At 36.9% G+C, this 144179-nt stretch overlaps 1 protein-coding gene across 12 annotated transcripts; it reads left to right on the top strand.

Moving 5' to 3' along the window:
- Positions 1–29703: 29703 nt before the first annotated feature.
- On the top strand, positions 29704–135947 carry NRIP1 (nuclear receptor interacting protein 1). 12 transcript variants are annotated; one of them, XM_063720858.1, is made up of 7 exons: positions 30619–30893; positions 52181–52260; positions 82238–82360; positions 100763–100875; positions 102048–102106; positions 103199–103296; positions 128646–135947. In XM_063720858.1, the coding sequence occupies exon 7, from the start codon at positions 128980–128982 to the stop codon at positions 132454–132456; it is 3477 nt and encodes a 1158-aa protein (XP_063576928.1). In that variant the 5' UTR covers positions 30619–30893; positions 52181–52260; positions 82238–82360; positions 100763–100875; positions 102048–102106; positions 103199–103296; positions 128646–128979; the 3' UTR covers positions 132457–135947. The 12 variants fall into 12 exon arrangements, with proteins under 12 accessions (XP_054398814.1, XP_063576928.1, XP_063576926.1 ...); XM_063720856.1 differs by lacking the exon at positions 102048–102106; XM_063720857.1 differs by lacking the exons at positions 100763–100875; positions 102048–102106.
- Positions 135948–144179: the final 8232 nt, after the last annotated feature.

The following is a 144179-nucleotide window of genomic DNA, read 5'->3' as shown; positions in this document are numbered from 1 at the left end:
TTCCCTTGAAGGGATCTTTTAATTACCATCTTCTGGACTAACCAACCAAGCTGCAAAACCCTTAAAGCAGCTGAGAGAGTCCTCCTTCCACAATTGTCCTGCAGCCTCAGCAGGTTTCTCTGCCTATGGAAGCAATTTCTTTCAGCTACTTCCTGCCAAGGCACCGAACTGAATGGAGTATGTTGTTTCAGATGCCACTTCATTATTATCCATAAGAACAGAAAACTTTAAAGGGAACATTTTCAGAATCTGAAAATTGATGTAAGACTTTTATTTAACACAAAACAGAAGATACCACAGGCCCTTTTGGGTTAATGATATCCTTTTCTTCTGAGAGAAAACCTTTTTTCTTCTCTAGCGTGGTGTGATGTTACTATAAGAAAAGCCATAATGTTATTTGTTACGCACAAGCAACCATGAGTTTCCTGTGTTCTATCCACACTCTTGCTGTGTGCCCCTCCTAAGTAAAGGCATAGTACAATCGTAAATGGCCAAAAATAAAGTACCAATGCCCAATATTAAACTTCAGTTCATGAGCACCTTACTCTGACCTTCCGAGAAACAACCATGTTGCTAAGTATAGATAAACAAATAAAAAATTTGTAAATAAATGTGGATTGTGTTTTTTCATGGTTTCGTCAGTATAAACTGTTAATACAAAGCTGTATTGTCTCCCAATGAGATGTAGTCAGCTGAGTCCAAGTCTCATTTCCATTTAAAAAGTTGCACCAATCACTTGGAGGTTTAAGCTTGGTGAAAGGTGGTGATTACAGTTTCTAATGAGTCACTGCACCAAACTTAGTCATGAAGTAGTAGAGCTAGAAGAGGCTTGTAGACGAGATCCAACTTTTCTGTCTCCACGTTAAGTGAATGAAACCATCTAAGGCTACATTTTCCAAAGTATATTTTATGAAACACAAGCCAAATGAGATACTCTGCCAAAAAGAAGAAAGATTCTGGAAAACATGGAGCTTCACTATAAATATTATAATACTAAAAGTTTTATTATGACCTTTAGTATAGAAAATGATTTAACTTGGTCTAACCTAGTGTTTCACAAAAGGATTTGACCACAGAACCCTATTTTTCGTGTGATCCCTGTTACCATTCCATGGAACCACTTTGAACAATGTTGGTCCAATGATTGTAATTGCCAGAACTCTCCGCAGGAAATTTTAAATTGTCCTTCAGAGAGCTATGTCATTCTCTCTGAAACATTCAGCATTATTTTTGTTTTCAAGAGAGATCTTCCTTTTGGAAAACTGGTTTACGACTGAGAAAATGGAGATCCCCTGGGCCCTGTTGTTTTGGAGGGAGGGTGATGCTTGTTACACAGCTCCCTGTTATTTCTATAGAGAGCAAAACAGCTGAGCTCCTCTGCTGTGGAAGAAGCTCACTTCTTATCTCTTTCTGTCTTTGTTACTACTTTTCTTATTGTTAAGACTGGGACAAAATCACTTGGTTCTCTCTATTCCTTGAACCACATGTGAAGCAGAATACGAGCATGCACGGGCCAGTGGGTGAGCATCTCACCTGCTATACCCAGCTCTCTCCTTGATTGGGTCCTGTATTAAGATTTGTGGAGTTGAGTAGCAGAAGCAGAGCTGTGAGTGGAGAAAAGGAAATAAGCAAAGTAGCAGGAAACCTTACTTGGATCTCAGGCCCAAGTTGCACCCTCTGACATAGAAACCATGACTCTTTGGGGGAGGAAAGTTGATTATATCCTTGACTTCTCACCTGGTTGCTTTGACCCGTTTTGAATTTGGTTCTAGAAATTTGGAAACCAGAAGTCAGGAGAGAAATAATGAATTGGCTCCCTCAAACCCCAGCACCTATTATCCTTATGATACCCTTTTATCCATTGAAAGTGATTATGAGGTCACCCTGCAGCAATTTCTTCTTCAGCTCAAATAATTCCAAGTTCTTTTCCCTTTTGTTCTCCATAGGTCCATTTGCCAACACTAATTATTTTTGTTGCTCTTCCCTGGTTCATTTCCAACTTTCCAAATCACTTAAAAAATATAGAGCCCCAAAGGGGACAAAGCCTTCTGTGGACCTGGCTTAGTTTTAGCTTCTAGATGGTTGGCTGGCCACTGCAGGATGTTATGCTTAGTAGTATATCCCCATGTTATATTAGCTTTCATAACAGTAGACTGGCACCAATGACCCTATTCTGTGGCTTCCTATAATCTGCACTCCTGTACTGTGAGGATGCTTAACAACCATGATATCGTGATGGTGACACCAGCTAAGCCTTTCTCACTAAGTAGTATTGATATTGCTCATCTCTATTGAAATGCTTCATATTATATGCTATTCATATTGGATCCTAGTGGGTTTCTTTTTAACCATATCTCAAAAATATTGTTTTTTTGACTTTTCCTTGTAGTGCAGCCTAGGAAAATTTCTTGTTCATCTTAACACCTCCAGAAGATTTAGTCAAATTTACAAATTTACAAATGCTCATTATACTCTTGAGTTTGTTACGCAATTCCTACATATTGCATTGCATTGCTAATACATGCTTAATGTTGAGATCTTTGCACATATGAAATAAGGAATGCTTACTTTACGGCACTTTGCAGTTTGCAAATTGCTTTTACAATACATATTCTCTTTTACTTATGCACTCAGCAAATATTTACTGATGATGTGTCAGGAATTGTGCTAGGCACTAATGGGATAAGGGAGAATAAAACATAAACAACCTCAAGAGTTCACAGTCTAGTGGATGTAATGGGAAAAACATATTGCAATATCAGAGGCAAGTGCTGTGAAAGAGGAGACTGTGCTTTTTACATAATTGGAAGAGGGTTGCAGGAAAAGGAATAGGTGAATGAAGTTCATGGAAAAGGCAGCCCAGTGGGCTGCAGTGGAGGGATTTGAAGGAAAGCAAGCCTAAAACAAGAAATAAGCCCAGATTTCAAAGGCCTTCATATGCTGATTGCTAATCCGGCATATTAACTCACTAGGTAGGGTATGGATTATGGCTCAGTTTTACAGATGACAAGTTTTGGGACCAGAGAGACATACAAAGCAAACGCTACAAGAAAGAAAAGATCTCGTATTTGGACTCCCAGACCAATTCTCTTTCTACATAAAATGTCTGTTATAAAAGTGAATGGAGGACTACAAAATGTTTATTATTTTAGTGTCCAATTGTCTTCTAAATTTTTTTATTAAAACCATGTTTATTATAGGACACATGCAAAATATAAATAAATGAAGAATAAATAAAAATCATAAGGTAATACCTTTTTGAAATATTTCCTCTGTCATTTGTGCATATAAATATGCATATATATTTTGTCAAATTTTCATTGTTATGTATATTCCATTTTGTATTGTGATTTTTTTCTTGAACAAAATATATTGTGAATATTTTCCTCATGTAAATAAATATGTTTCAATACTATGCCTTCTAGTTTTTTTAAGAGACAAGTTTTCACTCCATCACCCAGGCTAAAGTGCAATGGTGCTATCACAGCTCACTGCAACCTCAAAGTCCTGGGCTCAAGCCATCCTCCTGCCTCAGCCTCCTGAGTAGCTGGCACTACAGGTACATGCCATCACACCTAGCTATTTGTTAACATTTTCTTGTGAGGATGATGGTCTCACTATGTTGCCCAGGCTGCTCTCAAGCTCCTGGTCTCAAGTGATCCTCCTACATTGGCCTCCCAAAGCACTGGGATTACAGGCATGAGCCACCACAACCCAGCCCAATACTAAACTTGTTAACGGCTGCAAAGTATTCCATTATTTTTAACGGTTGTAGAATGTTCCATTGTATTGCAGTAATGACAATAATTTGTTCGTTTCAATATTGTCAGACATTTAAGCTGTTCTAATAGTCTGTATTATGAATAGTACTGTTGTGAACAACCCCTTCACATTCTGATTCTTTAGAATAAGGAATCACAAGGTCAGAAAGTTTTGTGCTTTTAAGGTTCATGACACTTATTGGCAAATTGTCCCAATTTGCAATCCCACTCGTAGTGAGCAAAGTGCCAGTTTTACCACTGTTGTCAACATTGCGCATAAAATGAGCAACTTATTTTTTGCCAACAAATAACATTTGTATTATATTCTTTGCTAACTTTGTGTGGGCATGTGTGCCAGTGGTAACAGATTTGAAAATAGGTGTCTTAGGACCCAGAAGACTGTAATTTCCAACAGCATTTGCGTGAAACAACCTGGGCCTTTCTATTTCTGGCCATCCTGGGGCACTATGGGAGATGTCCACCTGGCATAGTCAGACAGACAAAGACTAAGCAAAGTCCGTGTCATTCACACCTGGCTTTTGACAAGTGAAAGTGTCAGTACATACGTACTCTCCATTCCTGAAGAGATGCCAATGTCCTGTGACAGACAGTAAAGCTTTTCCCCACCATTTCCCAAGTTTTCTCAATTTCCACCTTCCTACCTTCCCCCCTGGTACCCCAAAACAAATGCTGAAGTCTCTTCTCCCTGACAGTTACAGTAGAACTTTTAAATAATATTTAAGCATTTTAAAATCATAAAACATTTCAAACATACAGAAAACTACAGAGATGAATATAACAAATATTTGTTTACCCACCACCCAGATATAACAAATGTTAATAGTTTGCCAAATGTGCTTCTGAAATTGTTTTCTTTTTAAGAACTGGAATGTTAGAGATATTATTGACACCTCTTTATATCATCCCTCATTCTATTCCCATCCCTCTGTGCTTCCCTCCCCACCTCCTCAGGGATAACCATAACCAGAAGTGGTATTGTTTTTAAACATTACATGAATGGAATCATTGTGCATATGTACTTCTGCAATTTACTGTTATCATTCATAATGACTTTTAGTTTTGTCCATATTGTTGCCTACACATCTAGTTTATACCTTGTAACTGCTGTATGGAATTCTATTATATAAACACATCATAATTTGTCTATTCTCTCATTTGTAGTTACTTAGGTTTTCCAAATTTTGCTATTATTTATTTTTTGCTATTTTTTCAATTTTTTGTTGTTTGTTATTTGCTATTTTTATTGTATTTCTTATTTATTATTTGCAATAACTTTTTTATTTATTATTTGCTATTATTTATTATACAATGCTGAGATGAATACCATTAATATATTTGGCTCCTTTTGTACCTGACTGAGAATAGGATTGATGGTTATAAAGAATGTATACCTTTAACTCGAACAGACATTATTAACTTCCAAAGCTGTTGTACCAATTTATATCCTTCCAATGGTGTATAAAAATTCCCATCTTCCCATGTCTTCCCAACCCTTGTGTAATGTAACCTGATGATTCATTAAACTCGGATACCAGATCATAAGAAACTGAGAAATTGAGTTTTCCTTCTCTTGAGGGGAGGGAGGGATTAAACTTCCAACAACAGTCCCAGAAAAGAACCACCACATTTCATTTTTCTAATGCAGAAAAAGACAAAGCCATATGTATAAATATATATATATACTACTTCCATATTAAAATAGACTAAACTATCATAGCCTTTGGCAGATGTTTTAATGTTCTATAAACCAGGTAACAGTAAAGGAAAATGCTAATTCTTTTCTCCCTTTATGGGTCAATCCACTTACTTCTCTCTTGTATAATATATGCAGATTGAAGATTCTTTGCTGGGCACTAAAGAGAAAAGAACGTTTTGCTTAGAAAGAGGAGTTGTTTTCTTACTGATATATAGAGTCATCAAAATGAAATGACATTAGAAAGTCCCCTCACTCTGGTCCTGACCAGATGACTACAATTAAGGGGACAATAGAGCCATTAAATATAATAAATATGAAGATTAAGATGTAAATATTTGGTTATGGCTGCAGAATTATCAGATATGTAATTCTATGTAAATCAGATATATATCTGGAGCAGTCTTCAAAAATGATGTGAATTCTAAATGGAAATGCTAATATTCGATAATAAATACGTTAAAAATATCTTGAATACTTTGATGATATTACACAGACTATATAATTAGATTTTTGAAGACTACTTAATAAATATACGGACATGCCCATGACACTGTGTTGAAATTTTTTTAAAGGAGTAAAAGAAAAATAATAAACTATATTCATAATACAATGCATATACATGCATATACATATCCATGTATGCAAACAGATAAACATGATAGAGAAATGCGATAGATAGGAGACATTCGTTTGTATTTACATGTGTGTGAATATGTTTATGTGTTAGAAAGAGGTTAGGATAAAAAACAAAGTAAAATATTAATGGTTATTTTATGATTACAAGTACTTTTTTTTTTTAAATTTTTCCCAAAATTTATATACAGTTGTTGTATCAGTCTGTTCTCATGCTGCAATAAAGGAATACCTGAGACTGAGTAATTTATAAAGAAAAGAGATTTAATTTACTCCCAGTTCTGCACGGCTGGAGAGGCCTCAGAAAACTTACAATCATGGTGGAAGGCAAAGCAGAAGCAGGAGCCTTCTTCTCAAGGTGACAGGAGAGAGTGCGTGCCAGCATGGGAAATGCCAGACACTTATAAAGCCATCAGATCTCGTGAGAACTCACTCACTATCATGAGAACAGCATGGGGGAAACCATGACATGTGAGGATTATGGGAACTACAATTCAAGATGAGATTTGGGTGAGGACACAGCCAAACCATATCAGTTGTGCAGATATTACTTTAAATAACTTTAAACATGTGTATGTAAGAAAGAAATGAAGTTAGAGATAGATTGAATGGTTAAATGTAATTTAATAGTAAAAGCAATTTTGCATTTCTTTGGCAATCTGAGAGAAGACTAGCTTACCTGAAACCTGTACACTATAGTCTGCAATCATGAAAACCAGAGACATTTTGGTAATTTAAAACGAATGGATGCAAAGTGTACCTTTGTCCTGTGTTTATATGAAGGAAGACCCATGGGGAAAACAGCTGACTTTGAGATTTCGTGGTCTTTTCACTGAGTCATTCATGTTGAATAAGTTACCAATGTGATTAGCTGGGCATGACTGAATGATCAAGATGGCCTAAAAAGAGATTTGACTAAAAGTAATTGATCCAGTAGCCACCTGTAGACACAGAATCAATTTCAGGGTGAAGATAATGAGGAAATCAAGGGAATACTTGTGTAATACCTATTTAAATATGCTTGGGAACAATAATAGACAATCCTGATTTTTCAATATAGCAACTACTCTATTTTAAACTGGCTATTTATTTATAATACTTAATGGTAGTTAATGTATTTTTATAGTTCTAATTTTGACAGGTGGCTTTAGTTTCATTTCTTCACTGATGAGTGGTTGCAGACTGCTAATTACTTCTGAGCAAATAGCATCTCTCCTCTCTTCCCTCCCTCACTACATAAGCCAGGAGAATTCTCAGCTGGGTCACAAATGCCATGTCTTCAAAAATTTCCTGTAAATAAGGGAAAAACTATTGCTCTACATTATTTTACTTTTATTGACATTGAAATAATTTTTGTTCACAAAATTTTCACTTCTGCCAACTTTAAGTGAAAGATTACATTAGCCAAAGCTGAGTCAAAATAGTTATTCATAAAATGAAACAGGCTGAAAGTCATGATAAAAGTTATCTCACCTTGGATGAGAAAGAAAATGCCTCAACAGATGACCACACGTGAACTATTGTCATCAGTAACATATTAACAAGCATTAGTATGCATTAACAAAATCACAGCATCTTAGAGGTAAGAAAGGAATTAGACATTATTAATTCAATTCCCTCCTCATTTTTCTAGATTAAAAAACCGAGGGTAAAAAAAGTGGCCTTCTCAGATTGTGGCCAATAATTTCTAAATCTCAATCTACTCTTTTTTAAAAAAAAATCCATTTAAAAAATTGTGGGTGGCTATCCATTTTGTTCAATTTGCATACGAAATCCTGGGCAGTCGGCACCAAGCAGATGCCACAATCACATAAACCAACAGGGCTTATTGGAATAGTCGCCTCTCTGAAAGATCTTCTAACCTGGGGACCTTCTGGCCATCCAGTCCACAGCGCAACTGACCGAGACAATTTAGTTTGGACAGTAGGTGAATCTTATGATGTTAAAACAGAGACCACTTTAAAGTCAATTGCTTTCAGAAGGGCTTCTTTAATATTGGAGCCCACTATAAAATTGGTGATTATTGTATGTCATCATAAGAGGCCAACTTTTATGTGAAAGATCTATTTTGTTGATTAAATGAAATTCTTTTTTGTGCCATTGGGTCACATATAACATATGTCCAGCCAATTATTTTAGGAGTAGTTGAAGATTTCTCTTTTCACAGTAACAGTTTTTTGGCAATCAATAGAGCTTTGAAGAACCATTTTTCTTAATAATGACCTACATCTTTTCTATAGTTTTTTTTTTTTTTTTACCTCCAAGATGGATAGAGCTGGGTCATGGAAAAGGGTGATCAAACATGCCTAATTGTAATTTTTCCAGAAAGATCGATGGTTTTGCATTCCAAAATGATAGCATAAAACAATAGTTTTTAATAACTTAGAATGACTAAAAACAAATATGGGTTTGACTTGACAGATGTCAAATAAAAATATTGATACTAAAGAAATAGCCATCCTTCTTCCAGGAAATTTCATCTCTTTTTATCTTACTAGATCAATAAGATAAATTTAAGCCATATGATGGTCAACAGTCTAGCCAGGTAAAAGACTCAATATTGGATATTTGGGGGTTTAGTTTCAAGTCTATTTCTGATGCACTAATTTTCTATAAAAAAGTTATTTAACTTTTAATAGCTTTATAAGTAAACTGTTAGCTTTTAGCTACTAATGTGTTTTATGAAAAAATACATTTATGAAAATAAACACTTGTACTTACAGATGATTTTTGGTTCCAATTTGAGCTCAGATTAAAATATATAATTCAGGGGGTCTGTTGACCTGCTCTTTTGTCCTTGAATGCAATTTACACTGAGTGGTATTATCTCCTGAAATGGTTGAAGAACTTGTACTGAATGCTTAACTAGCAACCCGTTGTTGACATAAATAATACTTAAATTAACAATTGGGTTAAACATCTCTGCCAATCCTGTGTGAGCATCATCACCCATTCTGTCCACAAACACTGAACCTTGCTGACCTACCCTCTCCCCAGCCTTCCAAGATACCTGAGGTCATAGCCAGTCTTTATGCCTGGTGCCTATGGACTGTGGCACTAGATGACAAAATTGAAAGGATAAAGAGTGCTGGCTGCACGCAGTGTCTAAGGTAGAAGGGGTAAAACTATGATCATGGGCATCTTTGTATGCAGGGGCCCAATCTAAGAGCCACCCAGCCCGCTGAAGAAGAGAGCAGGCTAGGCCTTGTTTATATTCTGGATGGGGGTGTGGTTGGGGGAGGCAAACATTCTGCACCCTATGGAATTAAAGGTGGAGTGGAGTTGCATCCTATTCTGATCCTTGATAGACCGAAAGGCATCCGATAAATGCTTTTGCCAAGCACTGATCCAGTAGACCTAGCAACTGCTCCAAAACCAACCCATTCCCATGTGATAGGCAATATCTTGGGGGCTCCAAGGTGGAAAACCTGGTAACACAAACTGGGAATCAGGACAACTCTATGCAGGTTCTTTTGCCCATATACAAGTACCTGTTCAGCAAGTATCTTCACTTTCTAGGTACTCAAGATTATATAGAGTGATATTCTGTATTGAAAACTCATTAGGCCCCATGGTACCCCTTTCAAAAAAGAGCAGAAAAATCTGTTTGTTTTCCATGTCTGCCAAACCATTATGAGATCCTCTTTGAGGATCCTCACCTATACCAGGATTATCTTTATAGAGGTTGGGATCATCTGACTCCATCTGACTCTTGAGTCTTTGCAGGCTAAACACTTGATATGAGAGCATGGCAAATGGACAACAGTTTTCCAAACTTTTGAATGCACTATAATTCCATTAAGTGTCCCAAGACGTGATTCTACAGATTCTGAACCAAACAGAATCAGAAATGCTGACATCTTCTTGAGAGATATGAGCTCATTTCCTTAATTCTAAACATCACGACTGTTCTAAACATAATATGAATATGCGATCTCTGCACTAATGCCAATAAAACATATTAAGTTTTGAGGTGGAATTTCTAGAAACACAAGTATCATGGAAAGGAAGGATGATCAAGGACGTTTAACAATTTCTATGATTTTCTACATACAAACAGTGGTTCATGCCATACTTTTTCACTCTGACAACCCCAATAAAGATCTCAGGAATTAAAATGAGTAATCTGCTCCATGAATGAACCTATAGCATCCTAACAGTTGAAAATTCTGATTCCTATGTTGATATCACCATTGCAGCTGATACTTAAAGAGCATCCTAGCAAACAAAATCTCCATGCCCATATCTCTAGAAACTTGTTTCACTTGAAATCAATACTGCTCAAGGAATAGACAATTCTGGCTCTTGATTCCAAATTTCAGTCAGGTCTTCAGGCAAGTGATGACAAGGCATCTAAACACTGCAGACTAGGAGAGCCAGACCAACCAGAATACATAGGTGAAATGGGCTATGCTCTTCAAACCCTTCAACCTGCAGAAGGTCTCAGTCCTGAGCAGTCAGCACCAAGAAGATACCAGGTCACACAAACCAGCAGGGCTCAGTAGAACAGACACCTCTTTAAAAGCTCCTGTGACCTGGCAACCTTCTCTCCAGCCGGGCCATACTGCAGCTGACTGAGACCATTCAGTTTGAGCAGCACATAAATGCCTAATTATGTCAGTGCCCAGCAGAGGTTCTACCTAGAATCTTTCCCAGACTTTACAGGATCCCTATTATCTTAGAGAAGTGGCAGCATATTCCAGCAGAAGCATTAACAATAGTTCCTTATTCTAGGCATGTCCTGGATTCCTGCCCAAACCCTGATCTACCATTCTGCTCTTTGTCTCTCTGGCTCCTTTTTCTAGGTTTGGTATCTGTAACCCTTATCATTTGGCAACTCTCCTTTTTTGGCATTTTGGCCTGAGGTTCCTTCTCACTGTAGAAAAATGAGGGAAAGAAACAAAAAGCAAAAACACAAATCCCATCTTTCCTTTTGGAGATAATCACTGTAAGCATTTTAGTGACATAACCTTCTATATACATATTCCAAGTATGTAGATCAGTGTTTGGAAAAAGCAGCTATCTGATGCCTTTGAATCTACACACACACACACCTCTGGATATGTTATATATATGACATCACACACATAAGGTGTGTATCACAGTGACTGGCATACACTAAACACTCAGTAAATAGGACCTATTGTTATATTTCTGATTTGCAACTTGCTTGCACCACTCAGCCACATATAGTGAATATGCTCTATGTTAATGAATATTTTTCTATACCATTATTTTTAATGGATACATAGGATGCACCATAATTGAATATTCTATTGTGGGACACATTGTTTACACTATTCTGCTATTATAAACACAGTTACAATAAACTTTATTCTAGCTAAATTTTCATATTCCAGGATAAGTTTCTAACAATGAAATTGCTGGATCAAAGAGTTGGCAAAGTTAAGATCTTTGATATAAAAGTGATAAACTCACAGACAATGAGCTTACACCAGTTTACATTTTCCCATAGGCAGTAAATCCAGAATATCAATTCATTTATTTATTCTTTTATTCAACAACTGAATTTCAGGACTATAATAAATGTCACAGGTATTTTGGGGACCAAATACAAAAGATTCTTACTCTCTGGGGTATGCATTTAAAAAGGAGATAATAAATATCACAACAATCAATGACAGAGTTTAAAAAGTACCATAACTATAAAAAACAAGGTGCTATTAAAGGTGTATTGGTTACATATCATAGTGAAACAAATTAGCTCAAAGCAAGGTATATTGGTTACATATCATAGTGAAACAAATTAGCTCAAAGCAAATATTATTATCTTACAGTTTCTGAGTGCAACTCAGCTATGTCCTCTGGAGAAATTTAATATGTATATTTTAGAGGATGACATGGGAGGCCTTAGTGAAAGATTTAATGTGGATGAAGCAGAAAGAGAAATCAGAAATGATTCTGAGGTTTCTGGCTTCAGCAATTGGCCATAGACATTATCAATTTTATATTGAAATAACAACGATTTCATTGTTGTTATTATTTGCTCATTTGATAGGTAACAATGATTTTCTCATTTGAATTTGAATTTACATTTCTTTTCATATGTTTATTCTGGGGGCCAAGGGGGTGTTTTGACTTATTTTATGCCTACTGTCATAGCAATTACAATACTACTCTTCAAAATGTCAGAATTTATATTAGAAACCTGGTCCTCAACGTCCTTGTTTGTAATTTAACCATTAGAAATTTCTGACGTATGTTAATAAGTGAAAAAGTAAGGTGCTTAATAATGTGTTACTAGGTATGTATATAAAAATTCATTTATGTTTGTAGAGGTACACATGTTTGCAAATGCTAACATTGTCTGTAGTAGGAGACATAAGAAACAGGTAAGCAATTTTTTCTGGAAAGGAGAACTGGGTAGCTGAAGGACAGAGACTTACCTTCCCTGTATGCCTTGTCTATCTCTTGAATGTAGAACCATATGCAAACATTACAGGTTTCAAAAACTGCATTCTACTAAAAATAGGTATACATGATGGTTTTGTTGAAGTAAATACATGACAGATTTTAGTGTCCATTATATTGTTGTCTAATGGCTATTTTATCAAGTGAAAAATATATATCCAAAGGCTTCCAGAAGAAGTTATTTTAGAATCTACTGACTCAAAAACACGGACTGTATTATTGTAAGAATTGATCATAAAAAGTCATTATTGGTGAAAGGCAGCTGCTAACCTGAGACCATTAGTAACAATAGTGTTTTGCAGTGTGTATCAGTGTCCTGTTTGTGTATTGTATACAGCTGTGTATCAATCAATTATTTAGCACTCACTATTGACCTTGTGCATTATCTGGCCTCTTTGATTCACATCCTTAGCTCCTCTGCCACCTGCCTGTTAATCATTTTCCTACTCATTAACAGCTCCAGTGGGCACGGTCATAAAGAGGAGGCAAAATTCAAATAAATTTATTTGTTATTAATTGCACTAATAAAAAGGCTTTATGAAGAAAAGGTTGAGCAGAGTAATTAAGATGTTTCAATATTTTTAATTTATTTTTTCTTTTCATTCCTAATTCTTTCACATCTGTGCCCTCTACTTACTATAAAACACTGACTTTTCTCCTTTGCTATCAAAAAAATAATATTGTCTGCATAAAGGAGTACTTAGATGCTAACTGGCCACTCATTCAACTTTTCAATATTTATCCCCAAATCCAGGCAATATAATATGAAGAAATGAATACATTGGCAGATGTTGAAATTAGATATTTCAGGACAGTAACCAAAGAAAACAATGATAACGAAATTTAATAATATGTAAAAAGGACAAAGCAAAATGTAGGCATGACCCAAGAGGAAATATAAAAAAGCCAGATGTAACATGACAGCTTCGAAGCAAACAGGCCCAAAGAAAAACAGAGACCGACTGTTTAATATGCTTGTTAAAAGAACTAGAAAGAGAAAGAGAAAATATCCAAACATATGAATAAGTACGATGAATAACTGAAATGGCGCTGTTTAGTAGATGCCACTATCCATTCATCCTATTCTCATAACTGTTTCTAACTGATCTATTTGGGAACTGGCTCCTCCAGTTTCAGTTCTCATGGCCCCTGTGGAGAAAACACTTCCATGACTCCAGAGGTGGCCTGTAATCCAGAACTGGCCAATCAGAGCATCACACTTTCCTGGCCACAGTAATTGCTTCCCAGTGAGCTCATGGGCAAATCAGGCCAATCAAAGCCAGTGACATTGATTTTGGGGAAATTTTAAATTGTCCTTATGAGGAATATCATTTGTCCTTTTCTGCTGGTCTAGGAATTTGGGGAATTTAAAGGCTGGAGATTTCTGCCACTTGTCTCTGTGAATGAAGCTGAGAATGATGCTAACATACCAAGGGTGGAGAGCTAAGTCTACCACAAAGAGGACCGAGAGGAAGCAAAACCAGGGCAACACTGGAGCTCTTGCCTACACCAGCCCCACCTGAAACCATCCCTGAAACTCCTGGACTTCTCACTTAACGGAAGCATATCAGTTCAATTCCCATTCCCCAAACATCCAGACCAGTTTGAATTGTTTGGTTGTACATAGAAGAGTCTTAATTAATAGGTTTTACTCACAGAAGGCAATGAGGGAAAGAAAGATGGTCTCATTTTTGCCCAACTAACCACTAGATATAGGTAGAGATAGTGTCTTATGGAGGTAATTTGCCACCCATTCTCTATGAAGACCCAAGTTAGTTCTGGTAGGGCCATGAGGAACATCCTCTCTTATTGGGCAGGAAGTGCCAGTGGTTCCACTTTTGAAACTTTTGAAAGTGGTACAACTCAATTATTTGTATGAGATCTCCAAGAAAATATCTGACAATAGCTTATCTAAAATTCTGTAATGAGAAAATATTAACCTGTAAAAGAATGTAGATTGGAGACAATAAAATGATGAATAAATTTGGGGGGCAAAAAGATGGGACAGTGAAAATCAGAGTAGAACTGTAAGAAATCCAAAATTATTTCCATCCCTAATATAATTGAAATCTCTCTCGACCTGGCAGTGTAACTGATTCCTGGAAAACGTGGTAAATTTCACTGTGACATTGAAACTCGCTGAACTGAAACACTTCGCTTCCATCACACTTTGAAATCATCATCCTAGACTTGAACTTTTGGGAAAAGTTGAATAAAATAAAAAACTCTGAGTCACTAGCATGATAGCTCAATGCCAGGAAACAATGACCTCTTCAGAAAAATGGGACAGTGATATCAGTTTGCAATGGATCACTAGGTTTTGCTCAGGGTGGCAAGTTTTTGTGCACTAGCCTGTAAGCAAGATGCTTCTTGCTTGAAATATGAGACCAGAACACTAACAATATTATAAACAAACCTATGCAATTAAGGCCTAGTGCATGACTGGAAGCAGAGATAAGCTAATAAGATTATAAAGCAGCTAAATAGATCCTGAAGCCATACAATGACATCATGAAATTTTAGAAGATACAGCTGGCTTCCCATGATATTTTTGCAGTTGAAAATATGTAGCATCTGGTGCTTCACTTATCATTCTTTGCTGAAGTAGTCGTCATCTTAAGTTTCTTTTTATCATGTAGATATGTTAGGTTTAAAAATAATGTTTAAAAAATTGATTGCGCATTCCATCCCATTTCAAGTACAAAAATAAGTAAAAATTAGTTACTGTTACCAAAACAAATTGTTTATAAGAATGGACAGTGCCCTGCATCTCTGTACTCCTAATTAGCTTTTTATTCTTGATGCACAATTAACCCAGAGAATGATTGTCTCTTATCAAGTATGGTACATTCAGCCATTCATTCCTGCATGTTTTCAGTATTGGGAGATAATGTAGTATACAGGTTAAAAGTTATGGCACTGCATATAGGTTTCTTTGGTTCAAATCCTAATTTTACCACCTACTAACTATGCGACTTAGAACAAATAATTTACTCTCTCAAGGTCCAGTTTACTTATCTATCAAATAGGAATAAGAGTACTATTAAATGACACAATATCTATAAAGTATTTTGTACCATGTCGACATACATAAGCCCCAAGTAAATACTATTTATTGTTAGTCACTCATTTAAATATTTATTGACACCTATATGTGTGGTCGGAACTGTACTAATCACTGAGAATACTTGGTTAAAAGGAGAGAAATAGTCTGTTAACAATGAACTGATGTGTAAGGATATTCACTTACATTTTACTTGTTTGATAGCAATCTGCTAGAGTTCCTGACCCTCAACTAAGAAGATTCCTGGGAAACTTATTTTCCTAGAATTCAGTGTTAGGGATGAGGAAGGATTTACCCAGAGAAATAACATTAAATAATAAAGTTTACTAATAGAGAATACATCCTAAAAACACACAATTGCTGTTACTGTCAAAAATTTAATTCTAGGTGGTGGCAGTGCTGTGGGAAGAGGCATGGGAATGTATTTTAGCATTCGAGTCTGCTCCTCACGGAAGGACCCAGGCCAATGTCGCTGACTACTCCTCTGACTTCACATCTATTACATCTTTTCTGCTTGTTCAACCCCTGCCACTGTTATGGCTGCTAGCAGTGTGTCCTCTGCTGTTGCCCGTGCTCCTCCTGTCATGGGTCGGCACCTCAAATGCCGCCTCTACTGACACTGCCTCTTCAGCTGCTCCCAGATTTGTCAAAAGTCCCTGCCTTCCAGGACCTTACAGTCCAACCGAGTAAAGGGCATCTGGAAATGTGACCATATTCAAGCCTGGATGAAATACTAACAAAGAAGTATAAGAGAAATATTATACCGGAAGAAAAGTTTTATGTAGAGAGTGGTATTTGGCCTGACTCTCCAGGTAGATAAGAATATTTTTATAGACAAAGAATAAAAGGAAGCCCATCTTGAGCTATGGTAATGGAATAAGAGACTAAAAAGGTCACCACTTTGCTCTTCTTTTAATAGTGCAAAAACTCAAAACTAATGAAGAGTTGTAACATAATGATCTAGACACATATGTCTTCTGGAAGGGCATTTCAAGTCAGTTCTTCCAAGTATACACGGACAACTAAGGCTTTGGTTTTGCAGGATGCAAGACAAAGCTGCAGGTATACTTTGTGTGTGTGTGTGTATGTCCACTAGTTACTTGCCTAATTGACTATGAGTAGTAAATGTTAACACGAAGCACATTATGTGTGTGGAGTGCAAGAGTGCTGTGTATGTGTGTGTGTGTGTATTGTATACATATATTTGCAAACACACACGTACATAAAATTTAAAACAGTAATTTAGAAACAAGAACCAATTTGAATTTGAAAACACTTAGTCTAATTTCTGTAAAACAATAGTACGTAGTAGTGATAAGTTATTTCTATTTTCTACTGATATTACCTGCTGGATTTATTTTGTTTCACATGCCAGCAATATTATGTTTTACGTGAACTCCCATAGGCTAATCAAAAAGCATTTCTACAGTTTCTGTACATTAATTACTAACTCTGTTTTTGGCGACTTGACTAATACCACTAATCCTCATTCCTCACCTGAGCCTTATGGCCATAGTGCCTTTGATTCAAAAGATATACAGAAATGAGACATGATGAAATGAAACAGTTCAGACTCATGGTATTTAGATATGTCAATGAGAAACCTTTAATGCCATCACAATAACGTTTCTTATCTCTCTTCACCAGAGGAGAACACAACCGAGCATGAGAAATGCATATGTCCAGGTTTTAACAAAGAGCCCATTACCATATTAGACTTAGCTGTGCTCAGTTAACTCGGAAGCCTCAGAATACAGGCAAATGATCCAATGAGTGCACTTTATTGCCAAATGTTGTCCAAATTAAAGAGATTATTTTAGCAAATGTTTCATTAGTGTTTGACTTAACAGACAAACCACTATTTTCCCTGTGAGCATGTTTTAATCAAAATGGAGAAGGCAACAGATGCTGTTTGATAGTTTTCAAATCTATACTAAAATTTCTCCCACCATCAAATATATTTCAAGTTCTTTTAAAGGTGATATTAAGAATGCTTATGCCCAAATTATGTAGCTCAGTTCACTTCAGAGCTTTCTTGCTATTTTATGTCAATTCTCTTTCACTTATCTTTCAAACAGGATTAAATTATACATGCTTTAAGCATACAATGTGTTGAAATAATGAGCGTCAGCCTGGCTTCCTGGAAAGATTAATTAAGTGCATCAGCTCTTTCCTGGGTAGAAAGAAGCTGTAAATTTGATTCTTTGATGCAGGATTGAGCTACTCCCCCCAAAAATTAGCTGGAAAAAGTGTTGGTCACAGGTAAGGCTGTCCTGAAATTAGAATATCTTGTTCACATTATGTAATTAAAGAAATTTGAAAAAGGCTGACTGGCAAAAAATGACTCCTTTGTCTTATGAAGTGTCTCGAATTCCCAGTCTTCAATTCACTCTGTATGAATTTTCTAAGGACTCTTCTGAGGAGTCTAACAAAGTAACTTGCCAGTTAAACAGTACGGATCCACGTATTTGAACCATTAGTATATCTGTGTATCTGGAAGAGAGCAGGCTTCCAGAAGAATGAATAAAATCAAGGGTTTCCATATTTGTTCAAGAAATGTAATACTTGTGGAAAATTTTTTATAATACCTTGAAATGTTGCTATGGTAAACGAAAAATGATCATGTTTTGTGTAAATTCAATACCATAAGAAACAAGATTCTAGTATCATCAAATGATAGCAGAAACTAGGACTAAACAAAAAATATGGAAAAAATTTGATTTAGAAGACCATTTGATAGTTGAATTTTTCCTGCAAATTGAGAAAAGATGACTGTTACTTGATTTAAAAACAGAAAATCTTGAAACAACAGTATTTTGGGGGACATAGTTTGTGAACTGTTGGATTAAATTTTTCAATCAGTAAGGATAAGTGACAGGTAGAGAGATTGAGAGTTACAGTGTAGGTTTATGAATATCTAAGAAATATGATGAGAAATAGCATAAATTGGTGTGCTCCAAGGACACAATTGGTTAGTGCGCATTACTTTTATGGCAGAAATAGCATGAATTGGTGGAAAAAGCCTTGGATTATAAATAAAATACCCCAGTACTATCAAGCATAGTACCAAATCTACTATTTGTTATCTTTGTGTCATTGGGAGCAGATTACTTAATTTGGGGGACATCCAGTACTTTGTCTGTAAAATAAGAATCAATGACTACCTAATTTGGCTTCCTTTATGATAATGATAAAGAAACATAAGGTCTGCACTAATACTTTGGAAGTTATCAAGTAGTGTCATATCTCTTTAATTGTATGTCATATGCCATTGAGTCATCATTTGATATTTTAACATCTCGGAAATGGGAATGTGTCTTCGTGTCACTGTCTGTGGGTGTCATTTTCTAGTGCATTTACATCAAAGCCTGTACAGTGGAGATCAGCAGCTTGGAAAAAAATGTACAGACATAGTAGCGGAGCACTCTTTCAAGGCATGCTGCATCAAAAACACTGCTTGATGGCACAAAAGAGTAAATTGTGTTTTGTTAAAAATAAACATCGATGATGAAGTCAAAAAGTGATTCTTGTGGGACAAACTCAATGTGAACATGTTTAGGAATATCTTAAAGAATGTGATTCACTTATATTGTCCTTTTATTTATATATATGAGTGACAGAGGATTAAAAATCTATGTATAAATAAGTTTAAAAGGGCCCTTTCAATAGGTATACAATTAGAATTCTATGTCATAAGAAAGCATTGTGCCATTATTTAGTTGGTTACAATCTTCTTTCTTAACAGTACATGAAACAATTGATGGTGCATTAGAGGAAAAAGATTTGGTCCCTAAATATACAATGTTGTTATGCAGTTACTGGGCATTGCACTAAAAGTGCATTAGAGAAAGGGCATGTATTGGTAGCAAAGGTATGGTTGGCATATTTCACAACATTGTTTAAGGCTGGCCTTGATACCAAGGAAGAGACTATGGAAATGACAATCACCACCACCACTAGAGACACCTGAAAAATTCTCATGTTCATGAAAGCTATGTTATTAGAAAACGATTTTTCAATGCCTATGGAAAGGGAAAGAAAATTACAAGAAGAAAGAAAAATAAAACAATTTTACCCCATGTGAGGGAATCTGAATTTACTTTCAATTGACAAAATACAGTTCTAGTTCTATATATTGACACGTTGAGAATCAACAAAACTTCCCGAAAGGGAAATACCACCTGTAAGATATGATTTGATAATAAGATGTTATAGTAAGTATATAAACGCTAATCAGCGATGACCATAAGAGAAAAGCACACTGGTAAATTCATCATTCATGATCTAGTTCAAAAATCATTTCCTTGAAGGAAGGAACCTTCCCTTCAATCCCCCATATATGAACCAATGCCTCATTTCCCTGTAATACTCATCTTTATGCCTGTATTAAAAAATAGATTACAGTAAATATTAGCTGTCTCCTCTTTTGGTGCCTCAAAGAATGTGTCCATGGTTTGTTCATTTGGCATCAAGAGAACTTTATACACTGTGCCACAGGGTACTTGTAGGCACGAGTAAATAATTAGTGAAAGAATGAATATGTTTAATGTATTTTGTATACAAGAATCACAAGCATTAATTTGCAAGCAGTTTGTAAATAAGATTAATGATGCTGTTACAATATTACAAGTTTTAATTTATGTGGTGTAAAAGATAATAAGTGTACTAGAGTCATTAGTTTATTGATCTACCGCACTCGTCTTACTCTGCTAGTTTTACCAGCCCTATTCACAGGCTTGGGAATGTCAGTCCTTTGAATTAAGTGAACTTGCCCTCACCTCCATTCAGTATCACTGGTTAGACAAGGGCTGGACACCTGACCATGAAAGAAGTAGTCCATTGGCTGGCCAAAAGTCAATCAAATTTTCTCTTTGGAGAATCGGACCAATAGGGACTGACTAAGTGGAGAAAAAAGGCACATTATTGGTGGAGCACCAGGATGAAGAGCTATGGTCTCCTGAGGATTGATGGGACAGCACTTCCTTGGATTTTATGAATTAGAAGTTCTTTTTCTCTCAAGTTAATTGGCATAAGTCGCTCTTCCTTACAACCAAAAGTGTTTTATCCACTTATCCAAGAGTAAGCACATTTTTTGTATCCCAACAAAATCAATATATGATATACCGGTTAACAGTGTTAGCCAACTTTCCAAGAACTAGAATACAGTGAAATACAATTAATGCAAAATTTACCCAAATTTAATGATCATTGGGTGAGTTATTGTTCATTTTACAATCTACAATACTTCCTGTGCTTCAGAAACTTGGGTTTTGCTCTCTACTGGATATTTGACCTTTCCTGCTCCCTTAATTTCATGCCACTTTTAGCTCCAGCTGATATTTTTCTCTCACCACTGAACAGTTCTGATCCTCAGGCATAATTATTGCCACACTTCACTGTTGACTATTGCCCCACAACCATGTTCCACTTCTGTGTCTTCACCAGGGAAGGGCCTGGAACAAAGACGTGCACCTGACTATGAAAAACTGTGGAGATGAACTGAGCAGTTATTGATTTATCTGCATATGGAGATATATATCAAACATTTCTGGAATCCTATTAGTGGCTTTAAAATAGACAGGTAGGCCAAACAAACTACAACAGCAAGAATGCTGCTATGGCTTAGATATGGTTTAAGTTTGTTCCTATCAAAACTCATGTTGATATTTGATCTCTAGGCCAGGCAAGGTGGTTCATGCTTATAATCCCAGCACTTTGGGAGGCTAAGGTGGGCAGATTGCTTGAACTCAGGAGTTCAAGACCAGCTTGGGCAATGTAGCAAAACCTCGTCTCTACAAAAAATACAAAAAAGTTAGCTGGGTGTGGTGGCATGCGCCTGTATCTTAGCTACTTGTGGGGCTGAGGTGAGAGGATTGCCTGAGCCCCAGAGGTTGAGGCTTCGGTGAACTGTGTGCCATTGCACTCCATCCTGGGTGACAAAGTGAGACCCTGTATCAAAAAAAAAAAGAAAGAAGGAAGGAAGGAAGGAAAGAAGGGGAAAGAAAGCAAGAGAGAAAGAAAGAGAAAGAAGAGAAGAGAAGAGAAAAAAAGAGAGGAGAGGAGAGGAGAGGAGAGGAGAAATTTGATCCCCAGTGCAGTGGTGCTGGGAAGCAGGGCCTAATAGGAGATGTTTGGCTCATGGCAGCAAGTCCCTCTTGAATAGCTTGGTGTCATTCTTTTGGTAGTGAGTTTTCCCTCTGGTAGAACTGGATTAGTCCTCCTGGGAATGAATTAGTCCCCAAGAGAGTGCTTTGTTATAAAGGTCAGAAGCTCCTCAGGTTTTGTCTCTTTACACGTTTTTGCTTTTCCTTTGACCTCTGCCATGTTATGATGCAGCATGAAAGCCCTCTCCAGAAGCCAGGGCCATGCCTTTAAACTTTCCAGCATACAGAATTGTGAGCTAAATAAACACCTTTTCTTTATAAATTACCCAGCTTCAGGTATTCTGTTATAGCGACACAAAACCGACTAATACAAATGCTAAAACCAAGAAGAATCCTACAGAGAAAAGGGAACATAGTAAGTCAATGTAATTCATGCTATTTATTAATTTTACTATATATTTTATCATGATTTTCCTCAAATTTTAGTATGTCAGTTAAAATATAATGAAAACTCAAAAATAAACCTTTGGCCGCTGTGCCAGATACTGCAGAATGACACACACTAAATACTACTCCAATCTCTTCCTAGTATACTTTCCAGGTTACTGGAAGGCTGAATGTGACATTTCTCAGACTCAGGTGAAGCTAAGGTTTCACATGTGACCTGGTCTCCACCAACCAAATGCACCTACATAAGACATGGAAGCCGGATATGAACATTGTAAGGCAGAATCTATAGGGCTGTTTGGCAAGTAAAGTGGTTGGTTGAAGTGTATGTTTATTCTGTAGAGTTTTAATGAAGGTTCTAGTATTTAGTCTGTATCCTTATTGGTTCAACGTGGCAGATGGTAGGTGAGTGGAATTTCCACACGACAGTCCCTTTGTGCAACTGGATGTTTCTCTCATGTATTATCCAAGCCTGGTTTCTGGGTCCTAGAAGAAATGTTGTAAACTATTTTGTTATTAAAGAAAAAAACCACACATTTCTGCCTAAACTAGCAAGAGTAAATTTTGTTTCTGTAACCAGGAACCATGGCCAGTAGGTACCAGAAATGGCATGCTGCATGGTACAAGTACCACTGATTTAGCAGAAAGATTTGGGCAGTGTGTGATAGGGCTCTGTTTTTAATGTGGTAGCAAACTATTTGGTTAAGCTGCCAACTGCTTACCTTGAAAAGCAGAATCTTCGCTGACTGAGGCCATAACGTTAAGGGAAATAAAAGATAAATTCATAGTGTTTGTAGGTGGTGGTATAGTTTTGCTATTTTCAGTAAAGTCTTTTGAGTTAGGTGAACTCAGACTAGAATCAAACATTCTGAAAATAGAGGTGGAAGGAAGAAAAGATTTTCTCAGGGAGACATTCTCGGCCCATACTTGCTAACAACTGATGAAGAGTCCAGCGATACGGGCCTTGCAGTGTTGAAAAAGTCATCTACTCTGTACTTGAAATTGAAGAAGTTTTAAGCTGTGGCCATGTAACTGCAGGCTTAGCAGGAGGTAAGACTTGTGCTTTGTCATAAAGCAGCAGTGATATTGTTAGCAAGAGGTGATAAATTGTATTGCCTCCCCACCTAAACCTATTATTTCAGATGATCTCAAGGTAGACACCATTAATTTAAGGGCCAGAGGGATGGGCAGAGTACAGAGCCCAGTAAATAAAAACTGAGAATCTGCAGCCTTGAAAACCATGTCTGGGCAAGACTTTTGGCTATGGTAACCTGTACATGGAATGGAATGGAAACAAATCAAGCCTGCTAAGTGTCTGAAGAAATTAACATCCCAAAGAAATCCCCAACTTGAACTGCAATCATCTCACTGTTAAAACTTTAAAATAACCCCTGTGCTGAAATATTTAAAAATCCAAGAGGTCTCCAAGAAGGACAGCCTCCCCCGTGTCTGTCTCAGATACATCTGTTGAGGAAAACTGTCAAATATGAAACTTCAAAGGCAGATCCAGGAACAGCAGAGGGCAAGGCACGAGGGAGAACATTCAGGAGAAAGAATCAGAGGCTACCAGGTTGGTCAATCAAGGAACTTCCTGTATTGCCAAGGAAAGGAGTCCTGGCTATTCCTGCTTAGTAGGTTTTGACAATTACTATGGAATGGTGACCAATGTGTGTTCCTCATTCTTCCTTTTCCAAATGGACAGATTTATTGCAACGATCTTGTTCCTTCTTTGTGGTTGAAAATGTAAATGTGCTGTGGCTGACAGCACGTCTGTTTACCAGCCTTCAAGGGGCCTCATCGGGGCGTCCTGGGGAGTGCTGCATATCACCCAGAATTCTTAAGCAATAGATTTGGTGCAGTAACCAGAAGATGCTTAAGTCTTGTTCCCTTGAGGGAGGCAGTGAGCCTGTTCAGTGTATGGAAACAAGGACATGCAAGTTGGTTTAGGAAACCAAAGAGGCAGACCGCAGGCAAAAATGTGAATTGCCTGCTGTGGTGGTTTTAAAACCTGTTCACAAGTTATTTGCTACTCCTCCCTTCAAGATGACTTTCCTCTTGAGTGTGGAATGAACTTAGGGACTCACTTCTAATTAATAGAATAAAATGGAAGTAACCATGTGTGAATTAGGAGACCGGGTCAGAAAGGACACTGTGGCTTCACTCTCGCCCTTTCTTGGACGGCTTGCTCTAGTGGAAGTTAGCTGCCACATCATGAGGATACTCAAGCAGCCTGAGGAGAGGCCCATGTGGCAGGGATCCGAGGCCTCCTGCCAACAACCATGTGAGGGTGGCTTCTTGCAATTTGATCCTCCAGACCTAGGCAAGCCTTCGCATGACCACAGGCCCTGCCAACACCCTGACTGCAGCCACATGAGAGACCTTGTGTCAGAACCATCCAGCTAGGCTGTTCCTGCATTCTTTGTCCCCAGAAACTATGAGATAATAAGTGTTTCTTGTTTTAAGCCACTAAATTTTGAAGCGATTTGCTATGCATCAATAAGGCATAACAATTGAGTGTTCCAATGACTCTACATGCTCACCAACACTTGTTTTCATCTTTTTTTTTTTTTCTGTTATAGCCATTTGCCTTGAGTGTGAAGTAGCATCACACTGCGGTTTTGATTTGCACTTCCCTAATGGCTAATCCTATGGAGTATCTTTTCATGTGCTTGATGTACATCTTCTTTGGAGAAATGTCTATTCAGATACTTTGCTCATTTTAAAAACTGGGTATTAGCCTTTTTATTATTGAGTTGTAAGAGTTTTTTATATAGTCTAGATATGGGTCCCTTACCTGATATATGATTTGCAAATATTTTCTCTTATTCTATGGGTTATCTTTTCATTTTCTTGATGGTATCCATTGAAACACACAAGACTCTAAGTTTGACTTCAGTCCAATTTATCTATTTTTTGTTACTCATGCTTTCAGTGTTATAGCTAAGAAGGTTTTGCCTAACAGAGGTCATGAGGATTTACTGCAATATATTCTTCTAAGAATTTAACAGTTTAGTTCTTACATTTAAGTCTATGTTTCCTTTTGAGTCAATTTTTGTATATTATGTGAAGAAGGAGTCCAATTTCATTCTTCTGCATGTAGATATCCTAGTACCATGTATTGAAAAGATGATTCTTTCCACCATTGAATTGCATGAAATCTTGTGTGTGCATTTGTGCGCTCAAATTCTTTGTGAAAAAGAAAAATTACATGAGATTTTTATGTTTCTTAAACTAATCTAAAACAGATAGGTCAGTGTCTATGTCTTCTTTTGAGAGCCAAACAATTATACAAATAGTAAGCATACATCATGCTTTCTTTATATCTTTCTTCCCTTTAGAACCTTGAATTATTTGGAAAAACATATGTGTACTGCACTTTTCTTTAGTTCAAGTCTATCTAAATATATCTAAAAATAATAGGACCATGTTTTTACTGAATTGATTCATAATATGGTCCTATGTTTGTGAAATCCCTTAAAGAAAACTTTCATATGCATTTAGGACAGGACTGTCTAATGAGAGCTGCATACACCATTTCTACATAAAAGGATAGGTTTCATGTAATATTTACTCTCAATCATTTAGACATATCAAACTGACACATCATTAAAACTGACAGGTTTTCCTTGCTTCGTTGGGACTTCTTGGCTTTTCTAACCCTTTAACTATAGTAGATATTTTCTTGTTTTGAGAAGGAATGAGACTGCATCGACCACATATGCATTTCATTAAAGTATCTGCCTTTTTCTTGCACAGGTTTGGCTACTTGTACACAATCATTCTCAGACTTTTTTTTAAAAGATACAGTTTTCAAGATTCATTTTAGCATAGAAAATGAGTGCCCTGGATTTGCCAGTCTTCAGCACTCAAATCCCAATGAAACCAAAAGGGCTCCAATCTCATTAGGGAAAGCTGCACAGTAACCTGCACAGAGGGTGTCTAAGCATCTTCATGTCAGCTCTTTAGACCTTTCTTGGTACTCAGGGAGCTGCAGCAAATCCTTACTGCAGCTTCAGGTAGGCGACTGCCCCAAACAAAGGTCGGGGTGGTTTTTGTCATCTACAAGTAACTGGGCATAAAAGAATTAGAGAGCAAAACCCTGGACTTCTACAGCTAGGAAGATGCTTGGCAGTAACTGCATAGAAGAGGTAGCTTCATATTGTAGAGAGAATTTTTTTAAAGCTTAGTCAACCCCAAATCTATAGCGTTTTATTTCTGCCATAAAGACAGTTTACATTTACAGTCCACCACCACAGTTAATAGAGATAGAAGTAGTTGTAACTGCAGCATCATTAATGAAGGCACAGTACATAAAATGCAGACTTTGCTGATTCTGTAATTGGTGTAAAAGTCTAAACACAAGAAGGTGGTCTTCATAACCTAGCATAATTCAACACTGATAATCAGCATAAACTCTTAGAGTTAACAAGATTTAGATTTTCCTCTTAAGAAACTTTTCTTAAACTATATTATTAAATATTTCCTACATTCTCTGGAGCTGCACTACCCGATATGGTAGTTGTTAGCCACATGTGGCTGTTGAGCCCTGGAATAAGACTAGTCCAAATGAAGATGTGCTATAAATGTAAAAGACACACTGGATTTTGAAGACTGTAAAAGATTGTAAAATATCTAATTAATAATTCTGTATGTTATATAGACATGAAATGGTAATTTTTGATGTATTGGGTTGAAGTGCATTATTAGAATTAATTTTACCTGTTCCTCTGTACTTTTGAACGTAACTACCAGAAAATTTAATATTCCTTATGTGGCTCACATTTGTGGTTCACTTTATGTTTTTATTGGTCAGTGCTGCTCCAGAGGGTAAGGGACTGTGGCTAATAATGTAACTGCAGTGGGGTTCCATTTGTCTGTGATCTGTTATATTACACATATGTCCCCCCCTCAGTTGTCATAGTTCACTCCATAGTGTAAATATGGGCTCAGTACTTCTCAGTGCATATTTTTGTCTTCTCATACCTCTCTACTGTTAAACAGTCTATGTCCTCTCCTGAGGACCCCTTTTCCCACTTTGCCTACATGGCTAATTCTTTTAACCTTTTAATGACCAGCAGAAGCATTATTTTCTCTGCAAAATGTTCTCTGAACTCCCTTACATCACAGCCAGGACCCCACGAGAAAGATACATTCTGTCCTCTGGGTTATGACAGTATGTTGGCCAGTATCTACTGAATGTCTATTGTTTGCTGGGCACAGGGATAGGTAGCTGGAAGTCCCCAAATGTGAATGAGAGGGATATGGACCCTGTGCCTGTACTGCTTGCATTCTACAGTGGGATACAGACAAGCAAATACCCACTCACAAAACGGTTTTTGAAAATGCTATACAGGAGAGATTTAGAGAACACACCAAAGGCATACCCCTCCCAGACTACATCTTTGTGGCGGAGAGGTATACTGAGACTGAACTAAAGGCATGTGATCCCACAGGAACCCTGGACGTAAAACAATAATTAGGTGTTTAAGTATATAAACCCAACAGCATTGTTTTCACATCACAAATGATTCAAATGAGATGTGACTTCAAAGTACAAATTACAAAATAGGCATTCTTATATTACATATAATGCCCTAGTATCCTTGCAATGACTGTTAGCCAGGAAATTTAGGTATTGATTTACTTAAAAAAACAAAGAACAACAACAAACAAGTCTCCACATAATTAGCATGATTAAGTGAAAATGAATTCCACAAGAGGTGTGCAATTTACTTAACACTCATGCCACTATCAAAAGAGTTCAGGATTTCAGTGACCGGATTTTTGTGGGGTTGAGAAAACAGAATAAGAAGAAGAAAGCGAGCAGCTTTGGGAAGTCACCTAACATATAGCGGTGGACTTTTTTAACAACAATGTTGGAGGGCTGGAATATTATCGGCTTGTTGGGCAATCTCCGCGGTCCAAAACCTGGTTAAGAAGTAAGAGGAATGTATTTAAAAGATAGACTCGAGTAGTCCAAATATCTCTCCCAAAGTCTATGCACTAAGGTGTGTGTGCGCCCTACTCCTTGGTGAGCCCATTAGTCCCTTACCCAGAACCTATTAAGTTTACTTTAGACAGAATTGTGACAAGTGAGGCTATCTGGATTCCCAGTCAGCACCAGACTGGAAGTTACCAATCAGAAGATGAGGAGAATGTTAGTGGCAGCTATGCTAGTAACAGTAAAGACAACAGATTGTCAGTTAGTGAAGGGGGAGAGAGAGAAATTACAAAAGGCAGAGATAATCACTAAGTCATGGCATCCTAGAGTCCTTCGGTGCAGCGACTGACGGCTTTTATACCTCCTGGGAGCATGCCTAACACCTAGAAAGAATATAGAATAGGAACTGGATATATTTACTGAATCCACTACAACCTACTACAATAATTACTTTTAATAAAATTGACATTGAATTGTCAAGAAAATGCTAAATGACGTTCAATGAACTGCTTAAGAGAAACATTTGCAATACATTGTTGAAAAATCTTTGTATAATGGTTAAAAATAATTTTCGTAAAAAAAAGTTTGACCCCCACTAAGGGCCAAGCTCCAATTATGCTGGTCATCATTGAATTGAAATGGTTTGCTTTGTATCAATTCTGAATAAATGATGCACTAAAAAACAGCAGACTTTACTAATTTGCCTAGAGCAGATTTTGAATTGTGGTATATGCAAATAATATGGTATTATATTATATGAGGTTTAACTATATAAAATGGCAACAGATTGCATAGTTCAATCACTAGGGTGATGTAAAATAATTGTTTTAAAATGTGCCATTGCTACTAAGGAAAACATTGGCACTATGTGCCCGGCACTGTGCTAGGTGCTGAATTTATTAAGCATTAATTTGAAAAATTGCTTTCACTTTCAAGACTGTGACAGTATTGTAAAACTCTCATTCATATTTTTAAAGGTTAAGTGAAATTTGCAATACACAATACAGCCATTACATAACAGGCATAGAATACAGTTTCATGACTTGGATAGTTTTTGTTTTTTAAGCGCATTAGCAACTTCATTTCCAAATGCTATCAAATTCTTCAGGATATGAAAACCTACATATAAGAATGGAGTGCCTCATCGGCTCATTTGTCTTATGTAGTAAGTGTTTTAACACAGGCATGCCATTTCAGAATTTCGGGTGAGACTAAGCTGTACTTTAGCTTTTTTGTGTCAAGCAAAAACAATTTCAGCAACAACACTCGTTTCCCCTGGTAATTTTTTTCATGGCGAATTACTAAATGCTAGATGCTCAAGTCAAAAAGAAACCTGACATCTGGGGAGGTGTTGAGGGGGTGTTAATAGTTCTAGTGAGATGTCTGGGGAGCGTTGAGGATACGATTTTTAAAACAGCAAATACAAGGATAAGGGGAAATTATGGTTTCATATGACTCTCTCCTCCCTCCACTTTCTCGTTTCACCAATCTGTAGCCCCCCCAATTTAGAGGCGGGTTCAGCGAGATTAGGCTGCAGGAAACCAAGAGGCTCCACCGCGCTGCCGCCCCGGCCTCGTGATGTAATTGTTATTTCTTATTCGGAGACTGAACCGAGGAGAGCTGCTGAAGAAGTAGCAGCCCTGCTCCTTTTCCCCTGTCTTGTTGGGTCAGATCCTTCCCGGGGATGATGCAGATTGGCTGACAGACTCCGCTGGAGACTTCGCAGTGACAAAGCAGCCGAGGATTAACCCTGCTCCTGGGTCCTACGTCTGTCCAGGGAGCTGAGCGGGGCGCTCCTCAGGTCTCCTTCCTAGTTTTCCTCCCGGAGTCGCTCCACACGAGTGCTGGGCGCCTACTACGTGCTGGGCGTGGGGTCAAAGTGACCCAGAGTTCGCGCCCGTGCCCCCCAAGATTAAAGCAGGACACACAGATTACAAGGAGATAGAAATTGGGGGTGGGTGGGTGAAAGGGGGCCCAGGGAGCGCGTGTTGTGGGGTGAAGGGGAGGAGGTAGACGCTTAAGGCGCCAGCACCCAGGCGGGGACCCTGGGGCGTCTGGGGCGCCCCGGCCCCCAGGCTGTGCCTAAACGGGAGCATTCGGCCTGGGTCCCGAGAGCGCTTTCCCGGGTCCCCAGGAGGAGCTGTCCAGGCGCCTGCAGCGGTCGCGGGCGGCTGGACAGAGCTGGGAGCCCGGGGACCGCCCGGGCGCGCCCAGCAGCCCCTCTCTCGGGGTCGCGGTCCTCTCGCTGCCTCCGGGTCTTGCAGCCCCGTCTGGGCCACCCGGAGAGCAGGCGAGGAGGAAATCCACGAAACAGAGGGGGCTCCGCAGCTCCTGTGAGCCGCCCGGATCCGCGCGGCTTCCTCCTGACCGGGTGACAATGGGAGGGAGGGGGAGAAAAGGGTTAAGAAACTTGGCTGAAGAGCTGAATGGCGTGGGGCGGCGAGGGGAGGGACTGGGCCGCGGCGGACTCGGCGGCGGAGGGAGGAGCGCGGCTGCGGGCGGGCGGGCGGTGAGCGAGGCGCTCAAAGTCAGCCTCGCAGACATTGCAGCAGAGCCCCGAACTCGGGAGGCGGCGGCGGAGGAGGCGGCGGCGAGGCGCAGGGACTATCCGGCCCCACGCCCGCCCGCGACCCGCGCGCGCCCGTCCGCCCGTGGCCTCGCGTCCGCCGCTGCGCCGTGAGCGCCGCTGGTCGGAGGGAAGAGCTCGCCGCGGCGCCGGGCCAGGACGGGGCGGCAGGCGCCTTCGCGGACCGAGCCTGACGGAGCCGGAGGCTGGGAGCCGCGGCGGCCTGGGGTGAGTGACGGCCGCGGCCAGGGCGCCAGGAGTAGCGGCCGCCGGCGCCGCCGGAAACGGCCCGGGAGCGCGGCCCGCTTCGGCTCTGGCTTGGCGGGCAGGGCCGCGGGGGCGTCGGGGCGGCGGGGGCAGCGCGGCCGGCCGCGGGCGCGCACGGGGCGGCGGGGAGGGCGCGTTTCCGGGGAAATCCTGCCTCTGCTGCCTGGTTCGCGTCTCCGGGTTCTCGCAGGGGCCGGGGGCGGCGGGCCGGCAAGTTGTGGAGTGGCCCCGGGTCGGCCCGCCCGTGCGTGCCAGTTCTGGGCAAGGGGGCGGCCGTCGCGTGGCCCCTGCGCGGGGCCGGGTCGGGGTTGCCCCCGCTCCCTTGCCCTCTCGGTCCCGAACCCCGGGCACCGCTCGCCTCGCCGTTCTCGGTCCTGCTGTCCAGCCGGATCCTGGGCGGCGCCTTTCGCCTGGGTGCCTCCCTGCTCCGTGCTCGCTGGATACCCGGCTGGGAAAGTGAATAGGAAAAGGGACAGCTCGCCCGTCCCCCACCCGACCCCGGGCCCGCTTTGCCTGCACTCGCCGTCCCCTCCCGATGGCGAGGCTCACGGACCCGAGGCCTCAGCCATCATTTTACCAGGAGCCAGGGGCCGGCTCCCATTTAGGGTGAGCCCGGTGGAAGTCCGGGAGGCTGCCTTTTCTCCCTTCTTCTGTGTCCACCTTATTACTATTGAATATTGTTTTATGAAGACTTCCGTGGACGTATTCTGCAGACCCTCCCATCCCTTCCAAAGTAGTTTCCCAATTTTAATCAGGAGTTGCTGTTCAGTCTGAAGGAACAAAGGAACCAACTGTGTCTTAGAGGCGGACAGGCTGGGAGTCTGTGACACATGTTGATCTCTGAAGCATTCCAGGAGTTTCTACCTTTTATCACGTTGATAATTGGCTGCTGAAGGTAGTAAAAGAAGTACGGAATGATAAGCACTTTTGCGTTTTAAAAATATGTTTTAATGGAACATTTTACTTTGGGGAAAAAAACGTTCTTAGGCACAAGGACTTTTAAAAACCCAGTTGGTGGAACTGAGTTGGAGTTTGTTTCTGGTATTGTAAATAATTACATGGGGGATTGTGAAGGAAATTGTGTCCTTAGAGGAAGAGAAGTCATCTGTAGGTGTCCATAGTAAAAATGGATGTCGGGTTATATGTGATGAATGCTCTTTCTGTTTCTTGGGGGAATTTGTGAAGCAAGGGGCTTCGGTAATTCATTCTTTAAAGTTATGAATTGCATTGAACCTGCTTATTAGTGAATCATAGGTTTAATAAGTGGGTGGCATTATTCAGTGTTTAATCATCAGTTTTCCACGTTTGTTGAAGAGACAGTGAAATAATAGACTTTTTAAACAAATGGTGTTTCATCTGCCCGGCCCCTAAATGTCGGTTGCCGCCTGGAGTATGTTGAAGTGTTTTTCACCTTCCAAGTAAGTGAGTTGCTCTGGTTTTGCCCAGCAGTTCGGTAACGTCGATAGGGTTTATTTGATTCAGGGAGCACTAGCTTCATCACCTATAGTAACTTTTTTTCTGCCTGGGCATAGTTCCTAGAGACAAAGAAGGAGAATCAATTAGTGGAGCAGCTACTGCCCTGCAGGTTGTAGGATTGATTGCTCTAGTCTGTTTCATACTCTGGTGGAGAAAGACCTCTTTCCAAACTTACCTTTAAAAGTGCCCTAAGAGTGTGAGTAAAATATACATCAGAACATAAGAGAGAAAAAAAAAAGGACTGTTCGTTGTCGATTATTCAAATGAGTTAGTTGAAAAACCAGGTTTAATGCCTGTGGGAAGTTAGTTGAAAACCAGGTTTAATGCCTGTTTTACATGCATTTCTAAACTCTGCAGAACTTGGGTTTTGCTAATTTTAACACCCTAAAATATTGTTAACTTTGCACTAAAGAAGTGTGTGAAGAGACTAGAGGCTTTTCTGACTCTTGCAGTTATAAGTGCAAAACATCATGATAAAAAATAACCTATACCACCACCTAGAGTCTGTTTGTTAGTTTATTGCTCGTGAAGTTTGCTTAAATTGACATGTCTGTTACAGTTCTGATATAGTTGAAAATGATTAAGAAGTACTAGCTTTCAAAACGCCATCCAAGAGAACAATTATTTAAGTAATAAATAGCAAATGCCAATTTAAATTATCCGTTCCGCCTTTAGAATGGAAAATTATGACATATCAAGTTGGGTGGGCTATTCTCCAAAAGATGTTAATTCAAAAGATTTTAAAACGGAGTTTTCAGTTTGTGCGCCAAGGCAGTTCTGATTGCTTAAAGATTTCTGCGTTGTTATCAGAGATTCAAGAAATCTTCCAAATCAGATGCCATTAGAACTTTTTGAAGTCCAGATGAAACAAAAGCAAAAATACAGGAGGGCATTGCAACTACAGAAATTCTGGAAATTCAGAAGTTAAGAGAGAACGCAGCCCATGACAGAGTTGTGGTTCAGAGATATGAAAAGTAAAATCAATGTGAATTAAAGTGATAATCTGTTTTGCTGGTAGTTTATATGTGGTAAAGCAGTCTATTAAATGAGACCTTAGGGAGGCAGCTTTGTTGCCATGTGGCTTATCACATTGTCCATGGAGGAAGTAATGTTCCTCCTTTAAGTGGTGTAGCCTGAGAGAAAGATGGCCTCCAAGATCTTTAATTAAATACCAGTTGAACAGAAAGAACTAGAGCACTGTATTAATTCTGTCAAACATCACTATTTTAGAACATTGAGGACAACTAAAAATGAATTAACGCATATCTGAAAGCAGAGTTTGATAGAAGGTGACAGATGAGGCAAAATATGCCAATCTAATGGAACAAATAAGATAAGGAGATATGCCATCCTTGACTCTAGAAAGATCAGAGGGAAGAAGATTATTGTTAATTGCACAGATTCTATTGCAGACCAATGCTAGAAGACAATGACATAGAAGTAATTTTAAATCAGAGTGGCTTAGGATATATGAGGTTAAAGGAATTTGGCTTTTAATTTTAAAACGTAAAGAATGTAAGAAACTTAAAAGCTCATGTTCTGACTGTTGTTTGGGAAAAGCAGTAATAGTTTGGTGTATCAGGTTAAAAGATAATTTTGCTCAGAATAACTTTAAAATGTCGAATTTTTGTCAAGGAAAGCATTATTCACTTTAAATTGTGATAGGGTCAGTTTTGCTTTTTGCATTTGAGATTGCTTGATACAATTAGTTTTTAATGTAGGTTAGTAAGAGAAGAGGAGTTCTAGTCCCTTCCCTACCATTTCCCTTCCTCCCTTGCTTTCTTCCCCTTTTCTAAAATAAAAGTGTCTAGATCTTTGGATATTTTCTTCCATGAAAAGTGCCTTAGTTGCAGCGTTCCTTCTTGGCTGTGGCTGGGGAGAAGTTTCTTCACTCTTGTACTTTTCCCTTCTGCGCCTTCAGGTGATTGATACACAATCAGAGTGGGTTTTGTTTTGTGTGTTTGTTTAATAATGATTTACTGTTACATGGATGAAGACTGGGAAAAAGCATTTGCCGTTCTAGCAAAGTCCTGTATACTCATGTCTTCCAACTGGAGAAATATTTTCATTAAAATAATCTTGACTACTATTGAAAAGTCAAAGAAAATTTTCAACAAGATATGCTAGGGTCTTGCAGGATATGAGTTTGAATCTGTGAACTAAAAAAGGTTCAAGTTGCATTTCCTTAAGTTGTAGTTTTTTCAGGGACTTTTGGGGGAGGGGAAATGAGCAAGCTCATCCTGTAGTATTTAGATAACACAACAATTAGAGAAATGTAACACCAGTATGGCCACTAAGACTTGAGAAGGTAAAAACCAGGAGTGTCAGATGGTGAAACAGGCCATTGGAATGGAACTGAAGATTATGTCGAGAGGTTGGAGTGAACAAAAAGTAAATGGAGGAGAGAGATCTAGTTTCTGTATCCTGTTTGCATCTGATGCTGAAGCAGAGACATGAATTGCTGATGGTAATGGATTCTATTCTCTTTTATGAGGCCAGCAATATTATATAAGTAGTGGTTGTTTGAGGCAGAGAAACGACAAGTTCCCCTTTTGTGCATGTTCACAGTTTGTTTTGAATGTCTCTGAGACATCTTTAAAGTAGAGGATCAAAATTGGGTACCAGCATGGAATCAGGAGTTATACTTTGGAGGAAAATGAATTAATATCAGAGCACATTTTTTTAAATCTTTTAAGATCTGGAATTTTCCAAGGGTCTTCATCAACAGGGAAAACCGTGTTCTGAGTGCTAAAGTTTGGGTGGTGAACTGGATAATTCTTTTATAGGATCTCTGATAAAGATAAACACGTAAATAACTGCAGAAAGAATGCTTTATTTAAGCACATTACCTATGATTCATGGTAGGGGGAAAATAGAGACCACAGAAACTCCTGAAGTCTTATCAGGGTTTCTTTGCAAACTATTATATGGATGCCCATCTGTTGTTTTTTCTTGAAATTTAGTGTTCAGGTTGATGGATACTGAATGTATAGGATTCTGAAGATTGGAATTTATTTAGAACAGAACTTTCCTTTTGTTTTACTACGAGTTATGAAATGCAGTTTTAATTTGTTGCAATAAATATAGAAACTGAGATGAGTAGGAATTTATACTAACTTTTCTCACTGTTATGGTACATACTCTATATCATGAACCTTGAAATTCAAACTGATCCCTACACTATCTTGCAAATATTACAAGTGAAGAATTACAAAAGTTGTGGTATTTTGGCTTATCAAAATGCACCCGAAACATAAAATAGTTTTCCTTAAGTTCTTAAAACAGAAGAATAGGAAAGAGTTAAAAATAAATGTGATACATTTTATCATTATATTAGTATTTTGTTGAAATTAATACCTTGGATCATGCTAGGGATAAAACATTTAGCCTAGAACTCTAAAAGTAGTATAATGTGAATCAGATTTAAAGAATTGAGAAGGCTGGCAATTCAGAAATAGAGGAAGAAAACACTCTTTGGGGTTATGAAAAAAAGGATCCTCTTAGTGCTAGGATTTTTTAAAAAGCTATACACAGTTTTAAGATAGATTGTTCTTGAAGATAATGGGGCAAATAATTACCTGCTAAACAAATTATGAGTCCTGTGATTCTTTTTTTGGTTGAAATAATTTCAAGAACTCCAGCATATGTTGCAATTTTGGCTAGAAAGGTGATTGTGACATACATCCATTCATCCCTTCTCCCTCTCTCCTTCCCTCCTTCCCTCCCTTCCTTCTTTCCACTTTCAACACATAGGGCTGGGGTAGCAAAAAAATAATAATAAACAGTATCGTAAAACTTGATAATAGAATTCTCTGACAGGGTTAATAGTTGTGTTTGAAATTCAGAGCTAGTATGGTTCACTCTCCCCAGAAAATAAAATTTTAACTTCTTACACCTCAGGGAATAAAAACTCTAAATTAAAACCCATCCTGCCTCTTTAACTTTGTGTCACTTAGCAAAAATACCTTTAAGGATGGAAAGAAGAGACCCCATGTGCCTTAAATTCCAAGTCACTGTGTGACTAAGCTCAGAGTTTCAATAAATATTAAACTAGAATCCTGCTGGGAATTTGAGTCATCAGCTTAAGCTACTCCTGGGACCAAGACAACTCTGGTTGACCTGATGTTGGTGTTTATTCAGAGCTTTGGTGGAAAGGAGCCTCTCACCCTTGGACTTCTAATTAACAAAGTTATTCCTTAGTCACTTGTTAAGTGATAGAGCTACTCCTTGTTTTCAGGCCTGTAATTTGCTAAAGGATTGAGCACAACAGAGAAACTAAGGAGTTTGGAGCTTCTGCTGTTTAGAGTCTGCTTTCATTATTTTACTTTTACTTTCTTATCTAGCTATGAGGGTACTAGGTAAAAGTCTGGTGATTTGCTTTAGATACTTAAGAGAAAAGCTTAGCTGTAGTCACATATGGTGACTAAGATGGCTTTCCTTATAGTTACATGTTTTTCATAGTTGAGTTTGCCTATAATCTTCATAACGTGCACATGTTAAATATGTTACTGCTCTAAAAAAGCATTTCATTAGTAAGATGGGGAATTGTTTATGTACAATATTGAAATGAGAGTAGTAGTATAATGGTGTGTTTGGTAACTAACAGGACACAATCAAAATTTGAGAATTAGAAGTTCAGAATGAAAAAAGGACTTCTCTCTTGAGGAATCTATCTAGAAGTTGAGAGATAGCAGGTGTTTAACAGATTGTAATGATTTCTGAGAAGCATGCTTTTAAAGATTTTTTTTTAATTCCTGAATTTATGAGTTTATATTATAATAATCTATAATAGAGCAATAGATTTATACACTGGAAAAGAAACAAATTAAGGGAAGGAGAGAATACACAATGACATGGAGGACATCAAGAAAATATGTTTGGAAACATGTGAAACTCTCCAAATGGGAAATAAATATTCTCGAGAGAAATTAATCACAGTTGCAGTTTTTCTCCTAAAGGGACTGTTTGCACAATGGGTTATGTAGGCTCAGGTTTGATTTTTGAAAAACATATTAAAAAATAGTATTCCTGTTATTCCACGTTTATTTTTTGAGTTTAGGTTCTGCTACTAAATCAAGATGATACAGATAAAAGGAAAGCCCTTTTATCTCCCCTGGCAGCATCTGTTGAATAAGGGGGTTATATTTGATTTCTAAATTCTAAAATTCTGACTATACAGCAGTATATGCTGTTGTTGACAGTAAACAGTAAAGATTTCAAGCCTGTGGTTTTAAAAGAAGAAGAGATGATTGGGTAGAAACTTGAAATATTAAGAAGTTGTTTAGTTACTTGGCTGTTGCCTTTTCCTGTTTTGTTGGGAGGGGGAGCAGGGAAAGGAAGAGTATTGAACTTTTTGGGGCAACCATTTTGTGCCAGACATTGTGCTGTAAGCTTTACACACATTTTGTCTTTTAATCCTTCCAGTTCCCCTGTGACATGTAGGAATCATTTTCTCTAGTTTAGAGATAAGGAAACCTAGTCTGAGAAATGCAAGAATAGTTAACTTGCCTGCAGTCACATGGCTAATTTCATTGATAATTTGATTTTCTTAAAGAATATGCCATTGTTTGAAGAAAAAAACAGTTGCCATCTGATTTTCAGGAAGCCGTTAAAAAACCTTGCTCCCAGCCTGGTAGCCGTAAAACTCATGCAGCATTTGCAAGCCTCATAGCGTGGATTCTCCAAGACCAGGCTCTCTGGGAAGCACATTGTTGCCAGTCGATGATTCTGCAGCAACTTATGCTAGCTAGTTCTCAAAGCGCTGATGTCCTGCTGCCTGCATTGCACTGGAGGGAAATGTAGTCACCAAGGGCTGCCGCACAGGCTCTTTTCCCTCCAATGCTAACTCTTCTGAAGTGTACCACAGAATTACTGCAGTGTTATTTGAGGCAGTGAAAGCAACTATGTTTCTTTATATAATTCATTAAAATAGCTTGTCGTGGTCTTAAACTGAGTGTTCCCAAGGCTAGTTATGTTTGTCCACTTCAAGGAGCAGTTGTAGCAAATTCAGAACCATAGCTCTTCCTGGTTGAAAAGTTACAACTCTTGACTATTAACAGTTCTTAACATGATTTTTTTTTAATTACCCTGTCTTCACTCACAACAATTTTGTTGAAGACTATCCTGTGCTGATAAACTGGTCTCTGAAATACAAAGAGGAAATTAACAATGTGTTTGTGAATTGGAAGGAAGTGGAAGTAGAGAGATGAGGAGTAGTTGATTTTATTTTGAGAGTAGACTGTGTCAGGAGGGAGATTGTTGAGTTGGGGAGCTTTGTGGCACATAGTACATTTTTAAGTACATACCAGGTACGTGCTTTTATTGTTAAAGCCATAAGAAATGGAGTTATGAGCTTCTCCACCTCCTTTTACTTGCCTCATTTAAAATTTATGGAATTTTGAACCTAAAAGATTCAAGCCGAGTGGTTCCCTATACACTGAAAGGTATAGTCAAATTGAAACTATATTGGAGACACAAAGATGAATAATAAGACATGTAAACATACTATTTTCTAGGGTGCCTTGGATTTTGAGTTGCCAAATCATGTTGGAAAAGCAAGAGATTTGTATAAAAGCTGCAAAGGAAATATCTGTGTTTTGTTTAGAGAATACATTATATTTTGGCCAAATAAGAAAAAAGAGAAATTGTCAAAGTGAACAATATGGGGGGAAGAATGTCTTCCTAAAGATCAGAATGAACTTATATTATTTCCTTAACTGATCCATGCTTTTTTAAAAAAAAAAAAGAATTAAAATACACTGAATCTATGTGATGCCAAGTATAAGGATTGAAAACAGTCTTTTTTAAATTTACCATCTGATTCCTTTCCACTATCTGGATGTTTGCTATTATTGTGGCAAGACCCATTGTTAACTGTATTGCTAAAAATCTGCTTTTATCTGTCCTGGTAATACTTGACTGACCTGAGTCAAAGTTACATTTTCTTTCTTTCTTTTTTTTTTTTTAACTTTGAATTTCTTTTGCTTGGGCTTTCACAAATTGAAGTGATTTCATAGAATTGTTAGATTTTTCAGGTTGGAAGAGAATTTGATAAAAGCTATGGCTGCTCTGGATTCAAGCACACCTATCTTAGAGGCACCTTGTCCTCCTCCCATTTATCAAACAAGTTGGTTTTTAGATGCATCTTTTGTATGGAAGAGCACACAGTTAGTGTAGACTATAAATAAAATAATGATAAAATGCTACCATTTAGTGCTTATGTGCCATTTTCTTTCCTCTTGGGTTTCCTTCTTTCTCTATTTTTGTTTTGTCTTTACTCTGTTTTCCTTTTTATTTCTTAATATCTTGTTCATCTTTTTTTTTTTTAAAAAAAAGATGATCCATGTGATACATGGGATACAATGTGATACAATGTGATCCATGTGATACAATGGGGTCAATAATTACTTATCTTCCTGTAGTTTTTGTTATTGCCATTAAGTTAAAATGCCCAAAACAGTTACTATCTGCATTTTACAGAGGAAGAAATTGAGTCCTTAAGAATTTAAAGACGTTTTGAAAGTCATTCAGCTAGCAGTTGGGTAGACCTAGGATGGTCAGTCAAATCTTGATTTATTTCACACTTTTTTGTTTATTTTTGTCAAAGCAGTCTCAGAAAGAGGGGTTTGTGTACCAGGTGTAAGGAATAGTTAATAAACTTTGGTCATTGATCCCACAGTAAAATCCAAGCTAACCCCACGAAGGGATCTATAATAAGAACTGGGGCTTGAGACATGAAATGAGAATTGGCTGGCTGCATCACTTTTGTTCTAGTACCTTATTTTCTTCTCATGGTCTTCATAAAAGTCTTAGGATTTGTTGAATATTCTGGTACTTGAAATGTAATTTCCAGGCTGAGAATTTAAAAAAAGAAGAGTACAGTTATGTACATGTTCATGCAGTGGCATTGTTTTACATGTTACATACATTTGGAATTTTATTTAAAAAGAAGTAGGGAGACTTGCTATTTATTTGTAGACGAAGAGAGCCAGATAACTTTAGTTGACCAGAACACTCACAGGCCAGCTCTACTTTTTACTGATGAGTAGTATTCCAACACCATTAATGTAGGTGGTCGCGTCTGTTGGTTCAACTGGAAACATATCTCAAAGGTTATGGACCCCATTCCTCTATTCTCTTGAGAAAGGTAACAAATAAGATGAGGGGGCACTGTGTGGACCAATGGTGATAATGTGCCATGAACCAAGTGCACGTTGGTCTACACCCCTAGAAAGAGAGCAAGAGAGAAGAAACCTATGTGTAGACCTTTTCATGGACCACACACTGGCCACGTTCCTGATGTTGGTGAAACAAATTGGAAAGGAATATTCTCCCTCATGGGACAGTGGGCAAGGGAGTTTGTAGGCTTACTTCTGTCCCCAAGCCTCTAACAAGATCAGATTTTCTTTCACAGTTTTGTGTACACCCTGATTGTAAAAGTTTAACTTGTGTTATAGCTGTTTTCCTTGGTAGAACTCCATGAATAGGAGCTTATTCATCAGTGTACTGTTGGTCCTGTAAGTGTCTGGCACACAGAAGGATGTCTATAAGCATTTGTTGAATTGAACTGTACCAGTCCCAACCACTGGCAAAATTTGGCACAGCAGTAGAACCTTTATGTATTTATGCATAGCGGTTGTTAATTATTATGTGTAACTTATGAATAATGGAAGCTCTTCCACATTTTTTCTTTAGTCTGTTTAAATTAGGACTTTTTAAAGGAATAATATTTTTTCCTTAAAATGTATCATTTTCTTTCCAGGCATACTAATTATGAGGGAAAAAGTGAAACTGACTGTTAGTGACATTATGATTAATTGGTACTTGAAATAATTTGTTTTGTAATATTACATTTCTTCAGTAATACACAAATTATATTAGAAAACATGTTTAGCAAAATCTTTGGGGGCAACATTTTTTTTGTAAGGAAATGAATAAAAATATTTCTGGAGCCTACTAGGCAGTTTCCTTAGCATCACTTCCTGTAGTCAAAAGGACCCACCAGCTGGGCACACTTAACTGCCTTGGATTTGACGGCTTGGTAAGGTGGAAATCTTAACATTTCACATCTAGAGTTAATTTTGGTGTTTATTAACCTTAAAAGTTAAGAGGGTATCAAGAACAATTGATGATTCAGAACTTGGTAAGTTATGGGATTAAGTAGTATGTGAAGCCCTTCTATGTTTTAAAAATTAGGATTTGCTCTTCACTAAAGGTGAATTTCCTGACTCTTTTCTAAGAGTCATATTCAACTACATTAATAACTGCTGGTAAGAGGCAGAAAATAAAATTACTTTGAAATGGAGCTCAGAGATTTCTAGACGAGAAATTTATTTTAAAATGCTAATAATAAATAAATAAATTATATGGATATATATTTATAATATTGATTTTTAACAGATGCTCTTAAAATAACTTTAACCTAGTTTCTTGCTTTGTGAAGACAAAGTTGTTTCTTGTTTGTTTTTTGTTTAACAAAGGTAACTTTATGAGTGTTTGAGAGTATATTTCTTTTGGCTCATATTTCTGTGTATTCACCTGCTTGTAAATCATAGCAAAAAGGAACAAGCTAATGGACTAATGTATGAAGTAAAAGGGCAGAAAAATGAGCACATTTACTATTTATGCACTATGTTCTACTGTGTGCTTTCCTCCAGTGCTTACTTATCCTGAATTCCTGAACAACTTTTTCCCTCATTGTTCATTAGTGTCAGTTGGTATGTTATAGAAATGCGTGAATTTCTATAAATTAGTTGTGAGTGTGAATTTCCCACTATTGGTTTCCTCAGCAGACACCCAAACTTAATTTCTGTTTCATGAACTAAAAGTTGTAGCTAAGGCATGACCATGTCCGATCGAAATTAACACTATTATCCTTTGCAATGAAAAGGGCGAATAAAACTAAAGTTGCTGGTAGTTGCCCCTGATACAAGTGTTTGCTTAGCTTTGACCATACATCGATCTATTTATTTTACATTTTACACATCCATGGGTATTCCTCCTGATAATGCCAAGGAATGCTTTCCTTTGCAGGCATCATTCTAACAACACAAACACATTCACTGTAAATTTTAAACTCTCGTTCTCTTTTTTCCTCCTTTAATAAATTATCTCGTTGAGATTATTCATTGTTTTGGCAGTACTCTAAATGATCTTGCTTTTGCAAAATCATTGTATATTCTATATAATGGCATGCTGCTTTAAAACTGTAAAGTTTAGGGTTGCTAAAGGCAAAAGCTGACAATATTTGTTAATATTGAGAATAGGTAAAAATGGGCCTTTGGGCAGTCAACAAAAGTAAAATTGAAATCTGACTTTAAATCTTTTGAAAATCTAAAATTAATATAGATTTCTTTATACCAATCAGAAATTCAAATTTTGTTTTATGTTACTGATCTTTAAGTTGTTTATGTGTCACAGTGAGAATGATAAGAACCTTTTTTTAATTGTATGAAGTAAATGGAAGGAAAAATAACAGTATACATCACTGTGGTAAAACTAAAATATCTTTAATGATAGCATGTTAGTTTGGACTACGTTTTGTTTTATTTTACAGTGAATTAGGAAGTGTTTTTGGTTCTGTTTTTTGGAATTCTGGTAAATGTGAACAACAATTCATATGCATATAGGTGTAAAAAAGACGTATTTGAAAAGATAACGCTGTGTGAATTTGTCCAGTGAGGATAAGTAGCAAGTTGTAATTACCTTCTGTAGTTTTAAGTCATTGGCTGTATTGAATACTTCAGTGAAGTATCTGGGGGAAAATTGTGGTTGTACATACTACCTTGTGAGTGTTGCAGGATTTAGTAGTTCTCAATGACCATTGTTACTTTTAAAAAGGAAGAAAAAAGTAGTGAGGGGATAGGATAGGAAGTTTTGATGTGTGGGAGGGGAAAGGAATCATTACTTCTCAGCTGCTGAAGTCGCAGTTTATTTTGTTTTAGGCCTCTTTGCATAGCATATTCTAGAGGATGGCGAAGGATAATACTTTGGGGTGAAAATGTTAGTATCCTTAACATACTTCCGGGTGGTTTAACTATTAATCAGAAGCACCATGGAGATTAAAGAATTGGAGCTAGGGATTAGATAGGTTTTAGTGAGGCTTTGCCATGGAAAAGCTATGAAATGGGTGAGTCATATAACGTCTCCTTGCTTCAGTATCAGCGTTACTTCGAAAGTGAGGTTTTACTTTCAAATGTATTGAGTATCAGGGTGAATAGAACTTAGGGCTGAGAGGATGTCCCTTATGATTTTTTGAGCTTGGCATTTAATATTTTACAGCAAAGTTTTTAGCTTAACATAATTGAACTTGTACTAGATAGGGTTAATAGGCTAGAACAAAAGGTCAAAGCATAAGGCATTAGGCTTAATTAAGGGAGAGCAGGAGTGGCAGGAGTGTGTGACAGTTAAATGGGTTTCCCACAGACTAATGTCGGTTACAGTGCAACCATGCCTCAACTTAAGTGGGTTATTTTGTGCAAAGGGCAGCAGTGATTAGCAGTTTGACATGCCAGACACTTCTGGCCAATCCCATCTGTTTTAGAGGTTAAAAAAGCACACCTTTATGAGCTGATGGATTGATTTGTGTGCCCGTCTGGTAAAGATTAGAAGTCCAAGGCCAACGCAGTAAATGTCAGTTATAGAATATTATACTTTCTTGGTTGGCTCATTGTTTTAACCGTCAACTGTTTTATAATGGGGGATAAGTACTGTTTATGGTGTTGAATGCAAGATACGTGGGGGAACAGGTGAGGGAGGAAGAAAAATATTTCCTAGATGGACTTGTGAATTAAAATATTCTGTAGCAGGTGTTTACATTTTAAATGGAGTGTTTTTGACCTGTTCCTTACAGTTTCAGTCACATTGTTCTTTTCTGAGTGTTACCTGAGCAACACTGTCAGTCCAGGATTTAATTTTGCATACAGAATTGGTAGGTTTGTTTATTTAGGTACCTCTTTTTAAAGGTGTAATAATTTTTTATTGACCTCCTGAAGAAGGGAAAATAAAATGAAAATGACACACACACACACATGGGCACGCACACACACACACGCGAACACACACACAGAGTTCTGTGTTCTTTTATGTGGTCAGTCAGGTGCATGTGAAAAGGAGACACAGGAGGGGCTCAGGAAAACAAAGTTTATTATACTCATGAGTTCTCGGAGGCACAGCATGACATTCAGGGCCACATGAGAAAGCCCCAGTGTTGGTCTGGGGCCAAAGGGGCAGGAGCTAGAAGAGAGACCAGGCTGCAGCCATTTCTGGAGTATCTGTGGGAAAGGCAAGGCAGGGCGGGTAACCAAGTTTAGGATTAGCTAGTTTGCATTAGCTGTAGGTAAATGCTACTGCTACTACTACTAATAAGCTATAGGTGTATAATAATAGTAGCTTTGAATAAGTTATAGGTATACAAGCTCTAAACTGTAAGAGTGATCCCTAGTTTACCAGGCAGAAGAATATTGCCTCCTAGGTGTATGGGTCAGGTAGAGGAGGTATGACTGTGGGTTGGTTAGTTTGCCTGTGAAAGGCGCGCTGAGTCCTTTGCCTTCTCTAAGCATTGGCTGGCCCCTAGAGGGGCAGTCTCTTCCCAGCCAGAAAGGAGTCAAAACCATCATAATATACAGAAAATAAGAAACATAAACAATACATACATATGTACTTGCTTTAAGGGTAGGATTTACTGTGGTCACGTGAGTTTGAAGTGTGTTTGAACTTAGACTCTAACCTATTTCTTCATTGAAAGCTGTTAAGTGCGATGCCATTAATATAGTTCATTTTCAGTTCTGTATTGTAGCTCATTTAAAGATACACAAATACTAGGTTGTGGTTATAGAAATTGTCTCCAACATATTCTGAAATTCAAGGAAAGGAAAGATCCCAATATTATGTGTATGAAATCTTCAGATATTGTCCTTATAATCAGTGAACTTAGGAACATAAAGCATTGATTGATTCTTTTGGGATAGGCAGAGAGAGAATGTTTGAGAAAAACAAAAGTTGTCTTAACAGAAGATTATATTCTTCCTGAGGTTTGAGTTTAAATAGAAATGTAGCCAAGAACATTGGAAACACATTGGAAGGTTCTGATTGGTCTCAATACTTATCCTTGTCAAAGAATGTGAACCAAAAATTGCCTGTTACCTAGTTACACAGATTATATATTTCATGTCTGACCCTGAATTGTTTCTTACAGAAAGAAAATTAAAATACCAAGATGTGGTCACTGAAAGTTATATGTAGATAATAATAGGAATTAGTATTTTATTATGTATATGTATGCATTTATTTTAAAACTAAGCTAATCCAAAGTGAATTGGCTTAACTTATAAAAAAGACATTGAGAAATTTTATTTCTCATTTACAAAGGACAAAGTGACATCATGTATTGAAGTTTATTTAGGAATATATTAATTAAATATGTGTCCATCCGTGTGTTCTTTGTGGAGTAGCATCACTTGAAATGATTTGGATCTAATATAGATTTACATAAAAAAAGTTTTGCCCTTCTCTATAGGGAGAGAAGGTGAAGAAGCATAAATTTTATAATATCATTGCTTCTCTTTCATTAAATCATTTGTAAGTTGTGAAAGATTGGCTTGAGTAGTGTAAAAGTGCTTGGATAGTAAATTAAATGTGAGAGATTCACCTAATTTAATGGGTGGAAACTGCTTAAATGAATCTTTTGGTGATGTTGTATTAAACCTGAAACAAATACTTCACATTCTGCATATGTACTAATATTATAAACATTTAAAAAGTACCCTAAATCCTATTCTTTTGAGTTCCTTCCCTTTTCTCCAGTAACTTCAAGTGCCAATAATAGCTTGTTTGTGTTACAGTTGCATTTTACAAAGCTAAAGGGAAATATTTTGTAGGGTTAACTTTTTTGTGTGTGTGTTTTGATATACTCTTGAGGTTTTGGAGAATACACATTATCCCCTGTAATCTATGATTGTTAATCTGTTAATCTATTGTACCTCTTTTCTTTTATTCATATAGTATTATTGGATTTGAGACATGTAAACTATGCTTCTCTAAGCAAATTAGTTGAATATGTTCTTGTTTAGGTTATAAAAAATGAAAGCGGGAACTCTTAACATACTTGGCATCCTGTGTTTTAAATTCTTGTCCTAAAACTATGGCTTTGTAACCTGAATATTAGGTGTTAGAAATTTTACAAGACAATGGGAAAATAATGGCCCTATATTGTATTTTGATTCTAAATGCTATTAGGGTATAGAATTGTTCTTTACCCTCTATTTAGGCAGATTAATTTTAAGAAGAAAACCATAATATATGATGGACTTACTGAAATATATATTTTAGTGTTATTTGTATATTTGTAAAATGAATACGTGTGTGTGTGTGTGTGTGTATTTGTGTGATATATTTTAAATGGAGATGTCTACACCTGTTGATTGCATTAAGCATTTAGTATCCCCTAATGAAGGATGGAAAAGGTGCTGCTACGCTAAGTGGATCATTTCTCCTTGGTAAATTACACACATTCTACTTTTTTGTATTCTGTGACCTTGCAGTCAGTGACTTCAGCCCAGAATAGTTTCAAAGTCATGTAAATGAATGCAATTAAGGTATTGCCTATCATCTTACATAGTTCAGATGGAACCTTATTGCATAGAGAGGTTTATTTGCTTTATGAGAAAGGTCAAAATAAGGTTAAATTTTATTACATAAAATGATTTGGTAATGTTTTTATTTAGCTCCTAAGAAAGTAATGTCCTAATAGGAAATGATAATGCTTTTTTTTTTTTTTTCCTTAATCACCTGGAGGTCTCTTCAGGTTCTGTTTGTTTTTGTCTGATAGTTATAAACTCTATTTTGAGGAGATGCCTTCTGTCAACTAAGATTTTGGGAACATGCTGCCCGTAGTTATGATTCTAGGTATCTTTGACTTATACACTTAGGTGACATACCCTGTTAATGATATAGGGTAGCTTTGGTGTTGCTGATGTGTAGGCATACTTCATTCTATTGTGCTTCACTTTATTGCTCTTTGAAGATAATTTTGTTCTTTACAAATTGAAGGTTTGTGGCAGCCCTGCATTGAGCAAGTACCATTTTCTCAACAGCATGTTTTCAGTTTGTGTCTTTGTGGTCACGTTTTGATAATTCTCACAATATATAAAACTTTTTCATATTATTATATATGTCATGGTGATCTGTAATCAGTGATCTTTGATGTTACTATTGTGATTGTTTTGGGGTACCATGAACTGTGCCCATATCAGCCGGCGAACTTGTTAAGTGTGGTCTGACTGCTTTACAGACTGGCTGTTCCCCCATCTCATCTCCCTTTCCTTGGAATTCCCTGTTCCTTGAGACAGAACAATATTGAAATTAGGCCAATTAATAACCCTATAATGGCTAAGTATTTAAATGCAAGGAAAAGTTGTAGGACTCTTACTTTAAATCAAGAGCTAGAAAAGGTTAAGCTTAGTGAGGAAGGCATGTCAAAAGCCAAGCTCGTCTGAAAGCTAGGCCTCTTGTGCCAGTTCACCAAGTTGTGAATGTAAAAGGAAAAGTTCTTAAAAGACGTTAAAAGTGCTACTCCAGTGAACACATGAATGATAAGAACACAAAGCAGCCTGATATGGTTTGGCTGTGTCTCCACCCAAATCTCATCTTGAATTGTAGTTCCTATACTCCCCATGTGTCCTCGGAGGGACCCAGTGGGAGGTAATTGAATCCTGGAGGCAGTTACCCCCATGCTGTTCTCATGATAGTGAGTTCTCACGAGATCTGATGGTTTTTAAATTTAATTTTATTGATTGATTTATTTTTGAGACGAAGTCTTGCTCTGCCGCCCAGGCTGGAGTGCAGTGGTGCGGTCTCGGCTCACTGCAAGCTCCGCCTCCTGGGTTCACGCCATTTTCCAGCCTCAGCCTCCCAAGTAGCTGGGACCACAGGCGTCCGCCACCACGCCTGGCTAATTTTTTGATTTTTAGTAGAGATGGGGTTTCACCGTGTTAGCCAGGATGGTCTCTGTCTCCTGACCTCGTGATCTGCCTGCCTTGGCCTCCCAAAGTGCTGGGATTACAGGCGTGAGCCACCATGCCAGGCCGAGATCTGATGGTTTTATAAGAGGCTTTTCCCACTTTGCTTGACACTTCTCCTTCCTGCTGCCTTGTGAATAAGGTGCCTTGCTTTCCCCTCACCTTCTGCCATGATTTTAAGTTTCCTGAGACCTCCGCAACAATGCGGAACTCTGAGTCAATTAAACCTCTTTCCTTTATAAGTTACCCAGTCTCGGGCATTTTTTCATAGCAGTGTGAGAACGGACTAATAGGCAGCCTTATTGCTAATATGGAGAATATTTTAGTAGTCTGCCTAGAAAATCAAAGCAGCCATATCATTCCCTTAAGCCAAAACCTAATCCAGAGCAGCACCCTCACTCTAATTCCACAAAGGCCAAGAGGAGATGAAGAAACTGCAGAAGAAAAGTTGGAAGCTAGCAGAGGTTTGCTCATGAAGTTTAAGAATAGAAGCTGCCTGGATAACATAAAAGTGCAAGATGAAGCAGCTAATGCTGATGTAGAAGCTACAGCAGGCTTCCAGAAGATCTAGGTAAGATCATTGATGAAGATGGCTACATTAAACAGCAGATTTTCAGTGTAAATGAAACAGCCTTCTGTTGGATGAATATGCCATCTAGGACTTTAATAGCTAGAGAGGAGAAATCAATGCCTGGCCTCAAAACCTCAAAGGACAAACTGACTTTCTTGTTAGTGGATAATACAGCTGGTGACTTGAAGTGGAAACCAGTGTTTGGCCATTCCAAAAATCCTAAGCCCCTTAAGAATTATACTAAATCTCTTCTACCTATGCTGTATAAATGGAAGAAGCAGCCTGGATGACAGAACATCTGTTTACAGCATGGTTTGCTGAATATTTTAGGCCCCCTATTGAGACCAACCGCTCAGAAAAAAAAAAAAAGATTCCTATCGAAATATTACTGTTTATTGACCACGCACCTGGTCACTCAAGAGCTCTGACGGAGATGTACAAGGAAGTTAATGTTAATTTTCATGGCTGCTAATACAACATCTATTCTGTAGCCTGTGGATCAAGGAGTAATTTCAGCTTTCAAGTCTTACTGTTGAAGAAATACATCTTGTGAACCTGTAGTTGCCATAGATAGTGATTCCTCTGATGGGTCTGGGAAAAGGCAATTGTAAACCTTCTGAAAAGGATTGACCATTCTAGATGCCATTGAGAACATTTGTGATTAATGGGAAGAGGTCAAAATACTAACATTAATAGGAGTTTGAAAGAAGCTGCTTCCACCCCTTATGGATAACTTTGGCGGGTTCAAGACATCAGTTGAGGAAGTAACTGCAGATGTGGAAATTGCAAGAAAACTAGAATTAGAAGTGGAGCCTGAAGATGTGACTGAATTTGTATAATCTCATGAGAAAACATGAACGGATGAGGAGTTGCTTCTTATAGATGAGCAACGAAAGTAGTTACTAGAGATGGAATCTACTCCTGATTGAAGATACTGTGAACATTGTTGAAATAATGACAAAGGATTTAGAATATCATGTAAACGTAATTGCTAAAACAGTGGAAGGGTTTGAGAGGATTGACTCCCATCTTGAAAGATGTTCTACTGTGGGTAAAATGCTATCAAACAGCATTACATGCTACAGAGAATTATTCCGTGAAAGGAAGAATCAGCCGACGTGGCAAACTTCATTGTTGTCTTGTTTTAAGAAATCATTACAGAAACCCCAACCTTCAGCAACCACAAGCCTGATCATTCGGCAGCCATCAACATGGAGGCAAGGTGTCCATCACTGAAGAGTAAAACTCTCTGAAGATTCACATGATTGTTAGCATTTTTAGCAATAAAGTATTTTTATATTAAGGTATGTATATTTTTTCGACATAATGCTTTTGCACACTTAATAGACTATGGTACAGTGTAAACATAACTTTTATATGCACTAGGAAACCAAAAAACTTGTGTGACTTGCTTTATTGTGATATTTGCTTTATTTTAGTGATCTGGAATGGAACCCACAATATCTCCGAGGTATGCCTTTATGTGCTTAGAGACTTGTATTAATGCCTGAGTACCATGCTGGTTGGTATAGGACGTCAGACAGCGACACTAGAGTCCCAACTCATCTGGGTAGAAAGGACACCTACCACCCAACCAGGCTGATTGTCTGGGCGGGGGGGATTAAGAGAGCATTGAAATAGATACTGGAGGAGTCTTATTGATGAAGAACTGACAGTGAATGAGTGGATGAGAGAGAGAGTGTGCATGTGTGTGTAGTAATTAAAGGCATATATTTTTCATTGTAGTTGGTCCATATAAAACTACTGTCTTCTCTTTTATGATATTTTTACTTAAGCCTGGCATATTAATTGATTAAGGGTCTGTGATTAATTGATGTCATTTATCAGACATTTACTGAGTATCAGCTGTATACCTTGCACCATGCTGGGTATTGAAGGCTCACAGACGCAGGGAGAATAACAATAAGCAAGATACAGCCTAGTGACCTGCAGGTATAGTGGTGAAGAGCTGGATGTTGGGGAAGTATTACTCTAAGAAATTTGTTATCTTTATGTGGTTTTAAGGAGATTGAAGGGCCCCCAGTAAAATGAAATGAAAATGAAAAATAGCTACTTTATTTTGGGAGGTTAGAATTCAGGTTTACAGATTTATTTTTATTCAAAGCTGTAATCCCTGAGAACTGATCATAGGTTATAGGCTAGGAATTGAGAGTTCTAGAAGTGTAAGTCAGATCTAAGTGGTGTGGCTGATAGAAATGGAATGCTGCTATGGTGGTATCAGGGAATTCGCATGGTACCTCCCTTAATCACCGCTAGCTTCACTGTCCATTGGCCTGTTGACCAAAATAAAGTTTCCTCAGCCACCACAATGTTAAATTGTTTGCTACATCTCTTGCTGGCCAAAAACTTTGATCCACTCTTTTGTTCCTGAAAGTATGAACTTTTCCATGTCAGTGTCATTCTATATCTAGTATGGTTCTAATTCTGAGTTTAACATTTTCTGTTCCTAGTGGTACAGAAAAGAAATGAGGTGTTTCAAACTCTGCAATGACTGTTAAATAATTCTAATACTTTTTCTCCCAGAATCCTTGACTGAAATTCCTCTTTATCTTTGACATTAACTTTTTACATCATTGACAATAGGGACAGTCTTTACAGTAAAATTAAAGCGGATGAGTAGTGGGCTGGGTGCGCTGGCTCACACCTGTAATCTCAGCAGTTTGGGAGGCCGAGGCGGCTGGATCACCTGAGGTCAGGAGTTTGAGACCGGCCTGGCCAATATGGCGAAAACTCGTCTCTACTGAAAATACAAAAACTAGCCAGGCATGGTGCTGGGCACCTATAATCCCAGCTACTTGGGAGACTTAGGTGGGAGAATCGCTTGGACCTGGAAGGCGGAGGTTGCAGTGAGCTGAGATCACGCCACTGCACTCCAGCCTGGGTGACACAGGGAGACTCCACCTCAAAAAACAAACAAACAAAAACAATTGGGTAGTGTATTTTGGCAAATAATTCTGTAATGAAAGCTGTTTTGTTACATGTGGTCAACAACTATGTCCAAAGAAAGCATGTATCATGAAGAATATGAATACTTTTTTTTTACCTTGTAATACATCTTTTTGTTGTTTTTTGAGATGATTTAGTTAGTAGTTAAAATTCCATTGTAAAACAACTCTTTGAGATAAGGTGCACTTGAAGTAACACTTATTTCTCTTAATTTTCAGGAAGTGTTTGGATTGTGAGCTATTTCAGAACTGTTCTCAGGACTCATTATTTGAACATTTGGGAGAAACACAGCCAGAAGGTATTGTCTTTTGTCTCATTGCCCCACTTTTTAAAATGTTATCAAACCTTTCCAATTGTAGAAAAGTAAGACTGTTATGCCACATTTTGTTATTTTTCTTTAACTTTTAGATATGGATAAACTACCATGCCATTTGTCACAAAGAAGGTTATATTTCAATTTTGGTAAATCAAAATTTTGTGTAAGCGAATAAAACGTCTGGTTTAGAGTAAACCAGTTTTACCTATTTTAAATACTGAGGTATTTACATTTTACCTTACTACTATAGAACTATTTTAAAGAATGTCTTGATTTGAAAATGAGATACATAAAGTTCCTTTTTATCTAAGACAGTGTGAAGTATACCTGAAACATTCAGGCAGTCTCAAAATTCTTCCTGCCTATGACAGCTCTACCTTCTAGTGTAGGGATCAGCTGCCATCTGCATTTGGATCAGTCTGTCATCAGGGTCCATGGACAGACTCAGCCAGGCCACTTGGTTTTGCCTCCGAACATCATTTGCTAAGTTCTCTCTTTGCATGATCATTTGTGGATAGATTGGTATAGCATAATAATTTATCTGCTTGTAGGTCCAGAGTGTCAGGACACGTGACATATTACTAGGAAGGAAGGTTATGTTAAAATCATCTGTTGAGAAACTTACTCACTTTGTGCTTTGTCTTTGGTACCTTATCTTGGTCCATTTGAGCTGCTGTAACAAATACCATAGATGGGAGGCTTATAAACCACAGAGGTTTATTTCTCACAGTTCTAGAGGCTGGGAAGTCCAAGACCAAGGTGCCAGCAGATTTAATGTCTAGTAAGGGCCTGTTCCTCATAGATGGCTGACTTCTCACTGTAACTTCACATGCGTGGAGGTGGCCAGAGAATTATTGGGACCTCTTTTATAAGGGTACTGATCCTGTTCATGAGGGCATTGCCCTCATCATCTAATCACTCCCCAAAGGCCCCACCTCCAAATTACCCTCACATTGCAAATATGGTTTCAATTTATGAATTTTGGGGAGACACAACATTCAGGCCATAGCATACTTCATAGACCACATATGGATATGCCAGCCAATTTGACTAATGTCAGTGGTGAACATAGTCTTCTTGATCTATATCCAAGGCATCCTTCTTAATGTTCAACCTTATACCTCCTCTGTATCTTGTGTTTTCCTTCTCAAAAACTTTCGCCAGCTGTCTTGCTTGGAATAGAAACAGATGAAGGAAGGATGCATAAATACATTTAATAAAATAATGTATTTGTTAAGATGGTAGTGAATTGGCCACTTTCTTTTACTATAATGCAGATGTAACTTTATTAGCTGAATATTCATGATTTTTATTCATATGAAATAATACAAAAATCGGTTTTTACCGATTTTCTTAATCACTGTCAAGCAGTGTGAATTTCTAGGGTTGGTTGAATATAGTCTTTTAATTAATCTCCCCAGCATGCTGCGTTGAACTATTAAAATGGAAACTCTGTGTTTAAGATTATTATTTATTGGCAAACCAGCATATTCTTCCTCTTCTTGTTGGTTACGGGGGAAAGGCAAAAGCAAATAAGAAATGTAAATAAGCAAATTAGGTCTGTGAAAGAACTGTAAATTAACCCAAAAAATTAAAATTAAAATATACTGTATCAGTAAAATAAATTATATGTCAGAAACTGAATTTTATGGAATTTAGAGTTATCTTTTCAAATTAAAGATGAGAATGAACTATTATAAATATTTCGTATAAACATTCACACTTAGCTATAAAGATGGAAGTTATAATTTTAATGCTAATATGAATGATCAATTCATGAAAGGTTGTCATATCTCAAAATTAAAGGTATGTTTCAATAGAGTTGATAGTTATTCTTTCTTATTAAAAAGAAACTGCAAAGAAATTGAAAGTTTAGCTGAAGGATTAAATCGACAAATTCCCATGTATATTCAAGATAGGAATTAGTTTTAAGTAATTATTTTGAAAAGAAATCATAATGCGTAAGGTCCTTTTAAGAAGAAATTTCTTATTTTTATACAAAACCTCCTGAAGTGTAACTTCATGTAATCAAGTAGACACTCTTATTTGCTAGCTTGATTGTTTTTTATGTAAGTATAGTCTGAGTAACTAGCACCCTACTCCAGAAGGCTTATTGTATTTGTGTATTTTCTAATTGATCCTGCCTCTGTCCAACAGGAATAGTCTTTGGCATCTTTTACTATAGATTAGTTTTGCCTGTTTTAAACTATATAAAGTTGGAACCGTGTCGTATGAACTCATTAGTGTTTTTTTTTTAATCAACATTATGTCTGTAAGAGTCATCCATGTTGTGTATGTTATTTGTTTTTTCCCCCTAAATTGTCTGTGTTCTATTCTATGATTATACCACCATTTATCCATTCCACTGTAAATGGACATTTAGTTTTCTTTCGAGTTTGTGGCTGCAAATAAGGCTGCTGTGAACTTTTTTGGATCTTTTGGTAGAAATAAGCCTTCATTTCTCATGAGTACAGTGTAAGCATGGGAGTGGAACTGCTGAGTGGTGGGGTGTGCATGTGTTTAGAGTAATAGGTACTTACAGTGCTTTTAAGAATATTTAGGAAATGTCAATCAGTGTGCCTTTTGTTAATGGCAGGTTTTATAATTAGAGAGACATATTTTTCTTTGACTTAATGTAAACTCCAAAATTGTTTCTTAGGAGTTATTTAAATTTTCCCGTCTATTAAAAAATAAGTTACCTATTTTCTGATTCCATTATAATATGTATTTGGCTCACAAAACCTGGATTTGTTCTAACCCTAGTGAATGAAACTAGGACACAAAACCCTCCTGTATGTACTTATGATCGTATGATTGAAATACTGAAAGTGGATTTTGAAACAAATCAGATGTAACGTATATTGAAATTTTTTTTTTAGTTGAATATTTGGACACCTCTTTGAATATTTAAAGTAATAGATACTTTTGAGTTACAAAACACTTATTTCAGCATTCCTGACAAGTGTTTCTTGTGACCTTTGTGTTTTTATTGTTTTGGTGATTAAAATAGATATTATTCATTGTAGCATATAAGTATTTGAAAAATTAATCTTTTTCTAGGTCTTTCCTATAGAGCAGTGCTGTTCACTAGAAGTATAATGTGAGCTACATTATTTAAGTTTGAATTTTAAATGTTAAAGTTTCTAGTAGCTATGGTTAAAAGTAACTGGTGAAATTAAGAATATATTTGATTTAACCCAGTATCTGCAAAATGTTATCCTTTCAATGAATAGTCAATATAAAATTATGAGATATTTTGCATTCAAAAAGAATGTAAATCTGTACTGAATTTTTGAAAGCTGGTGTGTGTTTTGACTCACAGCTCTCTGAATTCTGACTAGTCATCTTTCAAGTGCACAGTAGCCACATGTGTCTAGTGGTTGCTATATTAGACAGCACAGCTATAGAGTTACATTTTGGGTTTTTAAAAGACAGTGCTTTAGTCAAGTTCATGACTAGTTAAAATTACCCTTAAAAATCCAATAGAAAGGTGCCATGTCAAATGCTGAAGTACTATCTTTCAGTAAGTTTCAGCCTATTTTTCCTTCTATTTTGAAATAAGTAGCATTTTCTTTGGTTGAACATCAGATAAATCAATTAGCCAGTGTTTAGGGGGCATGTTAAATGACAGATACGTATCTTTAAAAAATCAAAATCTGTAACAGTAGATTCATATCTTCCATCTTATTCCAGGTTCTGTTATACTAGGTAGAATTTTACTTTTAGGGGAAGTGTGTTTTTCTTTTTTTAAAAGCATGGCTGGCTTAATTGAATGTGAGAAATTGCTATATGGTATAACTCCACCATATTCAATAAAATAGGGATGTTTACAAATAGTTTGTATGTGTACATATAGATATGCCTATGACTTCTCATTACTTAGGATATTTAAAGGTTACCTAAATTTTGAGGGTTAATGTTTCTTCATGTTTATTTTTGCCAAATGGGATAAATCAAGACTATAAACCATCTCACATTAATGTGGGTTTGATTTTGCCACCAAATTGGGTTTTAAAGCTTCTTGGTATTCAAAATTGGGAATGTGGATAAGGGACTGTTGACCTGTGAAAACAGTCAATATGGAAACTTATTGTGGAGGGAGTAGCCCTTTGAGAAATAAATGGCATAATCACACTTCAGTGCTTGTTTTGGTTCCTAGATCTGAGATACGGTGGTTGTTTTACAGCCCTACCCCCAACACATTTTTGATAATACTACCTCCACACTCTTAAATGAAATTGGTGCTCTTTTTGACACTCAATTCTTATTGGGTAGTAAGAAAAGAAAATAATTCCTCTGCTTAAAAGCCTTCACCTCACTTGGTATAAAACTAAAGTCCTTGCATTAGCTGAAAAGGCATCTTCTCAGTGAAGCCCACCCTGGTGACCACACAATTCAAAATGGAAGCCTCCTCTTTTTCTTCTCTCTTTATGTTGTTCTCTTTTTCCGAGCACTTAACACCTTTAAAAATACAATGAAATTTGTGTTTCTTTTTAAAGTATAGTTTATTTATTGTTTGATCTTTCTAAAATTGAGACTCCCTGAAGGCAAGAATTTCTGTTGCGTTCATTACTAATAAATCTGAAGAAGCTAGTCTGAGGCTGAGCATCTAGAAGGAGGACATACCTGTTTATAGACTAATTATTTATTGAATGCATGGAGAAGATACACATTTTTTTATATTTCTGAAAATTTGCCTTTATAGGTTTTCTGGGGCAGGGAATATTTAAAGGAAATGAAAACAAAAATTGTAAGTTATAAGCATAACAATACATTTGGATGATTTGAATAATTTGAAAGTAGTTTTTTTCATCAGACTGACATACACATCCCTTTGAAAGGTAATATGTAAATATGAAATTTTCAAAAAATAGAGTTTATTATTATGGTCAGGTAATTTTTCTTACAGGTATAAATATATGTTTTTTTAATTTGGATAATAAAATTATGTTGGTAATCAGTTTGAGAAGTACATTTATAAAAGATTTCTTCTATTTCTGTAAAATATAGGAGACATACATTATATTTTTGTATCTTAGTATAGATCAGGCAGAGCTCGAAAGGTTTTGGAAAGTAATTTTGTATAGAGAAGGATAGATTGGCTTTCATTTTATACAGGTGGTATCTAATTGTAGTTCTCGAAGTTTTATTTTTAGGTCAACTACAATAAATGTTTTTAAAATAGTACAAAAATTTAATTAAAGACATCAAGTTATGGTATATGGTACCCTAGAGTACATTCAAAGGGGACGTTATAATGTTTATTACATTGTAGGATAAGTATGAGATGATAAATGTGATCAAAGTCTTTCCTAAAAGTGTATTGGCAGGTTCTTGGTTTTATATTACACCTTTAAATATTTAACATTTGATTGCAGTCAGCCCTAATTATGACTATGTCAATAATCATTTTCATTGGAACAGGAAGAATTATGAGTTTTGGTTTCTTTGTCTTTCCACTGCCATTTTCCAAATTCAGGCTTTATTACGTTCTGATTATTAGATAGTTACTGCAGTAACTTTCTATTTGGTCTTTTGCCTTTTAGTTTTTGTTACCCAATACATTCTACACAGCAAAGTAAAACTTTCTGAAGAAAATTATTATTACCCTGAACGAAGACCTTTGCTCACAAGATAAGACAAGTCCTATTTCTACCTGGTTCTTTGCATATCTCAGGATCAAATATTTGGTTTGCCCCTTCCTTAAACATGTTAATTGCACATTTCTTATTCTGCCACATTACTTTTGCTATCTTCAGCTCAGATGTCTTTTGAACCCTACTAGTTTTCTTTTACCAAAAGGTCATCCATCCTGTGGTTTGTATGGCCACTCAGACAGAAGGGAACATGTGCTCCCATCTACTTTCTCCTAGTGGTTGATGAATGCCATTCGCACTGCCTTTATTTTTCATAGCATTTCATTCATCGCTGCAGCAAAATTATAAACTTCTAGATGGAGGGGGTTGTATCTTTTATAAATTTGTGACTTACAAAGCACTCAGCTTGATGCCTCCCACATATAGGGTGATAAATCAAAGTATTGGTGAAACAGAACTCCAGAGTATGTCCTGATAAAATTTTAAAGCTTAGAAACGATCAAAAAAGATAAAAGTTCATCTTTATTATATTACGCAAGTTACTTACATTTGTGCAACAGTTTTTTCATGTGCTTTGTATGAAGATGAAATGATAGCATGTGTGTTAGAAATTTACAGGTTGCAAAGTGTGATGTGGGTAATTATGACAGTACTCAGGCTTTATTTTGTTGAATATGTACATTTCTTTGACTTAACTTACTGTGATATGTAGAATGCTCTTTTAATGTTCCTTACCTGAATAAGCAAAATTTATTTAATATGTTAGCTAAATAAATTTTACTTATTATTTTGCTTAAATTTTGCTTATTATTTTCTTGTAAGTTACTATAGACTTAATATTCTTTGCTGTTCATCGACAGAAAATACGAACGCTTTTGATGAAAGTAATAAATTACCTGCTTAGAATGTAACAATTTCAAAGATAAAAGTTTTGTTAATTTCCCAAAATTTATCCTTAGTTTTTCATATTTAATTCACATTGGGGTACAGGATATTTTTAAAAAAGAATCATTTCACGGATTTCTCTAAATTTCTTAAATATAAACCCAACCTTTTCAATTGTGTTTCTTAAGAGTATTTTTAAAATGTTGCTAAATAGCCTGTCTGGCTAGTGGAGATTCTAAATGGGACTGAATTGGGGATAATGACTTTTTTTTCATTTGTTTAGGGCATGGTTCTCGTGCTAAGAACAGTGTCTAAGAATGAAATAAGTTTCTGACTTTCAGAGATACCCCCGCTCCAAAAAACCCCCAAAAGCTGAAGATCATGTATATCTGGATAGTGGGTGTAAATTTAGTTCACAGAAAGAAGTGGTAAAAGGTTAAAGGAGGAAATGAGTTTCATAGAATCAGCAGCATAAACAAAGATGAATTCTGTAATCATACATAGACCCTGAACATTTGGGCTGACTGTGGTTTTATGTATTTAAATGCTGAGATGTTGGTGACACGGAGTAGTAGCAGAAACTGAATTTGGGAGGAGGAAACGATTATAGTTTCTCAATCTTCCTTACTGTAACAAAATATGATGTGCCATTGGGATACCCTTTTGGCAACTGAATAGGTTTGGGAAGTTAACTTTATTGGCCACCCAGATTATGTGGGCAGTATACACAGCCCTTACTTTATTATCTAGGGCATAAAGTTTAGAAAATATTCAGCCTTTTTTTCCAGTGTGGGTTAAAAAAATATTGATCTTCTGGCTTTATTCATATCACAGACAAAAATTCTGAAAGACAGCCTGTTTATCGTCATAGAAATGGATATAACCTCACAAGGAGTGTTATTAAAGTTACTTTTATAAGTGTTTTAAAAACATGGGCATGCAGTTTGTATTAATAGTGGTACTCCTCTACTGAGTTACTGCTAATTTGCCGTTTTCACAATAATTTCAGAAAATAAGAAATTGTTAACATTATTATATTATTTAAATACTCCCATGGATTTCTATTAAGGATGAAAAGCATCATTACAGTATTTGTTAGAAAATCATATACATCACGATACCTGTAATTCCAGCACTTTGGGAGGCCGAGGCGGGTGGATCACGAGGTCAGGAGTTTGAGACCAGCCTGGCCAGCACAGTGAAACCTCGTCTCTACTAAAACTACAAAAAATTAGCCCACCATGGTGGCACACAACTGTAATCCCAGCTACTCAGGAGGCTGAGGCGGGAGAAATGCTTGAACCCAGGAGGTGGAAGTTGCAGTGAGCTGAGATCGCGCCACTGCGCTCCAACCTGGGCAGCAGAGCGAGACTCTGTCTCAAAAAAAAAAAAAAGTCATATACAATTTAAACTTAGTCTGGTGACCACAGAAAGCTATTTTCTTAGCTTTTAAACTTTTTATTAGTGTAATCTCTCTTCATCTTGGTTACTTTAATGTAAAATGAGAATTATACAGACTTTATTTTTATAGCAACATTGTATGAAATGAATAAATGTGAACTGTTTAAATTGGCTTAGGCATTTAGACTTGTTTCTGATAAACTTATCACATGAATACTACTTATTACCTTGTAAACTTGTATTTTAAAAGAAAACATTTATTTGAGATATAAGGATTCCTGTTTTCAGAAAAGGCAGAGGTAATTGTTATTTTTAAAAATAATTTTAAAACAAAGGGTATATTTCTCTTTTACCTCTTGAGTAGGCATTAAGAGCAGCTACTGTAACAGCCACAGTTAAATACAATAGTATGGAAAATGATGGTTTTAGAATCCTAAGATGTATATTTGAGCCCTGCATCTTCACATATACTCTTAGTAAATCATTTAACCTGAGCTTCAGTTTTTGGATCTGTAAGATGAGGATACATCTTACATCATAAGAATATCATGCAGAATAAATGAGGAAATACATAAAGTGCATTGACATCAGTGTAATGCCATAGAAAGATAATGTGTTATGGACAATATTGTTAATTCTAATGTATTTTTCAAAAAAATAAAAATAGGTTTTTGGATGATTACTGTTTTACTTAATCGCACATCCTTCTAATTAGAACCTTTCTTCCACACATTTTTATTTTTATTTTTTATTTTCATTTACTTTTAAGAGTTTCCACAAACCTCGGTCCATGCTTTTAGGATTCCTTTCAAGTTTGAACCACTTAACATCTGCCACCTACTGACCTAGTTCTTTCCACTTCCTCCAGCTCTCCTCTTCTCATACACACTTGCGTATTATGTTTGTTGGATGATTAACCTGTCTTTCATTTCGTTTTTGCAAAGATGTAGATCAATACTGGGTTAGGAAAAACAGTTTCTGAATTTGTTTGAACTATAAAGCAAGGTGGTACATAGGAGTCAATAATAATATTCATTTTTTCCCCCCAGGAAAACAGTTTTCAGGGGAAACAATTAGTAAACTCCCACATGGACTTGCTTTTCCTTTCATAGTATGGCTGTGATAGGTTTTAAAAGTGATTTCTGCCTACATATCCAGGTTAAAAAAAGTTTTCAGTATAAAGCATGAGTTTGGAAGTGACTCACCACATATGGAACTACTTCAAAATGCATGCCCCTTAACTACTATTTGAATTTTTATAGGTTTGTAGTTTTGCTGACTGCAAGAAAATAAAAGGCTCAGTGCCAGTTCTTACTGGGTCAGGATTTATTTTAAAGTACCAACATTTCCTCAGCTTTTTGATACTTAAAAAGTCCTAGAGATTTTCCTGCAAAAAGTTTTAACAGGCTTTATTCCAGGAAGGAAAAATCAGGGTGTTTATGCTGTAGTAGTAACAAAAGCAAGGGATTTGGTGAATTTGCAATAGAAATTGCCAGAATCTAGATTACCCTAGGAACATATTTTTATTTAAAGAGTCTAGTGGGGTCCAGCAAGGACTTGTAATTATATTTGTGTCTTTAGCATAGCTCTAGGAACAAGAAATTTGATGAATGATTTATAAACAGATGGTTAATTTTTCATGAAATGATCAGGAGACCAGGTGACCAAGGCAATTGATCTGACACTGTTGAGGTTTATTGGGGAGCGATTGTGGAATGCCTTACTGTGAAACACACTGACTTGAGTTTGAATCCCAGATTTACCCCTTAACTGAGAAAGTCACTCAACTTCTCTGAGCCTCATCTGTAAAATTGGATAATCTCTATTTTATAAATAATAATTAAGTGAGATAATGTATGTCTTAACAGTATTATAACAGGTATTTACTTGTGTCTAATTAATAAAAGTTAATCATGATAACTGACAATAACCCACTCGATAATTGTTTTAAAACTTACATTCCATGTTGAAAGTCACCATTAGAGTATAGAAGTATACTTGAGGCTACTTAAAATCTTTAATAAACTGCATTTCAGCCAAAGTAGTGTTTATGGGTAAATGGATTGAAGTTGACACAGGCTGTGATGTGTTCATACCAGATAATCTAGGTATGAACCCCAACTCTGCCACTTACTTACTATTGTTGACTATGGGCAAATCACCTTACCTCCCTAAGGCTCAGTGTTCTCATCTGTAAAATGGGAATAACTTCATAGAGTTATTTGAGAATTGCCGTATAGGAATTAAGCCTGCGTTAAGCATTTAACGCAGTCCTGGCACATAGTCTGCAGTATTTTTTTTTTTTTTTTTTTTTTTTTTTGAGACAGAATCTCGCTCTGTCGCCCAGGCTGGAGTGCAGTGGAGTGATCTGGGCTTACTGCAAGCTCCGCCTCCCAGGTTCACGCCATTCTCCTGCCTCAGCCTCCAGAGTAGCTGGGACTACAGGTGCCCGCCACCATGCCCGCCTAATTTTTTGTATTTTTAGTAGAAACAGGATTTCACTATGTTAGCCAGGATGGTCTCGATCTCCTGACCTCGTGATCCGCCCGCCTCGGCCTCCCAAAGTGCTGGGATTACAGGTGTGAGCCACCGTGCCCAGTGATCATTTTAATTTTTCAGCTTTGTCAGTGGCCCATTATTTAAAAGAACCATATTTGAAATCAAACAGACTGCTTTATCTTTTTGTAAAATCATTTTTACATCACACACATCTTTTGGTCCTTCTGTGGCTTCAGACTTTTAATTCCAGTCTTAACTCACCCTTCTGCTGCATCTCCTGCTTCATTTCCTGAATGTAGCATGACCAGGGGAGAGCAGAAGGAAGCAAGGATTGGATCTGAGATAAGTAGACCTCTGTAGTCAACCTTACAATGAGCAGACATCCTCTCTTCCTCTCTGGACTAAAGTCCTTAGTTAAATTGATTCAGTTACTGCTTTTTGAAGTTTTACCAACAGAATAACTTTTATGCCTTTGTTTACTATTAGAGAATATGGTGAGAAGGTTTTGAAGGAAATCCCTACTTTTTTTCAGTGACTTCGAACGGTTTTTTTTTTTTTACAGCCATCATTCATCCAAATATTTTTTCAAAAATGACAGCTACTAAAACTACTGATAACTAAACAATTACTGTATATTACAGATACTGTGTTAAGGATAGAGTTAGGTTTATCCTATAGGAAAGTTTAAAAAAATATCTTCTATTTTGGTCCTATTATGTCTACAATAAGTTACTTGATAGTACAAGGAGTTTATTAGAATTTTCAAAATTTTTAAGACTTATGATGAGGCAGTATGTAGTTTATTAGGTGGTTGTAGTGAGAATTTGTAGAGTTCTTGTTTTGGATAGTCATAGTTCTGGCTTCGTTACTAACGGCTTGGCTTTGAGTTAAAAATCAAAACCCTTTGACTCAAAATTACCCCCTTTGGGTCAAACTATCACTGACCTACTTCCTTCCTCCACTTTGAACCTAGGATTACTTCAGAGATGAGTGGGAGCATCTCAGATGAATGATGGTGTCCTCCAAGTGCCTTCTAGAGTGTATACACATAGAAAGGGAGTGTAGTGACCCTCCAAGCGCCTTCCAGAGTGTATACACATAGAAAGGGAATGTGGTGATCCTCCGAGCGCCTTCTAGAGTGTATACACATAGAAAGGGAATGTGGTGTCCTCCGAGCACCTTCCAGAGTGTATACACATAGAAAGGGAATGTGGTGACCCTCCAAGCACCTTCCAGAGTGTATACATATAGAAAGGGAAGGTAGTGATCCTCTAACCACCTTCCAGAGTGTATTCACATAGAAAGGGAATGTGGTGAACCTCTGAGCACCTTCCAGAGTGTATACACAGAAAGGGAATGTGGTGTCCTCCAAGGGCCTTCCAGAGTGTACACACATAGAAAGGGAATGTGGTGTCCTCCGAGCGCCCTCCAGAGTGTATACACATAGAAAGGGAATGTGGTGATCCTCTGAGCGCCTTCCAGAGTGTATACACATAGAAAGGGAATGTGGTGATCCTCTGAGCGCCTTCCAGAGTGTATACACATAGAAAGGGAATGTAGTGACCCTCCAAGCACCTTCCAGAGTGTATACACATAGAAAGGGAATGTGGTGATCCTCCGAGCGCCTTCTAGAGTGTATACACATAGAAAGGGAATGTGGTGTCCTCCGAGCACCTTCCAGAGTGTATACATATAGAAAGGGAAGGTAGTGATCCTCTAACCACCTTCCAGAGTGTATACACATAGAAAGGGAATGTGGTGAACCTCTGAGCGCCTTCCAGAGTGTATACACAGAAAGGGAATGTGGTGACCCTCCAAGGACCTTCCAGAGTGTACACACATAGAAAGGGAATGTGGTGTCCTCCGAGCGCCCTCCAGAGTGTATACACATAGAAAGGGAATGTGGTGATCCTCTGAGTGCCTTCCAGAGTGTATACACATAGAAAGGGAATGTGGTGATCCTCTGAGTGCCTTCCAGAGTGTATACACATAGAAAGGGAATGTGGTGATCCTCTGAGTGTCTTCCAGAGTGTATACACGTAGAAAGGGAATGTGATCCTCCAACCGCCTTCCAGAGTGGATACACATAGAAAGGGAATGTGGTGATCCTCTGAGCGCCTTCCAGAGTGTATGCAAATAGAAAGGAAATGTGGTGTCCTCCGAGCACCTTCTAGAGTGTATACACATAGAAAGGGAATGTGGTGATCCTCCGAGCACCTTCTAGAGTGTATACACATAGAAAGGGAATGTGGTGTCCTCTGAGCACCTTCCAGAGTGTATACACATAGAAAGGGAATGTGGTGATCCTCCAACTACCTTCCAGAGTGTATACACATAGAAAGGGAATGTGGTGATCCTCCGAGCACCTTCTAGAGTATATACACATAGAGAGGGAATGTGGTGATCCTCCGAGCGCCTGCCAGAGTGTATACACATAGAAAGGGAATGTGATGATCCTCCAACCGCCTTCCAGAGTGTATACACATAGAAGGGGAATGTGGTGTCCTCCAACCACCTTCCAGAGTGTATACACATAGAAAGGGAATATGGTGATCCTCCAACCGCCTTCCAGAGTGTATACACATAGAAGGGGAATGTGGTGATCCTCCAACCATCTTCCAGACTGTACACACATAGAAAGGGAATGTGGTGATCCTCTGAGCGCCTTCCAGAGTGTATACACATAGAAAGGGAATGTGGTGATCCTCTGAGTGCCTTCCAGAGTGTATACACATAGAAAGGGAATATGGTGACCCTCCAACTGCCTTCCAGAGTGTATACACATAGAAAGGGAATGTGGTGATCCTCCGAGTGCCTTCCAGAGTGTATACACATAGAAAGGGAATGTGGTGATCCTCCAACCACCTTCCAGAGTGTATACACATAGAAAGGGAATGTGGTGATCCTCCGAGTGCCTTCCAGAGTGTATACACATAGAAAGGGAATGTGGTGATCCTCCGAGTGCCTTCCAGAGTGTATACCCATAGAAAGGGAATGTGGTGAACCTCCGAGTGCCTTCCAGAGTGTATACACATAGAAAGGGAATGTGATGATCCTCCAACCACCTTCCAGAGTGTATACACATAGAAAGGGAATGTGGTGACTCTCCGACCGCCTTCCAGAGTGTACACACATAGAAAGGGAATTTAGTGATCCTCCGACCGCCTTCCAGAGTGTACACACATAGAACGGGAATGTGGTGACCCTCAAACTGCCTTCCAGAGTGTACACACATAGAAAGGGAAGGTAGTGATCCTCCAACCACCTTCCAGAGTGTATACACATAGAAAGGGAATGTAGTGATGTATTTTAACTTAAATCATTTCCTGAATTTATTTGGTCTTGGGACCTCCCGTCTTCCCGCCTTACCACCCAACCTGCTCTCTCCCTCCTTCTACGTTTTCCTCCCTCTGAATGAGCACTTATCATTCTGTAGAACATTGTTAAGTATGTCGTCATTGGGAGCATAATTTTACCATTTAACTTATTAGAGCTCTATATTTGTACTGCCTTTGCTTTGGTAATATGTTTATTTTCAATTCTTAATTAAGAGGAAGCCCTGTTTATAACATATTATTCCTGTGAGAAAATATGATTTCCATTGAAATATCTTGTTTCATTGTCATGTGACATGTTGTCTAGGCATGCAGCATGAAGAAAGGGAAAACACCTGGCTTCTACCAGGTGAATCAGTCCAACTTCGTGTTAGTTTAACTTAACCCATTGTGGGAAACTGTGTGAATATTCGTAAAAACTTTTCTGTGTTAATAAAAATATAAGTAATAGAAGGCCTTACTACAAGTAACGGAAACAGTAAGGGTGTGTCTTCTCACTCAACAACAAATTTGGAGTATTGGCAGTTAATGAATTGTCATAATGATCTTATTAGTGTCCCACATGGTATTTTCTGTTTTCTACTCTGCCGTCTTGAGTGACTTGGTGATGTCACTCTTCATGGTTGAAAGATGGCTATTTTCCCACATTTCCTTGTCACCTTCACTGGTCATAATTACATCATATACCCATGCCTAGGCCCTGCCTCTTATTATCAGAGTAGACATTATTTGTCACAAGTGGCTTTTCTTAATTGGGATTCACCTCCTGAGGGGAAGAGGGTGAGTTTCTACAGGCGAATAAGGAAGAAGACAGTGTGTTTTTGAGGAGGTCACTGCAGTGTTTGTCACAGCTGGTGAGGATATGAGTTTTGTTCATCTCTGCAGACTCTCTGGTGAGATCACAAAATACAGACATGTTTATTATTCATTTATTTATTTGTTTTCCTTTATTGGAGACAGGGACTCACTCTGTTGCCCAGGCTGGAGTGCAGTGGGGTTAGCATAGCTCACCACAGCCTCAAACTCCTGGGCTCAAGCGATCTCCTGCCTCAGCCTCTCAAAGCACTGGGATTATGGGTGTGAACCATGCACCCCACCCTGTCATATTTATTGAATGCCTACTGTATTTTGGTTATTCTTCTAAGTCCTGGGGATAGAACAGTGAACAAAAGAGAAAAAAATTGCTACCCTCCTGGAGCTTACATTTTATTGGTGAGATAGACAAATAACATAAAGCAATTCAATTTATGGTATCTTACTAAGTGCTAAATAAAAACTGAAGCAAAGAGAGGAGAATGGAGGGTCTTGAGGGCAAGGTCGGGGGAGATGTCCAGGAAGTTTTAGGTGACACGCAGGGAAGGCCTTACCCAGAGGGTGACTTGAGTAGAGGCTGAGTCAGCACGGGAGCTAGTGATGCAGCCCTCTGGGAAGGAGAGTATTCCAGTCGAAGTTCCTGTGGCTGGAGTGGGGTGAGTGGGGGAGAGTCACAGGAGATAAGGTCAGAGGGGGAAGCCCCTAGAAAGTTTTGAGCAGAAGAGTGGCCCAATATCGTGTTTTAGCAGAATCATTTCAGCAGTTGTGTTAAGTAGATCAAAGGTGTCAAAAACAGAAGCAAGGAAACCAGTGAGGCCATTGTAATAATTCAGGAGAGAAGGAGATGACTTGAATGGGGACAGTAAGAAGTAGCTGAATTCTGGATTCCAAGGTTAAGCCTGCAGAATTTGCTAAAAGATTATATGTGGGTGTGAGAGGAAGAGAGGCATCTCGGATGGCAGTCTGAACAATTGGAAGAATGGAGCTGATCTGAGATTAGGAATAACAGGGACTCAGTTATTGACATATTGAAATGCTTGGAGACCTCCAAATGGGGATGTCAGATAAACACTTGTTTATATAAATACTTTTTGGACCAGTGTATATTTTTTAAAAGAATGATATTGACCATTAATAATAGGAAATGACTTTTAAAAGAATATAATTTCAATAATAACAATAAAGAATAGGAAATAGAAAAATTAAGTGTTATATGGAGTGGATATTTTATGTTCCATTGAACGACACAGGGAAACACTGGAAGTAATTTTAAAATAGAGTATTCAAATAAACATTTGTACACTGTACATTTATTTAGTGCCTACGTTAGTGTTAAAAATTGCATATTAAATCTATTTATTCTTTGAATCAGTGCCTGATTTTTCAACTCCAAACCTTGTAAAAAATATACATACAAAAAGAAATACAACACAAGGACTAATGGTGTGGATTTAGTTTTATGTCTGTTTCCTCTGTAACATGAAGCAATGATCCTTCTAAAGGAAACGTGTTATTAAATAGGCGATCTTACCCCACTCCAACTTCCTCAGTATTGTGTAGCCCGTACTTAATGTGCAAGCACATCATTAAAAAGAAATCCAAGCACAGAGAAAGGATCAGTACAGTATATCTTATGTGAGTTTATCAGGATGAATGGCTTCTCGCTCCCTTTCTTTTGAAGAGGAATTAGTGTAAGATGTCTTTTAACCAGATTATTGTACTCATTTGCATTTAACAAGAATGCAGCACGTAGCTAAGATTTTCAATCCGTGTGCATTACATAAAATGCCAAAAAAAGCACCTTATAGAGTACCTTTCACATGCTAGATACTCAAGAAGTATTTGGATAGCAAATTTGATTTAGAGTATCATTCACATTTCTAACTTATTTAAAATATTTTTAAGTATTATGCTGCATGCAGTGGTTGTTGCTTAACAGTGTGTGCTCTACCTGTAATGCAAGGTTGTTGAGAAAATTGAATTGTATTTTTTTTTAGATGGAAGTACCATATAATAAATATAAAGAGGTATTTATTGTGCGAGTAAAGTTTGCTCTTTAAGATGGATTAAGTATTTTCTCATCACAGTTTTGGCTGTCATGGTGAATATATGATTGCTGGCCTGTGTGACCACGTAGAGAGAAAAAAGCCTGTTTAGATTTAGAGGGAAAATGCATTTTGTTAAGAACCTGAAGTGTATTGAATTACTCCAGTTTACCTATTTCTCATGTTAAGTAATTTTTGCAAAATGACCATCTTCCATCAGACAGTTCTGAAGTTTGCAGTAATTAAATAAGCAAGCATTTATGTTAGCTTTATTTGAGACCAGAGTGGTGGTAGATATGAATTAGCCTCATTCTTTGATTGACCAAGCTACAAGTTTTTATCTGCCAGTCAGTTTTTCAATTCTTTTGAGTATATCTCTTTATATACTCCTTTGGTTTTGTTTCTAACAAGGAGAATAAAGAAAATCTGTTACCTAACGGTTAACATTTGTTCATGTGTGAAAATTATTAAGATGCTTACCTAAACAAGATACTTGTCAAAGCTCTGATTTGCCACAATATAGCCACTTATTTTCTATTATGTAAGTAACACTTGGTATAAACAGGAATGTATTTGAATTATGAGGCACAATATGAAAGTGATCTGCCAAGAACCTACCATTGAGCATAGAATCAGACTTAACTACCACAGCTGCATCTGTTGGTATGTTGCTCTCCTTGCCCCTGGTGTCTTGCAACCACTTTCCTCAATTTTGTGTTAATCATTTACTGCCTTTTAAATAATACTGGTTTTTACATTAATCATTAAATAATATGTTACTTTATGTTTTTGTTTTGTGAAAATGGTAGCATTCTGTATGAAGTCTTCGGATACTTGCTGTTTCAAATTTTTTTTAATTTAATTTTTGTGGGTACAAGTGTATACATTCATGGGGGTACAGAGATGTTTTGATACAGGCATGCAATGTGAAGTAAGCACATCGTGAAGAATGAGGTGTCCATCCCCTCAAGCATTCATACATTTAGTTGCAAACAACCCAGTTACACTTTTTAAGTTATTTAATATGTACAGTTATGAGACTTGCTTTTTCATCTCATATTGGTTTTTTGAAATCTATTTATACTGCTGTATATAGGTATAGCTCATTTATTTCCATTCCTGGGCAATATTCCATTGTGTGTGTTTATTTCTTCCCCTCTGTGTAGACATTTGGATGGTTGCTGGGTCCTTTCGTTTGTTTGTTACTGTTTTGTTTTGTTTTGATATACCTATGTTGATATACTTACATACATATATAGGTGTACTTATATTTACACACATATGTATGACTATTATAAGCATTGCTGATGTCAGCGTTCTTTTATATGTGTTCTGAAGAAGATGTGCAAGACTCTAGGGTATATACCCAAGAGTAGATATGTAAAGAATGCTCAATTATATGAAATAATATGAAGTTGTTTCCAATGTTATCAGACCAGTTTACATTTCATTAATAATATATCAGAAGCTTCTGTTGAGCTACATCATTGTCAGATCTAAGAATTGTTAGACTTTTTAACTTTTTCCAAATTAGTAGATGCAAAGTGGCATCGTATTATGATCCTGATTTACTTTTCTGTGTGATAGCGAATGAGGCTGAATGTCTTTTCATGTGTTTTTTCATCATTGGTGTATCATTTTATGAAATTCTTTTTGTGTCCTATGCCCATTGTGTACTCAAAACTTTTTTTTATGCATTTGTATTTTACATATTTTTAATTTTAAAGTAACACATACAGAAAAGTTACATGTACAATACCGTGGAACTTTTTTCCTCTGTTGACTTATTTCCCATGAATAAACAAGTGTGTGTTTCCCAGAAAGAAACAAGACCTTGTCTTGGAAACCACAACAAAACCATCAAAATCATTGATCATCACTACTATCTAATCCTCAGAGCTCATTCAGGTTTCCAAGTTGTCCAAATAATGTCCTTTTCAGCAAAAGGATTCCGTTTAGAATCACACTTTGCATTTTACTTGTCTCATCTTTTTGGTCTCCCACAGTCTGGAACAGTTCTTCAGTCTTTGACTTTAAAGACACTGGCATGTTAGAAGAACATGTTGGCCCGTAATTGTGTAGAATATCTTTTCCTTTAGGGTTGTCTTCTGTTTCCTCATGATTAGATCCATGTTATGAATATTGAGCAGGAATATCACAGAAGTGATACTGTGTCTTCTCTTTGCAACCCATGCGGTGGCATACAATTTCATTTTGACCGATTACTGTTGACTTTTCACTGGGATTACTTGATTAAGATGGTGTCTGCTAAGTTTATCTACTGTGAAATTACTGATTTTCCCTCTGTAATTAATAATTATTTTGCATGCAGGTGCTTTGAAACTATGTAAAATCCCTTTCCTGATCACAGTTTTGGTTAATTTATTTGTATCAGTGTGTGCTTATGAGCCCGTATTTTATTCAGTGAGCTGTAATCCATTACTATTGTAACTTATTTTGGTGCTCATCTTGTCCCTGATTTTGCCAGCAGGACCCCCTTCGGTATCTTTTTGACATGTCATCCCTTGATCATATTGATATCTCTAATTTCATTCCAATCCTATAGGCTTCAGTTATATTTCCTTCCCTTTTTGTACCTCCTCTTACAGTGAGAAACCTAACTACCGTGATCCTTAGTGCTACTTTATTTGATCATTCTCCCTGTATGTAGTCAATCTGCCATTTCTCCTGTCCCTCACCCTGCCCCTTAGTTTTACTTGAGCCTCAGAGCACCTTTATGTGGAAGCCGTTCTCATCCCACATCGATTTCTACATTGCACACCACAGTGCATCTTTTTGTGGACACCGTTCTGCTCCAGCTTGGGCATTGATACCCAGTGCTGGACCACTCCTGTGCAAGGACTTCTCTGTCATCCTGCTCACCTCAAACCACCCTTTTCTTAATTTGTTGGATGCAAAATGGCATCTTATTGGTCTTGATTTGCTTTTCTGTGATTGCTAATAAGGTTAGACATCTTTTCATGTGATTATTCACCATTAGTGTATTCTTTCGTGAAATGTGAGTTCATACCTTTTGTACGTTATGTACTTAAAACTTTACATTAAATACTTTTATGTCTTAATTTTTTAAAAATTTTAAAATAACACATACAATAACAAGTACAATACAGATCTAGAGCTTGGGCCCGAATTCCCCATACGACATCATTTCTTCCACTCCACAGTGACACCCACCTCATCCTGCTTGAGCTCTCTGACCCCTCTTATTAGGGCTACCCCCTCTGTTTTGCCCATATTTAATTAAAATGTTATAGGACACACACACACACACATTCTGGATACCAAAGTTTTTTTTTGTGTGTGTGTGTGAGACAGAGTCTCTGTCTGTCACCCAGGCTGGAGTGCAGTGATGCGTTCTCAGCTCACTGCAACCTCCGCCTCCTGGGTTCAAGCAATTCTCCTGCTTCAGCCTCCCTAGTAGCTAGGATTACAGGTGACCGCTACCACACCCAGCTAATTTTTGTATTTTAGTAGAGACAAGATTTCACCATGTTGGCCAGGCTGGTCTCGAACGCCTGACCTCAAATGATCCACCCACCTTGGCCTCCCAAAGTGCTGGGATTATAGGCATGAGCCATCACACCAACCCCCAATTTTTTTGGCTGTGTATTTTATGGTGTTGTTCATTTTTCATCTTCTGTTGTATTTTTGATGAATGAAGTTTTCAATTTTAATGCATTTGAATTTATTAATCTTAACGCTTTACATATAGTTACCCTTTCTGTGTCTTAAGGAAACGTTTCCTACTATGAGATCATAAAGATATCCTCTTACATTTTGTTTTAAAAATATTAAAGACGTGCCTGCTCTATTTAAAACTTTAATCCCTCTGGAATTTGTTGTTTATATGTTAGACATCAGGAATCCACTTTTGCCTCCACAATGGGTAACCAGTTGTTTCAGCACTATTGAATGATGTCTCCCTTCTCTGGGGATCTAAAGTGTAACTTCTGTCAAATATTTTCTCTGTGTGATAGTCTACTTCTCCAGCAATCAATTTGTTTGTCTCTTTTTCCAGGAGCCCACTAGCTTAATTATTAGAACTTTATGATACATTTTGGTATCTGGCAAGGCAAGTTTCCTACTATTTTCTTTTGGTGGTAGGATTTTTTCTCTTTCATGGGCTTTTGCTGCTCCATGCAAATTTTAGAATCAACTTATTAAACCTTTTACATTTTGATAGGTATTGCATTAACAGCATTTGTTTAATTTGGGAAGAATTGTCATTTTACGATACTGAGTATTTATATAATAAACATGGTGTGTCATTCCATTTATTTGGATTATTTAGGTTTCGTTGTTAATGCCTTCCAATATGTTTTATTTATATTGAACATGCAGTATTTACAAGTTACTTTTATTCCTAGGTATGCTTTGCTGTTGGATATTTTTTAAATGTTGTTTTCTGTTTCTTACTGGTGTATAAAAATACAGTTGATTTTTTTTTTAAAAAAGTATTCTTATATTTAGCCAGAATTAATTGAATATTAACAAACTGTTCTGATAAATGTGACATAACTTCAAAAGCAAACAAGTAAGATTAGAGACCTAGGTTTTTACCCTGAAATTACTTTTGATGTTTTAATAAGTATCAGGTGAATAGTCATTTTTATAGCTTTATTGAGATATAATTTACATACTATAAATTCACCTGTTTAAAGTGTTCAGTTCCATAGTTTTTATGTTCACATAGGTGTGTAACCAACACCACAGTCTTTTTTTTTAACAGTTTCATGATCTTAAAAGGAGCCCCACACCTGTTAGCTGTCACTCTCCATTTCCATCCTTTCTCACCCCAGCCCTAGACAACCACTGATCTTTCTGTCTAGATTAATTTGCCTATTCTGTACATTCCACAGAAATGGGATCACATGTGATTTTTAGTGATTGGCTTCTTTCACTCAGCATAATAAAGTTTGACCATGTTTTAGCATGTGTCAGCACTTCATTCTTTTTTGTGACTAATTAATACTTCATTGTATGGATTTATCACGTTTTATCTACTTATCAGTGGATGGACATCAGGTTTTTATTTCCCTTCTGTATATACACAGGAGTGGAATTCCTGGGTCATGTCGTAACTTGATGTTGCTTTTTAAGGAACTATCTGTTCCTCTTAGTGGCTACACTGCATTTTACATTCTCACCAGTAGTGTATGAAGAAGGTGGATAGTCATCTTAATTCTACTTTTGCATTCTCCAAAGAGTAATTGTAATACATTAGTTTTATCTTAAAGTATGATTGTTATTTAAAATAATGAGAGAAGTGGCAGCGTGTTTTACATCAGACTCATTTTTTTCTTCAACTTTTATTTTAAGTTCTGGGGTACATGTGCAGGATGCACAAGTTTTTTACATAGGTAAACATATGCCATGTGGTTTACTGCATAGGTCAACCCATCACTTAGATATTAAGCCCAGCATCCATTAGCTATTCTTTCTGATGCTCTCCCTCCCCCCGCACCTCCCACCCAAAAGGCCCAGTGTGTATTGTTCCCCAGAAGTGTGTTCATGTATTCTCATCATTCAGCTCCCACTTTTAAGTGACAACATGCAGTGCTTGGTTTTCTGTTCTGCGTTAGTTTGCTGAGGATAATGGCTTCTATCCATGTCCCTGCAAAGGACATGATCTCATTCCTTTTTATGGCTGCATAGTATTCCATGGTATATATGTACCACATTTTCTTTATCCAGTCTATCACTGATGGGCATTTGGGTTGATTTCATGTCATGGCTGTTGTGAATAGTGCTGCAGTGAACATACATGTGCATGTGTCTTTATGATAGAATGATTTATAATCCTTCGGGTGTATACCCAGTAATGGGATTGCTGGGTCAAATGGTATTTCTGCCTCTAGGTCTTTGAGGACTTGCCACACTGTCTTCTACAATGGTTGAACTAATTTACACTCCCACCAGCAATGTAAAGTATTCTTTTTTCTCCACAACATTGCCAGATCTGTTGTTTTCTGACTCTTTAATAATCACCATTCTGACAGGCATGAGACGGTATCTCATTATGGTTTTGATTTGCATTTCTCTAATGATCAGTGATGTTGAGCTTTTATATCTATATTTGCTGGCCGCATGCATGTCTTCTTTTTAGAACTGTCTGTTCATGTCTTTGTCCACCTTTTAATGTTTTTTTTTTTTCTTGTAAATTTGTTTAAACTCTTTGTAAACTCTGGATATTAGACCTTTGTCAGCACATCAGACTCATTTTAAATAAATTTATGATTTTGTATAAATATATCATTTTTATTTTTGTTTTTCATGGCTTTATTTAGATATAATTTACATGTATCAAGCAATTCATCCACTGCAAGTGTTCAGTTTGAAGGTTTTGAGTCAATGCACTCAGATGTTGCAGCCATCACCACCGTCCGGCGTTAGGACATTTTCATGTCTTCACAGAGTCCTTCACGCCCATTTCCAATCTCTGCTCTCTTCTCCTGCCCCAGGAGGTGATCTGCTTTCTCTACATACAGTTCAGCTTTTTAAGACATTTCATATATAAATGGTATCATACAATATAGATCTCTTTTTGGAATCATACAATATAGATATCTTTTGTATTTAGCTTCTTTCACTAAGCGTTAAGTTTCTGAGGTTCATCCTTGGTGATGTGAATCGTTAGTTCATTCCCTTTTTTCGTTGGTTACACTTCAGCTTGCCTTTAGTAGTTGATGGGCGTTTGTTTTGTTTACAGTTTTTGGTTATTATGATTGATGCTGATATCACCATTTGTAGACAGATTTTTTGTGGACATATATTTTCATTTCTCTTTGTTAGGTACTCCAGTGTAAAATTAGTGGGTCATTGCAAGGGTATACATTCATGTATGTTTAACTTTTTGAAAAACCACCAAACTGTTTTTCAAGTGGTTATGCCGTTTTTACATTCTCACCAGCAATGGAGGAAGGTTTCAATTTCTTCCTATCCTCCCCAACCTTTGAGTTTTTTCAGTCTTTTTTTTTTTTACATATAGCTATTCTAGTGAGTGTGTAATGTGATCTCATTGTGATTTTACTAATATTTCATGTCTTTAATGGATGACAATGAGCATCTTTTTATGTGTTTACTAAACATTCACATGTCTTCTTTGGTGAAGTACCTTTAAATCTTTAGTCCATTAAAAAAAATTTGATTAGTTTATCTTATTGCTGACTTCAAAGGGTTTTAATATATGCTGTATACTGTATCTTCATCAATTATATGATTTGCATATATTTTCTTCCATTCTGTGGATTGTCTTTCAATATGATGACATTCCATTTTTCATTTTTTTAAATAGATTGTGCTTTTGTTTTCTTATTTAAGGAATATTTCTGTAACTTAAGGTCATAAGAGTTTATCCTATTCCTTCTTCTAGAAGTTGTGTTTTAATTTTTACAATTCAGACTATAATCCATTTTGAGTTATTTTTGTATGTTGAGAGATACAGGTTTACACTTATTTATTTATTTTCACATATGGATATCTAACTGTACCAGCACCATGTATTAAAAAGACTATTATTTTAATTGCAGTGGCATATTTGTTGCAAATCAAATGACTATGAATGGGAGTTTATTCTGGACTGTATTCTGTTCCATTACCTGTATGTGTATCTTTATAGCAGGACCAACACTGTTGGTTACCATATAGATTTATAGTATGTTTTGAGATTAGATAAGTTTAAGTCCTGCAGCTTCATACTTTTTCCAAGTTGTTTCACTATTCTTGGTATTTTATACTTTCATATATATCTTAGTACCAATTTCTAGAAAAAGATTACGATGGCATTTAGGTAGATAAATGTAGGGAGAATTGACGTCTTAGTAATATTGGATCTTTCAATCAACTGAATCTTTGTTCCAATAAACAAGTCTTCTTTAATTTCCCTCAACAGTGTTTTGTAGTTTTGAGTGCACATGTTTTACTCCTGCCTCTGCTTCCCAAAGTGCTGGGATTACAGGCGTGAGCCACCGTGCCCAGCTGCATTTCTTATATACTGGCAACAAACCATCCAAAAATAAATTCCATTCAGCCACAAGAGTAACAAAAAGAATAAAGCTTAAGAATAAATTTAATGGCCAGATGCGGTGGCTTATGCCTGTCATCCCAGCACTTTGGAAGGTCGAGGTGGGTGGATCATCTGAGGTCAGGAGTTCAAGACCAGCCTGACCAACATAGTGAAATCCCGTCTCTACTAAAAATACAAAATTAGCCAGGCATGGTGGTGCATGCCTGTAATCCCAGCTACTTGGGAGGCTGAGGCAGGAGAATTGCTTGAACCTGGGAGGCAGAGGTTGCAGTGAGCCAAGACTGCATCATTGCACTCCAGCTTGGGCGACAGAGTGAGACTCTGTCTCAAAATAAATAAATAAATAAAAGAAATGCAGTTGATTGTGGATCTTGTCATAAACCTTTTTAAACTTTTGTTTATTATTTATTTTGGGTTTCTTGTAGAGTCCTTAGAATTATTGACAAGCAAGATCATGTTACCTGCATATAAGGATAATTTTGACTTCTTTTTCAGTCTGTCTTTACATTTGTTACGCTGAGTAGACATCAGATATCCTTGTCTTCTTCAGATCTTAGGTGGGGAAAGCATTCAGTCTTTCACCGTTAATATGATATTAGTTGTAGGCAATTATCTTAGAAAGTAAAGATTGTTTTAACACTGAAACAATTAATATAATGTATATTATTAATAGACTAAAAGACTAAAAACCCACATAAAAGAGTAAAATCTCACATGATTATCTCGATAGATACAGGAAAAATCATTTGACAAAATCCAACACGTCAGTGATAAAAGCAAACAAACAAAACTCAAAAACTACACATAGGGAGGAGGGAATAGCAGCTGTATTATACTACAGCTGTATAATAATAATTAATAATGGAAGGTGGAATTTTTTCTCCATAAAATGGGGACAAAGCATGAATGTTTGCCCTCACCACTTCTTTTCAACACTGGACTGGAAGTTCTAGCCATTTTTTTTCTCATTATAATGTTTATGCAGCCTATTTTGGAGCATGTGGAAATATTAAGGGAAAATAACCCCAACTCCTTTTCCTACCATCTAGAATATCACTGTTATCATTGTGTTCTCTGTCCCTTCAGTATGGTGTGTGTATATGTGTGTGGGGTAACACATTAAAAAACAAATTTGAGGTCGTACTTTATGCTCATATCTCTGACCTAATTTGTTACTATTTTTTTCCTTGCTCATTACTACCTACTTTGGTCATCTCTCAGTTCCTTAAGCAGGCACGTCCTTTGCATACACCATTTCTTTTATTGGAAATTCTCTTCACTGTATTCTTTGTATGACTAGGGCCTTCTCAGCTTAAATGTCATTTTCTCAGAGAAGCTTTTGCTTTTCCTTATCACTTTATGTAAAGTAGCTTCCTCTCTACCTCTTGCTTTGTTTGAAATCTTCAATTATTTTATTTTCTGTTTGCTTCTTTCCTGTCTCTTTCCCATGGGAACTGTGTTTGTCTTATTCATGTTGTAATTGCAGCACCTAGCATAGCGTCTAGCCTTCTAATTTGTTTAGCAATTTGTTCAACTCAGATGAATAGTATCTTGCTTTCTTAGCATTGTATTCTGATAATTTTACCACGTTATTAAATAAATGGATGTCTTTGAAAACATCCATTTTAAAGATTGTAGAATATTTCATAATATAATTATGATGAAGTTATTTAAAATTTTCTTATTCATTAGACATGCTTCTTTTGTCATGATTCAGAACACATCTGGCATATTCAGTTTCACTGACTTGAACTGAAGGCTAATTTACTCACTTATTAATATAGGAAAACTTTAAGTATTAATGTTAGAGTAGTTCATTTTGTGTTATCTTTTGTTGGTTTTATTTAAATATTCTTCTAATTTATCTTCTGTGTGGTCTCAAAAGGAGTATAATAATGTCTTAGTAGAGACCAGCCATTAACATAAACAATTCTAGAATGTGACAAAATATCAAATACAAATTGTGGGCTCGGAATACTTTTAACTTTTTACATGGAAAATGTAGGCTCATTAAGTTCATATGCTAGTACCAAGTGTTTTGCAAAGCACTAGCAAAACACTTGCTAGTACCAAGTGTTTTGCATTACCTGAATTGAGACCATTGTAGATGAACAGTAGTAGAGAAAAATCAGAATTTATGTTCCAGAGAACTGTCAAGGCCCTGTCTTTTTCCAAAATACTGGGATTTGAATTCCACCTCAGTCTCTTATTGGCTTTGTGGTTTGGGGTAATTTAAACCCAGTTTCCTCATCTACAAACTGGGGATAATAATAATCACCTTATAGGGTTTTTTAAAGATTATATCTGTAAAAGGCTTATTGTTATGTTTGAGACGTAGTAATTGCTCAGTAAACTATAGTTACCATTACCTGTTAAGTCTCTTAGTTCTGGGAGTGTTGGTAAGAGTAGTAGCTGTAAGGATTCCTTATGGTGTCATCAACAGATAATGACCAGTTCATTAATAATGTTCCTCTAAGTTGGGCACCGTGGTGCACACCTGTAGTTCCAGCTACTTGGGAGGCTGAGTTGGGAGGATCCTTTGAACCCAGGAGTTTGAGACCAGCCTGAGCAACATAGCGAGATCCTCGTCTCTAAAAATAAAAATAATAATGATAATAATAATGTTCCTCTAGAGATATTTCCTTTTACCCTTCTCAGGAGTTGGTGGTTTTCTTTACAGAATATGCCAGTTTGTAGGGTTTCTTATCTATATACCTAGACCAAAAAAAGATTTAGCCCACAAGTTCATATTTTAAAGTTCCACTAATCAATTTATAGATTACTATTTGCAGCATTCTTTCTTTTCTTTTCTTTTCTTTCTTTCTTCCTCCCTTCCCTTCCCTCCCCTTCCCCTTCCCCTTCCCCTTCCCCTTCCTCCCTTCCTTTCTTCCTCCCTCCCTCCCTCCCTTCCTCCCTTCCTTCCTTCCTTCCTTCCTTGGAGTCTTGCTCTGTCGCCCAGGCTGGAGTGCAGTGGCGCGATCTTGGCTCACTGCAAGCTCCGCCTCCCAGGTTCACGCCATTCTCCTGCCTCAGCCTCCCTAGTAGCTGGGACTACAGGTGCCCACCACCACACCCAGCTAATTTTTTTGTATTTTTAGTAGAGATGGGGTTTCACCTTGTTAGCCAGGATGGTCTTGATCTCCAGACCTCGTGATCTGCCCATCTCGGCCTCCCAAAGTGTTGGGATTACAGGTGTGAGCCACCGTGCCCGTCCAGCATTCTTAAATATAGTTATGGTTACTTTCTTGTTCCAACTTTAAAATAAAAGGTTATAATCTTTTTGTCAAGAAGGAAAAAAGGTAATTGAAAACTCAACAATTAAATTCTACTGGAATTTCAGTGAGTTGGTAGATAATGTTGATAACGGGAAGATGGGTGAGCCTTGAATATTGCTTCAGAGATTGGGGATTGGAGACTTCAGAAATTCCCAAGGTCCCTACCGCATTCTAATAGGAGTACTCATGTAATTGCAAATATGGTTATTGTTAAGTTGATGTGTGAATCACATCCTTCTAGGTATATATAATCAGGGCAAGTGATTGTTTCCTACTCTTCTTAGAATTCCTATCTGAATTTATAGTCAAGATTTGATTGAGTCCAAGGTCTATAATTTGGGGCATATGACTTAACCAGCCCTCCTCAGTATCTGTTGCTCCTCTATAAAATGGAATCTTTGCTCATTTCACTGAGTTGTGCAAATCAAATACAGTCATGTCCATGATAGCCTTTTGTAACTGGTAAAGCATTACTCATTTAATGATGCTCCCGTTTATGTGTCAGACCTGTCTCTTTCCCACAGCTATTTAGTAGGGTGCTGCTGGTGGCTGTGTGATAGCTCAGAACTACATCTGTATTGTGCACTGCCTCTTAGGAGTTTTATACTTGTATTAGGGAGTGGACAATTTTAGATTTTTTCCTATTTGCATCATTTTATTTGTGGTGTTTGTTAGAAAAGTAATATGTATGTATTTACTGTAGAGAAATTAGAAAATACAAATCAGCAAAAAAAAATAATAATTACCTCTAAATGCAGAAATAATTACTGCATTTACTTTTGTTTAAAACAAAAATTCAGTTATGCTGAAATAATGTTGTTTCCTGTTTTTATCACTTATATAGTATATAATTTCATATAATTTAATTTTCTTGTATAATATTTTAATGACTACATAATATTCCATGATGTAATATACTGTAGTTTATTTAACTATTTCTAATTTTTTCATTTTGACATTTTATGGCTGTATACAATGCACTGCACAAATATAATAATATGTATTTTGAACATCCTTATGGCTAAATATTTACACCTATCCATGATTTTTTAAATTAGGATAAATCTTAGACATAGAATTGCTGCATCAATGGACATGTAACATGTTAAGGCATTTAATTTTTGTTACAGTTTTATCGAGGTATAATTGATGAATAAACTGCACATATTTAAGAAACAATCTGACAAGTTTGACATGTGTGTACACCTGTGAAACCATCATCACCATTAAGATGACATTTGTTTGTAATCCCTCCCTTGGGCATCCTTCATCCCCAGGCAACCCCACTGATCTATTTTCTTTCACAATAGATGAATTTGCCTTTTCTGGAATGTTATCCAAATGGAATCACACAAAATATGTTTCTTTTTGTCTGGCTTCTTGCACTCAGGGTAATTATTTTGAGATTCATCCATATTTATTTTCCATATGTGTTGTGTGTATTCTGTTTTGATACTGAGTAGTAAAATTATATTGTATGGATATACCATATGATTCATTCACCTATTGATGGGCATTTCAGTTGTTTCCAGTTTTTGACTATTAAAAATAAATCTACTTTGGGCATTGTTGTGTAAATCTTTTTATGGATATAGGGCATTTGATATTTATTACCAATTTTTTTGCTGCAAAGATTACATACTTGGTATTTTGAAACTGAAAAAGTTACATATAAGAAAAACTATAGCTACTCTTTTTTTAAAGAAATACACATTTAGGAGGATTTATAATTTTTTGCATGTAAATTAATTAATTTAGCACAGCACGCTAAGAAATTTGAAATTAACAAAGGTTAGTAAACACATCCTAGCAACTGTAAACCTTTTTCACAGCTTATTTTGTTGAAGTAGCTACTTTTATCGATTATTACTTGGAAAGCAAAGATCTATTGCTTTCCGTTAATGAACCAGCATTCATAAACAATTGATATTTTTCTGTCAAATGACTACTTTTGGATTGAACTTGAACAAGAAAAGGTAATGGGATAAGTTGAACTTCATCAAAAGGTGTTCCAGAATCTGGTTTGGAATAGATGCCAAACTATCTTTTCCCTCTTGTTAAGATGCACACTTGACTGAAGGAGGACGGGGAATCTGAAGACTCCGGATGACATCAGAGCTACTTTTCAACAGCCTTCTCAATTTTCTTTCTCAGAAAGCAGAGGCTCAGAGCTTGGAGACAGACGGTGAGAATATTTTTTTTCTGAGTTCTTAAGGCTTAATCATTATGACTTTAATATATTTCAGACAATTCTTTCTCAGTTATAAATTAGCTTATAATTCAAAATATGTATTATGTGCTTCATCTGTGCAAGTTATTTCATCAGGCAATGTGGTTTAAAAAATGAAAGAGATACAATCCTTCCTTTAAGGAACTTATATGGAAAGAATAAATGTAGATAAATAATGTAATCAAACAGTAAAAGGGGTTAAATGCCATAAGAGAAGTGGAGAAAAATATTCTTGAGAATTCAGTGTGTAGATTACTTCTGGAGAGAGGAATTGGAAAGCTTGAAAGAAGAAATAGTATTTTTGTTGATAACACTTAATTTGATTTATCAAAAGCCAGAGAAAATGGACAGTTAATACAAATCCTAAAATAGCAATCCCTGATTTCAGATAAAAAGTTAATTACCGTTTTGAGGAAAAATAGAAGCATGTTTGATTATTGTGTGTTTATTATAGTATAGACCAGTGATTACTTTTGGAATTATTAAAATTCCTCTCACAAAGGAAAGAGCATTATTAGCATTTCTGAGAAATGATAAAGTAATTGGATTAAATTAACACAAGTAGGTGGGCAGAGCAACAAAAAAGACGATGAGCGCATGGTTAATTCTACTTGGATTAACACTCCTGTTTTCTAGTATAGCTACAACCTAAATGAATTTGTCATGTCTTAAGCTCTTGGACCTTATGCTGCTTATTTCTGGGAAGGAGAAATCCAAGTGAACTAGGTAAAGGCGTAATGATTGATTATTGTGCTCATAATCAGTTGTGAATAGTTCAGTTTCATCTAGCTAACTGAAAAACTCTGGTCAGAGAGAGAGAGCAGATACAGCATGCTAAAATTCACCATGTTTTATCTGACCACAGTGTTTCAAAAGGGGAATGGCAACTTTGAGCCAAATTTGCTCCTTACCTGTAGGCCTCATATGGATAATCCTAACTGCTTTTTCTTATTCTGATAATGTTTTTTTTATTCTTTAATAAAAAAATTAAAGAATAAATTTTATAATAAATAAAAAATTTTATAATAAATAAATAAATAAATTTAAAAAAAAATAAATAAGAATTTTGCTTATTCTGATAATGTTCCGAAAACCTAGTAATGAAGTTATTTTAATCAGCCACTTAAATGCTTAGCTTTTCTTGTAATTTCATCAAGAAAATCTTTAAAATGTTATTTTTTAAAAGACTGCATAAAATTACTAATAATTATTTGGTTGCAAGTCACTTCATATATTCATATTTTTTTTACCTATACTTGGAATTTAAAATCAATGAGCCAATTATTTGTAAATACTAAAATTTTTTTATTCACATATAATTAGGTGTAAGTCACTGGTTGGTAGTCTGAAATCTGCTTTTATATTTGATGAAACAATTGATATTGAACCCCATTTCTGAACTTCTAATTCTATTGAAATTAACATTATAATCATGCATATTCCTGTGACCACCCTGCCACAAGATATAATTGGTTTGTTGTTGTTCTTAATTTTCAACAGCTTTGTTTTACCACGTAGCCAGAATGATAAGCAATGCTCACTGGATCCAACTAAGAGTTGGATAAGTAAATTATAGGTAGCCATCTGGTAAATATACACAGCCAATGAGTTGTTCTTAGAAAATTGTCAAATTTAGATTTTTCTTCCAGATTAAAAAAAAAAAGACAGCCAGGCATGGTGGCTCACACCTGTAATCCCAGCACTTTGGGAGGCCGAGGTGGGCAGATCACGAGGTCAGGAGTTCAAGACCAGCCTGACCAGTATGGTGAAACCCTGTCTCTACTAAAAATACAAATATTAGCCAGGTGTGGTAGCGTGTGCCTGTAGTCCCAGTTACTTGGGAGGCTGAGGCAGGAGAATCACTTAACTCGGCAGTCGGGGTTGCAGTGAGCCAAGATCGTGCCCAGCCTAGGTGACAGAGAAAGACTCCGTCTCAAAAAAACAAAAAAAAAGACATTATAATATATAGTGAACAACTTTGAAAACTAAAAATTTATAAAAACGAATTACTAGTAGTGATTTTTCTATATTCCTTTCACATATTTTTAAATGTTTTTAGATTTTAAAGATGATTATGTCAAATGTGTTTTTTCTAAAACGTGTTGTGTTAAATATGTTTTCCTTTTGAATGAACAGTCCATGGTCAAATAAGCTTGGGAGGTGTTGGGTCAAAGTATAGAATGTCTTTTCAATAAGCCTTTCATTAACCAGTGGACTGTGTCTCCAAAAGGAGGATCTGGTATATCTCAGGAGATGAGTATTTGACAAGTTGAAGATTCTAAACTAATGTTTTATGAGGTTTTTACTATAGTTTGTCATACCCTGCAAAACACTTATGTTATATTTTTAAGTATAGTAATGTTTTTTTGACTGAAAGCTCAAAGATAATGATTGGGAGGAAAAAGGATGTAATTTATTGAATATTGCAAACTAAATAAAGAATGGAGTGTTTAAAAAGCCTTTTAGTGTCTTAGGCCATGTTTCCCTTGCTCTTTTGTTAGCTCCTTCTTTTGAGAGAGATACAATCATCATATGGATTAACTAACCAAATTAATTCACCATTTTTTATATTTTATAGGACTTTATATACTTTCTGTGCTGTTTATCTCAGTGTATAATATTTATTAGCTAATTTTGATAGAAATTGCTGATAGAAAAACAGAGAATATCTTGGGTAGTGTTAACTAAATGACCATAAATCAATTTAGCTTAAACACTTGAATATACTAATTTTCTCTAACGGAATTGTTATTGTTATATGTCATGATTTTCCACTAGGAAGAGTTCTGTATTGTACTTTTTTCTAGCTTGATTAAATTTTTGACAACTATTGTAGTAGAATAGATGTCTTGAGTTTAAAACTTTCATGTCAGACATAAAATATCTATATAAATTTTTTTTTAAAAAAAGGGCCAGTACTCTGGGCGCGGTGGCTCACACTTGCAATCCCAGCACTTTGGGAGGCCGAGGCGGGCAGATCACGAGGTCAGGAGATCGAGACCATCCTGGCTGACACGGTGAAACCCTGTCTGTACTAAAAATACAAAAAATTAGCCGAGCGCCATGGCGGGCACCTGTAGTCCCAGCTACTCGGGAGGTTGAGGCAGGAGAATGGCGTGAACCCGGGAGGTGGAGCTTGCAGTGAGCCGAGATCGTGCCACTGCACTCCAGCCTGGGCGACAGAGCAAGACTCCATCTCAAAACAAACAAAACAAACAAAAAAGTGCCAGTACTGATGAGCTGGGTTACGAGGTTGGTAAAGTAGGCTAATTGTATACATGGAATGCCTTTCCAGCTTCATAAAACACTCCTCAAAGCATATTTTTTTTTATTTGTTTAAGAAATAACTCTTTGTAAAATGTGTTTAAACTTTCACACTGGATTTTTAGTAGGAACATGATGCTGGTGAAAGAAAGATCAATTTATAATCTGGGTGAGTTGTCCTAGTTGGAATTAATTGCCGTAAACCAATTTGGCCTTCTCACTAGTGTTTTCCTGGCCTTGTGGATAACCCTGGTAAGAAAATCTGTATGCTTGGCTCAAATGAATCATTGTTAGTTTCCAGCATTGCTTGCATCCACTCTTAATTCCCTTTCTCACAGCCAGCCATCTTCGTTCAGTCTTATCATTTCTCATCTGGAGCTCTTGTGCTGGCAAGCCTCTTTACTGACATCCTTGTTCGAGTCTTTCACAACCACCAGATCTTCCTAAAACTCCAGCTTACTTGTGTTACTTGTCTGATCAAAAATGATGTAGCAATTGCAATAGCATAATGAACATAGAAAAGTAATAGACCTTCCTTAGTCCTAACTTACTGTTACTATGGGAAACATTAATACAATTAACATTTTTTTAATTTGATATCTTTAAAGAATTGACTTTTCCGTAAGTCTTTTACTTAGTATCTTAATTGATATAACTTATGTTGTTTGGGGAGGAAGATCCCTACTAGACTAAGCTTCCATATCAACCCAGATTTTATAAAGTCGCTATATGTGAAGCCTCCATATCAACTCAGGTTTTTTTTTTTTCTCTTCCATGAAAGGTTTCAAATGAAGGAATCAAAATAATTTTAAAAGTGTTGATCAAACTGTCAATACGCTTTCTCTTCTTACGCAGACCCTGGTCTTTTTTCACTGAAATTAACTGTTGTGAACCTGATAGTCTCCTTGATTCCCTGCTACATTTGCCCTTCAACAATGTGGCCTGTGGTTTGCATATCTGAAAATTGTCTGATTCTAACGTCAGAGCTTATGCATTTTATTTAGATAACTAGAATTTCTTCATTCTGGATTAGAGGTATATGAGTAATTTTCAAACCTCATTTGCTTCCTTTTTGCATTTATTTATTTAAAAAAATGTTCATAGTACAGTCTGTGTAAGCTTCTAGCTTGAAGCTTTGTCTCCTGCTGTTGCCGCCCCTCTCTGCACCTCCTCCCCACCTGCCATCTTCTAGCCTGTCCTCCAAGCTAGTGCTTCTCAAAATATCTGCAGTAAAGGCCAATAATTTGTTTGTCTGTTTCTATTTTATTTTTTTTAGTAACTCACTTTTATTGTCTTTTTAAAAAGCTATATGACAGATTAGAAGTTTTTAACAAGACTACAAAATCTAAGTCCACATCTTTCATCATTAAATTTAATTATCTATAACTTTTATAGAACATGCCATTAAATTATTTTGTCATGTTCTATAAAAGTTTGTCATTACTGGCAATTTTTATTCTTGGAGGTGATTACTTAAAGTTTCTAGAACATACTCTGTGCCATTGTGCTTCCTGGACTGGGCTGATGGTCCTCCTACTTTCTGAAGAATACTGAAGCTTCTTTTCTAGTTGAGAAAGCCTTGTTTGTCCCTAGAGTCAGTTCACATGCAGCCTCTGTAGAGAACCTTCACTAAAAACGGTGTTCCCTGCCTTACCACTAAGTCTTCTCCCAAAAATTGTGTCTTTCAGTGCTTTCTCCACTTTATCCATGCCTTCTTTTTAGTAGCATCTCACTATGTTGTTGATTCTGTTTTTTCCCGATGAGATTGTGAGCCCACTAAGGGCTGGTTTATCACTTAGTTATCCTTATAACTTCAGCTCTTAACAACATAGCAGCTTCTTTATAAATATTTGTACATTTGTTACTCCTTGTATGGTAAATTCAGAATAATAGCGACTCTAGAGATGGGAGATTTTTCATATCCTCCTTAGTTTACTCATCTTTTTAGAAAGTTCTTTCTTTTCTTTCCTCGTCTTGGTCTTAGGGACATTCTGCACAGAGAACAATATATATCTGCCATAATTATAGTGGAAATTCTTGAAATTAGAAGAGATTATGTTTGAAGAAAACCAACATTGTACTTTTCAACTATTAATAGCAGCAGCTTTCAGACTTTTTGCTTTCAAGACAACTTTGTATTCTTAAATTATCAAGGACCCAAGAGAGCTTTTATTTATGAGATTCATATCAACTGATGTTTATCATATTAGAAATTTAAACTGAGAAAAAATTTAAAACAAGAGTTACACAAGGATGCATTCCATGTATATAGCCTCTAGACAACTCTACTGTACACTTATGAAGGAATGATACCAAAAGCCAGATATCATTTAGTATTATGAAAGTAGTGTTTACCTCATGTGCCTCCTGAATGGGTCATGGCCACCTCTGGCATCCTTGGACCACCCTTTGAGAACTGCTGTATTATGGCAATTCACTTGTCTAGTTGAGAACAGAATCTTCTATATTTTTATTCCAATAATGTTAACCTTGCTTTTGTGTTTGTAGACTAATAAGTTTTTTTTTTAATAACTGCACGGTGTATCATATTACCCACTTTTCTATTAATGTCTAGACCTAGAATGTGCTGGAACTTACTGCCAGCGTTGGCTTGGCAGCTGTAAGACAGAGATGCTTACTCAAGGAGAAGTCATTTTATTTGTGGATACTCAGTAAGGTCATTCCTAGTTATGCCCTGTCGATTTCCCCCCCTACCCCGGCTTTCAAGTCCTCTTTATGATTTGTGTACCTTCTAATACTTCTCCTACGGTGATTCGCCCAACTCCAGAGGTTTCAGAGGTTTGGTCGTTTAAAAAAATTTCACAAAATGAAGTTGATGTGTTATTTTGCAGGATTGAGTAGGCTTCCCCTCAAGTCTTTCCTTCTCTCCTTTGCGTGACCTTCCCCTCCACTTGCCTCAACCTGATCCCTGATGCTGGCGGTCCTTTTCTGAGAGTACAGTCTGCTCTCTGGCAGATATTTACTTGGCCCTTGTGACTCCTGTTCTGTTTTACTCCCTACCCTCTTACCTTGGCTGATACTCTGTTAAATTCTTTCTGAGGTCTTAGCGAGACAGTCAGTCTCTATCTGACGACGCTCTTCAAATTACATTGGTGCCGGGTCTTCCCTGAGGGTTCTGGGAATGCGTTGTGTACCTTTCAGCTGGATCGGAATACCAAGATGGCTGCTAGTTCCGACACTTGATTTACTGACAGCTTCATACTGTTTTTACTCATAGTCTTTTTATTGTGTGATGATGTCATGCAAGCTGGAATTTGAGGACTTGATATCATTATGAGTGATCATCTAAAAACATGAAGCTGATAGAATGTTGGGTAGTTTTTATTTTTTAATTCTGTGTCCTAAACATAGTCGGGACTCAATAAATGTTTGCTGAGTTAATTTTTTTTCTCATTAGTGTTGGATAGAACTCTTAGCTCCAAGAACCACATTATAATTTAAGTTGGACATCTCTGTCTTATAGCCAAGGGAAATACGCTCTCACACTGTTCTGAAAAGGTACATGTTGCTGTCTTAGTAAGCAAAACCCTTACCTAATACTTAATGAAGGTTGATAGTTCAAAGTACAAAATTCAGACTTCAAACAGGATCTGATTCTGACTCTTTAAAGCACCCCTGTAAGAATTACTTTTTTGAAACTTTGTAGAAATCATTTTTTTAGCACAGTGTTTATCAAACCTAGGCTTGAGATATAGTAATTATTTTTATCGTTTTTATCTTTGATTTAATAAAGTTGCTATGAAATAACACCCTGTCTTATAGCACTGTTGATGTTAAACAAATTGGTTTTTAAATATTCAAAGCAGCCTTCATTGTTTCCAGAGCTGTCTTTTTCTTCAACTCTCCTGCCTTTGCCTTATTTTGACCATGGCAGTGCACTAACTGATCTACAGTTTCTTCTTCCCTCCAAGCTATCAACAACTCCCATAGCTTCTGGTTTTGTTTCTCTAATATGCTTTTAATAATACCATTGCTTGTAAAGAAACCCACCAGATAAAGGCCAGCTTCTTGGCATGGCCTTGATTCAAAGTCCTTGGTCCCAGTTGCATTTCCAGCCTAATCTCCACTCCCATTGGGCTACCACACTTCCTGTGTCACACTCAGCTCTTCCTTGCCTTTGAGTGCTATTTCTGGACCCTAGAATGGCTGCCATTCTCTTCTGCCTGGCTAGCCCTTACTCATGTTTTAACCATCACTGACCACCACCTGCTCGTGTACATATAAACTAAAAACCTGGTTACAGCCTATCTGTGTTCCTAGAGCACTTTTTACATATTTCAGTCATTGCATTTAGCACAGTATATACTCTCTCTCCTTTCGCACAGAGACTAAGGAAGAAAATCACCAGCACGATGCACTCTCGGGTCTTATTTACTCACTAGGTGTTATTACTCTGTCCTTTTCCTGTCTTGTTTAGAAAAACATACCTGAATCCAAGTGAGTGAAAGTGTGGTTATTACTCAAGTTATCTTGAATTTATTTAGTCTGTTTTTTTAAAAGAGAATAATTTGCAACCTCTTAGATCTTATTAAATTCTGTACTTACACTAAATACTTACACTAAATACTCTGTAGAGCTAATCACGACATACCTTATATCTGATGATGACAAACCAGCATGTTATAGATGGAGACACACTGATTTTAGCGTATATTGCGATTTAAGCATTACAGCTGTTTGTTCCACCAGACTATTTATTTCTTGAGAGCCAGGACTATTTTATTCATCTTTTTCCTTTTGTTGTTCTAGAGTAATGATTTAAACATTTGCCTACTTTAGCTACTAAATTAAATTTTGAGAGCATTGCCAGGGAAGAATCAAACACCCTCTACTGGCATTAATACTTTCTCTTTTGGCCCATGCGCTGGTAATGCTAAAACATCAAATGTCATGCTGATGTTTTTATAACAAGACCGAGATTACTTTACCTTGTTTTACTTGTGTCACTCACTATTCTAATGATTTTTTTTTCCGTCTTAAGAATGTATTCATCATGTTGGGAATAAGAAATTTAGTAAACATGCTATAATGTAATTTTCCTTACCTGTAATTTTAGTAAGCTATATGCAGTATGCATGAAGTTTGTGAGTTAACCAACTAAAACCATGTATTTTTTTAAAAATGAAAATTCTAGAGATAAATATTAATGGAAATATTTTTTAGTCTTAACCTATCACTGTGCTACAAATCTGAAAGATACAAATAGAGCTTTAAGTTTTACATTCACTACACTGAAATATAGTCAAGAAAGAATTCGACCTGAATTCTTTAATAAGCACAATGGAAGGGTTGTTTACTTTTGAGAACTAATAACTGCCCCATTCTTTGTGATTGTCTGCTTACATAATTTGTTATGAAAGAATGCTTCTAGGTAAACCCTCTCTCCAGAATGCTGGTGGTTTGTTCTATTCTGCTTGGGAAGGGTTAAGAGGAGACAACATCCTGTCAAAGACCTTGTTTTTAATTTTGCTTCTCACACTGGCACAGATCCTGCTAAGAGCAGCCCAGATTAGTTCGGAAAACCTTTGAAGAGATTTAAGATGTCCTTCAGCCAGTTTGAAGGTTTTTGTCTTGCAAATCCAGTACAAGGGCGCCTGCAGGCATCTCGACCCTTGCTGTGCTGCTGATGCAGCTCAAGGTCACACTAACCCGCCCTGTGACATTCAACAACAACAAAAAAAATTACGCGGTGAAACTGCCTCAGCATTCAACCAACCAACAACTTCCTTTAGTGAGGAACTGAGGAAGAAGTCTTTTTTACCCCCCTTTTTCTTCTTTGGGGGGCTCTGTGAATTTTTGCTGTAGGAAATAATCCCGGATTTCTGGTGTGTGTGATGACAAGGTCATTTCTTAATTAGAACACATGTAAAGAACAAAGCTAAATGGCTTCAAAACAGCTTTGTAGTTGATGGAGAGGATTTAAATTATTTAAAGAGATAGTCACCCATGTATGATGGAAGCTGAATTCTAAAGGCATTAACTCGTTCATTCCTATCTACTTGTCATTGCTTTGAATTCCTTATGTCTGACTTTAGAGGGTTGCATTCTAAACTTAAGAGAATTTATAAATGCCCAGTTTTTAAATGATGAAATATAATTTATAAATCAAATTCTCAGATAAACTTTTAATGGAGAAGTTTTCTCTCCATGGCATCTATTTCCTAGAAACGTTATCACATGGCTTGGCTTAGGAACTAGGAATTACACACTTTTCCCTCTGGCAACTGTGATTTGTTTATAATGTGTTGGAGGTGGGTGAGTAAAGTGCTTCTTTATTGCCTCACCTTCTCTCTTCCTCACTTTTATCCATTTGTGATTTAGAAGTCTAGTTAAGCAATTTTCTCCTGCCTCTTTAGAAATAACAGCACGTATCATTCAGGTTTCTCAACTTTCAAAGAATTGATGTACGAAGACCATCTTTTTTCTATGGAAAAAAATTAATCTTAGTTAAAAATGGACTTTAAGAAAGTTGTTTCTGAACATGCATGACATTTTAAGGCACAATGAAACCATGTCCATGAACACTCAGTAGCCATATTGGATCTGCTCCCCTTCGTGGGGCTTGTTTCCTCATGTTCCTCCTTCGCTGCCTGCGAATGTTAACTACCAAATAAATTAGTTGGACAAAGTCCAAGTGCATTGGCTTTCTGTGCTTGAGACTTAATGTGTATCACCTCTGAAGGATTGGAACAGAACAATCTAAGAGAGTATTTTTGTGGTTGATATTTTCTTTATGTATATTGTGTATAGAAGCACACATGGCAGTTATTTTTTTATCCACAAAATGACATTGTGTAGAGAAAGTTACCTTCAACATTATGATATTAGCAAAGCAGTTTTCTCAGAATTTATACCCAGTTGCTTTTTCACTGAAGTAGAATCAGGACAAGTACAATATTTTAAGTGTGATGATTTAAACTGATATTTTGGATTTTGTGAGCCACACTTAAATTTGTTTGAGGGGATAACATGTTGGACTGTGTGAAAACAAGTTAGAATGAACTAGACTTATTATTCTGAAGGATTTTTCTCCTATTGAGAAACAATTTTGGGGGTCCATGAAATGAAAGGGTGTGTATATTAAGATACATATTTTTAGGTATGGGTATTTTAAAGATCTCAGATTTGCAAAAAGAAAATATTGGAGGGGCAATCTATATGTGAGGAAATGGTTAGTGTGATTCATTGCATCCTGCCCTTTCCTGGAGTCTGGTGTGCCCTAAATGTCATGTGTGACCCAAGCTCACCTGCTAGTAATTTCTAATTTACTGTCCTAATTCATCGATTTGTTATCACTAATTGTTCTTCATTTACTTCTGTGTAGTTTCCAGTACCTAAAGGGTTGAAAGGTTGCTGTAATTGGCACCCGCAGCTGCTCTTTCTTTTGACAGGGGATAATTTTGCAGCCTATGCTTTGTGTGACAGCTGCCTAATTGGGCATTCTCCCCTTGTAGCAAGCCTGCCTCCTCCAGCCTCCCTGCTGACAAATGGTGGTGGATTATAGATGAGGACACGCTGACCCGTTCGACCTTGCTGAGACAGCGGGGAGGGGCCTCCTGCTACTTGAGGGAAGCTTTAGGTCATTTAGAGGACAAGGTCATGAGCCAGGTGGAGAAATGACATGATATCACATGACAGTAGCCTGATGACATGGTCAGTGTGTCAAGGACAAATGCATCAGTATCGATTAAACATTATTGCAATACTTCATTGTGTCCCTAGTATTTCTTAATTGTTCCTACTGATTTTTTTTAAGAAATAGAAAAAGTGCAAAATGAGACACATGTATTTTAGCAGTGTTAAAGCAGTTGTTTACATGAAAACAGAATGGCTTAGGATGCCTCCTAATAAGTTTCCTCAGTTATTTAGAGTTTTTTGTTCTTAATTTTTGCTTAGTTTGCAGCCCCTTAACTATCAATACTTTTCAAGAGTTATTTGAAAATTAAGGCAGCCAAATTAAAATGTGGCAATGTATGTTGTTAAAAAATATTTAACAACTTCTGTCATTTGCCTACTCAATGACTGGCATACCTTTTCACATTTTGAATAAAAGAAAAATAAGCCAAGTGAAGATGTCTAATTGAAAAGAACACCAGAACTGTAGATTTGTAAGATTAACCATAACACTTTAATTATGAAGTGTTAAAGGTGCTTTTTAAATAATTGTTGAGACCTGAAAATATTTTTCAAATAGCTTGGGATTATTCATAATGTAAATACTTCAAGATACATGGAAATCTTTTGTATGTCTTATTACTGGTAATGCACATACTTTTCTTGAGAAAGTAGACTTGAGCTATTACAATATATTTTTAAGTGTAAAATCTGAAGAATCCATGCCGAGTCTATTAACCCTATGTAATACCTGAAATGATAAATTCATTTAAAACTGCGCTGGATAGTACAATTAAGAAAAAAATGCCTAGTTTTAAAAATGGTTAACAGTTGAATACAAAGAAGACTGATCATGATTCTCGTTTCTGGAAAAACAATTGTTGGGCACTGTTGAATCTAAGTCCTCAGTTCAACAGGAGGTAATTTTATGCCCCTGAGATAAAAAAACGAGGCATGGTAGAGTGTGATGAATTAGTTCACCGAAGTAGACACATCTGTATTTTCATGGCACGTGTGTGTGCGCGGGTACGTGTGTGTGTGTGTGTGTGTGTGTGTTTAATTTTGACCATGCTGTGCATGTGTTTAGCTGCTATCAAACCCTGACTCAAGCTTGGTGGAGGTTTAATCCTGTGCCCTTGTACACGTATACTTGATTAGTAGTTGTGGTTATCTCAGCAGAAGACATACCGCCCTCCTCCTTGTATTGGTCGGGACCTGGGCATTGGGGAGTCAAGGCAAAGGAGAAAGAAAAGAGATTTTACATTAGTATTCTGTGAAAGCCTTACTGTCTGCAGAACAAATTGATTGCTCCGGTATACCTGTGCTTGGCACCACTGCTGTGAAAGAAAGGTAGGGCTGTAATCTGTTTTATTGTATCACATATTGTGACACTCCAGGAATATTCAACATGCGCTCTTTCTAGGGCACGTGCTGTAAGTCTAAGTAAAGAAAAACGAAATAAATGAATGGAGAGTATGTGAGAGCAATGGGCTACAGCTTTGTTTACTTCAGTCCAAGAGAGTTCATTCGAATAAGATAATTTTACTGAAAGCGTCACTGGGAACATAACCTGATTGATAATGAAACCCTGTAAAGTGTTCTGAGGCACTGAATCTGCTTCCCTGCTTGAAACATGTGAGGCAGAGATGAAATTCAAGCTAATACTGTAAGATTTTAACCATCAGATGGGAGCAGTCATGGAGGTGGTTATGGACATAGTTTAGAAAATTATTTTAAATTATCTTCAGTACATTATATTCTTAAAGTTCTACATAACATGGTGCAGAGGAAAGAGATTTTCATGAAAACAAGAAAAGAGGTGGCCACTACACCACCTTGAACTATATTAAGAAGTTAAGAAATGTGTTGTTTACTTTATTCTTCTGCTAGCTTGATTTGCATAAACATTATACTGTTTTATTCTGTTGTAGAAAAGGAAATTGCACATTTCTTATGGTTTTTTTAAATTCTGTGATTGTTACTCACATAGAGACTTGTAGTGTACAATTTGGGATATTTGAGATTACTTAATATGAAAGGAATAAATGCTTTAACATTTTATAAAGTGATTAAAATATCTGTGATAGGAATTAGACCCCTGGGCATTTTTAGGCGTTCTTAAAATGTGGTCACAGCTGCACTTTGTCAGTTGTGTATAAATCCGTACTGCAAGGGGAGAAAAGAAATTCCTCTTGTCCAAGCCTCTTGCCACATGTGAACTGCAGGTGCCCTTTTCCCTCTTCTGTCCCCATCCTGATCCTTCGATTACAATCAGAACACTTGATTTAGGAGAGAGAGGAAGCAAAATACCTCATAGTAATACACTGATGAAATGAACGTTGTTTCCTATTGTTTACTTTTGTATTCTTGAAACTAGTATATAGCTTTACATTTTTTAGATTACATTTCACTTCCATTTAAATGTGTGAATAAGTGTTCTGTATGTAGTAATTATACGTCCTGAAGACATTCCGGAGATCTGTATAATCACAAGCTATAGACCTTGGTCTAGACTGGCTTGCAGATACTTTTATAGAAAATGACCAAGTGAAGAAGCATTTTTAAGCACCTGTCAATAATAAATATATCACTCTGTGACATAAAACATTGATTAAAATGAACTATTTGAGGTCATATTGTCTATAAAGGGGATGTTTTCAAAGAACTTGAACTCCCTTACAAAATTCAGACTATTATATTTTGTTTCAATTGGATATAGGCATCAAAATTATTTATACTGTATTTTTGTACACCTAGTTTTGTGGGTTTTTCTCTATTGAAAACACATATCAGAAATTGTAGAGGAAAAGTAAACTATAGAACTAAAAAATCAGAATATTTTATTTTTCAGAATAAAACATGTTCTTTAAACTCTTTTTACTTACAGTTTTTGATTTTGCAATTACTTTACAAATTTTGAAGATTTTAGAATCTTTCACTTTCTCAAAAGAAATACATGGCATGCACATGGTTAATAATTAGCCCAATAAGATGGGGAAGTTAAAAGAGGTTACCAAGTAGAGAAAATTGATATTTTCCTTTTTTTTTATTTATTTATTTTTTGATGGAGTGGAAGATTGTTTTAATAGGAAAGGACTATATTTTGTTTACCAAAGTATCCACAATGCTTAACACTGTACCTGGCATATAATAACTGCTTAATAAATAATTGTTGAACACATGAATAAGGAATACTCAGCCACCCTCCCTTCTCACCCACCCCAATACATTCCTTTCTTCTCTCTTGGCTATTTATGGTTTCAATTTGTGCAGTGTTCATGGTGGTGAGTTTTTACATGAGTTGCTCTTTTGAGAGTACTCTAGGTATTGAAGGAACAGGAATTCAGTGTTTTAGAACCAACCTCTGAATCGTGTTTATGGAATTGTTTTCCAGTCAGAGTAGTTCAAGTGACTGAGTCTTAAAGTGTACTTCTTCCAAATGTATGCTTCGAGTTCTTCTTCACTTCAAATTGCCTCTATTCTTTCCCCTCATATGCAGATCTACTGTGTTGTTGAAATTTATTAAGCTGTGAAATCTAGTTCTTTGAGTTTCATCTTGTCAGTTTAGGTACATTATGCTTATTAACCAATATCAACCAATGATTTTAAACATCCAAGAAAATCACCTGTTAATTTTAGTCAGATGTATCTAGGTACATTAAACTATAGAGAAAACAAACATTTGACATGTTATGATGACTATTAATTTAAGCCATGAAATGAAAGACATTTGTGAGAACAACTTCATGTGGGTGATACTTCCCTAAGTTCAGTAAATGAGCATGCAGTGTTACCTGGTATCCAAGTTAGCTAGGCTTGGACTGGAGTTCTTGAGCAGTAGGAACCTTAGGAATTATTATAAAGAGTTCATTTAACTGATGAGGACACTGGGCTTTACGCAAGTTACTACTTAGCTACTGTTATAAAACTGCTTAGGACCTGAGCCAGGGCTAAAACACAGATCATCTAGCTTTTCAAAAAGTGATTATTTTTTTAACCTGGTATCAACTCTTTGTTCAATTTTATGCTTCTGAAATAATAATTGTTACGTTTATAATAGCCAAATTTTATTCCTGTAGCTGCAGTAAAGTTTATAACCAAATAGAACATAAATCAAAGCAAACTCACACACACAGAATTTTCAATTGCTCCCTATGGATGTGGACTCAGTAGACTTCTATGCCAAGAATGGGTGACAACATATTTAGTATTATGAAGAAAGATATTAAAATTTGAGAAGAAAACTTTACGTAAAATTACAGTGGCCAGGCACAGTGGCTCACCCCTGTAAGCCCAGCAGTTTGGGAGGCTGAGGTAGGAGGATTGCTTGAGCCCAGGAGTTCAAGATCAGTCTGGGCACCATAGCAAGACCCTATTGCTACTAAAAATTAAAAAATTAACTAGCTACTTGGGAGGTTGAGGTGAGAGGATTACTTGAGCCCAAGAGTTCAATGTTGTGGGGAGCTGTGATTGAATTACTGCACTCCAGCCTGGACAACAGAGCAAAAGCCTGCCTCTCTCTCTCTCTCTCTCTTTCTAAGAGAGTTCACATTGGAATAAACTTGTGAATACAGTTGACCCTTGAACAATGTGGGGATTAGGAGTTCCAGCCACTGTGCAGTTAAAACATTTGTGTATAACTTTTGACTCCCTCAAAACTTAACTACTGATAGCCTACTGTTGACCAGAAGCCTCACCGATAACATTAAAACAGTTGATTGACATGTATTTTGTATGTTATATGTATTATATGCTGTATTCTTATAATAAAGTTAGCTAGAGGAAAGAAGATGTCTGAAGAAAACCATAAGGAAGAGAAAATATATTCACTCTTTGCTAAGTGGAAGTAGATCATAATAAAGGTTTTATCCTCATCATCTTCACATTAAGTAGGCTAAGGAGTTGGTGTTGCTGTCTCAGAATTGGCAGAAATGGAAGAAAATTTGCTTATAAGTGGACCCACACAGTGCAAGCCAGCGTTGTTCAAGGGTCAACTGTAGCACAGTCACAAACATGTTATATAGTCTGTTGATATTTGATATCTGTGGCAGCGTTTTCTTTTATAACATAGTCATGGCTTTGCAGAGGAAGGCAGCCAATTGAGACTCTTGCTATGTGGGGACCACCAAGGGGCAATGGTTGCCTCCTTCAGTGATAATTAAATGCTGACTTTTCAAGAAATTCAAGAAATATTCTAATTCAGATTGTTCATGGAGAGATTAGACTCCTGGGGTTGGAGCTGGGGTTTGTAGATAGGTCCCAGCGGTACATGTCAGATAAATATTCAAGTTAAAGACTGAGAAGGTCCATCCAAAAATCACATGCCTAGTTCAAGGTGCTGACAGACTTAGCTGTAGGTGGGTCAGGCCTTCAACCACATGGGCTACATTCATGACTTGGTTTTATTTCCAGTAGAGAAATGAACAAGGAACTAGAGACATGATCAGAAAGCCAAATTGACCAAACACAGAGATAAAGGAGAAACTACTAGACAGTGGCGGTGTGGTTTGGAGACGGGCTGTCTCATGCTCAAAATTAAGTTTATAAGCTTGCAAGTCGTAGGGATGGTGGCTAAACTGTTTCTAACCCTTTCCCTCCAATTACTGGAAAATAAATCTCCAGGCCTGGTTCTTTAATTCAGCTGTTGAAGTTGGGCAAAGTGTGCAAGCAAATTATTTCACCTCTTTACACCACAGTTTCCCCATCTGCAAAATGGGGATTATTTTAGTTTCTTCCTCTTTAGGTTATGAGGATTAAATGAGAAGACAAATGTATAATACCTGCAGTATATACAAATTATATATAAATTGTATATATAAATATGTGTATATATAAATATAAAAATATATTTTTTCATATATATATTCAAGGATAATATAAATAATATATATAATGATTATTTTTGTGGGTTTGTGTGTCTATGTGTAAGATTACCATGTCCTCTACTGACATATTTTTTTATCCTACTGTTAATAACAGATGACTTGACTAGGTAACCATAATATGGGAGCTGTATGCAACCATTTATTTCTATTTTTTACCTATTAATTTATTCTGTTTTTAACCTAGATAATGGTCTGTGACTTTAGTCATATTTTTTCCTCTCCCAAAGTATATATTCTTTGTCATGATCAGTTATGTGATTTTTGTTTGTACCGAATTTATTAAAATATGTATCAAAAACTGCATAATTGTCAGTGATCACCTTTCCTCTTAAAAGTATAATATGTCTGAAGGAGCTGTGAATCTCAGTTTAGAATTATAATAAATGATTTGGAAAATGAGAGTTAAAAGCAGAAAAAGTAAAATTTAATTTGTTTAAATCTTAACTAAACCTTTATCTTTCTTCAAATATCACTCATAGTTTCCTGACTTTTTTCTCCCTTTAATTGTAAAAATTTCTTGGCATTTAAAGATTTTTTGTAGATCTGTAGGAGACTGGGGTGATCTGACTTTAGAAGTGTGAATGCCAAATGAATCGCAATTAACACAATACTTTTCTCAGGAAGGCAGGAAAGGGAGAAATATTCGAAATGCCTTATGATTTGATTTGAGTTTAAGTAAAGTTTTATTTTTAGTTGGATAGTACTTGTAATTTTTAATAAAGTGATTTTTTTATCTTTATAAAAGTGTCTTGAAAATAAGAAGGATTTTTCAAAAATTATATCCTGTAAGCATCTTTATTTGGTTTATAATTTAAATAATTATATATATATTTATTGTTTTCTTGCGTGTATATTATGCTCCCAGTTGTTTCTGAATATTATGTATAGAAGTGGTCAGGGAGCAACTAAGAGTAATGACATGGATTTATTATATTTAGCAAAAATTCATTATCTCATATGTGCCCATGGTGAACAGAATAAAAGTGGTCCTTGTTCTCATGGAGCAATAGTTACAGTCTAGTGGTGGAAAACAGGACATAAACAAATATTTGAAAAGCAAGGAAAGCAAGCACAAAACATGACAGAATGAGAGAAGTTCTAAGACAACTGTGATCTCCGAGGTGCTCTGCTAGGGAATAAATGGGGAGACTGTTTGCCTAAAGTCATTGGGAAAGACTTACCTTAGCGGGTGATATTTAAGCTGAGTTTGGGGAAGGAGGCAAAGAGCCAGCCATAAGAAAGCCAGAAAAAACTTTCTCGAAAGAGAGAACCACACACACAGACGCGCAAAGACCGGAGAGCACTGTTGGTGTTCTGGGATCCAGAGAAGTCTGTGTAGCTAGAGCTGTACTGTTCAATGAAGAAGCTAGGAGCCACAAGCCACATGCGGCTTTCCAGAAGGGAGGTAGTCTGTAGGTGTAAAATACACATCAACTTGGAGGAAGGACTTACTACTACAAAAAGAATGTAAAGTAACTGAAGAATTTTATAGTGATTTCATATTGATACCATGGTATGTTTCGTTAAATAAAATATACTCAAATTAATTTTACTTTTTTTCAACTTTGAAAAGGTGTGGCTACTAGAAAATTTAAAGTTATGTTGGTGGCTCCCATTACATTTCTGTTGGACGTCGCCTGGCTGGAGCGTAATGAATGAGCAAAGGACTAAATGATGCCAGATAAGGTTGGTCAGATGCACTGGAGCCAGTTGATGCAGAACCTTCCAAACCATAGAAAGGAATTCAGACTGTATTCTTAAGTGAAATAGAAACTATTATGAGTTTTTAGCCAAGAGATTTACCTTTTACAAAGAGCATTGGCTGCAGGGTGGAAAATGTGTTGGAGGAGGGCCAGTTAGGAAGTGAGTACAGTAATAAACACACACACACACACACAGCTAAACCAGTTATCACAACAGTTGTCAGACAAATTTACATTAAAAATAGTCTCTCTAATCACCAGTGAGTTTCTCAGTCTTATTTGACAGAATTTCCTAGGCTATAGTTTTACATATATAAGAATTCTCTTTCTTCCATATTTATGAAATATTAAAATTCTTACAAAATTAAATCTCTCACTCTCCCAGAACACTGTAATTCATGGAAGTTTAACACGACTTTAAAATCATTTATAGCTTTAAAGGTTCTGAAGCGTTTTGACAAACCTACATTTCATTATATTTTGTGGTTCAAGTAAGTGATGATTTATTGGAAGCTACTGACAATCTCAGATCCCATGGGCCTACATGTACATTTCTCAGAAGGCCTTGTATCCCAGGTTTAAGAAACCTCCTCATACAGTCCAGCCTGTAATCTTCCCAACTATTCTCTGCAGTAGGACTCCTTCTCCCTCTTTTGTAAATGAAGAAACTGAGACTTAATTAAATGCAAGCTGCCAAGGTTAATACTGGTAGCAAATGACAGTCTCTAGGCTAAAACTCAGATCTTTGACATGTCTTGTGATTTCTGCTTATCTAGTTACTCCTTTTATTTAGTATGTATGTGGTTGTCTGTCTGCGTGAATGTGAGTTACATTTTCCATTTGTTTTATTTGGATCAGAAGCTATATTTGCAATACCATCATTTAATGTGTATGAAATTGGAATAATTATTACTCTTTGGGTTTTTATTGTTACTTATACTACTGAGTGATGGCAAAAGGTTTTGGATTTATTTTGTAGTACTGATAAAATACAAAGCAGGTGAGTATAGGTTTTTGCTTTTACTTCAGAGGGAAAAATAAAATTTGTTTGCTCTAGAATACTTGAACTTGTTGAGTACTTAGAGGATAGCAGACACAATGTTAAGTGCTTTCATTTTTTTTACAACCCTGTTAAATAGTTAATATTATCCCTAGAATCTCAGAAATGTTGCTGCCTGAACCTAAGATTCAAAGCCTGGCCACCTGACTTTAAGGTTGGTTCTCTTAGCTTCAGTGTGCTGTCCACTTTTTTAAGGTATCTTTGAAACGAAATATCTTCACAAAATGCCTGTTGTATATCATTTGCAGTTGACAACAATGTTTTTCACTGTAAAAAGCAAAGTTCATTTGCAATTCCAATGAAAATTTCTATTTTTAAAAAATTGTTTCTTGAGTGAAATTAAAGTTGATCCATGTCATATCACTCAGAAGGATGATCCTTTTCAGTAAGCTAATAGTTTTATTTTCTCTAGTTAAATGAAAATAATAAAAAGGTTTGATAGCGCTCAAGAAAACTCTCTTTATAGCTTAAAAATCTTGCAATTTGCATGTAATCCTAGCATTCTGGGAGGTTGAGGTAGGCGGATCACTTGAGGTCAGGCGTTCGAGACCAGCCTGGCCAACATGGTGAAACCTCGTCTCTACTAAAAATACAAAAATTAGCCAGGCATGGTGGTGCACCTCTGTAATCCCAGCTACCTGAGAGTCTGGGGCACGAGAATCACTTGAACTCGGGAGGCGGAGGTTGCAGTGAGCTGAGATCGTACCACTGCACTCCAGCCTGGGCGATAGAGCAATACTCAGTCCGCGCCCCCACCTCCCCCCCCCAAAAAAAATCTTGCAATTTGCCTTTAATGGATGGTTTTATAAACAATAGGATAGAGGAATCAATAGGCTTATTGTGACTAAGCAGTGTCATATGATTGAAAGTACCAAGGCAGAGTAAAATATATAAATACATGATCCAACTGTAGATGTCAGAATCTGTCAGGAATTGGAAATACCAGATACTTGGTACGTGGTATTATACAGAAAATTGTTTAAGATACTTGAGTATCAAAACATTTTCAAAGTAGTACTACTTACTTGAGTTTCCACTATAGTGCTTGATTTTGGAAGGATAGACTTTGCCTAATTAATATAAGATATTAAAATAATTATATAAATCATGATCAATACTACAGATATAAGTAATACAAAGAAGGAAAAAGGTGAATTAACATCTCTTGAGGACCTCCTGTGTTGGATTGGATGTTGTATATACACTGTCATTTTTTTTTTGAGACATATCTCTCTCTGTTGCCCAGGCTGGAGTACAGTGGCGTGATCTCATCTCACTGCAGCCTCAACTTCCTGGGATCAAGCAATCCTCTCGTGTCAGCCTCCCGAGAACCTGGGACCACAGGCACGTGCCACCACATCCAGCTATTTTTTTATTTTTATTTTTCTAGAGATGGGGTCTCGCTGTGTTGCCCAGGCTGACGTTGTCATCTTTAATTTTCACAACTGCTTCATTAAATACATTGTTATACATGTTAAACTGAGGCTCAGACACATTTAACCTGGGGTTACAAAGCAAATGGTTGAGCCCCAGTGTTACTGTTTTTAAGGCTCATGGTATCTTTTAGATACGAATATGGAAGGGATTTTTGTATAAATGAAGATCTTTCAGAAGTGAGCTGTGGAAAATCTGACTCGTACATTTAAGTTGTTGAGGTTGACAATTTGTGGATTGGAGTGGTATCTAGTCCTCTGAGTAACCAATACAGTAAAATAGTTTATGAAGTCAAGTATAGGAAGCTTCTCAGCCCTGATTTTTTTTTTTTTTTTTTTGGTCATTACTGGTCTCGACTTTAGTTGGTTATGTGTGATCATCTTTTATCTCCAGACTCACCACTGATAACACAAAAGTATAACTACATAGCCATGCAAAATACAAGGTTTCCCTTTGCAATTGTAGAAGTGCCTTTCATGTCAACATTTTTTTGATAATTAAAAACGGATTATTGAACAGATGTTTTAAGGTTTAACCATTTTTATACCTTCTCAGTCATAAGTTTGCTGAGATTTGACAAGTATCAGCTATCCAATGACCATTTTTTATTATATAGTTAAAAGTAGAGATGCAAAGTAAATTTTTATTTAGTTGTTCTGATATTTAGATTTTAATGTTTGTATGTGTATGTCTTAATCTTACCATTTATTCTTCCACTTTGCTAGTTATGCAGGACTCCGCTTAACCCTTTTATTCTGAACATATGGGACAGCCAGTTCTACTTCATAATGTTTATGTTATTGAATAACATTTCTGGAAGAAATGTATTGCCAAATTTAGGGACTTTTTTTTAGTGCACTGTAGATGTTTTTAGCATATTGAAAGAAAGTTTTTTCTTCCACTTGTGTCACTTCCTAGGAGTATTCCTACAGTATACATATTTTTGGGGGGGCAGTGAGCGAGAGGACATCTTACTTGGTAAATCAGTTTTGATAATTATTTTGTAGCAAACCCATCTTTATAGTTAGACTTTTTGGGGGGGTGAGGGGAATAGTTTTAAGTTTTTTATTTTAAAAGCTTTAATAGCATTCTCTTATGTAAACGGAATGTAGACACTTAACTGTTTTCATCAATATGTTGTAAACTACAAAACTCACTCAGACTGAATTGGTAAGTTACATTGTTTAAGTGATATCCTTGCTTCTGTGGTTTATTTCAGATGTAGACTCTGCAGGGGTTGGTGGCTCACACTGATAATCCCAGCACTTTGCGAGGCCCGGTGGGGGGATCACTTGAGTCCGGGAGTTCAAGACCAACCTGGGCAACATTTCGAGACACCCGTCTCAATAAATAAATAATAAACAAACAAACATGTAAAATTAGCCAAGCATGGTGGCACGCGACTGTCGTCCCGTCTATTCCAGAGCCTGAGGTGGGAGGATTGCTTGAGCCCAGGAGTTTCAGGCTGCAGTGAGTCATGGTCACACCACCGCACTCTGGCCTGGGCAACAGAGTGAGACCTGTCTGAAAGCATACAAAACAAAACAAGACTGACTTTTTTTAGGCTGTGTATAATATTTAGAATAGAGGAGAAAATGTTGGTCAGAGAAAGGGGAAAAAGAAAAAAAGATGAAAGGAAAGCAGCTTTTTAATTCTGGATGAGGTTTCTTGCCATCTCAGATGTAAATAGACAATATTTTTAGTCATCTTCCAATTTAATATTAGGAAGTCTTTTGACAAATCTTTGTCATATGCCTGGGTGTTAGTAATATTGTGGGGACAATGAATGGAACAGTGACCTTGTTTCCTTTTATTTCTTCCTTTCTATACAAGAGTATTTTATTCCATTTACTTTTTGAAAATTTGACATTATTTATGCAAATAATTTTATTTCCTTTTTTATGGCCATGATAATCTCTAAAACTCAATAGCAAAAATTCTGGAGTGACACTTACAAGTCTCCCTTTTTGTGGGTAATAGGGGAGGTGAAATAAGGCATCTTATTCTGTCAGGAGTGGAAATGCATGCTTCTGCCTGAAAGGAACATCAGTCCTACAAGATAGAGCAGAGGAAGAAAGGCAGAGTCATCATGTTTAGCTGAACTAACAACATTCTCAAAAAGGCCTTTAAAATAAGGAGGTAAAATAACTAAAGCCCAGGAAGATGCAGTAGAATCTCAAAGAGGATCTTGTTGAGCTTTCTGTTTTTAAATGAATAGAGTGAGGCACAAAGAGAAAATAACACATAGAACATTTTTTCTGCTTCGTTGTCTCATAGCCCCAGAGTTCCAAAAGTTGGTTTTCATGGACAGATTCAGAGTAGTCCTGCAGAGCCCAGGTCCTGTTAATAAGAAGAGGCATGTTACATGATATGCACAAAGAAAGTAAGTGAGAAGTAGTTAGAACTACAGCAGTGGAATCTTTTGCCTCTTTTTCTTAGCCATCACACCGTGGAATAATTATTGTTCCTAACTCCTTCCTTTAGGCAATTGTTGTCAAGACATTTTGGGCTAGGGCTGTAATCTAGGACCAGGAGCCATCAGAGTTTATTTAAGAAGAAGTAGAGACATGTGGCAACCTAATAGTTAACAGCAGCAAATGAAACAAGAGAAGCATGTAGAGCCCTTAGGTACAACTGGCCTTACCTGACCTAGGGTAACCCTTCTTCCCACTCAACTTCACGAATGAACTTTGCAGGCAGTGTGATGGCTACTTATTATTAGATGCTATGTCCATTTATTATTATAAATACGGGCATATGATGCTAGAAATGATAGAAGTTAGCTGTATCAGGGTCCCTTTATCTAATATTTTGCCATCTAGCCCTCTGAGGAAGAATGATCTGGTCTTTGCTGGCCAACTTCAGCATAACCATCCACCCAGTCTTTGCATTAGAGTTTCGCTTTAGGAATTCATTTTCCATGTCTGTTCACACATATAGCTTGAACACCAGCATCTCTTTTAAGATTTCATTACCTCTTGGCTGTTTCTTACTGTTGCCCTCTGACTCTTACCTTCTTCTAGTTAATAGTCATAGTACCTAAATTGTGTATTGGGAAAAGACATTCCCTCTACACTGCCTTTTTACATTCATTAATTCTCATCCTTATTCAAGTCTCTTCAACCTTGCTCAAGGCTCATCATCTAGGGCTTGGACAGCTCTAGTCAGACCCAAACTTGGGCATTAGTACTTGCATCGCTTAAAAGTAACTCACCCCAGCCCTCCCTAGTACACAGTTCCCAGCATAAGGAATATGGTGGCATTATGTCAGTATCTGAATGCCAGCAATGTTCATGAGTAAGACAGGTAGAAATACATTCAAACTTGAGAAATAAAAGATGGAGAAAAGAAGAAAGTAAACCATGTAAGAGGAGGGGTGGAGGGAGGCAGGAAGAGAGAATTGTTGAGAGGGAAAAAATACATGCTCACCTTCTGGAACGGCTCTTAGGCTAGTGGCTCTAGAATCGTGACTGAGCCCACTTGATGGATGCACATCTGATTCTAGAGTATTCTAGAATATTAGGAAATACTCTTCCACTTAATAGTCTAGATTTATTGTCATATTTACAAATTTACAAAGGAGAAGTGGGGAAAATGGGCAAGGAAATAAGCGACCTAGTCTCTTTCATGTTTCTTTTTTTTCATAATTAATAAGACCAGTATTTTAGTTTCATTTTCATGTGAAAAGAATAACAAGTTTTTGTTTATTTGCTAGTGGCGCTAGTCTAAATGAATTGTTCTTTTTGAATATGAAACGTCTTTCTTGATATCCAAAAATTTCAGGGTCCCCTCCTCCTCACCTCCACACACACATAGACTATATATGTTCATGTCTATTCCATAACTTTGGAGTCAGGGAAACTGCTTGGCTAATATGAACATAAAGATTTGTCTACTTTTCATTTTAATAGAGTAGAGGGAACATGATAAAGCAAATTAAACTGTAAAGTTCTTCAACATCAGTAAGTTTCACACAGCTGCAGGGATAACTTGAGGAAAGGACATGTTCAGCCAGATGGCCTGTGCTGGCCTCCTTCCCATTCCTGCAAAAGATATGTTATTCACTCCCAGGGTAGCTCAGGGAAGGAGCTGATTATGGAATTAAAACAACCAATGTCCAATTAACCCCTGTTTTGGTCAACGTTTCCTACACAGTCTGGATAATTGGCATACTTTAGTTTCACCGAGAGAGGCAGTTGGTTTATTGGTTAGTGCAGGCCCCTCGGAATAAGAAATATGAAATTCTGTTGTTGGTTCTGCCGCTACAAACTGTAAGTATGACCTTGGACATCTTATTTACCTTTTTGTGCTATTAGCTTTCCCCATTTGAAATTCAGAGCCACATGTTGCGCTTTGACCATACGTGAGGTAAAGGCACTATAGGAAAAGTGAGAAAAAAGAGCATTTGCAGAGTTCTTCAGGACCTTGGATTAAAATGTGCAGTTTGTCTTACATAATGTTACTGCAGTATCTTAGGGGTGGTGTGATTACAGGGAACAGAAGCCCCTCAACAAAGCTCAGGTACAGGAGGACTTGTTAGAGGCATGCAGCAAACTCTTCAGGAACCTGGTGATAGGAGTACTTTGCCCCTCCTGAAGCTGGAAAGCCATTCATTCAGCACCTCCCTGTTGTCCCTTCCCTCTCCTCTCCTCGTTTTGCCTCCCTCATCTCTGCTTCTCTCTATGTGCTTGCTTCAATCTTTTCTCTCAGAATACTGACTCCTCTAGGCACTAATCTGAAATGTGGCCTCATGAAGTCCACTCCAAAATGAAGCTTTCTGTCTCCCTCTGAATTCCAGATGTCAAGAGAGGAAATGATTGGTCCATTAGTTAGGTTCCCAGTGTTATTCCATTCTCCTGAGGTCTGTGATTTGGGTACAGGTTCTTAAGTAAAAGGTTTAGGTAAGGAAGAAATTATGTGCATCTTTTGTATATGAAATTACTTTTTGCTTTAAGTTAACCTGTCACACAAAATTATAAGTGAAAGAATTAATTACCTAGATTATTAAATTATTTTACAGATCCAAATGCTTTTTCTTTTTAATTTTTCAGGATTATCTATCTATCTATCTATCTATCTATCTATCTATATTATCTATCTATCTAAAGACAAATGACAATCCTAACCCTCCAGGAGCTTTATATAGGGTGACTAGTAAGTCAGAAAAAAATTTTTTTGAGAAAGTTCTCTGGGCTGAAACTTTGTCTGTGAATAATAAAACAATTAACATTCACTGAGTGCTTAGAAAATGTGAGCTATTATACTAAGTGTTTTACATGTACCTTTTATTTAATACAACAGTTTTATAAGGTAGATACTATTATTATTCCTTTTACAGCTGAAAAAACTGAGCCTCGGAACAGTTAAGTAAATCGACCAAAGTGACCCACTACTGAATAGCAGAGTCAGGAATCCAGAGACTGTTCTTTTCACCACAGTGCTTTGTGGCCTTCCTAATAAAAGCAAGAGACTGACACTGGCAGAGACAAGATTTTAGAGTGGGAAAAGTAATCCAGAATCCTCAGAGTGCTGCATACATTTTGCTTTACGAAAAGTTTTCAAATCCACATTTGTTACAGTCTGTGGCAGTTGAATATGATAGGAAAGACTATGTTCCAGAAGACCTTGACATAGTTTTGGATCAGGCACTTACTGGACAATTAACCAACCACTCAGTTGTTCTGAGCTTTAGTGACCTGGTAACATGGGAATAAGGATAAATAATGTGTTAACCAACCCCATGAGGAGAATCAAAGACAACTCAATCCTAGTATTTCATTTGAGGAAGGGTGAGTATGGCTTAAAGCACCTGTGATAAAGCAGGGCTTTTAAAATGTATAATACACTTTGTAGGAATCAACGGTCAGTGACAAGAGCTCCCAGGAGGTTTTATACACTGTTTTGGCCAGTCAGGAATTTGTAAAGAATTGCATCTCTGCAGCACCCACCACAGACTGGCCCCAGGAACATTTGTCTTGCTTTGTTTGCCCTTTGCTAAGCCCCTGTCAACAATGGGTTTTAACTATCTTATCTTGGCCTTAACAAGGTGATAGACCTGGTCAGTGGAACCTGGCAGCAGTTTTCTAATGTTTGAAAGGTAACTGATGGATTAGCCTTGTTTTCTGTGTCCCCAAAAAGACCAATAGTCAGACTAAAACTCAACAGATTATAGCTCAGTGCAAGGCAGAATTTCATACTGTTGGAGTTATGCGAGGAACTCTTACTGAGCCACGACTCTGTGGCTAGGCTATGTGAGCATTACCGCATTTGTTCAGCACAGGGGCTCTATGAAACAGGTGTAGTGCTTTTGCACATTTAATAATGATCAACTTTCAAGAGTAGCCAACTTTCCCAAGATCAAAGAGTTGGTAAATGGTAGAGCCAGAAGAAGTTGAACCCAGAGCCATCTGTCTCCAAAAGACCACCTTGGAAGATAGTTCATGGTCACTAGAGGTTTCAGAAATAAACTAGATAACCAGAGATAGCAAATGGCTTATAAAGGGGATTAAGCATCAGACAGGATGATTGATTAGGTAGATGACTTTTCAACTGCCTCCCAACCTTTACATTATGATTCTGTCATGTTTGGAGAATTACTTTACATGCCATGCTATTATGAAAACAATAGCCAGTGGCAAAATTATTAGAGGAAAATAGATTTCACCTCATAAAAATTAGCTGCTCTTCCAACTGGATACAAGTTCTTTAAATTTGTGTAATCTGGTATTATGAAGGATAAGATGTTTATAAGTTTGGTTTAAGTCGTTAGTTCAAATCAATAAAATATATGCCATAAATCTCCATTTTCTAATTATAGACAAGGAAATTTGATTTGATGTGTCATATATTTAAAACAAATACCTAAACAGTTGCCTAAATAAAAGAGTGTCTTACTATGCATTTTAGAACACTGGGTTTCTAAATCTTATCCATTCACAGCAAAGTGAGATCTTTTCTGGACCCACATGACTTTTTAGCCTTCTCAGACCTGAGAAATGTTATTAAGGTTTAATACTATGCCACAAGGCAAGAGTGGATCTGAAGCTCTTTGAAAGAGGTCAAAGGAGTGATTTTTCTTGATTTTATGTTTCTACTAGTGGCAACATGCTAATATGGTAAAAAGTCGAAAGCCATGGCAATGACACGTGGAGTCATCTTGCATCAGTATTCAAGACTTATTTGGGTAATGGTTGTTTTTGTTGAATTGGTTTTTAGTTTTTCAGGTTTCAGTTATTTAAAAGGGAATTTCACTACTTTTTTCATAATTAATCACTTTATGTTAAGATACTGTTTTTATTTAGCCATATTCATTGAACATTCATACTTGAAGCTCTTCAACAAATACAGATTCAGATTAAAAAGATCATTCCAAGAGTAGCTTTGACCAATTTGATTTAATCTTTATCACACATTTAAAGGGCTCAAATTCTTTGGCATACAATTATTATCTGCTTCAATGATTGATTTTTAAAATGGGCACAGAGAGTTTCTTAATTGTGGTTGATACTGTAAAAAAATAAATAAATAAAAAGCCTTTCTTGCATAAAGGCTTACTTTGCCTATTTCATTGTAACTATTTTTTAGAATGAATGTCTGGTTTTAGAGACTAAATCTTTTGATGTGATACTTCATTTCTTAATATCTCCATCAAAAGAAAATGTAACAAAGTAGTATTTTAATGTTAACTGGGTTTTCATCTTTATCTAGGGGAGATAATTTGAAAAGGAAAAATGATGAAAAGCTTGATGGAACTGGTGTTTTGAAGCATATACTCATTCTTGATATAACCTAAATCCATACCAGATCTTACTAACCTTGACATGGGAAACAGCAACTAAAGGAAACCAAATTAGTATGATCAGTTCTTTATAAACAAGTGGTAAAATAAAGATCATCTTACAAAAACTTTAAAATACTCTAAAAATATGTATATTTTTAAAATGCTTTGCCAGGCATGGTGGCTCACGCTGGTAATTCCAGCACTTTGGGGGACCGAGGCGGGTGGATCACTTGAGGTCAGGAGTTCAAAACCAGCCTGGGCAACATAGCGAAACCCCGTGTCTACTAAAAATACAAAAATTAGCTGAGCATGGTGGTGCAGGCCTGTAGTCCCAGCTACTTGGGAAGCTGAGGCAGGAGAATTTCTTGAACCCAGGAGGCAGAGGTTACATACAATGGGCCGAGATCACACCACTGCACTCCAGACTGAGTGGCAGAGGGGAGACTCTGTCTCATAGATAGATATATAGATAGGTAGGTAGATAGATAGATAGATAGATAGATAGATGGCTTAAATCTTGTGGGTTTTCTACCATAATATTAGTCACGCATGTTTTCTAAACCTACAGAACTCTCTGTAGGATAAAATACTTTTTTATTCTTTAATTTTGTGCCTTTTTTGTTAATTTATATTCCAGGGAAAAAGATATGTTGGATCTGAAACCATCATTTTAAAAACATTGTCATATCATTTTAATTCTCCTGTTCCCATAGAATTATGACAGCCCACTCCTTATTTTGCAGACCAAGGCTCCAAAAGGTTTACTTGCTGTTTACAGCATGTTCTAGTAGGAATGCTGCCTCTGCTAGGTGCTAAGATGTAAAAATGAAAAAGACATAATTCTTGCCCATAAGGAGTTTATACTCTTATGGGGAGCCAGGCCTTAACAAACCAAAACACAGGCATACCTCAGAGGTATTGGAGGTTCAGTTCCAGACACTGCAGTGAAATGAATACCTCAGTAAAGCAAGCACATTTTTTGGTTTTTCAGTCCATATAAAAGTTATGTTTACACTATACTGTGGTCTGTTGAGTGTGCCATAGCATTATGTCTAAAAATAATGTGCATACCTTAACTTAAAAACACCTTATAGCTAAAAAAATACTAACGATCCTCTGAACCTTCAGAGAGCCGTAATCTTTCTTCTGGTAGAGGCCTTGCCTCCATGTTGATGGCTGCCGAACAATCGGGATGGTTGCTGAAGGTTGGGGTCTCTAATGATTTCTTAAAATAAGATTTCTTAAAATGATTTCTTAAAATGAAATTCACCACGTTGACTGACGTCCTTTAATGGAATATTTCTCTGTAGCATGTGTTGCTGTTTGATGATAGCATTTTACCCACAGGAGAACTTCTTTCAAAAAGAGAGTCAATCCTCTCAAACCTCCCACTGCTTTATCTACTGTTTATATTTACAGAATATTCTAAATCCTTTGTTGTTTTTTCAACAGTGTTCACAGCCTCTTCACCAGGAGTAGATTCCATCTCAAGAAACTGCTTTCTTTACACATGTGTAAGAAGCAACTCCTCAGGCTGGGCGTAGTGGCTCACGCCTGTAATCCCTGCACTTTGGGAGGCCGATGTGGGAGGATCACTTGAGCTCAGGAGTTAAAAAAAAAAAAAAAAAAAAAACCAGCAACTCCTCATTCATTTATGTTTTATTATGAGGTTACAGAAATTTACCCACATCTTTAGGCTCACTTCTAGTTCTTTTGCTTTTTCTACTACATCTGCAGTTGCTTCTTCCACTGAAGTCTTGAATTCCTCAAAGTCATCCATGAAGTTGTAAATGTTGATATTTGACCTCCCCTCATGAATCATGAATGTTCTTAATGACATCTAGAATGGTGAATCCTTTTCAGAAGCTTTTCAGTTGACTCTGCCCAGATCCAATCAGAGGAATCACTTTTGATGACAGCTAAAGCCTTAGAAAATGTGTTTTTCCAATAAGATTTGAAGTCAAAATTACTCTTTGATCCATGAGCTGCAGAATGGGTATAGCAGGCGTAAAAGCAACATTAATCTCCTTGTACAACTGCATTAGAGCCCTTAGTGTACAGGTACATGGCCTGTAATATTTTGAAAGGAATTTTTGTTTTTGTCCAGTAGGTCCCAACAGCAGGCTTAAAATATTCAGCAAATCATGGTATAAACAGATGTGCTTTCCTCCAGGCTTTGTTGTTCCATTTATGTAGCAAAGGCAGAGTAGATTTATCGTCATTTTTAAGGGTTTAGGATTTTTGGAATGGTATATGAGCATTGGCTTCAACCTCAAGTTCCAGCTTCATCAGCCTTTACCAAGAGGGTCAGTCTTTCCTTTGAAGCTTTGAAGCCAGATATTGACCTCTCTCTAGCTGTGAAATTTCTGGATGGAATCTTCTTCCAATTTAAGGCTGTTTTGTCTCCATTGAAAATCTGTTGTTTAGTGTAACCACCTTCATCATTTATCTCATTCAGCTAGACCTCTGGCTTTTCTTGCTGAGGTTTTCTGTCAGCATTTGCTGCTTCCCTTTGCACTGTTTTATTGTTTTCTCCCTTAAATCGTATGAACCATCTCTGCCGCTTCCTCACCTCTCTAGTCTTCATAGAATTGAAGAGAGTTAGGGCCTTGCTCTGGATTAGGCTTTTGTTTAAGGGAATGTTATAGCTGGTTTGATCTTAAATCCAGACCACAAAAGCTTTCTGTATGTCAGCAATAAGGTTGTTTTGTTTTCTTATCATTCATGTGTTCACTGGAGTGACATTTTTAATTTCCTACAATAATTGTTTTTTTTTGCATTTGCAATTTGGTTAACTGGTGCAAGAGGCTGAGCTTTTGGCCTGTCTTGGCTTTCAACATCCTTCCTCACTAAGCTTAATCATTTCTAGCTTTTGATTTAAAGTGTGAGACATGCAAAACACACAGAGGCCATTGTAGGGTTAGTAATTGATCTAATTTCAATATTGTTGTATCTCAGGCAATAAAAAGGACTGAGGAGAGGGAGAGAGATGGGAACAGCTAAGTGGTGGAGCAGTCAGAACATACATATTTATTAAGTATGCTGTGATATGGGCACAGTTCATGGCACCCCAAAACAATTATAATAGTAACACCAAAGATCACACATCACCGTAGCAGATACAATAATAATGAAAAAGCTTGAAATATTGTGAGAAATACCTAAATGAGACATAGAGCTACAAAGTGGGCACATGCTGTTGGAAAAGTGGTACCAATAGACTTCCTCGACAGGATTGCCACAAATCCTTAGAGTGTAAAAAAACAAACAAACAAACAAAAAAACCCCACAATAACTGCAAAGTACAATGAAGCAAAGCACAATAAAATGACGTGTGACCGTACAGTTTTATAACAAGATGATTGAAAGATCTACTGAGTGCTGTGGAGTCACAGAGAGGAACAACTACCCTCAGGCTATGGAGTTCAGTGAAGGCTGCCTAAAGAGAGGGTGAGTTGTCAGCTGAGACTTACAGAATGAAAGAGATGTCCTAGTTGTTTAGCTTGACTGTAAACAAATGGGGCTTATTGCAGGATTCTGTATGCATTTTTAAGTCTGGTGTATTTTTCCTCAAAAGATGAGGATGGTAAGGATGATATGGGGGGAAGGGCACTAAGCAGAAGGTTCTTTATTCTTCTTACTGCCCTGTTTCTCCTCTGTTGTCTTATTTATAACCTCTTGTTTAATGACAAGAATTTCTATAGAACAAATTATGTATTTTATATAAATGTGATAATTGAAAGCAAGGGAAAGACCAAAACACAAAACAAAATATAAACAGTGGGAAATTCTTATGTAAAGATTTAAGTAATTTAAGAGTTGAATGAACTAGGACCGGGCACCTTGACTCATGCCTGTAATCTCAACACTTTGGGAGGCCAAGGCAGGAGGATGTCTTGAGCCCAGGAGCTTGAGACCACCCTGGGCAATACGGTAAAACCTGTCCCTACAAAAATCAAAAATTAGGCATGGTGGTATGTGCCTGTGGTCCCAGCTGCTCAGGATGCTGAGGTAGGAGGATCGCTTGATCCTGGGGAGGCAGAGGTTGTGCTGAGCTGAGATCGCGCTGCTGCATTCCAACCTGGGTGACAGAGCAAGACTCTGTCTCAAAAAAAAAAAAAAAAAAAAAAAAAATCAAATGAACTACTAAATAGTGAAGAGATCAATATAGTATATATGTGCCATTCCACACATCATCATTCTATCTCAAGACAAAAAGCAACAGAAAAACGATGAGAGATTTTCGTTAAAGATTTTAGTTTTCAGTGTTAAAGTGATTTAATTTTGTTAAATGATGCTAATAGTAGGAAGTAAGTAGTTGTTTTTAATGTTCTTTATTGTTAAGAGAAAAGTTGTTCTGAAATATTTTTGGTCCAACAATTGAAATCACAAAAGCCCTGACCCATGTTCCCTAGACCGCTAATCTGCCTCTGTCTCCTCAGCACAGCAGAGTCATCCTCTAAAGCCTCCTGACTCTCCCCAACCTGGGTCTGTGTCTGACTATGAGTGGCAGGTGCCATGCCAAGGAGCATGTGTCACTATCCTTGCTGCACAGACAGAATGTGCCCTAAACCTGGACAACAGCAGAACTGGTTCTCAGATTAGCATTTACTGGCTATTGTTCCTGAGATTAGTACTTCAAACACTTGGTTGTATGGATAGATGGGTAAATAAGAGGTCAGGGTAAAGCACGCATCACAATTTCTTCAATAATAATAAAACCATTTAAAGTAAGTAAGTGGCCTGCTGATGGTGTGCTAGTAGCTTCATTTTCCGAGTTGACAGGCATACTTTAGTGTTACCTGTGAAAATTTAAAGACATAGAACTTCTGCAGGTACATTGTGCATATAGTATTTTTGGTTTTGATTCCTTAATCCTGTAGGATGGGACCTAGTTAGATTTATTGATTCCTCTTTACAGGTATCACCACCATGTCTGGGTGCTCACGGATTGTGTCTGTAGTGATATTTCTCTTCCACAGCTTGACTGGAAACTTGTGTTTGGGACCTGTAATGACTAGAGTGATGTCATATATGTCATTTCAATAGTATTTAATTTGATAATTTGACATAATTTTTCTTTTTTATTTTATTTTTGAAAAACTAGCAGTCTTTCTAGGATAGTAAATTTTGGGTTATTTTCATGCAAAGGTATTTAATTTATCAAAAATATGAAAAACCACTAATTGAGAACATTTACATGTACATATAGCATAAGTAATTTGCAAACTGTATAACGCTACAGCAGGTGGTACTTGATTTAGCAAGGAAAGCTTTTATAGTGTAAATTTACCCCAACAGCTTTATGCATCCTTCAAAATGATTTCTTGACCAGAATGCTTCAGTAAGAACGTTGATCACATAACTTTTGGTTTCATAAATGTAACTTAAAATAAATTTAACATCTTGTTTAAACAACTAAAACAAAAGGCATGATTTTGTTAGATAATTGCATATATGTATATATTTATTTATTTTATTTATTTATTTTTATTTTATTTTATTTTATTTTTTGATACGGAGTCTTGCTCTGTCACCCAGCTGGAGTGCAATGGTGTGATCTTGGCTCACTGCAACCTCCGCCTCCCAGGTTCAAGCAATTCTCGTGCCTCAGCCTCCTGAGTAGCTGGGATTACAGGCTCATGCCACTGTGTCCAGCTAATTTTTGTATTTTTAGTAGAGACAGGATTTCACCATGTTGGCCAGGCTGGTCTTGAACTCCTCCCGCCTCAGCCTCCCAGAGTGCTGGGATTACAGGTTGAGCCACCACATCTGGCCTGCACTAATATATTTAATAATATATTCCTTTAAGAATCACTTTTTTTTTTGGTCATTGTTGATAACTAAAGTTTCTTTTGATCCCTGTGATTTGAAAATTGTTGTGGAAGACTATGGATAAATTATAAAACTTCTTTTGTTGAAGCAGTGACTTACAAGTTAAATCTGTGTTTTTGGAAACAAGTGACCCAAGACATTGCAGAACATACTACTAATTTCAGTTTCAGATGGGTCAAAAGCTTGGAATTGTGAGAGAGCATTATCTATTCAGGGAACTGCAAGTTAAGTTAATTTTAAAATTGTCACACGGCAATGATCGGTTATAACAAGCAAACAAATAAAAGTGCAAGCATATATATACATGCACACAAACACATAAAATTTCACAATTCTGGCCGGGTGCAGTGGCTCACACCTGTAATCCCAGCACTTTGGGAGGCCAAGGCAGGTGGATCCACGAGGTCAGGAGTTCAAGACAAGCCTGGCCAAGAAGGTAAAACCCCGTCTCTACTAAAAAAAAACACATACTGGTTTCTTCGCTTATTCCTAATCCAATACAATATATTTAACAGAGTGTACTTTATAATAAGAAGTGCATGAAGATCTTGACTTCAAAGATGGGGAACATTTTTAAAACAGAGTGTACTCTGTGGGTAAGTGCAGAGTGTCTAAGTGTACTAAAAACCCTAGGAGCTTTGATCAAAAGCCAGCTGGTTACATCAGTTCTGTTGGTAATCTTTCTTGCCGATCTGTGACCTTGACCTTGTGCTTGTGTCTGTATATCATATCTGTTTTAGGGATGGGGAAACCATAGTTGAGTTTAATAGGATTGATGCTCCCATCTCAAAGGATATCCCTGTATATATACTATAAACACTCAAGCAGTTCCAGAAGAAGAAAGATCCATTTTCCATTACATTTCTTATTTTGATAGAGATTGGAAAATATTATGCTCTTGAAAACTGATAGAAAGCACCAGTTACTCCAAAGAGCTGTTGAGAAAGGTGAGAAGCAAACACTCCCTGTTATTTTTGTATTTACACTCTTTTCTTATACTTATGTGCTGCCAGAATAATTTGTTAATGATTATTTTATGTTCATTAAGAAAAACTATTGTTTCTTTGATAACAGTAGAAGGTAGTGAATAGACATTAGTACTAATCATAAATAGGTATGTACTGTCTGTCATATAATAATTTTCTGGAGCTTTAAAAATTGTAGGTAAAATTAACTTTATTTAACAATTTTCCAGTGTCAGTATTTTCAAGACAGACTGAAGCACAGCATCCAGAAATGTATTGTATTTTTGAAATAGAAATTGTTTGGCAGTTTAGCTCTTTCTCTAGCTCCTTTGTCTAGATCTTTGATTTTTAACTTAAAATCTCCAACTTTTTCATCTTAATTTTGTTTTTAAAAATTTAATGTTTTTAAGATTAACTATAGAGGCAGGGTAAAATGAATAGCAAATTTATTGAATCTGATTCATATACCTAGGCCTTCTGAGGAGAATTCAAAACAAAGAAGCCCTTCTTTATTTTGCCGTATCAATTATGGGGTATTTCTTTCTGTCACCAGAACAGTTATTTCATCTGTCTCTTTTATTTGTGTCATCAAAGATCCTAAATCTTTGTGATTATCCTCCATTTTATTCCGTATATAGCTGTTATGAGATAAGCAAAAGTTCCAATTTGAATATAAGCTCATATTTAGCTTTTAAATAAACATCTGTTTGCAATTCTGTGACTCTACAGAAGAAAGTTGTGAACATAGATAACTTTTGAGGCATTAGGTGGGTTGGGTGTGTGGCTATTTCAAAACCATTTCCTTCCCCCAGAATTTATTGAAAAGACAATAAAATATATTGGTCAGGTCTATTTCCACAACTTTATGACAGCATATCATCTTTCTCGTTAAAATGCTTGTCATTTTCATCAGCTATATAATTTGACAAATTACTTGGAATCATAGGAATAAAATTTTAGATTTAGAGAGGTCCTCATATACATGTGTCCTTGCATTGAATGCTTGAGTTAGTCAAGCAGGAGTGTCTCCTAATGAGTCTTTTTTAGGTGGGAATGTGAATGACACTATTTTACTCCTATGGAAGCAGCTGACGAGCAAGTTAAAGCTGATGGACCTAGAAGTTAGGAGCAAATTTGGCCTTGGGCCAAAAAATTAAGTCCTTCAGGTTGCAGTGGAGAGCAGCCTGGGCAGCTGTTTTTGTCACCGGTGTCTCTGGTGTCCATGCCACCTGTCTCTGAGGAGCATCTGCACCTAAAATGAGAACCCCTGGGAGAGAGCAAGAAACTCCTCAGTTCTCATTTCAAATGTTGAGGCCCTCAGTTGAGCAAAATGTATTTAGATAATTATTTTTGGCACCTGTTAAATTGTATGACCACACATCTACCTTTTCATAAAGATAATACTTCAAAGAAAGTTATTTTCTTGGAATTCAGATTCCCTTAAAAGACATATATTAATTTTGATTCATTTTCTTCGAGTAATTAGAAATATATTTTAAGAAATGAAACTTCAGGCATATTCTTTTTGTCGTCTTATTCCCTGCTGTGAAATGTCAACACTTGAATGTTTCTTTTATTCCTTTTTAAATGTTTTTTTCCAACGACTTTTTATCTTTTAGTTTATAATAGAGGATTCACTGTTGTCTTCTTAAATGAAACTTTGGGACCCATACCTAAAATGTTACTTTTCCTTTCTTTTTATGTGAAATTACGTGTTGGGTTTTACGTATTTTAACTTTTCATTGGCCCTTGGTTTGGAAAGCTACTTTCATGCCTTCGGATAAAATGTTTGGAGTTACATCCCATTGGTAAATTGTTTTTGGCTTACTGTTTCTCATTCAGCTTTTAAAACTTCCTTTCAAAGCCCTGCTTTGGAGAACAACGAGAGTTCTCTGAATACCTGGATCTGTATTTTTTTTTAAATAAAAGAGTCAATAATTGGGACTTTGGAATCTTCTTAATATCTACTTAGATATTTTTCTTCTAATATTTAATGAAACATATTAATGTTTTTCTTACCATTTGTATAAAAATACCCCTGAAATTATCCACAGCGGAATATAGATAATATTATTGTCCATTAGGAGTTATTCTTGAATGACATAATTAAGTAGCCCTTTGATTACTTACGCATTTTGAGGAACCAGGCAAAGCCAAGTGTCCTAATGGTCAAAGCTGCATTGTAGAAATCCCTTTAAATTCAGTACTCAAATAGGTATTACTTGATATTGCAGAACAAATTGGGGGAGATCTCATGGAAACAATTGGAAGTCATGAGGTAGTCCTTAGATATAATTTAAATGGCATACCAAGTAAACTCGTCGATGTTTAATCATTTAAATGTGTTTTTAATTGAGTATTTAATTGCAAGTAAGATACTGCATCCTTAAAAACAGCTGGAGAAAGACTGTTGTCATTATTTCTCTATTCTCAACCAAAAATAGTCCTACATGTAAGAATTCTGCCAGATGCATTCTTCATTTATCTAAGTAAAAGCTTATCACTTGGATTTTATCATTTTAAAGTGTGTAGAAGTTCAAAGTTTCCCTTTGTTGAATAAACCATTTCCAAACAGAAAATGTAAAACATATTGCATTGAAAATAGTTTAACTATTTTAGAGAATCAATATATCACCCATTTGTGAACTGTTAGTATGCACAGTATTTATTACTGTCTTTTATTTAAAAAGCTCTAAAAAAATTACCTATCACTTAGTTCTGTACTGTTCAGATACTTATAAAAAAAGTAAATGTAGCTCTTTTTAAAATATACTGTGTAATTCAAGCATTTTATTAGATATTTCATTAAACTAGTTTGTGTTGAAACTTAGATCTTGCCCTAAATCAATCTACGCATATGGTGAAGATTCCATGGAATTTTTTCATGGTTTAGTTTGATTTTATTACTTTCTAAAATAATTCTTTTTCACCATAATAATTTTTTCCACCACATGATGTAGATCAGTAAAATCTAAACTTTATAAACTTTAAAGGATTTTTATGCTTATAAACAATTTTAAATTAATAAAAGGAAGATTCTGTTTATAATTTTAACATTGTTAAGTAGTTGGACATGAATTTTATTATCACGAAATACATTAACCTTTTGTATACTATCAGGGTTCTTTGGACTCAGTTTTAGTTTTCAAATGCTTTTTTAAAAAATATATTTGTAACTGGTAGGAAGGATAATACCACATTTTTTTTAAGTTTTAATGAATGTGTCCTTAATAGACTCAAACAAAGTATCTTCCTGTTACTATATGTGTCCATTGGAACCTTTTAGAAGTCAAAAGTACATATGGAATCTTAGTGATCTTATTTTTTCTGCATCTTTAAGTATTTTGGCATTTTACCATTTTGGCAATGAATTCATTATTTATTCCCAACTGTCCTTTAAAAAAAAAAGGCTAAAATAATAAAAAGTAAAAATAATGAAAGTGTCTAGAAGGATGATGCAATACTAAAACAAATCATCACTGTTATACCATCATTCTATTCCTCCCCTCCCCTCCCGTCCCTTTCTTTCTTTCTCTCTCTCCGTTCCTTCCTTCCTTCCTTCCTTTTTTTTTTTTTTTTTTAAGAAACAGTGTCTTGTTCTGTCACGCAGGCTAGAATGCAGTGTACAGTAACTCAGTCATAGCTCACTGTAACCTCAAACTCCTGGGCTCAAGTGATCCTCCCACCTCAGCCTTCCAAAGTGCTAGGATTACAGGCTAGCCACTATACCCAGCCCCATCTTCGGTTTTCTTAGAGCCCATTATACTACATTATCTTTCAAGAATGTAAAAAAATAAAAATAAAAAATCTGGAGACCCTTTCTTTATAGTCATTCCATTTTAAATTTTTATTAAAAATTGATGATTTAGTATTTTTCCATCTATAATGTCAAAGAGGAAAGTTGACATACGAAGATATTTCAGTTAGATAAACCAGAAGATGAATGGAAAAAAACTGATGGTAATACTTTACACGTGAATGATTGTGGTGCTATTGATTATATAAGCAATACCACTGACTGTTGTCTTCAGATACATCCTAGATGAATGTTTCCTTCCTTCCGTCCGTCCGTCCTTCCTGTTCTTTCTTTCCACGGGGTCTTGCTCTGTCACCCAGGCTAAAGTGCACAGGTGCTATCATGGCTTACTGCAGCCTTGACTTTCCCAGACTCAGGTGATCCTCCCATCTCAGCCTCCCAAGTAACTGAAACTGCAGGCTCATAACATCACACCCAGCTACTTTTTTTTTTTTTTAATGTTTTTGTAAAGACAGGGTCTCGCTATGTTGCCCAGGCTGGTCTCGAACTCCTGGGCTCAAGCATTCATCCTGCCTCAGCCTCTGAAAGTGCTGAAGTTACAGGCATGAGCTACTGCGCCCAGCCCCTAGGTGAATTTTCTCAAACACAGGGATCAATGAGTAACAATATTGTTCAAAAATATAGTTCTCAGGACAAAAAGTAAGTATAGTATTTTCATCCAGTTAGTTATTCATTAGGAAAGACTGCATTGCTCGGTATTCAACACTCAGTGTTTTGTGGCAAAAACTTCAATGGCTCTGTTTTCCTCAAAGAGTGTGTGACAGTATTCTTTCGTCTTTTATGATTTTTGGAACACCAAATTTATTTGAAACTGTTCATAAGTGGACAAATACTGAAGGTGGGTGTTTGATAAAGGAGATTGTAAAGAAAGAGATGATACAGAAATGAAGTAATTCATTGGATTGATCATTGTAATTGCTGTTAATCTAAAAATGAAATATATTGGGCAATTTCAAAGCAGAAATTTCTGTCATCTTTTCAACATCATTATGAGCTATTAAAATTATCAAATGTAACACATTTTGAATTCTTCAAGTACAAAAAGAAGACCCAAGAGTCCTTTTAAACACATACCTGAAATCTGGAATCAATATTTATAAATATTTCCAGGTTCATCCATGAACCTGTTGATGAGCTGTTGGTTTCAAAGCACCTTGTCCTTTTCAGATGTATACTCCTTCAAAACCAGGAAAACGGAATGAAGAATTGAATTACAATATTATGTTTAAATTCTTATGGAAAAAAAATCAGTGAAGTTGTTTTATGTCATTTCTTTATTCTTATTGTGTAAATTATTCATGAATTAACTTAAATATCAATAAAATGTCTTTTGGACCCAGATGATAAATGATGATGACTGTTTTTCTTGGTGTACTGAGGGTTAAAATGAATTTACTAAAATTGTAGAAGAGCCAGGTGTAGTGGTTCACGCTTGTAATCCCAGCACTTTGAGAGGCCAAGGCGGGAGGAGCACTTGAGGCTAAGAGTTCAAGATGAGCCTTGGCAACATAGTGAGATCTCCATCTCCACAGGGGAAAAAAAAATCAGCTCTGCATGGTGGCACACACCTGTATTCCCAGCTGCTTGGGAGACTGAGGTGGGAGAATCACTTGAGTCCAGGAGGCTGAGGCTGCAGTGAGCTGTGATCTCACCACTGCAGTCCAGCCTGGGCAATAGAGTGAGAACTTGTCTCAAAAAAAAAAAAAAAAAAAATTATGCGAGCTGATTTTCACTTAAGACGATAATACTGAAATCAAAATTTAGCACTTCTTGGTATCCTGAATGTTATACTAAATTCTTCGTTAAAATTAACCATTTTTTTCCTCAAAATTTTATGAAACCACTCTATAAAAATGACAGCCAAGTTGAAACAAACATCACTCAGTTAGCTTTTATTCTATTATTGTGTAGGTTTTACTTTTTTCTTGTTGTATATATGCATTTTTAGTGTTCATGAAAGAAATGTTTCTTCACCTTGCATGTCATATCTACCAACCTAATGTTTAGGCAGGCTAGTAATATAATCTACTTAGTTTGTAAACTAAGTTTTTCCTTCTGGCACCTCATGAGCGTTGCAGAATTTATGATGCCTTTATTTGTTCTTAGTATTTTTTCCCGTTTTTTTTCTTTTTCTGCCCCTTTAGTATTTTTATTTCCTTTGGTTCTTCTCATCTGCCATAAGCCAAATTCTAGAAAAGTTCTGTTTTCTTTACTTAGAAGTTATTTAACAAGTATATACCATACAAGTAAAGTCTCTCCCTTACTGTGATGAAAATGTTTTATATATTTAAATAGACACAAGCACAAGCTCTAATGAAATCACCATCAAAATTAAGAAAATAACCAGTGGATTCAATATTTTATAAACAATTCCAGTTTCAAAATATATATTAATTGCAATTCTCTGAAGCAGGGGTTCCCAACCCCCAGGCCAAGCCTGTTAGGAACTGGGCCACACAGCAGGCGGTGAGCAGTGGGCCAGCAAGCATTACCGCCTGAGCTCCACCTCCTGTCACATCGGTGGCAGCATTAGATTCTCATAGAAGTGCGAACCCTATTGTAAACTGCACATGCGAGGGATCTAGGTTGCCCACTGTTTATAAGAATCTAATGCCTGATGATCTGAGGTGGAACAGTTTCATCTCGAAACCATCTCCACCCCGCTACTCCATGGAAAAATTATCTTCCATGAAACCAGTCCCTGGTGCCAAAAAGGTTGAGGACCGCTGCTCTAAAGTAACCTAATTATTAAATGTGTGTTGACATTTAGGTATTTGTAACTAAATATACTCAAGTATACACCTGGCAAAATTCTTAAGTTATATTTATATAAAACCAGGCAAGAGAACTATGTGTTGGAATTTCATGAATAATGTGGTTGTCTTTCACTAAAAGAAAATGAGTTAAGCTAATATTGAATAACTTAAAATAACATTTTAACCTTAAAACTCCTATTTATTAGGTAGTGGTCATATTTTACCTTATACCCTAAATCCATAGGTCCCAACAAGCTGTACTATTTAGTATTGTGCCTCATTTTCTTTTTTTCCTGTATTTCTCAATTATATTCTATACTATAGAAATGAAAAGGCAAAGCTTGGGAAAGGTGAGAAGGATTGTTAGTGATTTCTCCCTCTCTAGTTTAAGAGAGAGAAAAGGAAGATATCTAAAGAAATTTGGCTCACTCTGCTCCCCGAAGAGCTTTCAATAGAAGGAGCTAAGTGCATTCAGGCCTTAAGGGGTGTAAGAATTCCTACTTTCCTAGGATAGACACTTCATTTTCTGCTAGAACAGTGGTAGGTGTTGCTGCTGTGTCACCTGAGGCAGCCTCTCCAAGTGACCACAATCTTTGATTTACAGACTTATCTCATTTAAAAAACAGGTCTCCATAAGAAAATCCTTTTTCTCCACTGCTTCGTGTAATTGGTACGTTTTATAGGATTTTTTTCAAAGAAATTAATGAAAAATAACCGCCTTGACTTAGAATATTTTGGAAGCAATTATTCATCTTCCTTTTAAATCTATTGTAAATGTGTTACTGGTCCACTTCTCTAGAAGAAAGTGTGACAGCTTAGTGCATACACATAGTGACTTTTATCCATACTATGGTAACCACATTTTCTGAACTAAAAATGTTTGTTTTATAGTTTTCATTTAAAAATCTTAATCTTTGGAAGATTTTTCAAATCACATTTAATTTTTTAATTTTTTTGTGCTTGGTGATATAAGAGTCATGTGAAAATGTGAAAAGAAATAGCATGGGGAGAAGATATTTTTATTATTAGAGATATTCTAGAAACTTAAAGGTGGACGTTCACCTTGCCCGGTTCTCTAGATGTTGTCTATCACATCCCTTTTTAAAAATGAACATAATTCACCAATCCTAAGACAGATCTCGAAGCAGATTGGGAGTTCAGTAAGAATATGTTGTATTGATTTAAATGAAATAAACAATTGAATATTTAGAACGACCTTTGCCTCGTCATTCCTTTAAGTGATGAACTACAGTGTGTGGTTTCAAATTTGTGATTTGAATTATTTTAGTATCTCATCTATATATTTTTTGAGAGTGAGAGAATGTGTGTGTTTGAATGTGAAAATCCCTTCCTTCCTACTGGGAATTTGGTCATTGAATAACTTAATGTATCCCAAGATTCAGTTATCTGTTGACTGTGTTGCACTGTACTAATTATAATTAGCACAGTCCTCAGACCCAAGGAGCTTAATAAAATTATTTGTATATGTCATTTTGGTTCTTGAAGTTAAAAATTGTTTTCATATTTAAGAAATAATTTTCAACCTGAGAAAGCTGATTGCCAAAAAATGGATTATTAAGAGATGATTATTCTTAATATCTGTCATCTACTTTCTCTGTGAAGATAGGAAATAAATGGTAGAGAGGTAAATAAATGGTAAAATACAGTGTTAGAGCTCCTTTACAAGGAAACTGTGGTAATTCCTTTTTAAATCAACTTCCAAATCTGCTTTGTAAATTCAGAAATGTGTAAATTCAGTCTTTTTAAAGCAATGAATAATACTTTGCAAATTATATCATGCACAGTAAAAAGTAGAAAGCAATAACAGGAGTAATATGAACTCAAAGATGCTCCTTATTTCATTCTTATTCTTAAATAAAGTATGTTTTATGGCTGTTTACAAACCAGTTTTCAAATGACTGGTATGATTTTGACTTTCTTGAGTCTACCCAAGAACAAAAAGGTTGGCAGTGGTATGGAGGGAAATACAGTGGATTTGCATATCCCATTAAATGGTTGTTAAATGTCTTACCTAGTTGAGAATTAATTGTATATTAGCAGTTGTTACTTTTGTTTTGTTTGTTTTGAGATGGAGTGTCATTCTGTCACCCAGGCTGGAGTGCAGTGGCGCGATCTCGGCTGACTGCAACCTCCGCCTACCAGGTTCAAGGAATTCTACTGCCTCAGCCTCCTGAGTAGCTGGGACTACAGGCACATGCCACCATACCCGGCTAATTTTTGTGTTTTTACTAGAGATGGGGTTTCACCATATTGGTCAGGTTGGTCTCAAACTCCTGACCTCAGGCGATCCATCTGCCTCGGCCTCCTAAATTGCTGGGATTACGGGTGTGAGCCACCATACCCGGCCATATTAAGTTTTTTTAAGAGAATTAGAAAACTGTGTTTCCTCAACTCCAAGATGTTATCAGTTGTAAAATGTACCATTATGTTTTATACCACTAAGAAAGAAAAATAAGCCTCCAGTTAAGCAACATGCCATCAATTGTAAGATATAACCAACTGGGGGGAAAAAGTAGTGTTTAGCTGGGATACCTCCCTACTCCCTGAAAAACAAGTCAGGGTTTTATTAGTAAAGGAAAATGGGAGAATGGATATTTGGTGGCAGTCATTATAACCATTTCATTTCTATATCATTATTAACCTCTTAAAATATCCATCTTAAGTACATTATGGCAAAGCTTCTTAAAATGGTGGCATTGGAATCTCAAGAAAGTCTCTTCTCATACTACTCCTTACACAGTTGAAATTAGTTGTTGCTGCCTCCTTTCTGTATCTTTCTCTTTGGCTATCATTTCTTATCCTTTTAATCAATAAATTCAACAATTTGATACAATCAGATAATTATCTCCTAAAGTTTGACTTAGAGTTAAGCATTGTACTTAAAAAGCTACAGGGTAGTCTTTCAATTAAAATTTACCTTTTAAGTTCCATAGGGACCAAGGTATTTGTTGATAGCTTCAGGTCTAATAACTTGAACAAAATGTTTTGGCATCCTGAAAAACAAACTGCATGGGATTTATTCCAGCTTCTCTTCCAAAGGTGTAATGGCCCCCCTTCCTTAGGTCAATTTTGAAACTTAATCTATCAAGTTTTCAGAAAGGCAATGAGTTCTTGCTTCTTCTGTTGTGTATGTGTTAGTGATAGGAAATTTTTTGGTATCTTCTTAGATAATAAATATCATGGAATATTTTTCAAACTGTGACTAAAATGTCTTTGGCATTCTCCATTGTACTTCTTATATATGTTTATGCCCTCCCTGACTTCTGTATCTGTAAGGAATGGACCTGACATTAAGACTTCTCCATAGAGCACATGAGTAAGGATTTACTAACGAACTACATTAAACCCTTGATAGCCCTGAACAAGCATCTAAAGAGTCACTCCCCTCTGTCTTTAATAAGTCATGGTAAAAACTATGGGTAGGTAAGTTTATGACTGTATTTTAATGTTTATGAATATGATTAAGATGGTCACACTTTGAACAGTCTCACAAAATAATCTTCAGCTTGTTAGTGGTTTCATTTTTTTGAAAACGGAAATTCTAAAAATTACTTATGGAATGTCTGGTGTTTGGGGGATGATGTCAGAAATGAATCTGTTCTGTTGGCCTCAACCCCACATCAGACTCATCAGAGTCTGCATCTCTTTTCCTTTTTCTGCACATCTACTTTTGTTTCTTCCTAAGTGCCCAGTAATGTAAGGAAGCAAGTTCTAGTTCCCCTATAGAGCTATAAAGCTATAAAGGAGACTTAACATTCACATTACTTTGCAGAAAGGTGGTTATGAAAATTCAGAGACTTGGCAGCTTTGGAAGATGGTTATATAACATTAAAGTATGTTCTCTTCTCTAATGATTTGATCATTTTAACAGTATGGATTAACCCACAGGATTTCCAGTAGACATTTTCAATTGAATAGGAACGGCAATAAAACAAATTACTAAAGTGACTATAGTCCATATATATGTCTATTATTTATATGTAATATATATATACACTTACAGATGCTATATTATTTTGCTTGTAGGTATCATAACATGATTCTAGTTCTGCCTCCTTAACTATTCTTATTTTTATTTTTTTTAGAACGCTGCTATTTGCATTTAATGGGGAACAAAAGATGAAGAAGGAAAAGGAGTATATTCACTAAGGATTCTATCTGCTTACTGCTGCAGACCTATGTGTTAAGGAATTCTTCTCCTCCTTCTTGCATAGAAGTTGATCAGCTCTGTGGTCAGACTGCATTCATCTTGTCATTGCCAGAAGAAATCTTGGACAGAATGTAACAGTACATCTCTCTCTGATTGTGATGGAAGGTGATAAACTGATACTCCTTTATTAAAGTTACATCGCACTCACCACAGAAAACCATTCTTTAAAGTGAATAGAAACCAAGCCCTTGTGAACACTTCTATTGAACATGACTCATGGAGAAGAGCTTGGCTCTGATGTGCACCAGGATTCTATTGTTTTAACTTACCTAGAAGGATTACTAATGCATCAGGCAGCAGGGGGATCAGGTACTGCCGTTGACAAAAAGTCTGCTGGGCATAATGAAGAGGATCAGAACTTTAACATTTCTGGCAGTGCATTTCCCACCTGTCAAAGTAATGGTCCAGTTCTCAATACACATACATATCAGGGATCTGGCATGCTGCACCTCAAAAAAGCCAGACTGTTGCAGTCTTCTGAGGACTGGAATGCAGCAAAGCGGAAGAGGCTGTCTGATTCTATCGTAAATTTAAACGTAAAGAAGGAAGCTTTGCTAGCTGGCATGGTTGACAGTGTGCCTAAAGGCAAACAGGATAGCACATTACTGGCCTCTTTGCTTCAGTCATTCAGCTCTAGGCTGCAGACTGTTGCTCTGTCACAACAAATTAGGCAGAGCCTCAAGGAGCAAGGATATGCTCTCAGTCATGATTCTTTAAAAGTGGAGAAGGATTTAAGGTGCTATGGTGTTGCATCAAGTCACTTAAAAACTTTGTTGAAGAAAAGTAAAGTTAAAGATCAAAAGCCTGATACGAATCTTCCTGATGTGACTAAAAACCTCATCAGAGATAGGTTTGCAGAGTCTCCTCATCATGTTGGACAAAGTGCAACAAAGGTCATGAGTGAACCATTGTCATGTGCTGCAAGATTGCAGGCTGTTGCAAGCATGGTGGAAAAAAGGGCTAGTCCTGCCACCTCACCTAAACCTAGTGTTGCTTGTAGCCAGTTAGCATTACTTCTGTCAAGCGAAGCCCATTTGCAGCAGTATTCTCGAGAACACGCTTTAAAAACGCAAAATGCAAATCAAGCAGCAAGTGAAAGACTTGCTGCTATGGCCAGATTGCAAGAAAATGGCCAGAAGGATGTTGGCAGTTTCCAGCTCCCAAAAGGAATGTCAAGCCATCTTAATGGTCAGGCAAGAACATCATCAAGCAAATTGATGGCTAGCAAAAGTAGTGCTACAGCGTTTCAAAATCCAATGGGTGTCATTCCTTCTTCCCCTAAAAATGCAGGTTATAAGAACTCACTGGAAAGAAACAATATAAAACAAGCTGCTAACAATAGTTTGCTTTTACATCTTCTTAAAAGCCAGACTATACCTAAGCCAATGAATGGACACAGTCACAGTGAGAGAGGAAGCATTTTTGAGGAAAGTAGTACACCTACAACTATTGATGAATATTCAGATAACAACCCTAGTTTTACAGATGACAGCAGTGGTGATGAAAGTTCTTATTCCAACTGTGTTCCCATAGACTTGTCTTGCAAACACCGAACTGAAAAATCAGAATCTGACCAACCTGTTTCCCTGGATAACTTTACTCAATCCTTGCTAAACACTTGGGATCCAAAAGTCCCAGATGTAGATATCAGAGAAGATCAAGATACCTCAAAGAATTCTAAGCTAAACTCACACCAGAAAGTAACACTTCTTCAATTGCTACTTGGCCATAAGAATGAAGAAAATGTAGAAAAAAACACCAGCCCTCAGGGAGTACACAATGATGTGACCAAGTTCAATACACAAAATTATGCAAGGACTTCTGTGATAGAAAGCCCCAGTACAAATCGGACTACTCCAGTGAGCACTCCACCTTTACTTACATCAAGCAAAGCAGGGTCTCCCATCAATCTCTCTCAACACTCTCTAGTCATCAAATGGAATTCCCCACCATATGCCTGCAGTACTCAGTCTGAAAAGCTAACAAATACTGCATCTAACCACTCAATGGACCTTACAAAAAGCAAAGACCCACCAGGAGAGAAACCAGGCCAAAACGAAGGTGCACAAAACTCTGCAACTTTTAGTGCCAGTAAGCTGTTACAAAATTTAGCACAATGTGGAATGCAGTCTTCCATGTCAGTGGAAGAGCAGAGACCCAGCAAACAGCTGTTAACTGGAAACACAGATAAACCGATAGGTATGATTGATAGATTAAATAGCCCTTTGCTCTCAAATAAAACGAATGCAGTCGAAGAAAATAAAGCATTTAGTAGTCAACCAACAGGTCCTGAACCAGGGCTTTCTGGTTCTGAAATAGAAAATCTGCTTGAAAGACGTACTGTCCTCCAGTTGCTCCTGGGGAACCCCAACAAAGGGAAGAGTGAAAAGAAAGAGAAAACTCCCTTAAGAGATGAAAGTACTCAGGAACACTCAGAGAGAGCTTTAAGTGAACAAATATTGATGGTGAAAATAAAATCTGAGCCTTGTGATGACTTACAAATTCCTAACACACATGTGCACTTGAGCCATGATGCTAAGAGTGCCCCATTCTTGGGTATGGCTCCTGCTGTGCAAAGAAGCGCACCTGCCTTACCAGTGTCCGAAGACTTTAAATCGGAGCCTGTTTCACCTCAGGATTTTTCTTTCTCCAAGAATGGTCTGTTAAGTCGATTGCTAAGACAAAATCAAGATAGTTACCTGGCAGATGATTCAGACAAGAGTCACAGAGATAATGAAATGGCATTTCTAGAATCAAAGAATCTTTGCATGGTCCCTAAGAAAAGGAAGCTTTATACTGAGCCATTAGAAAATCCATTTAAAAAGATGAAAAACAACACTGTTGATGCTGCAAACAATCACAGTGCCCCAGAAGTACTGTATGGGTCCTTGCTTAACCAGGAAGAGCTGAAATTTAGCAGAAATGATCTTGAATTTAAATATCCTGCTGGTCATGGCTCAGCCAGCGAAAGTGAACACAGGAGTTGGGCCAGAGAGAACAAAAGCTTTAATGTTCTGAAACAGCTGCTTCTCTCGGAAAACTGTGCGCGAGATTTGTCCCCGCACAGAAGTAACTCTGTGGCTGACAGTAAAAAGAAAGGACACAAAAATAATGTGACCAACAGCAAACCTGAATTTAGCATTTCTTCTTTAAATGGACTGATGTACAGTTCCACTCAGCCCAGTAGTTGCATGGATAACAGGACATTTTCATACCCAGGCGTAGTAAAAACTCCTGTGAGTCCTACTTTCCCTGAGCACTTGGGCTGTGCAGGGTCTAGACCAGAATCTGGGCTTTTGAATGGGTGTTCCATGCCCAGTGAGAAAGGACCCATTAAGTGGGTTATCACTGATGCGGAGAAGAGTGAGTATGAAAAAGACTCTCCAAGATTGACCAAAACCAACCCAATACTATATTATATGCTTCAGAAAGGAGGCAATTCTGTTACCAGTCGAGAAACACAAGACAAGGACATTTGGAGGGAGCCTTCATCTGCTGAAAGTGTCTCACAGGTCACAGTCAAAGAAGAGTTACTTCCTACTGCAGAAACGAAAGCTTCTTTCTTTAATTTAAGAAGCCCTTACAATAGCCATATGGGAAATAATGCTTCTCGCCCACACAGTGCAAATGGAGAAGTTTATGGACTTCTGGGAAACGTGCTAACGATAAAGAAAGAATCAGAATAAAATGTACCTGCCATCCAGTTTTTGATCTTTTTAAAACTGATGAGTATGAACTTGAGATCTGTATAAATAAGAGCATGATTTGAAAAAAGCATGGTATAATTGAAACTTTTTTCATTTTGAAAAGTATTGGTTACTGGTGATGTTGAAATATGCATACTAATTTTTGCTTAACATTAGGTGTCATGAGGAAACTACTGAACTAGCAATTGGTTGTTTAACACTTCTGTATGCATCAGATAACAACTGTGAGTAGCCTATGAATGAAATTCTTTTATAAACATAAATAATAGGCATAAATTAAAATGTAAAACTCCATTCATAGTGGATTCATGCATTTTGCTGCCTTTATTAGGGTACTTTATTTTGCTTTTCAGAAGTCAGCCTACATAACACATTTTTTAAAGTCCAAACTGTTAAACGACTCTTTAAAGGATAATTATCCAATAAAAAAAAAAAAACCTAGTGCTGATTCACAGCTTATTATCCAATTCAAAAATAAATTAGAAAAATATATGCTTACATTTTTCACTTTTGCTAAAAAGAAAAAAAAATGTTTATTTTTAACTCTTGGAAGAGGTTTTGTGGTTCCCAATATGTCTGTCCCACCCTGCTCCTTTTCAATATATATTTCTTTAAACGTTGTGCTACTTAGTAAAAATTGATTACAGTTGAGGGAAGTTTGATAGATCCTTTAAAAAAAAGGCAGATTTCCATTTTTTGTATTTTAACTACTTTACTAAATTAATACTCCTCCTTTTACAGAATTAGAAAAGTTAACATTTATCTTTAGGTGGTTTCCTGAAAAGTTGAATATTTAAGAAATTGTTTTTAACAGAAGCAAAATGGCTTTTCTTTGGACAGTTTTCACCATCTCTTGTAAAAGTTAATTCTCACCATTCCTGTGGTACCTGCGAGTCTTATGACCAGGATTCCTTAAAGCTGAACTCAGACCACTTGCATTAGAACCATCTGGAGCACTTGTTTTAAAATGCAGATTCATAGGCAGCATCTCAGATCTACAGAACAAGAATCTCTGCTAAGTGGACATGGAATCTTCCATCTGCATCTTAACATGCTCTCTAGGTGTTTCTTGTGTTTGAGAACCATGGCTTATGACTTTCCTCAGAACATGAGACTGTAAAACAAAAACAAAAAAACTATGTGATGCCTCTTTTCCCCAATACAGTCACAACATCAGCTAAAAATTTGCAATATTGTAGTTCATATATTACCGTTATGTCTTTGGAAATCGGGTTCAGAACACTTTTTATGACAAAAAAAATTGGGTGGAGGGGATAACTTTCATATCTGGCTCAACATCTCAGGAAAATCTGTGATTATTTATGTGTTCTAATGAGTAACATCTACTTAGTTAGCCTTAGGGATGGAAAAACAGGGCCACTTACCAAACTCAGGTGATTCCAGGATGGTTTGGAAACTTCTCCTGAATACATCCTTAACCGTTATTAAAACCATTGTCCTAAGAACAATGCCAACAAAGGTTACAACATTTAGTTTAAACCCAAGAAAGGCACTCAACTCAGATTGACTAAATAAAAAGTACAAAGGGCACGTATACATGACAGAATTGTACACAATCACTCCATTGGATCTTTTACTTTAAAATAGTGGTGAAAAATAAATGTTGATACTGTCTTAGAAGAAATTAATATATTATTGAAGCCACATGGGGTTTCAATTGTGAAACAGGTCTGTTTTTATGTTCAGTTTGTACAATCCGCAATTCATTCACCAGATATTTTGTTTTTAATTGTGAACCAGGTTAGCAAATGACCTATCAAAAATTATTCTATAATCACTACTGGTTAGAAAGATATTGATTTAAAATTGTTCCACTTGAAGTGGTTTCTAAGATTTTTATATTAAAAATAGGTGTGATTTCCTAATATGATCTAAAACCCTAAATGGTTATTTTTCCTCAGAATGATTTGTAAATAGCTACTGGAAATATTATACAGTAATAGGAGTGGGTATTATGCAACATCATGGAGAAGTGAAGGCATAGGCTTATTCTGACATAGAAATCCACTGGCCAGTTGAATATATTCTATTCCATGTCCATACTATGACAATCTTACTGTCAACACTATATAAATAAGCTTTTAAACAAGTCATTTTTCTTGATCGTTGTGGAAGGTTTGGAGCCTTAGAGGTATGTCAGAAAAAATATGTTGGTATTCTCCCTTGGGTAGGGGGAAATGACCTTTTTACAAGAGAGTGAAATTTAGGTCAGGGAAAAGACCAAGGGCCAGCATTGCTACTTTTTTTTTTTTTTTTTTTTTTTTTTTGTGGGCTTTGTTTTGTTTTTTGGTTGGTTGGTTGTTTTCATTGTTGTTAACAAAGGAATGAGAATATGTAATACTTAAGTAAACATGACCACAAAGAATGCTGTTCTGATTTACTAGAGAATGTTCCCAATTTGAATTTAGGGTGATTTTAAAGAACAGTGAGAAAGGGCATACATCCACAGATTCACTTTGTTTATGCATATGTAGATACAAGGATGCACATATACACATTTTCAAGGACTATTTTAGATATCTAGACAATTTCTTCTAATAAAGTCATTTGTGAAAGGGTACTACAGCTCATTGACATCAGTAAGGTAGCATTCATTACCTGTTTATTCTCTGCTGCATCTTACAGAAGAGTAAACTGGTGAGAGTATATATTTTATATATATATATATATAAAATATGTATATATATATATTGACTTGTTACATGAAGATGTTAAAATCGGTTTTTAAAGGTGATGTAAATAGTGATTTCCTTAATGAAAAATACATATTTTGTATTGTTGTAATGCAACAGAAAAGCCTTTTAATCTCTTTGGTTCCTGTATATTCCATGTATAAGTGTAAATATAATCAGACAGGTTTAAAAGTTGTGCATGTATGTATACAGTTGCAAGTCTGGACAAATGTATAGAATAAACCTTTTATTTAAGTTGTGATTACCTGCTGCATGAAAAGTGCATGGGGGACCCTGTGCATCTGTGCATTTGGCAAAATGTCTTAACAAATCAGATCAGATGTTCATCGCAACATGACAGTATTCCATTTCTGGACATGACGTCTGTGGTTTAAGCTTTGTGAAAGAATGTGCTTTGAATCCAAGGGTCTTATTAAAGAATTTTTTTAATCATCAGCCACTTTTAAACGTAAAGAATTCACACAACTACTTTCATGAATTTTGTAATCCCATTGCAAATATTATTCCAAGAGTATCGCAGTATTAGCAATACTGGAATATAGGCACATTACCATTCATAGTAAGAATTCTGGTGTTTACAACCAAGTTTGATGCGATCTGCTCAGTAATATAATTTGCCATTTTTATTAGAAATTTAATTTCTTCATATGATGTCATGAAACTGTACATACTGCAGTGTGAATTTTTTTTGTTTTGTTTTTTAATCTTTTAGTGTTTACTTCCTGCAGTGAATTTGAATAAATGAGAAAAAATGCATTGTCTCTGGTTTGAAATGACTGTTATTTTGTGGGCTTTCTCTGGTTTTTAGGTTTTCCATAAACATAAAACACATTGCTATGAATATAACAGTGATCTTCAAGGATGTTTTGCCCTTCTCAGAAAAATAAAGGGGACAAAAAAGAAGATGGCTAGCAAGTTAGTGCACTAGAAACAGGGTAATTAAGGCATAACTCAAAGTGACAATCAGCCTATAGCCTCTCTCCCATGATTCAGTGTGTAACTAGTTGATCACTGTAAATTTTTAAACTAGAAAATAGTTTGTGCAGTATTCAAAATTAATGTTGACTATATGTATATACGTACACACTTCATTTTAGGATAAGACTTTATCAGAAGGCTTTTATCCAGTTTTCAATGGGTGTGGTTTATTTTAAATAAAAGAAAAAGGAGTTTAGTAATTTTCCAAAAATGAATGTGTATGTATGTACACGTGTATACATGTTTAAATATATGCTGTATGTGTATAGGTAATGAGTAATTGATAAGCAACATACATACGTAATAAGTATTAGAGACCAGTGGATTCCAAGAAAAAAAAAAAAAACTTTGTACCCTGGTAAACTTAACAGCTTAGGAATTTTTATTTTTACAAATAATGATAATTTATGAGAAAGACATTTTCCCAAACAGGAATTCTGTTTCCTGGGACCCAGATAGGTCTATTATAATCCATGCAGCTTCTCTGTTAATAGGTTTATAAATGTCTAAAAATGTTCAAGTAATAAAAATACTTCCTGCTGTTCTACATTATTAAAATGTTGAAAAATTGCATCTTGCTATTTGTATGATAGTGAGAGATGCACAACCATGTCTTTTATTTATATGGCGAAAAACCCTGACAAGTGCATCAAGTAGTGAATTGCCCAGGAGGGATTTTTATGAAGAGAAGCACCAGTTAGCTATTCTTGATTATAAAATAGTGCCTGTGACTTTAATATGGAGGGTCTTTAAAAATCAATTCAGATTAAAATCACTCATACTAAATAAGGTTCTATTTCAAGCTTGTTAGAGTGGAAAATCATCAACAAAAGTAATTTTGAAATTTATTTTCCTACCACTGGTATCACTCAACTATGACCTGTTTGGCTATAGGAAATAGGTTTTAAATGTTCATTATTAAGCATACTGGTAATTTTTTTGTTTATTCCATAAACTTGTATCTAATACTACCTCACCTTATAAGGGTTGGTAGATGAAGCTATTGGCATCATTTAGCATCATTTAATACTCCAATTCTCTATAAGTGGCTGGTACAACAATATCTACAACATTTTTCAGATTCCATCTTCATAAATAAGTTAAAGACTCTCACTCTAAAAACCACAATTTATGTACTTGAGTTGGAGGCTGAATAATAGGAAATAGAGTCCCATAAATTCCAGTCCTGGGGAGATGCTGTTGCACTTTTGATGTCCTCTTATGAGTGTCTAAAAGTACGCATATAAACCTTTTAATCAGTAAACCAAATTTTGAAATAGTATACCTTTGCAGTCAGAAGAGAATTTTTGAGACATTCAAAAGTCTTCTTACAGCCTTTATGTTGACACAAAGTCCTAGACAACCTGCTTTCCCTCCGTTGCCTTTACCAAACTTCATTGGTATGTGTTCCAAACCTTAAGAAAAGCTACAATCCTTTTGGAATATTCATTTTCCTCACTTTAGCTGAGAAACGTTCACCTCTGAGATCACATCTGGAAAAGCAAATGACCTAACATTTTATAGTTGTCATAGCCCACATTTTTGGAAAGCTATGTGAATGATGCCACACAACAGAGCCACAGTGCAGGTACAGTGCATTGTCTGAGATTGTATTTTCCCTTAGCTAATTGATAAAATAATTCAAGGATAGAACCATGGGGTAATTTTCTTATCATTGGAAAACTACAATTTTCTCTAAAGGCCGAAGGGTTGCCTCTGGCAAACATTAATAGCTAATCTTTCCACAAGCCAGCTTCAAGTCCTTAAAAGACTTAGCACCAGGTTGGATGTGCCAGCTAGCCTCGTTACATTTTACATCGTACCTGGCCATTTTACTTCTCTGCCATATCTTCTGAGTTTTGTTATGTTCTTGTTTGATTCACAGTGGCGTCTTTGAGTATATAGAAATGCTTAGGTAAAATTTGAGAGAATACTAGGAGAGATCCTGTTTCTCTCCCCTTCATAATTTTGTAGTCACTTTTAAAAACCAAAGTTGTAATACAAACCTTCGCCACTTCCCCAACTTCTAAATCATGGCTTTCTCCTTTCAATTACCTTACTTTTGGGGGGGAAATGTCCATTAGAAAAGCACTTAGAGTGCTGATACCCTAATGTGGATAAAAACAGGCTCAATCCAGTCTGTGTGAGAGACTAAAGTACGGGAATAATACCAGTGGGTTTGATGCTGTAACACACACTGATCAATAAGATTTAGATCTCTAGCGAAGGCCTTTCTCTCCCTTTTCCCTGATTGCTTTCCTATGACAAATAAATACTTTTTCTCACAAGACCATACCTTTGAGTTTGCTACCAATTTCCATTACATTTCCGACCCCACTTCAACAGAGAAAGTGTTTCTTTAAAGCTGCAGTGGCCTTTCCCTGTGTCCATAAAAATCTGGGCTTTTATCCATAGAGCTCTTTGTTCTTTTCTGCTTTTCTAAGGGCAGTTGACAACAATGTGGGGGGGGGTGGGGGGGGACTTCCATTCCCCACCCCCAACAACATCCACAAAGAGATTTTTATCTCCTAAGTGGAGTCAAAAATGGGGACTTACACATGGCTAAACTCTGGGGAGAGTCTGACCAGAGGGTAGATGAATTTAGGGCTTAGTGGGCTCAAGCATGATTACCTGCTCTTACCCATACTTTCACCTCCATAATAAAATCTACCTCACTTGACATAGTTCTGTGCTAATAAAGATAATCATGATAATCTTTCCAAAGTAAGCAGCAGGGATGGTCTTTTAGATCCCTTTGGAATTGCTTGCATCCCAGAGAATTTTGTGCCCTTACTACTAAAATCAGGTCTACCTGCCAAAGAATAGACAGCCCTCTGAAGGGGAGACTTCCTGCTTGTAGTTCACTGTGGAAAGGCCTGTTCTGGGGAGACTGAGATGCTTAAGGGTGAAGTTCTGGCCTACTTTGACTATTATAGATGATATATACCAAGAGTGTAGCAATCAAAGATCACTCAGAAAACAGGCAGGCCTGAGTCAGAAGCAGCAACTCCTTCTACTTGCATTTCTGGCCTGGGCAAGCCATTGAATCATTTTTCTCTTTGGTTTTCACAACCCAGTGTCTCCTAGTTCTTTTCTTAAAGCTAATTTCATCTGGTCTCGTAACAGATTTATTTTTCCATAACTGCCGATATTCTGCCTTACAGCTGTCTGTTCCTTCATTACATCTTCAGCAGAGACAGCCATCCCTATGTCTTCAAGCACCTCATACTTTATTCCAAGTTCCTTCTAATTGTCTAGTTGTCTTCTGTTTCCTACCACTCATGGATATCCAGCTTGCCAACCTATTAGCTAAACTTCAACATGCCCCAATCTTGAATTCAGTATACAGCCATTCTCCCCCCATTTGTTCTTCTATCCCTTTGTTGGAAATTTGCTTATTTCTAAAAATGTTGGTCCTCAGCAGACTCTTCTTATGCTGGCCACTTTTTGAAGGCTTTCCTAATCTGTAACTTACAACGCATACCTTTTGCCTTAACCCAGAGCGTTATCGTGTCTCGCCTCAGTTATTGCTCTAGCATCCACTTGGCCTGCTTGCTTCCCCTTCCCAGTTGTGATAATAGCCACTATTGCTAGAGCAATCATTCTAAAATACAGATCTGTTAAATCTGCCTAAAATCCTCTGGTGACTTTTTATTGCTCATGAAATTGCACACTCACTTGTCTTTAGGGGCCTGGGGGAGTAGTAAAGAATGTAAGGCTTCTTTTGGAATACTGTAGGAAGGGGTGGATCTACCTTAAATGGAGGAGGTAAAGCTATTCTAATTCAAATATTTTTAAAACAAGAAAAATCCATGTGTTAGCCAAACAAAAGTGATACAACTACTAGTGTCCAGTGTGAGCCCATGGGGTTAATTCTGTATCCTCCAAGCTCTTTAGACTTCTGGCTCTGCCTGCATTTTCACCTTTTCAACTCGTTCTTCTACCCTCTAACAGCATTCTGTGCATCATCACCAATCATTCCATATTCAAACATTCCCAAATAAGAACTCACTATTTCCTGAGTGCTCCTGCTTTCTTGGCATCAGTGCCTTCAGTCACGTAACATTCTCTGCCTAAAATACCTCCTTCCTTTGCTCATTCTGAACCTAGTAAACTATTCATCTTTAAAACTTAACACATTTACTTCCTCAAAGAAGCCCTCTCTCCCTAATTCACTATTGTAGGACAGAGTGTGTTTCTCAGCCCTTTGCAATACCAAATGCTTATTGCACTTATTACAATGGCTAACCACATACTTCATAACTTTGTATTCCTTCTAAAGACAATAAAGTGTGTCTTCTTAATCTTACATTCAGTGAGTGCCCAGTACATATCTTTTTTTTTTTTTTTTGAGACAGAGTCTTGCTCTGTCCCCCAGGCTGAAGTGCAGTAGTGCAATCTTGGCTTACTGCAACCTCCGCCTCCCGGGTTCAAGCCCGTCTCCTGCCTCAGCCCCTCCAGTAGCTGGGATTACAGGCATGCGCCACCATGCCTGGCTCTGACCTCAAGTGATCTGCCCACCTCGGCCTCCCAAAGTGCTAGAATTACAGGCATGAGCCACCTGGTTCGTATCTTGATACATAGCAGTTACTCAACAAATGTATGCCAAATGAGAGAATGAATGAAAGGTGATCTCAAAAAAAAATAAAATAAAAGGCTCCCCTCCCTGTCTGGAAGGAAACTAAGTAATGTATAATGTAAGGGCGCAACCACGTCCCCGAGGCAAGTCCCAGCCTCCCTAGTCACTTCTAGCCTAGGGCTTATGATCTATCTGGGCCAGGTCAGACATTCTCCCTTCTGCCTTCTCAAATCTCCTGCAGAAATATGATCTCTACTGGGAAAGTCCTGATAAGAGAAACTGGTTCTTGAAACGAGACTGGGAACTTTGCAGATTTTGCCAATATAAACCTAATTACCTGCTGAACCATACCTTCCTCCAAACAATAGCAAGAGCATCTCAGAAGCTTTGCTTTTAGCAGGGAAGCTGAAGATAGTACTGCGGTGAGCCTGGGATCAGAATTCATGGTCTGTCCTGAAAATTAGCCAGTGAATATATCATGTTTCATAGGATTGCATTCTCCTGAACTATCCAGAATCAATCATAGCAGAGAATATACTCTCCTGCTGAGTATGGTTCAACTAATTCCTTGCTGAGAAGACCCTCACCAGTATAGAAGCTGGAATTAGCATTAGGCTATTTCAGATCCCCAAGGAAATCTGGGTCCGTGGCAGTATGGGAATGCAAGAAACCAGTGTCACTTGTGAACCTGGAACGTAGCATGAGTGTGCCTTCAGTAGAGGACTTTGAGGGTGGCAACTTATCTATGAAGACCAAACCACCAGGTTTTCGGTGATTCAGTGGGTGCTTAATAAAGGTGTATTAAATTGATGTGAAAACAAAAGCTTATCTCTTATATCAACTTTGTATCACTATTTCCTGAGTGCTCCTGCTTTCTTGGCATCAGTGCCTTCAGTCATGTAACATTCTCTGCCTAAAATACCTCCTTCCTTTGCTCATTCCCAACCTGGTAAACTCCTGTTCATCTTTCAAACCTAACACATTTACTTCCTCAAAGAAGCCCTCCCTCCCTAATTCACTATTGTCGGACAGAGTGTGTTTCTCAGCCCTTTGCAATACCAAACGCTTATTGCACTTATTACAATTGTTAACAACATACTTTGTAACTTTGTATTCCTTCTGTAGGCAAGAAAGTGTATCTTCTTAATCTTACATTCAGTGAGTGCCTAGTACATACATTTTTGTTTGTTTGTTTTTGTTTTTTAGACAGAGTCTTGCTCTGTCCCCCAGTCTGGAGTGCAGTGGTGCCATCTCAGCTCACTGCAACATCTGCCTCCTGGGTTCAAGCACTTCTCCTACCTCAGTCTCCCGAGTAGCTGGGGAGCTGGGCTGATAGTTATGATTTCCTTTTATTCTGATGCCAGAAATTAATGTAATCAAGATTTTATCTTTTAATTATTGCATTTTATTTGCCCCCCTCAAAAACCTCATTTCCTATCCCCACCCCAAAGAGAGAAAGTAAGGTCTGGATTGATATCACTCTTGTTATATTCTAGATCATTCCAGATGGCTCTGAACAATGTAAATATAGAGCATATCCAGGATGAGGAGATCTGTTTACAGTGGGGATGGAATAGTCCCTCTTCCCTCACCAAGAAAGACTGAGAAAGAGGACTCATTATGATCTCTATCTAATATGAGGCCATGCTTCAAGACTGTATTTCTCAAATAAAGGGGGCATTTTCAGGTGGGTATCTATGGACTTAGAAGGACCATAGAGACAGCTAGATGTATTTAGCAGGAGGATGGAGAAGTTCGAATTACAATGTCCCTAGCTTTGCTAAGGAAAGGGGGATCTTCCCTATGCTGTTCTCTTCCTATAAGCTCATTTCTAGCTTGAGGAAACCAAGAAGACTTCTAACCTAACTATATAGAGGATAGTCATACTTTTTTACTCTCACGGTAGATAGGAAGTTTCTTGTGAGTCTGCATATTTAAAATAAAATTTGTTTTTCCCAGCATATTTTCCCCCTTGGGTAAGGTTGTAAACTGGTAGAATTGGGATTTGAAACTATGGACTACAGAGAGATAAGAGGCCTTATCAACCACGTTCTCCCCCCTCTAAACCAAACCAAACAGCAACCTAAGAAATATACCATCAAACATCCTGCTTAGGTACCCAAATTGCCTTAGCAATTAGAAAAAAGAGTATGCCCTTTTGTTCTTATGGCCTGCCACATCCCCTGGGCAAAATTTCTCAGCCACTGCTTGAGATCTGGGGTCAGAGATAGTGGCCTACTTCTCGCAGAGTGACACCCCTGCTTTGGAAGCAGGGAGTTGGGTAGAGACAGTTGCCTCTGGTCTTTTCAGCTTGTTTTTCCAGTGGGAAACCTCTACCCTATGAGTGAGCAGGGGTGAAGGCAATGACACTCAAGTATTCTTGGCCTGGCACAACTAGAGTGGAGGTAAGAGAAGGCCGGGGTAGATAGAGGAAGACAGCCCCTGATTTTCAAAGAAATTTGCCTAGAATTTAGCCCTTGTAACATGGAGCTTCACAGGGATGAGAAATTCCTGCCAATCTCGAAGAGATACTATCATCCTTAACTAGAGCCTGAGGAGGGAGAACCTCATCTTCCTGGCCACACCCAACTTGAGTGGAGCTTCATCACATTAAACTGTGAGGGAGAGAAGGAGCAGACCGCGGCTCTAGTGCCATGGACTCTCATTTTTCTTATCAAGATTGAAGAAATTTTCTTTATTACTGTTTCTTCATATGCCATATCACCTTAGCAAAACAGACGGTTTTATTTTGTTTTGTTTCGTTTTATTTTTTTGAGGCAGAGTCTAACTCTGTCACCCAGGCTGGAGTGTAGTAGCAAGATCTTAGCTCACTGCAGCCTCTGCCTCCCAGGTTTAAGCGATTCTCATGCCTCAGCCTCCCAAGTAGCTGGGATTACAGGCGTGCGCCACCACTCCTGGCTAATTTTTGAATTTTAATAGAGATGGGGTTTCACCATGTTGGCCAGGCTGGTCTTCAACTACTGGCCTCAAGTGATCTGCCGGTTTTGGCCTCCCAAAGTGCTGGGATTACAGGCATAAGCCACCGTGCCTGGCCTGTTTTTTTTTTTGTTTTTTTAAATAATTTTTACCAGTTATATTGTTGCACTTGAGTGGGCATTTGCAGAGTTCCTCACACACTGCAAACCTCCTTTCCAATGTGAGGCATTTTGGAAAGATCCACTTTGCCATTACAAAAGTGAATCTCTCCTACTTATCTTATTTCTGATTACCAAATTTACCAAATAAATTTCTGCAGGGTAAATTGCTTAAGCAGTGGTTTGATGCAACATTACTTCTGTCCATAAGATGGTATATTTCTGGTCATGAGGACAAAATCACTTACAGTTACTTCTCAAGACTATTCTTTCTTACCACAGTTTACCTTAGTCTTTTATGCTCTTCTCTCCAAGAAGCTCATTCATTTTTTTTAT

The sequence above is a fragment of the Pongo abelii genome, chromosome 22 (assembly GCF_028885655.2).
Source record: "Pongo abelii isolate AG06213 chromosome 22, NHGRI_mPonAbe1-v2.0_pri, whole genome shotgun sequence".
Lineage (NCBI taxonomy): Eukaryota > Metazoa > Chordata > Mammalia > Primates > Hominidae > Pongo > Pongo abelii.
This window is presented reverse-complemented; position numbering and strand designations above follow the sequence as displayed.

Coding starts and splice junctions, on each gene's coding strand:
- NRIP1 (XM_054542839.2), top strand. CDS start 128,980: ATGACTCATGGAGAAGAGCTTGGCTCTGATGTGCACCAGGATTCTATT.